General features: G+C 35.2%; 1 protein-coding gene and 1 long non-coding RNA gene across 2 annotated transcripts; both read right to left on the bottom strand.

Moving 5' to 3' along the window:
- Positions 1-25720: 25720 nt before the first annotated feature.
- LOC101408108 (killer cell lectin-like receptor 2) lies at positions 25721-102338 on the bottom strand. The gene is made up of 10 exons (XM_087441917.1): positions 102236-102338; positions 100712-100828; positions 99554-99643; positions 98338-98607; positions 51333-51452; positions 43144-43226; positions 34420-34519; positions 33717-33868; positions 28444-28550; positions 25721-25853 (listed from the first exon to the last, which is right to left on the bottom strand). The coding sequence occupies exons 2-10, from the start codon at positions 100824-100826 to the stop codon at positions 25721-25723; spliced, it is 1170 nt and encodes a 389-aa protein (XP_087298043.1). The 5' UTR covers positions 100827-100828; positions 102236-102338.
- LOC147914807 (uncharacterized) lies at positions 84844-97239 on the bottom strand. Its single transcript, XR_015555006.1, has 3 exons — positions 96512-97239; positions 94819-94925; positions 84844-84921 (listed from the first exon to the last, which is right to left on the bottom strand). It is a non-coding gene; the product is annotated as an uncharacterized LOC147914807 (long non-coding RNA).
- Positions 102339-126816: the final 24478 nt, after the last annotated feature.

Below are 126816 nucleotides of genomic sequence, written 5' to 3'. Positions count from 1 at the left end.
ACAGCCACCTTTTGCAGTATTTACAGACTAGCTTTGTTCAGAGGGAGACCTTCACTAATCAGTCTGGTGTAAGGTTCAGAGTTCTCTCAAACTTTTCTGGTGGTGTGTCTTCTCTGGTTCTGTCCATGTGCTTTTATTCCAGTCCCCATATATATGGCTGCTCTTTAAATGTCTTAATTTCCCTGAGGGTCTCATCACTGCTTCTTCTCAGATGTCTTGGATTTATATTGTATTCTGCTACCCATAATTACTTGCCCTCAGAAGCCCATGGGTTTGCAGAGCCGCTGAAGCTCTAATGTACCACAGTACCTGCCACTAGTATACCAATCAGGTATCCAAACTACGCAACAGTTTCCATCAGTGCTCTGAGTCAAGTGAGATGGGAACCAGTTCTGCAGCAGCCCCCAAACAAGTTAGAATGTCACAAGCAAGTTCCATTCTTTTCTTTATGTCCTGAGAGAGGAACCAGGAATTTGACAGTTTCCTCCCGACCATTCTGTGCTTCACTGGGGAGAAGGTGGGGCAAGGGCAAGCAAAATCCTATGAAATATCCTACCAATTTGAATGAATCATTTTTAAGATTAGGGATTTGCTTGATTGCTGCAGTTTCTTAACTGGTTCCTAGAGTCCACATAAAGCGATTTTGGTCCATATATTTTTAGTTATTCAACGGTTCTGTGGGGAATGAGGGCCTGGAGTTCCCTATTCAGCCATCTTGCTGACCTCATTCCTTCCTTAGTTTTTACATGCACTCACTTGTGTATGTGCACACGTGTGTGTGTGTATAGTTCTATACAATTTTACCACATGCATATATTCATGTAATACATGTATATATATTCATGTATATTTATAATTCATGTAACCACCACAATATAAAACAAAACTGAGGGACCGGCCTGGTGGCATAGCAGTTGAGTTCGTGGACTCTGCTTTGGTGGCCTGAGGTTTGCAGGTTTGGATCCCAGGCGCAGCCCTACTCACAGCTCATCAAGCCATGCTGCAGTGGCATCCCATATGCAAAATAGAGGAAAATGGGCACAGATGTTAGCTCAGGGCTAATCTTCCTCAGCAAAAACTGGAAAGTTGGCAATGGATGTTAGCTCAGGGCCAATCTTCCTCATACACTCAAACAAAAACTATTCCATCACAACAAGTAATTCCCTTATGCTATCCTTCACCTTGTCTCTAACCTCAGGCAAATACTGATCTCTTCTCCATCTCTATAATTTTTCCATTTTGAAAAATGTCCTATAAGGAGAGATGTCAGCATCATGGTGGCGTAAGATATCCTTCATTTTGTCCCCCACCCAACAACAAAAAATTCATCATCAATCAACAAACAAAAGTGCCCTGTGGGAGTTGTGGGATCCAGCACCACATGCCAGGTGACCCAGAAGTCTTGCCAACCAATGCATTAAGTAATAGGCAAACAGATATCGTTATTGGATCTGGCACCCACAGGAGCCTGTGAATCGGGTTTAGCTCCTCCCTCTCAGTCACAGTCTGGAATCACCTGGAGAATACTCACTTGGGTATTCACTATGGATGAGAAAGCATTTGTGAAAGTCCAGATTCCAGAAGAGAAGTTCTAGTACTCTGTTGGGCAAAAAAAATCAAGTTTAGATAAATTGGAGAGGATAACATAAACAGCTTAATTTTGTCAACATTACCCCTCCCCTAAGACAGCACAACTTAAGGCTAAATGAGACCTTCTTGGTCTATGATTTCTCCTGTTGGGAGTTTTGCAGAACACTGCCAAAGTGACTCATTTCTCTCTCACATTTTCCAGAGTATTAAATGGGTTAGCTTCATGACTGAGAGGAGGGAAAAGATAAGGAAAAATGCAGAAAAGATTCTCAGAGAGTATTAAAGACATGCTGTTTTTGCTTACTGCATTTTGTAATCCATAAGGAATCCCATCCACACACTGTGTGGAAAACCACATCTGCAGAGTCCCCAACAGGCCCACAGGCACCCTCAATGCACTATATGCCAAACCAACACCTCCCTCCACTCTACCATGTCCTCCCCATGTGCTTTCCAAGGTCACAGCAAGTGCAAGCTCTGGAAGGCAGGGAGTATGTGCAGAAAGCATGCCATGGTCTGCAAATAAGGGAGAAACCACAAACTTGAGTTGTAACGCCACATTCCAGAAAACAAGAGAGACTATCAGCAGTCTACCTTGTGTGTTGTATGATAGAACAAAGACATACAAGCTTAAGAATTCTGCTACAAGAGGCACCAGGCAGCATGGAGCAGGTGCAATGACACAAGGTCTTAGAAAGCTTCAAAATCTATAGCAGGAGTAATGAAAGGTATTTCTCCCCTGAAGGCAGTTAGTAAAGATTGGAGAAGGTGACTGCTAGTTCAAATGCAAAAATAGCAACACAAAACTCCAAAGAAAATGAAAAATTAAAGAAACATGATATCACCAAAAGTTCATGATAATCTTCCAGTGCTAAGCACAAAGACATTAAATCTACAATTTACCCAAAAATGTTTTCAAATTGTCTGTTTAAAAAAACTTGATGTACTACAAGAAAATATAAAAAAGACAGCTAGATCAGGAAAACAATATCAGAAAACAGTACACAATCAAAATGAGAAAATTAACAAAAAGATAGAAATCATTAAACAAGAACCAAACAGAAATTCTGTAGCTGAAGAATTCAATGAATGAAATAAAAAGTGCAGTAAAGGGCATCAATGTTGGTAAAGATCAAACAGAAGAAAGAACCAATGAGCTAGAGATAGGAACTTTGAAATAACAAAGTAAGAGGAGAACAATAAAAAAGAGTGAGAGGGCTGGCCTGGCAGCATAGTGGTTAAGTTCACACATTCTGTTTCAGTGGCCCGGGGTTTGCCAGTTCAGATCCTGGGCACGGACCTACTAACTGCTCATTAAGCCATGCTGAGGCAATGTCCCATATAGAAGAGCTACAACCCCCCAACTACGATACACAACTATGTACTGGGGCTTTGGGGAGAAAAAAGGAAAAGAGGAAGATTAGCAACAGACATTAGCACAAGGCCAGTCTCCCTCAAAAAAAAAAAAAATAGAAATCCTACATGATCTATGGGATGCCATCAAGGGAAACAGTATTAAAATCATTGCAGTTCCAGAAGAAAAGAAGTAGAGGGGCAGAAAGATTATTGAAAGAAACAATGGCAGAGAACTTCCCAAACTTGGGGAAGGTTTGGACACCAAGTTGATGAAGCTAACATATCACCCCATTATTTCAATCAAAAACAATCTTTTCCAAGACCCACTGTAATAAAACTGTCAAAAATCAAAGACAGAGGGAGAATTCTAAAGGCAGTTAGGAAGGAAGAAGGTAACCTACAAAGGAACCCCCATTAGGCTATTGGTGTATTTTTTCAACAAAAAACTTACAGGCCAGAAGAGAGAGGGCTGATGTATTCAAAGTGATGAAAAGAAAAGTTCCAACCAAGAATAATCTGTCTGACAAAGGTATCCTTCAGAAATCAAGGAGAAATAAAGATTTTCTCACACAAGCAAAGGCTAAGGGAGTTCATGACCACTAGACCTGATTTGCAAGAAGAGCTGAGGGAGAGGTCTTCAAGCAGAAATGAAAAGATGCTAACTAGTAACATGAAAATACACAACACATTGGTAAATGTAAGTATGTCATATTTAGAAAACTCTAAGTATGTAATATGATGGTGTGTTAATCACTTAACTATAATACAAAGGTTAACGGACAAGAGTATATAAAATAACTATAGAAACTATAATTTGTTAATGAATACAAAATATAGAAAGAAGTAAATTTTGACATTAAAAATATAAAAGAGAGTGAGTAAAGGGATAGAGTTTTTATATGTAATCAAAGTTAAGTAGTTTTCAGCATAAAACAGACTGTAATATTTATATGTTTTAGGTAATACTCATGGTAACCACAAAGCAAAAACCTATAGTAGGTTCACAAAAGATAAAGAGAAAAAACCTAAAGCATACCATCATGGAAAATCACCAATTCATAAAGGAAGACAGCAAGAGAGGAAACAAGGAACAAAAGAACTACAAAACATCAAGGAAACAATTAAAAGATGGCATTAGTAAGTCCTTATTTATCAATAATTACTCTAAATATAAATGGATTAAATTTGCCAATCAAAAGGCACAAAGTGTCTAGATGGATTAAAAAAACTAAGACCCAACTATATGCTGCCTAAAAGAGACTCATTTAAGCTTAAAGAACAGACATAGGCTTGAACTGAAGGAAAGGAAAAAAGATACTCCATGCAAGTGGATATCAAAAGAGAGCAGGAATAGTTATACTTATACCAGATGAAATAGACTTTAAGCCAAAAATGGTAAAGAGAGACAAAGAATATCATTATATAATGAAAAAGGGGTCAACTCATCAAGAGATATAAGAATCTCAAACATATACGCACCCAACATTGGAACACATAAATATATTAAGCAAATACTGCCACATAAGAAGAGAGAAATAGACATTAATACAATAATAGTTGGGGACTTCATTACCCCACTTTCAACAACGAGTAGATCATCTAGAGAGAAAATCAAGAAGAAGATGTTGGATTTGAAATACCCTTCAGACAATGGACCATATAGGACATTCCATCTGACAGCAACAGAATACACATTCTCAAGTATGCATAAAACATTCTCTAGGATAAACCACATGGTAGGCCACAAAACAAGTCTTAGCAAACTTAAGAAGACTAAAAACATACCAAGTATATTTTCTGACCACAACGGCGTAACAAAAAATCAAACACAAGAGGAAAGCTAGAAATTTACAAATATGTGGCAAACAACATAATTCTTAACAACCAATGGGTCAAAAAAGAAATTAAAGGAAAATCAAAAAATATCTCAAATAAAATGAAAATGGAAACACAACACAACAAAACCTATGGGATTCTGCAAAAAGTAGTTCTAAGGGGGAAATTTATTGTAATAAATACATACATAAAGGAAAAAGAAAGATCTCAAATGAACAAGCTATCTTTACACCTCAAGGAAGAACAAACTAAGCCCATACTCAACAGAACGAAGGAAATAAAAAAATCAGAGCAGAAACAAATAAAATAGAGACCAGAAAAACAATAGAAAAGATCAACAAAACTAAGAGTTTGTTCTTTGAAAAGATGAACAAAATTTACAAACCTTTAAGTAGCCTAAGAAAAAAAAGAAAGAGGACTCAAATAAATAATACCAGAAATGAAAGAGAAACCATTATAACTGATACTAAAGAAACTATACATAATCATTAGAGACTACTATGAAAAATTATATGCCAACAAATGGGACAACCTATAAGAAATGGATAAATAGCTAGAAATATGCAACTTACTGAGACTGAGTCATAGAGAAATAGAAAATATGAACAGATGGATAACAAGTAATGAGATTGAATTAGTAACCCAAAACCTCTCAACAAAGAAGAGCCCAGGACCAGATGGTTTCACTGGTGAAAGCTACCAAATATTTAAAGAAGATTTAACATCAGTCTTTCTCAAACTCTTCCAAAAAATTGAAGATGAGGGAATACACTCACACTCATTTTACTAGGCAGCATTACCCTGATACCAAAGACAGATAAGGACACTACAAGAAAAGAAAACTACAAGTCAATATCCCTGATAAATAGATACAAAAATTCTCAACAAAATACTAGCAAACCAAATTCAACAGCACGTTAAAAGGATTGTACACTATGATCAAGTGGGATTTATCGCTGGGATGCAAAAAAGGTTCAACATACACAAATCAATAAATGTGATATGCCATGTTAATAGCATGAAAGATAAAAATCATAATCAACTCTATAGATTCAGAAAAAGCAGCTGATGAAATATAAATTCCTTTCATGATAAGAACTCTTAACCAATTGGGTATAGAAGGAACATGTTTCACCACGCTAAAAGCCATATACAAACCCACAGCTTACATCACACTTAATAAAGGTTGAAAGCTTTTCCTCTAACATCAGAAACAAGATAAGAGTGCTCACTCTCACCACTCTTATTCAACACAGTACTCAAAGTCCTAGTTGGAGCAATCAGGCAAGACAAAGAAATAAAAGACATCCAAATCAGAAAGAAGAAGTTAAATCGTCTATACTTGCAGATAATATGATCTTGTATATAAAATCCTAAACACTCGACCAAAAAGCATTATAACTAATCACAAATTCAGTCAAGTTACAAGATATAAAATCAACATTCAGAAATCAGTTGCATTTCTATACACTAGGAATGAAATATCTGAAAAAGAAATAAACAAGAATTTCCCATTCACAATAGCATCAAAAACAGTAAAATACTTAGGAATAAATTTAACCAAGGAGGTGAAAGATCTGTACACTAAGAACAACAAGACTCTGATAAAAGAAATTGAGAAAACAGAATCAAATGCCAAGACATCCTGTGTTCATGGATCAGAAGAATTAAAATGTCCATACTACCCAAAGCCATCTAGAGATTCAATGCAATTCCTATCAAAACTCCAAAAACATTATTCACAGAAATAGAAAAAACACTCTTGAAACTTGTATGAAACTACAAAAGACCCTGAATACCCAAGAAATCCTGAGAAAGAAGAAAAAAGCTGGAGGCATCACACTTCTTGATTTCAAACTATAGTACAAAGATATAGTAATCAAAACAGTATGGTACTGGCATAAAAATAGAAATATAGGCTAATAGGACAGAATTGAGAGAACAGAAACAAACCCACGCATGTACAGTCAACTAATATTAGACAAGTTATCCGAGGATATTCAATGGGGAAACAATATTCTCTTCAATAAATGGTAGTGGGTTAACTGAATAGCCACATGCAGAATAGAAAAATTGGAGCCCTATCTTACACTATTCACAAAAAATAACTTGAAATGGATTAAAGATTTAAATATAAGACCTGAAACTGTAAAACTCCTAGAAGAAAACATCGAGTAAAAATTCCTGCCACTGGTCTTGACAAAAATTTTTTGAATATGGCTCCAAAAGGACAAACAATAAAGGCAAAAATAACTAAGTGGGACTACATCAAACTAAAAAGCCTCTGCACAGCAAAATAAACAATCAACAAAATGAAAAGACAACACATGGAATGGGAGAAAAATTTGCATGTATCTGATAAGGGGTTAATATCAAAAACATATAAGGAACCATACAACTCAATAACAAAAGAACAAAGAGTCCAATTAAAAAGTAGGCAGGGGAGGGGTCAGCCTGTTGGCGTAGTGGTTAAGTTCACGCACTCCATTTCGGTGGCCTGGGGTTTGCAGGTTCGAATCCCAGGCGTGGACCAATGCACCGCTCATCAAGCCATGCTGTGGTGGTGTCCCACATACAAAATAGAGGAAGATGGGCACAGACGTTAGCTCAGAGCCAATCTTCCTCAGCAAAAAGAGGAAGATTGGCAACAGATGTTAGCTCAAGACCAATCTCCCTCACAAAAACAAAACAAAACAAAAAAAATATGGGGAGAGGAAGTGAGTAGACATTTTTCTAACAAAGACATACAAACGGTCAATACGTATGTGAAAAGATTCTCAACATCACTAATCATCAGGGAAATGCAAATCAAAACCACAATGAGATAGCATCTCAGAGCTGTTAGAACAGATATTATCAAAAAGACGAGAGATAACAAGTGCCGGGAAGGATGTGGAGAAGAGGGGAACCCTGGTGTGCTGTTTGTGGGAATTTAAATTGGATCAGCCACTATGGAAAACAGTAAAGGGTCTTCAAAAAATTAAAAATAGAACTACCATATTATTTAGCAATCCCAGTTCTGGGTATGTATCTGAAAGAAATGAAAACAGGATATTGAAAATAGGATATATACACAACGGAATTTTATTAAGCCATGAGAAAGAAGGAAATCCTGCCATTTGCAATAACATGAATGGACCTTGATGCCATTATGCTAAGTCAAATAAGTCAGAAAGAGAAAGAAAGACAAAAAATGTATGATATCATTTTTATGTGGAATCTAAAAAAGCCAAACACATAGAAACAAAGAGTAAAATGGTGGTTTTCATAGATTGGTGGGTGGGGGAAATGGTGAGATGTTCGTTCAAGAGTACAAACTTCTAGTTAGAACATGAATAAGTTCTGGGGACCTAATGCACAGCATTGTGACCATAGTTAACAATACACAATACTGTATTATATACTTGAACGTTGCTAAAAGACTAGATCTTAAATGTTCTCATCAAAAAAAAAAAGAAATGGTAGTTATGTGACATGATGGAGGTATTAGCTAAAGCTATGGTGGTAATTATATTGCAATATATGTGTATCAAATCAACATGTTATACCCCTTAAACTTATACAATGTTACATGTCAGTTACATCTCAATAAAGCTGGGGGAAGATATCATTTAAATGAAATAGTACCCTATGTAACTATTCAAGATTGGCTTTTTTTTCCCACTCAGCATAATATCCTCATGATTCATCAAAGTATTTGCATGTACCAGTTGTTTGTTCCTTTTTATTGCTGAGCAGGATTTCATTGTATGAATATATTACAATTTGTTTTTCCTTTCTCCTGTCAAAGGATATTTCGGTTATTTCCAATTTGGGGCTATTACAAATAAAACCGCTGTGAACTACATGGACAGATTTTTGTGTGGACATAACTGTCTTTACTCTGTGTAAACGCCAAGAGTGTAGTTATAAGAAACTGACAAACTATTTTCCATAGCGGCTGTACTATTTTACTTTTCCACAGCAATGTGTGAGTGGTCCAGTTGCCTTCCATCCTAGCCAGCATTTGCTATTGTCACTGTATTTTATTTTAGCCATTCCAAAAGATGTTCAGTGATATTTTTAATTTGCATTTCCCTAATAGCTAATGGTGTTGAACATCTTTAAGTATGTTTACTTCCCATCCATCTATCCTCTTTGGTGAAATGTTTGTATATGGGTTTAGCTCATTTTCTAATTGTATTGTTTGTTTCTTTATGGCTGAGTTTTGAGACGTCCTTATATCTTCTAGACAAAATTTCTTCACTGATATGCAGTTTTCAAAGATTTTATTCCAGCATATGCCTTGATTTGTCATCCTCTTAACAGTAGTTTTGAAGAGAAAGAGTTTTTAATTTTGATGAAGTCCAATTTATTGATTTTTTCTTTATGTATCTTGCTTTTGGTGTCATATTGAAGACCTCTTTGAATATAGCTCTATTTGCCAAAGATTTTCTCATCTATTTCTAAAAGCTTAATAGTTTTAGTTTTACATTTAAACCTACGGTAAATGTAAACATTAAATTTGAGTTAATTTCTATGTAAGGTATTAAGTTTAGGTTAAGGTTCACATTTTTGCCCGTGGATGTCCAAATTGCTCCAACACCACTTGTTGAAAAGGCTATTCTTCCTCCATTGTATTGTTTTTCTGGCTTTGTCACAAATCAATTGGCTGTTATTGTTGAGCCTATTTCTAGGTTTTCTATTCTATTTCATTGATTACTGTATCTATCCCTCCACCGATACCACACTGTTTTGATTACTGTAGCTCCCTTACAAGTTTTAAAATCAGGTAGAGTATTTCTTCCTACTTTATCTTTTTTTTCTTTTTAATTGTCTTGGCTATTCTGGTTGCTTTGCCCTTCCATATAAATTTCATAATAAGTTGTGTATATTTACAAAATTATTGCTTGGATTTTGATAGGGATTGCTTTAAACACATAGATAACTTTGGTAAGAATTGACCTAGTTACTATGTTAAATTTTCCAACTCATGAACATGGTATTTACATTTACTTAGATCTTCTTTGGTTTCTTTCATTAGCTCCTGTAGTTTTTATCATATAAGTGCTGTATATGTTGTGTTAGATTTATAACTATTATTCCTGTTTTAATGATTGTAAATGGTCTCTAATTTTTAATTTGTTTCTACATATTTATGGCCAATATTAAGAAATACAATTAATTTTTGTGTGTTAACGTTGTATCCTATGCCCTTGCTGAACTCACCGAGTTCTAAAAGGTTTTTTCTTTTTTCATACTTGACACTTTCTATATAGATAATTATGTCTCTGCACATAAGTACAATGTTATTTCTTCCTTTTCAAACTGTACATTTTTTATATACTTTTCTTGTCTTTTGTTCTTGTTACAATTTTTAGTAGTGTTTTGAAGAAGAGTGGTTAGAGCTGACGTCCTTGCCCTGTTCCTGATCTTACGATATAAGTTTTCAGTATTTCACATTAAGTATAATGTTAGCTGTAGGTTTTTGTAGATGTATTTATCAAGTTGAAAACAATTTCTATTGGTTTTTGCTTCGTGAATTTTGAAGCCCTTTTTTTGGGTGCATATATATTGAGGAATTTTATTTCCTCTTCCGGGATTGACCTCTTTATCGTGATGTAGTGTCCCTTTTTATCCTTGGTATTATTCCTTGACCTGAATTAGCTATCTTATATTAATATATCCTCTCCATATTTCTTTCAATAGCATTTGCATGGTCTATCTTATTCCAAATATTTATTTTTAACTTATAAACACCTTTTTATTTAAAATGAGTTTCTTGTAGAGTGCTTATAATTGGCTCTTCATTTTTTACTACAATATGAGCATCTGTATCTTTTCTTTGGCACTTTTACATTTAATGTGAATGTTGATATGGTTGGATTAAAATCTCCCATCTTGCCATTTGTTTTCTGTTTGTTCCATCTCTTCATTATTTCTTTTCCCCTATTTTTATGCCAGCTTTGGATTGAGTATTTTTTTACGGAGACATTTCATCTCTCTTTTTTAGTAGTTTTCATGGGTTGTTAAATATTCATCTTTAACATATGATAGTCTGTTTCAAATAATATTATAGTACTTCAACATATAGTACTTTAATATAGTACTTCAATATATACAATATAGTACATTACAACTGCATACTTGCAACTCTTTCCTCCCATCTTTTGGCCCATTGTTATGATTTAGTTTTAGTTGCATATGTTATAAATCTCACAATACATTTTACTATTTTTGCTTTAGATCATTATCTTTAAATGTAATTTAAAACAAGAAAAATATTTTAGGGGCCAGCCCAGTGGCTCAAGCGGTTAAGTGCGCACGCTCTGCTGTGGCGGCCAGGGGTTTGCCGGTTCGGATCCCCGGCGCGCACCTAAGCACTGCTTGGCAAGCTGTGCTGTGGCAGCATCCCCTATAAAGTGGAGGAAGATGGGCACGGATGTTAGCCCAGGGCCAGTCTTCCTCAGCAAAAATAGAGGAAGATTGGCACATGTTAGCACAGGGATGATCTCCTCACACACACACACACAAAATTATATTAATCATTTTTATCACTTTGGAAAATTATTTCATTGTGTAGGTTTAAATTTCTCTTTGCTAATATTTTCCTGCTGCTTAAAAAACTTTCCTTAAAATTTCTTCTATTTTAGGTGTGCAGACAATAAATTCTCTCAGCTTTTTTCTCCCTAAAATATCTTTATTTTTTTCCTTCATTTTCACTATGTATAGCATCCTTGGTTCGTAGGGTTTTTAGTTAAATACTTTAAATATGTCAATCAATTGTTTTCTGGCTTGCATTATTTTTTAAGAGAAATCTGCTGTAATTCTTATTTTTTCATCTACATATAATGATTCATTTTTTTCCTCCTCTGGATGCTTTCAGTATATTCTCTTTTTCTTTAACAGTTTGAATACGATATGTTTTTGCTTGTTTTTTTTTTTTTTTGGTATTTGTAATGCTTCAGTTCCCTGTGAATCTTCAGTCTTTGCTTTGATATCTCTTTTGAAATGTTCTCAGCTGTTATATCTTCAGATACACCTTCTATCCATTTCTTCATTCTTTTCCTTCTGTGATTCCAATTATACTTATGTTAGACATTTTGATGCTGTGCCAAAGCTCTTAAGTGGTCTCTTCCTTTTTTTTACTCTTTATTTTTCTTTCTTCTTCAATTTGGATAACTTATTTTAACTGTCTTCATGTTTACTGATTTTTTTCTTCAGTTTTGTTAAGTCTACGTATGAGTTTATTGAAAGAATTTTTCATCTCTGACATCATGTGTTTATTTCTAGTGTTTCCATTTACCTCTTTCTTATAGATTCCATTTCTTATAATGTTGTCTAAATTTTTCAATAGTTTCTTTAACATATTAGTTATGGTTGAAGTTTCTTTAACAGTTCGAACATCTGGGTCATCTCTGGGTTTATCCTGCAGACAGCTTTTTTGTTTCACAATGCGTTGTGAGGTTTTTTTCTTGCTTGTTTGGGCATATCATTTTTTAAAATTAAATCCTGGGTATCTTTTTAAGTAGAGAGACAGAGATATATAGTATTTTATTTGATAATGGGCACATATCCTCTCAGGCCATTAGTGTGTGTGATCGAGTCACTCTAGTTAGAAGTTGAGTTGGTTTTGGGTTCTGTTTTTGCTACCCTTCAGCACATAAGAGAATTCAAACTCCTCTAAAGATTGTTTCAGTTTATCTTGAGGATGGGTACCTGACATAGGAGAATATTTGTGCTCCACCCTCAGTTTCCATGATCCCTGAATGCCTGTACAACAGGGGCAGTCTTTCTCTATGCTCTGGACCCTACTCCAGCAATAGAATGCTATCACTTGTTACTTGGTGCTCCCTAAGCTAAGCTAGGGGGAGGGGTTGTTCCCTATACCATGGTCAAGCCACAATCCTATGTACATTCTATTTGCCTAGTCTTGGGGTGAGAATTTATCAGTATCCCTTCCCCTCTTCTTTCTGTCAAACTGACCAATTCATCCTTATATTTGTGGTAGTTCTTGTGGAATCTGGGACATGTAGTATAGAAATGTGTTGCTCACTCTGAGCACTGGTGAAAACTCAGTCAATCTTCAGAGTTCTGAAGCTTTGTTCTTCATCAAGCACTTGATAGGGGCCCAGCAAGAGCAGAAATCCTTAGCCTATAAACTTGTATATAAAATTGATTCCAGGGGCCAGCACGGGGGCGTAGTGGTTGGGTTTGAGCAGTCTGCTTTGCTGGCCCGAGGTTTGCTGGTTCAGATTCCAGGCGCAGACCTAAGCACTGCTTATCAAGCCATGCTGTGGCATGTGTCCCACTTATATAGTAGAGGAAGATGAGCACAGATGTTAGCCTAGGGCCAATCTTCCTCAGCAAAAAAAAAAGAGATGGATTGGCAACAGATGTTAGCTCAGGGCTAATCATTCTCACAACAAAAAAAGAAAGAAAAAGAAAAATCGATCTTAGAGATCCTAAGGGAACAACCATGAAACCTTCAAGTAGGGATACCTCCCCCACCTAAGTGGTAGTTCCCTAAAGGAGAATTCCCATTGAGAATGAACTTACACAAAAAGAAGAGGTCTCATAGAAGAGAATTCTGTTGAAGATAAAATTACAAACAAGAATTACTTGGTATTAAGGAAATTTCTGAGCTTTAATAGTGAATAATAGCTTTAAAAATATAAACAGGTCATCACATTTTAAATTGGTATACAAGCATAAGGTTGTATCCCCTCTCCAAAAATTGACAAAAAGTGACATGGTGAATGCAACTTAGGAGTATATGTGAAATTTAAATTTAAATTTAAATTAGTTAAAATTAAATATGTTTTAAAATTCAGTTATTCAGCAACACTAGGCACATTTCAAGCACTCAATATTTCCCTCACCATAGGAATTTCTATTGGACAGTGTTGTTATATAATATTCAAATTTGAAAAATAAAATAAAAAAAATTTATGGTTATAATAACAACTTCCATCCTATCAGCAATGCATAAGCAACCCTATTGCTATTCAGCCTCCCCAACTTTTCATAATATCATACTCCTTATTTTGCCAATTGAATGATTAAAAATATCTTATTATGATACTAACTTTCATTCCCTTGATCAAACTGAGGTGCACATACCTGTTTATAAGACCATGAGTGTTTTTTCTATGCAATGCCTATTTGTGTCTTTTGTTCATTTTCCTCTTAAGTTTCTCTTAAGTTTACTCTATAAATTTGAAGGAATTCCTTACAAGTTCTTAATCTTTTGTTGGTTACATTTGAATCTACGTTTTTCCCACTTTGTCACTTGTTTTTTCACTTTTTAATGGCATATTTTGATAATAATACAGAGTTAACTTTAATGTAGTTCAATTCTTTTTGATTTATGATTATTGCCTTTCTCATCTTGTTCAATAATTCTTTCCTATCATAAGGTCAGGGTGATTTCCTTAATTCTTTTGTTCTAAATGTTTTCAAGTTTGGGTTTTGACATTTAAGTTTTTAATTCAGTTGAGGTAGATTATATTTTTCTGGTATTGTATGAGGCAGATATTTAGTAACACATTTTTCCATATGGCTAACAAATTGTGCAACTCGTTTATTGAATAGAACAAGACACCTGTCTCTCATTTGTCTTATTTCAAAGTTCCATAAATGCATGGGTATTGCCAATATTAAACACTGTGACCACACTCAACAAGAAGACACTATGGTATATACCCTAGATAATTTATAGAAAGCTGTTTACAAAAGCACTGCAGTAGGAAGAAGATAAACTTTCAACAATGGTGCTGTAACAATTGTATAACTATATGCAAAAAAAGACCAAAAAACAAAAACAGGATTTGATCCATACTTTGCACCATATACAAAAATTAACTCAAAACTGAAGACACACCTAAATGGAAAATCTGAAACTACAAAAATTCTAGAATAAAACATATGAGAATGTCTTTGTGATGTTGGAATAGGCACCAACTTCTTAGCTATGACAACAAAAGCACAATCCATAAAAGAATAAAATTGGACTTTATCAGAATTTCAAACAACTCTTCAAAACACTGTTAAGAGAACAAAAAGACAAGCCAAAGATGGGAAAAAAATTCTTTGCAAAATACATATCTCATAAAAAGACTTGCATCCAGAGGAATAACTTGTGAAGTCAACAGTATGAAAACAAACTACCCAGTAAAAAAATAATCATCAAAAATTTGGATAGATACTTCACACAAAACATATGTGGATGACAAACGAGGGCATGAAAAGATGCTCGATCTCATTAGTCTTTAGAGAGCTACAAGTTAAAAATCACAATGCCATACCACAGATAGAAGAATGGTTAAAACTGAAAATCTGATCATTCCAATTGTTGACAAGCATGTGTTGGAACTGGAACTCTCATACATCACTAGTGAGGATGTAAGATGGCACAACTATTTATAAAAGTTGGGCAGTTTATAAAAAGCCAAACATACAACTACTAGGTGATTCGGCTATTCCACTCTTAGCATTTAACCCAGAGAAAAGGAAATATGTGTCCATACAAAGAATTGTACACTAACGTCATAAGAGCTTTATTCATAATAGCCCCAAACTGGAAATAACTCAAATATTCATGGTGGTTTTCAGACTGGCCCCTTATACATGGAGGGTAAGGAGAGAACAAAGAAAGAGGCAGACCACTTCAGATTGGTAGGTAGCAGGTTTAATAATCGGGAGAACTTACATCCAAGGATTATCTTGAGTGGTTGCAAGACAAGTAGATCTTTGTACTTGCCCACCGGAATCTTAAAAGTTTATGTAAAGGCCCTAGCTGGATTCAGTCACATATTCTGTCCAGATGGTCTCAACAACACATTGCTCTCTCAAGACTGCATCTCTGAAAATGGATCCCTCTATGGGAACACAGGGCAGAACATACATTCCAAGGACGGGGCAGGGGATGAGGAGCCTCTGATTGCCCAGTCCAGCTCACAAGTTAACTGGCAGTCACAGTCTCTTGATGACGTCTTCCAATAGTCCATCAGCAGATATATGGAAGAACAAATGGTGGTATATCTATACAATGGAATATTACTCAGCAATGAAAACGAATGAACTATTGATGTTCATAACAACATGGATGAAGATCAAAATAATGATGCTGAGTGAAAGAACTGAGAAAGAAAGAGTATGTACTATATAATTCTACTGATATAAATTTCTGGAAAATGCAAACCTGCCTAAAGTGACAGAAAGCAGATCAGTGGTTACATGGGGATGGAGGTGGGCACAAGATGTGGAAATAAGAGATTACAAAGAGTCACAAGCAAAATTTTTGGAGTAATAGATATGTTCACTATACTTGTGGTCAATGGGTTCACAGGGCTATACATATATCAAAACTTGTCATATTATGTACTTTAAATATCTACAATTTATTTTATGTCAAGCGTTCCTCGATAAAGCTATTTTTTTAAAAAGTATGCCTGCCCAGAAGGGATCCAAAGACCTAGCCCCAGCTATTTCTAGTTTCACTATTGCTTGGTTGATGGCAGTGCTCTTCTACTTTTAAATATTTGGTAAATCTCCTTGTGGATTGTCTTGTTTTGCTTTTGTTCCAGTGGTCAATCCTTCTGTCCCTGATCCAATATCAAACTGTCTAAATTAATATTTCTTTTATAATATGTAGCTTTGTATTGATCATGCCAAATTCTCTTTTTATCATTCTTCATCTTTGCAAGTGTTGTGGCTGTTCTTGTCTCTTTGCCCTACCATAAAACTTTAGAATTAACTGATTTAGTTCCAGAAAAACAATGTTAGAATTTGTTTTAGTTTAAATAAATTTTTACAATGCTTTTGAGAGAGTCAATACATTTATAATATTATTAAATCTTTCTATCCATTGGTAAGAAACCTCTCTCCAGTAATTTAGGTCTTCTTTAATATCTTCCAGGAAAGTTTTATAATTTTCTACATGGTAATTGTGTTCATCTTTTGTTATATTTACTCCTAGGTATCTAAATTTTTTCCTAATGTAAATGACGTCCTCTATTAAACAAACGTTTTATGAAAGTATAGCACTCATACATAAATCTTCACAGACCTTTAATGTACAGCTCATTTAATGTTCACACCTGCTTTGGGTTAAATTGTGTCTTCTAAAAGTATATGTTGAAATTCTAACTCCCAGTATATTTGAATATGATCTTATTTGGAAATAGGGTCTTTGCAGATGTGATCAAGTTAAAATGAGGTCATTATGGAGAAGCCTAGTGAAATATGATGGGTCTCTTTATAAAAAGAGGGATGTTTGGAGAGTGACACAGAGAAAAAAACTCCGTGTGATGAGAGAGGCAAAGATTTTAGAGACACAGAAACAAATCGAGAAACGGCAAGAGTTGCCAACAACCACCAGAAGATAGGAAGAGACAAGGAAGGATTTACTCAGAGTCTCAGATAGAGTTTTGCTCTGCTGACACTTGATTTTGAATTTCTAGGCTCCAGAATTGTGAAAAAATAAATTTCTGTTATTTGAAGATACCCAGGTTGTGGTACTTTGTTATGGCAGCCCTAGGAAACAAATATGACAGCCATGTAACCAGCATCCAGATTATTAAACACATATTACCAGCACTGAGAAATACCCCTTGAACATTGTTTTTTTCCAGAAATAACGCTACACCATGGAAACTATTATTTACTCCCCATTATTATTCCTTCTGGGAATAAATAAATACTTACTGCAGTAACTTTTGTCCTAATTTCTAACAACAGAGATTAGATTTACCTGGGTTTGAACTATATAAATAAATGGAATTTTATGGGATGAACTATTTTGTGTCTGGTTTCTTTTTTTTTTATTGTGATAACATTGGTTTATAACATTATGTAAATTTCAGCTGTACATCATTATACTTCTATTTCTGCATAGATTACATCATGTTCACCATCCAAAGACTAATTACAATCCATCACCACACACATGTGCCTAATCACCCCTTTCACTGTCATACCTCCCCCCTTCGCCTCTGGTAACCACCAATCCAATCTCTGTCTCTATGTGTTTGTTCATTGTTGTTTTTATCTTCTACTTATGAGTGAGATCATACGGTATTTGACTTTCTCCCTCTGACTTATTTCGCTTAGCATAATACCCTCAAGGTCCATCCATGTCATCACAAATGACTGGATTTCACCATTTCTTGTCCCTGACAAGTATGCCACTGTGCGTATATACCACATCTTCTTTATCCATTTGTCCCTTGATGGGCATGTAGGTTGCTTCTAAGTCTTGGCTATTGTGAATAATTCTGCAACGAACATAGGGGAGTCTGTATCTTTATGCGTTTGTGTTTTCACGTTCTTTGGATAAACACCCAGCAGTGGTATCTAGATCGTATGGTAGTTCTAGTCTTAATTTTTTGAGGAATCTCCATACTATTTTCCATAGTGGCTGCACCAGTTTGCAATCTCACCAGCAGTGTATGAGAGTTCTCTTCTCTCCACATCCTTCCAAAACTTGTTTCCTGTCTTGGTAATTATAGCCATTCTGACGGGAGTGAGGTGATATCTCCTTGTAGTTTTGATTTGCATTTCCCTGATAGTTAATGATATTGAACATCTTTTTATGTACCTGTTGGCCATCTGTGTATCTTCTTTGGAGAAATGTCTGTTCAGATCTTTTACCCATTTTTCAATTGGGTTGTTAGATTTTTTTCTTGTTAAGATGTATGAGTCATTTGTATATTTTGGGTATTAACCCATTATCAGATATATGCTTTGCAAATATCTTCTCCCAATTGGTAGGTTGTCTTTTCATTTCATTGATGGCTTCTTTTGTTGTGCAGAACATTTTTAGTTTGATGTAGTGCCGTTTGTTTATTTTTTCTATTGTTCTCCTTGCCCGGTCAGACGTGGTACTTGAAAATACGTTTCTAAGACCAATGTCAGAGAGCGTACTTCCATGTTTTCTTCTAGAAGTTTCATGATTTCAGTCTTACACTCAAGTCTTTAATCCATTTTGAGTTAATTTTTGTGTATGGTGTAATATAATGGTCTACCTTCATTCTTTTGCATGTGGCTGTCTAGTTTTCCCAACACCATTTTTTGAAGAGATTTTCCTTTCTCCATTGTATGTTCTTGGCTCCCTTGCTGAAAACTAGCTGTCCATAGATGTGTAGGTTTATTTCTGGGCTTTTGATTCTGTTCCACTGATCTGTGTGTCTGTTTTTGTGCCAGTAGCATGCTGTTTTGGTTACTATGGCTTTGTAGTATATTTTGAAATCAGGGAGTGTGATACCTCCAGCTTTGTTCTTTTTTCTCAGGATTCCTTTGGCTATTGAGGGTCTTTTGTTCCACATAAATTTTAGGATGCTTTGTTTTATTTCTGTGAAAAATGTTGTTGGCAATTTGACAGGGATTGCATGAATCTCTAGATTCCTTTATGAAGTATGGACATTTTAACTATGTTAATTCTTCCAATCCAAGGGCACAGAATATCTTTCCATTTCTTCTTGTCTTCTTAAATTTCTTTCAACAATGTTTTGCAGTTTTCAGTGTACACATCTTTCAACTTTTTCGTTAAGTTTATTCCTAGATATTTTATTCTTTTTGTTGCAATTTTAAATGGGACTGTATTCTTAATTTCTCTTTTTGCTACTTCATTGTTAGTGTGTAGAAATACAGCTGATTTTTGTATGTTGATTTTGTATCCTGCAACTTTTCTGTATTCATTTATTATTTCTAGAACTTTTTTGGTGGATTCTTTAGGGTTTTCTATATATAAAATCATGTCACCTGCAAAAAGTGACAGTTTCACTTCTTCCTTTTAATTTGGATTGCTTGTATTTCTTTTACTTGCCTGATTGCTCTGGCTAGGACTTCCAGTACTGTGTTAAATAGGAGTGGTGAAAGTGGGCATCCTTGTCTGGTTAAAAAGCTGAGGGATAGCTTTCAGTTTTTCACCATTGAGAATAGTATTAGCTGTGGGTTTGTCATATACAACCTTTATTATGTTGAGATACTTTCCTTCTATGCCCATTTTATTCAGAGTTTTTATCATAAATGTATGTTATATCTTGTCAAATGCTTCCTCTGCATCTGTTGAGAAGACCATGTGTGTTTTATTCCCCATTTTGTTAATGTGGTGTATCACTTCGATTGATTTGTAGATGTTGAACCATCCGTGCATTCCTGGAATAAATCCTACTTTCATGTATACAACATGAATCATACAGATCTTTTTAATGTATTGCTGTATTTGATTTGCTAGTATTTTGTTGGGGATTTTTGCATTGATGTTCAGTGATATGGGCCTGTAAGTTTCTTTTTTTGTGTTGTCCTTGTCTGGGTTTGATATCAGGATAATGTTGGCTTTCTAGAATGAGTTAGGAAGCTTCCCCTCCTCTTCAATTTTTTGGAAAAGTTTGAGAAGGATTGGTATTAAGTCTTCTTTGAATGTTTGGCAGAATTCACCAGGGTGGCCATCTGGTCCTGGAATTTTATTTTGGGGGAGGTTTTTGATTACTGTTTTGGTGTTCTTATTGGTGATTGGTGTAGTCAAATTTTCTATTTCTTCTTGAATCAGTTTTGGAAGGTTGTATGATTCTAAGAATTTATCCATTTCCTCTATCTTATCCAATTTGTCGGCATATAGCTTTTCATAGTATTCTCTTATCATCTTTTGCATTTCTGATGTGTCTGTTATAATTTCTCCTGTTTCATTTCTGATTTTATTTGAGCCTTCTCTCTTTATTTCTTGGTGAGTTTGGCTAAAAGTGTGTCAATTTCATTTGTCTTTTCAAAGAACCAGTTCTTAGTTTCATTAATTTTTTCTATTGTCTTTTTAGTCTCTATTTCATTTATTTATGCTCTGATTTTTATTATTTCCTTCCTTCTACTGATTTTGGGGTTTGTTTATTCTTCTTTTTCCAGTTCCTTTAGGTGCACTCTTAGATTGTTTATTTGATATTTTTCTTATTTGTTGAAGTCATCCTGTATTGCTATAAACTTCTCTCTTAGAACTGTTTTAGCTGTATCCCATAAATTCTGCCATGTAGTATTTTCATTTTCATTTGTCTTCAGATGTTTTTTGATTTCTTCATTGACCCAATCATTGTTCAGTAGTTTTTTGTTTAATCTCCACATTCTGTGGCCTTTCTTCCTGTAGTTGATTTCTAGTTTCATACTGTTGTGGTCAGAAAAGATGATTGGTATTATTTCAATCTTCTTAAGTTTATTGTGACTTGTTTTGTGGCCTAATATGTGATCAATCCTGAAAAATGTTCCATGTGCATTTGAAAAAAATGTGTATTCTGTGGTTTTCGAATGGGATGTTCTGTATATATCCACTAAGTCCATCTGCTCTAATGTGTCATCTAAGGGTAATGCTTCCTTACTGATCTTCTGTTTGGATGATGTATCCATTGGTGTAAGTGGAGTGCTCAAGTCCCTACTATTATTGTGTTACTGTCTATATCTCCTTTTATGTCTGTTAATAAGTGCCTTGTATATCTAGGTTCTCCTATGTTGGGTGCATAGATATTTGCAAGTGTTATAACCTCTCGTTGGTTGTTCCCTTGATCATTATATAGCCCCCTTCTTTGTCTCTTGTTACTGTTTTTGTTTTGAAGTCTACTTTGTCTGATATGAGTATTGTTATCCCAGCTTTCTTTTCATTGCCATTTTCATGGAGTATCTTTTTCCATCCCTTCACTTTCAGTTTGTGAGTGTCTTTAGGTCTTAAGTATATCTCTTGTATGCAGCACGTACATGGGTCTTGTTTTTTTATCCAATCAGCCACCCTATGCCTTTTAATTGGAGCATTTAGTCCATTGACATTTAAAGTAGCTATTGATAAGTATGCACTTATTGCCATTTTGTTACTTTTTTTCCAGTTATTTTAGTAGTTCTTCTCTATTCCTTTCTTCTTCTCTTTCTGTCTTCCCTTGTGGTTTTGTGGCTTTCTTTAGTATTTTGTTTGGCTTACTTTCTCTTATTTTTTTCTGTTTTATTACAGGTTTCTAATTTTTTATATCCATGAGGTTCATATATAATAACTTATGGATATAGCAATCTAAATTAAGTTGATGGTCTCTTTATTTTGACCTCTTTCTAAAAGCTCCACTCTTTTATTCTCCTCCTCCCACATTTTATGTTTTGGATATCATATCTTACCTCTTGTTTGTGTGTGTGTACCTTTTACCCTCTTATCATGGAAATAGATATTTTTTTTCACACTTGTGGTCTTCTCTTAAATAAGTCTCTTTATTTAAGGACTTGTAGGACTGGTTTCTTGGTGATAAACTCCTTTAATTTTTGCTTGTCTGGGAGACACTTTCTCTCTCTTTTCATTCTGAATGATAACCTTGCCAGGTAGAGTATTCTTTGCTGTAGATTTTTTCCTTTTAGCACTTTAAATATATCACGCCACTCTCTTCTAGCTTGTAAATCAGCTGATAGCCTTATGGGGTTTCCTTTGTATGTAACTTGTCTTTCTCTTGTGGCTTTTAGGATTCTCTCTTTATCCTTAATTCTGGACATTTTAATTATGATGTGTCTTGGCATGGTCCTCATTGAGTTTATCTTGTTTGGTGCTCTCTGTGCTTCCTGTACCTGGATGTCTTTTTCCTTCCTTAGGTTTGGGAAGTTTCCAGCTATTATTTCTTCAAGTAGATTCTCTGCCCCTTTGTCTCTCTCTTTTCCTTCTGGGACACCTATAACACGGATGTTAGTGCACTTGATGTTGTCCCAGAGGTCCCGTAGACTGTCCTCGTTTCTTTTAATTCTTTTTCTCTTTAGCTGTTCAGCTTGGGTGATTTCCTCTAGTCTTTCATCCACCTTGCTTAACCCTTCTTCTGTATCCTCTACTCTGCTTTTGAGTCCCTCTAATGAATTTTTCATTTCCAGTATTGTATTCTTTTTTTTTTTTTTTTTTAAAGATTTTTTTTTTTCTTTTTTTTTTTCCCCCCCAAAGCCCCAGTAGACAGTTGTATGTCATAGGTTCACATCCTTCTAGTTGCTGTACGTGGGACTCGGCCTCGCGTTGGACGGAGAAGTGGTGCCTTGGGGCGTGCCCGGGATCCGAACCTGGGCCGCCAGCATCAGAGCGCGCGCACTTAACCGCTAAGCCATGGAGCCGGCCCCAGTATTGTATTCTTAATTTCTGATTAGTTCTTTTTTATATTTTCCAATTCTTTGTTGAAGAATTAATCCATTATTCTCCCAAGATCAGTGAGCATCCTTATAACTTTTCGTTTGAACTCTTTATCAGCTAGATCGCTCATTTCTGTTTCATTTAGTTCTTTTCTATGGGTTTTGTCTTGTTCCCTTACTTGAAATGTATTCCTTTGCTTCCTCATTTTCCCTCTTTCTCTATGCTTATATCTATGTATTATGTAGGTCAGCTATGTCTCTTGATCTTGGAAAGTTTGCCTTATGTAAGAGATGCCTTATGGGTCCCAGCAGCGTGCTTCCCTCTTTTCACCAGTTCCCAGTGTTCCAGGAGTGACCCCCGTGTAGGCTACATGAGTCCTTCTGTTGTGGAAGGGTTGCTCTTGCTGCAGGGTCCCAGGAAGGTTGGGATCCTGGCTGGCTGGTTGTATTGTTCAGCTGCATGTGGCTGCTGTGGACCCTTTGGTCACTTTATTGGGTGTAGGGGGCCCTAGCACAGTTGGTTGTAAGGTCTAGTAGCACATTCCTGTTGTGATTTTTCTGTTAAGTGAGTAGGCCCCCAGCGTGGCTGGTTGTTAAGCTCAGGGGCTTACAATAGCTGTAGGCCTCCAGGCTACAAGGCTCTTGTCCACTCTCTCTGGGTTGCAGCTGAGTGGGGCTGGCCCAAGGCATGGGAGCACCCAATTGCTTCAGGCTGTGGAAGGTGGGACCATCTCCTATGTGGCTGTTTGAGAAGCACAAGTCTTGTGCAGCTGACAGGCCCCACCGCCGACAGGGCCACACACCCCATCAATACAGTCTTGCTCCGTATGTGTGCCCTGACCCCCCGAAGCAGACCCAGTCACCCCAATGCAGAGGCTCCACATGCTCTACCCACTCCTCATGCACGCTCTGCCTGCAGAGGTGGACCCACTCACCAGGCTGCAGATGATCCAGGCACCCAGCCTATGCAGGCCCACAAGTTGCCAAAGGGCTTGCTGTTGTTTGGGGCCAGTTCCTAGGGCAAGGTGCCTACTCTGGCTTATCTGGATTAAATTGGTGCTGTAGTGGGTGGGGAAGACACCTTCACTAAAAGGCCAGGGGAAGAACTCCAATGGTGTCTACCAGGATCTGTGTCATCACTCCTCTACTAGGTCACAATAATGGCTTCTGCCAATGTCTCATCCCCAGGACAGGTCTCACCTCTCACTAAGATGCAGCCAGAGCCTATCAGGTGAGTCTCTTTTCACGAGAGGACTATGCACCTTTCTTTCTGGTGATTTTATGCTACTTTCTGAAACAGGTGAATTTGTGCATGGGCCCTGTAAGAGCTAGCTTTTCTTTCCTTATGTCTGATAGCTCTTTAGGTGGTATTCCCCATTGTTGTTAGCAGCCAGCAAAGCCAGACACTATGACACTCATCTCGGTTGTACTGGGACCAAAGATACTTATAGTGGTAATGCTCCCATGCTCAGGTCCCCTGCTCCTTCAGGCAGGGCTGTGTACTTTGCATTGCTCCTGGCCAGCCAGGAAATGCTGTGAATTGTGAAAGTGGCCTTTTTTCTCTCCAGAGAGGAATATCTGCCTCTTCCCCCTCAGTCAGGACTGTCTCTTATTCTGGGGGTTCTTTTTGTCCAGTTTTCAGTTCTCTCTTGGGGGTAATTGTTCCAAAAGTAGCTGTAAATTTGTTGTGTCCATGGGAGGAGGTGAGTTCAGAGTCTTCCTACACCACCATCTTGACACCAACCCCCGTGTCTGGTTTCTTTTGCTCAAAATTATGTTGGTGATGTTAATCCATAATGACATTGTGGAACATATATTTAAATAAAGGAAATACCATAAAGAGATGATCAGCCTCAAAACCAAGAGAGAATTATACATTTAAATGACACAAGATAACACTTTTCATTATTAAAGATTTTATTGACAAAGTCAAACAGATTGTAACACACTGTAGTGATAAAGACATGAGGAAGCAGGCACTCTGGAACATTGTTATTTGGAGTTGATAGGTGTACAACTTCTATTTATGCATTAAATACTTAGTAACATTTAGTGTACATACCTTTTGACACAGAAATTACATTGCTAAAGACGATAAAGATATGCTCTATGGTAAATGATACTGTATTAAGTGTTATTCATTGCCACATTTTTCTGTAATTGCAAAATTTTAAGAGAAACCTAAATATCCATTGAAACAAAATGGATTAAATTTTGGTACATCCATTTAGTGTAATACCTGCAGCTGTTTACAAAAAGCGAGGCAGCTCTTTATGTACTGATATGGAACAATCTGCAAGATATATTTTTAATTAAAAAAATAAAGAAGCAAGACTATTGTTTACAGTTATGTAACATCTGCTTTAGCAGATAGTATGTATATGGTTGTACTTTGCTAGAATATCTCTAGGATAATATCTAAGAAACTAGTTAAATTTTTGCCTCTCAGAAGAGAACTAGGTGACTAGGGAACAAGATGGGAAAAGAGAATTTGTTCATCATTTTGTACCTCTTAAATTTTGAACAGGGTGAATGTATTCAATCTCTATTCAAATAAATGTAATTAAATGACTAAGAAAAATATAGTATCTTTCACTCAATCAAAATGATTTATTTTCATGTTCTCTGATTTATTAGTTCTTGAGATTTCAAAAAATATTCTTATTTTTTGGATTTATTTAATTTTACTAGGTATAAAACTTCTCGTTTTATCATTGCTTTACCCTTGCTCAGGTATGTATAATTCTTCATAAATAATGCACACTTGACTAATTTGAGTGAATATCGTATTTTTCCTAACCATTATTAAAGAATGAAAATGTTAAGACTTCGATTATAGTCATTTTTTAATATCAAGACAGATAAAATTCTTTTCACAAATGAAAGGAAACTCTCGAGTACAAACAGCAGTAGCAATACTTGCTGACTCGATGTGTCCACATTTTGCGTTACGTGTAGTCTGTTGAAAATTCCTGCATCAGAGAATACATTTATTTTAAACGTAATTCCTTAGGCAAAATTTCATTATCACAAATTTAAAATATGTGTGTGTAATTATTTCAATGGACTTAAAAATCTTGTGAGAGATATATAGCTGTAAAATTATAAAGTATAATTATATCTAAAACTAACAGAAATATTGCCAATGGACAATAGAGCAAGGGAAGGAGTAAAAGAAAGGGAAGCATTGGATGGGATGTATACATAAATTAGACACCTACATTTGAAAAATTCTTTTGTGACTTCCAAAACTTCTTGGAATTGACTAAATATGACAAATTTATTATGTGACATATGGTAACTAGATATAAAAATATTCCCAGTTTCCTATGACTCAGACTAAGGCACATAGAACACATGTTTCCTATGCTAGCCTTACTTTGAGTATAGAAGGTGCTTATTTGCATTTAGAACAAGAGTGTACTTTTTTTCCACTGAGCCTAATTTCTTCCACACCAAACAAAGCATTAAAATTTTGTGAAATTGAGCAATGAGAATAGAGAATAATGATTTTAAATTATAGGGCTAGGCTACAACATACAGAAGAAAATGTTAAGTTAAATTTTCCTCCAAATGTTCATGAATCTAACTGATAGTCAGTGATAATTTCAAGTAACAAAATTATCAGTGGGAAGGAACCAATCTTTTAAATTCTGCTGCTTATTTCAATAGCCCTCTTTTTTAAGGTATCCCATTATCCTACATGCTCTTTCATGGTTTTTCTCTTAGCTCTATAATGACTTTTCTCAGTAATGTTTTCTGGTTATCCTCATCTCCCCATTATCTTAAACATTTGGGTGTCCAAGGGCTCATGCCTTAGATTTCCTGATGATCACTTCCAGCCTCATAGTATTAACACTGTCTTTACACTGATATGTGCTAAATGTGCATCCGCAGCACAGATCTCTCGTTTGAACTTCATAACCATGTAGCAAAATGCTCATCTGATATCTTCATAGAGATCTAAATGTTTAATAGATTTATGAAATATATCTACAACTGATCTTCAGAAATTCCCCGTAAGAGTTAATGGCAACATCATTTTTACAATTTCTGGAACAAAAACTTTGGAACCATCCTTGGCTTCTCTGTCTCTCACACATCTTTGAAATGTGTTTAGAATCTGGTCATTTTTCACCAGCAGCAATGCTGCCAATCTTCACCAAGCCACCATCACTTCTCACCTGGATGACTTTAGCTCTGCTCCCTGCATCCCAGTTTATACTGCCTCCCCTCCACACACACACACAATCTAATCACATCAGAGTACCCAGAGGGAATCTTCAGAACAGGAACTGCTTTTTGTCACTCCTCTGCTCAAAACCCTCCAATAGCTTCTCATTACACTTAACAAAAAAAAAAAAAAAAAAAAATCTTACAATGACCTCTGATGTCCTACATGCTTTCACTCTTATTACCTTTCTGACCTGCTTCTCTCCCCGTTGTCGCTGTGCTCCAGTATCACAGGCCCTCTTGCTTTTTCCTCAAGTATACTAAATCCAATCCCACCTCAAGCTCTTCAAACCAGCTATTTTTCCTGCTAGGATCCTATCCCATCTGATTAGCCCACATAGCTTGCTCAGTCAAGTCCTTGTACAAACATCACTATCTCAGGGAGGCTGTCTCCGAACACCCTATTTAAAACAGTGAAATCTCTTCCTCTTACCTCCATACACAAAAAAGTACTTTGTGACATAACAAGAACTAAGGGACTGTATATGACTCTATAACATTTCTGATCTGTTATGCTATATAATTGACTTGGCATATGTTGTTTTTTGTCATTCATCCCCTACCACCACTACCATCCCTTTATTAGATTTAAGACCCATAAGAGGAGGATATTTTGGCATGTTTATTCATTGCTATGGCTTCAGTTACGAGAAGAGTGCATGGCACATAGCGGGCACTCAATCAACAGCAAGTTAATTAGTCCATTGCTAATAGCTCATTTTCCCCCCCATGTTACTGAAGTTTAATTACAACAGGAATTTTTTCTTCGTTTTCTAAACTACCTTCCTGACATCCACCAACAAATCTATGCTAACTTACTAATGACAGAGAACTATCAGGAATCTTGTGGACTTGTGAAAAATAATGGCAAGAATGATATTGATTGCCACATTAGATATTCAAGATTACTAAATGATTTATTTGGAAATGGATCTTTCTTTAGTTCTTAAATGACACCAAGTAAACAGCTACCCATTTCACTTAGAGGGAGGGCTGGGGTTAGATACAACTTTTCTGTAATAGTTATATTTTTACCCTTTCTTCCAAGTGTATCTGTCAAAACAACTAGTATCATATAATATACAAGAGACAGATACAAAAGCAAAATGTAATTTTACTGTATTTGGAAGGACTCTCCATTAAAGAACAAGGAAAGAAATACTGGTCTTTAGGGCCTGAGATTTGCATTTGGTTGTCTATCTGAGACGTGAGGTCAAATGGAATTAAAGATGGTCCCTAATCCCTGAGAATCTTTTGTTCTTGGCCTATATTTTATGAATCAGTTACTGAGAAAAAACAGAGGGGGAAGACTATGAAATGAAAACTTACAGGTTCTGAGATGGTGTTGAGTCATCCTGCCACATCCAGGGATGATTAGCTCCTTTTTTATGTAATCCAACCCAATATTTATATTTTACCTTTGATTGAATGAAGAGCTGTGGGAAAATCAGAACTAGTGTATTATTCATAATGTCAATGATAACACTTTACCCATAGAGGACTCGCATAAAATACTGGGTGCATTTGTCTTCAAACGCCCTTATGATAAATGGAGCAGGAACTAATTTCTCTATTGTGTAGAGAAGAATTGGAAGTGGAAAGCCCTCAGTGAATGAATCACCCAAGTCTTGTGAATGAATGAAAAATATTAAGAAAGGGACATAATGGAATTAAAAAAAAAATCTCCACGTATAATAGAATAGATAGGTAAATGTGACTGCACTAAACTTAGAATGTGTCTTCATCAGAAGGCATCTCAAAGAGTGTGAAAAATAAGCTTCAAATCTGAAAATATCTGCAGTACTTTAGTTTAAAGAACAAATAAAATATTTTTTAAATCAATAAGAAAACAAAATTACTCAATAGGAAAAAATGGACAAATATCAAAAATAGATATTTCATAGGAAAATAAACACATGGTCAATAAATTTGGAAAGGTGCCAAGAGATCAGGGAAATGCAAATAAAGGCTACAAGGATATACTTTATAACTATACAATTGGCATAAATTAAGAATGACAACACCAAATTTGAGGGATGGTAGAGGTCAAAGAAGTATCTTTAAAACTGTTTCAAAAATAATGTTAAAAATAATTTAGAATTATCATATAAAATTGAACTTTTATATATCCTATTATCCAAGGATTCTACTCTTAGAGTGATTTATGATGAAAAGAATAGAGGACATATGGAAAAATATTGCACAGAGATTTGTCTAAGAATGTTTAATGAAGGATTATTCATACCGACAAAAATTGGAAACAACACAAATTCCTGTAGAGAATGAGTAAGTCTATTTACTTGGTGGAATATTACACAGCATTGAAAAAGAAGAAACTACAGCTACAAGTTTTAAAATAGATTGTCATTTATTTGCTGTATAAACTGAAGCAAATAAACTTCCTTGAGCATTTTCCTTATCTATAAAATGGGGACCATAATATCTGTTTTGAAGATCTTGTGAACTGAAATAATGCATGCAAAGTGTCTGAAACATCTTTAACATAAAATCAGTGCTAATTATTTTTAATTACTATTCCAATTGGTATATTTTATTTACTTCAAATATTGTTATGAATGCAAATGTGAAGCAATAAGCTAATTTTCTTTCCTAAAAGCAATGTATTTATTTTCTCTCTCTTTCTCTCACACACACTCAATATTTTTCAGTAAAATTAAATCGTATCAAAGGAAAATTGTAATAGTTTCTCTTTTACTGGCTAGGAAAAATATAAGGGTATTATATGTTTACTCTTATACATATATACATATGTACATACATACTGTATACATATACATAATGTATACGTATTATATGTATACATTACTGTATATATACGTATACATTATGTATATGTATACAGTAATGTATGTATGTATATGTATACATATAATAAGGGTAATGTATACATATAATAAGGGTAAGGGTCCAGTGTATACAGTAATGTTGGAGAGTACAAATTCAACATACAAAATTCAGTTGTGTTTCTATACACTAACAATGAAACAGCAGAAAGAGAAAGCAAGAATACAATCTCATTTACAATCACAATGAAAAGAATAAAATATCTAGGAATAAATTTAACCAAGGAGGTGAAAGATCTGTACACTGAAAACTATAAAACATTGTTGAAAGAAATCAAAGAAGACAGAAAGAAATGAAAGATATTCTGTGCTCATGGATTGGAAGAGTTAACATAGTTAAAATTTCCATACTTCCTAAAGGAATCTACAGATTCATTGCAATCCCTATCAAAGTCTCAACAACATTTTTCATGGAAATAGAACAAAGAATCGTAAAATTTACATGGAACAACATAAGACCCTGAATAGCCAAAACAATCCTGAGAAAAAAAACAAAGCTGGAGGTATCACGCTCCCAGAATTCAAGATATACTACAAAGCTATAGTAATCATAATAGCGTGGTACTGACAGAAAAACAGACTCAGAGATAATTGGAACAGAATTGAGAGCCTAAAAGTAAACCCACATATCTGTGGACAGCTAATTTTCAACAAAGGAGCCAAGAACATACAATGGAGAAGGGAAAGTCTCTTTAATAAATGGTGTTGGGAAAACTGGACTGCCACATGTAAAAGAATGAAAGTAGACCATTATCTTACACCACACACAAAATTAACACAAAAAAGGATTAAAGACTTGAATGTAAGACCTGAAACCATGAAACGCCTAGAAGAAAACATGGCAGTACACTCTCTGACATTGGTCTTGGAAACATATTATCAAGTACCATGGCTGACCAGGAAAGGGAAACAATAGAAAAAATAAACAAATGGGACCACATCGAACTAAAAATCTTTTGCATAGCAAAGGAAACCACTGACAAAACAAAAAGGCAACCTACCACTTGGGAGAAGACATTTGCAAATCATATAACTGATAAGGATTTCATATCCAAAATATATGAAGAACACATACAACTCAACAACAAAAAAGCAAGCAGATTGATCAAAAACTGGGCAGAGCATGTGGACAGACATTTTTCCAAAGAAGACATATAGATGGCCAACAAGCACAAGAAAACATGTTCAACATCGTTAATTATTAGGGAAATGCAAATCAAACCTCAATGAGATATCACTTCACGCATCAGAATGGCTATTATTAAAAAGACAAGGAATAACAAATGTTGGAGAGGATGTGGAGAAAAGAGAACCCTCATACACTGCAGGTGAGAAGGCAAAAACGTGCAGCCACTATGAAAAACAGTATGGAGATTTCTCAAAAAAATTAAAAAGCGAACTACCATATGATCCAGCTATTCTACATTTGACTATTTATCCAAAGAACACAAAAACAGTGATTCAAAAAGATATACACACTCTTGTGTTCATTGCAGCATCATTCACAATAGCCAAAACTTGGAAACAACCTAAGTCCCCATCAACGGATGAAGGAATAAAGATGTGGTGTATATATAATGGAATGCTACTCAGTCATAAAAAAAGATGTACGATGATGGATGGCAATTAAATTTTTGGTGGTGAACATCATGTACTCTATACAGAAGTGAAAATAAAATGATGTACACCTGAAATTTATATAATGTTATAAACCAATGTCATCTCAATAAAAAAATAAATTGTAATATCTATATATACGTTACCATTTCTAGGTCTCTGAAGAAGTACTAAAATTAAATGTCCATTAATTCTTTGATTCACATTTTTTTGCTAGGTGTTAGTGGTATACATAAATGTATAAAAGTCAAAATCTGTTTTCAAATATCAGTAGATTTAAGTCACTTCTTTAATTACTCTCTCAGACTTTGTAAAGCAAAAGACTGAAAATCTAAACCAGTAGTGTGAAAGTAATACTGTTCAACAAAGTCTGTCCCAGTGTTTGTATAGTGTATCAGTATTCCAGTTTTAGATAGACAGCAAAATTGTCACGAAATGAGGTAAGAGAGTATGAAGCCTAGCTTTTGCTCTAATCAACAGCAAAAATTTCAAGAAATTTCAAAGGAGCTAGAATAGTTCACGGAAATACAAGGATGACAGATATAAGCATTTTCACTGAAACTCTGAAAGTTCAGAAACATCAATAGCAGGAATAAAAATAAAGAAAACGGAATTGGAAATTACAAATAAAATATGGATTATAAATAATGTTAATTGCCTGAGAGTAGAAAAAACTGATATCATTTAGGAATTGATTGATAACAACTGAGGTTTAAACTGATCAAGGTACTTGTAAGCTACATCTGGATTTTTGGATTTCTTTGACTTCATATTCTATTACCTAGTTCATTTTTTATAGTAAAGAGTGATTCATTCACACTATTATTTTATATTGTTTTTTGTGTATGTGTTTGAGGAAAATCAGCACTGAGCTAACATCCGATGCCAATCCTCCTCTTTTTTGCTGAGGAAGATTGGCCCTGGGCTCACACCTGTGCCCATCTTCCTCTACTTTACATTGGACACCGCCTCAGCGTGGCTCGACAGGCTGTGCATCGGTTTGCGCCTGGGATCTGAACCTGCGAACCCTGGGCCGCCCAAGTGGAGCGCACACACTTAACAGCTGCACCACTGGGCTGGTCCATATACTATTATTTTAATAATAAGAATTTTATAAATAAGAAAACATAGGGTTTTTAACTCATTCTTCAAAAGACACTAATAGAGGGCCGGCCCCGTGGCTTGGTGGTTAAGTGAGCGCGCTCCAGTGCTGGCGACCCGGGTTCGGATCCCGGGCTCGCACCGACGTGCTGCTTCTCCGGCCATGCTGAGACCGCGTCCCACATACAGCAACTAGAAGGATGTGCAGCTATGACACACAACTATCTACTGGGGCTTTGGGGGAAAAAATAAATAAATAAAATCTTTAAAAAAAAAAAAAAAAAAAAAAAGACACTAATAGAAATAACATTGCTAGCACTAAATACTGTAAATGGAATTCAGTGCCTAAATTGAATCAATAGAAGGAAATCTACAAAATCTGTTAGGTTGGCTTTATAGTCCCAAATCTTATAAGCAATGGCAACTGTGATCTAGATTTCCTCTCCTAGAAAAGAGAAGCTTCCTCTGTCATTCCGGATTATGAGTAAAACAAAAAATCATCTTTGAAGAATCATTCCAGTTATATTCATTCGCTTTAGTTTTCATTCTATATATTTAATGCCATGAAAGTGAGAGTCTCATCTTCCCTTAGAACTGTGATCCCTCCCAAATATTGATGATAGAAGAATAGAACTTAGTACAATGAGAATTTGTCTCTTTTAGACTACTCACATCATTGAAGGCAGTTTTTCTTTTGCCCTCTACCAGCCCCAAGAGGCTCAATACTGAACAGTCTGATGTATACTAAAATGTGAAGATGCAACACATATAATAAAAAGACTGAAAATTATTCCACGGCACCCACAGCAAAGCTATTTCTCTTGGTTTAAGACAACAGTTCTTCCAGGTCTCTGTTACACCTCTGTCCCGTCCTCTGCAGGTAAATCAGCACCAGTATGTACAAGTGCTTCAAACTAAATTGGTCAAATAATATTGGAGGAAATCCTAAGCAGTTATCCTAACTCCAGACATATGATCATCTCATAAAGCACTTATGCAGGTTTAATAAAGTGAAGATACCTGCTCCTCTTTGTCATCAATCTTAATGAGTCTAGAATTCAGCTCTTGGCATGATGTCTTACTCTCACTCCAAGTTCTCTCTTCTTTTGAAAAATAATAACAGTTTTTTCCACAGCAGGACCGTTTTCCTTGACATTTGTTATAGTCTTTACCTTGAAAACAAAAACCACCATCATCCACAACCCCAAAACCATTTATAGACCTGTAATTTCTATGTATTTCATTGCTTACTTCAGACTGAATGACCAGAATAGGTGATGTCCCAGTATCCCAAGGTAAGAATACTGTTGAGCCAGAGACTGCCTCTGACAGACCCAACGACACTGTTATGATTGCACTGAGAAATCTTGACTTCTCAAGTACAAATAAACTGCAGCAATATGAAGCAGTTTTCCATGCAAGAAGAAATTCATCAAAGTGAATATTAATTCTAAGAGATCTATATTGGGGAAAATTCATGCCCAAGCATAAAATACTCAAATAATCAAATTAATATGACAATGTAATAGAGGCTTCTTACTTTGTGAATGTCAAGTGTTCAATTAGCTATAATAAAATGAATTTGATAAGAAAAGGTGAGCAAAATTAAAAGTCCTCACAAAGTTCAATGTAAAGTTTTAAAATACGTAAGGAAATGGACAGAAGGGAGTAGTTTTATGAAAAAACAATCTGTAAACAGTCAACTTAAGTATTTAGTACATACGTGTACTACTTGGTAAAATTGAGTGACTGTCAACTTCTGGTGAGGAAGTATTTTTTTCTTTTGTGTCTTTCATATCTTGTGTTTTACACTGAGAAGAGCTCTGAAAAACTTCAATCCATGTTATAAAATTAAGATCATGAATGGTTTTACTAGATCACTTTATTATGATCATTTACTCAAATTCTAAATTACAAAGTAAATAATGTTGACTAAATGGAAATACAATCAGAGAAAATGTAAGGGTAAAATATTTTGAAGTAGCAGAACACAAAATGCATTTTTATATACAAATATAACTTGCTATGTATTATTTTTTAAGTATGTAAAACAGTAATAATCATTTATAAAACAGAAAATGTAAACTGAAAATAAGAAAAATATTATCTGCTTTTTATGCCATCTACTCTTCTAATAAAGATTTCAAAGTTTGTGACATTTAGTGTTCAGTATTTTATTTAGAATTTTGTATTTGCATTTAGAGCTAAACAAAGGAATCTGGCTCTGTTTAATATAAGTTTATAATGGATTCGTTGAATATACATGGGGAAAGATCTTAGAGGGCTACTTCTAATGTGCAAAAAGAAAGATAAAAGTCTCTGAGAGAAATAGAAATCTCTTCCAAAAACTCTTGAATGAAAAATGTAAAAACATGAAATGTATGGCTCTATAAGTGTATGAACATTAAAAAAATATTCCATCAATGATTTGTTATACAACTAAGAATCTTCTTTCCAAATTCTGCTACTACCCACCATCATTTAGCCAAACTCAATGTCTACTTATAAAAATCAAACACTATCAATTGCACAATCTCTTAATGTCCTCAATGACAGTAAATATAACTATTGCTGCAATTCAGCAATTCTTTCCAATGTTCATATTCTGACCTCAATTAAAAAGACACATCAAGACATCTGGTTCCTAAATACTGCCATTTGTTGTGGTTAATCAATTCTCTTCTCCTTTTCTTTTTGTCTATCTAAAGCCTCATAGCAGAGAAGTATTTTTGGCAGGACCTCCAACAATCTTGCATCATAATCTTTATGCACATCTAAAAATAGCCAACTCTGAAACACTCTATCACTTGCCGTCTCACCTCCCTCACACGAGCTTCTGAAAGTCAGATGACAAAAAGTCACAATACCGTACAGATACAGATTAATGCTGATCAACATTTATGATTTTCATCACCATTTCGCCACTCAGTACTATACAGTATACTTATTGAGTCACATCCTTTTCTCAATTCGACATCAATTTCAAGTATTTATTTATTTATTTTTATTTTTTTTACTTTTCACAATATATTTGATTTTACTGAATATATTTAAAATATGATGGCTTCAACGTGTAATTCATACGAGAATCATTACTGAAATATTTTACATTTCTTGCGGCACCAGGTCTCTGAATCCCAGAGTGCACTAGACACTCACAGCTCATCCCAGTGCCCGCTGGCAGCATCCAGGTGTACAGCTCTGTGCCACACGGCCGGTGGCTGACCAGGAGCCCACATAGTATTTAATCTTTTCCTAAATTATCTGGTGCACTTCCTCGACTCTCCCTCTCAGAAGATGGCCTCATCTGCTACTTCATATAGAAACAGTCACCATCAGGGCCGGCCCCGTGGCTTAGGGGTTAAGTGCACGTGCTCTGTTACATGATGCCCGGGTTCGGACCCTGGCGCGCACCGACGGACTGCTTCTCCAGCCATGCTGAGGCCACGTCCCACATACAGCAACTAGAAGGATGTGCAACTATGACACAACTATCTGCTGGGGTACAAGGGTACAACTATCTACTGGGGCTTTGGGGGAAAAAAAAAAAAGGAGGAGGATTGTCAATAGATGTTAGCAGAGCCGGTCTTCCTCAGCAAAAACAGGAGGATTGGCGTGGATGTTAGCTCAGAGCTGATCTCCCTCAGAAAAAAAAAAAAAAATGAGTTTCCTGAACAAAGAAAAGCTGAAGAAGTCCTTCACAACTTGACCCTCCTTATAAGCAATGTTAAAGGGAGTTCTTCAAGAGGAGATAAATGATGCAAATATATGAAACTCACTGGAAATGTAAATATTTAGTCAAAGTCACATTCTCTCATATTGTAACTGTAGTGCATTTAATTCAGTTACAACCCAGTTTAAAAGGTAAAAACCAAATGCAATAACAATAACCATGATTACAATGATTCATTAAAGAATAAACAATATAGACATATGTAAATGGTAACATGTACAACCTAAGCTGTGAGGTGGGAAGTAAAAGTGTGAAGTTTATGTATGCTACTAAAGTTAAGTTTTTATTAGTTTAAAATAGGTTGTTATAAATACCAGATATCTTACCTAGGCCTCATGGTAAACAATAAGGAAAAACCTGTAGTGGATACACAAAGGATTATGAGAAATGACTCAAAATATACCACTACAAAAAGTCATAAAATCAAAAAGGAAGACAGCAAGAGAGGAAGCAGAAAACATAGGATCCATAAAACAGTCAGAGTACAATTAACAAACTGTCAGTAGTACTTCTTTAACTAACAATTGTTACTTTAAATGTAAATATTTTAAATTCTCTAATCAAAAGACATAGAACAGCTGAATGAATAAAAAAAAAACATAATCCAACAATATGCTGCCTAGAAGAGACTTACTTTAATTTAGGGACACCCAGAGACTAAGAATAAAGAGAAGGAAAAAGATATTTCCAGCAAACGGTAATTAAAAGAAAGAAGAGGTAGCAATATTTATATCACACCAAAGAAATTTTAAGTAAAAATGTTCAAAAGAGGAATAAGTCATTATATGATGATATATGGGTCAATTCATCTAAAGATATAACAATTGTAAATATTTATACCCTAACATCAAACTTTCTAAATATATAAAACAAATATTAACCAAAATAAATGGAGAAATGAAGAGAAATACAATAGCATTTGGGGATTTTAATATCCCCCTCTCAACAAAGGACAGATATCCTGACAGAAAATAAATAAGGCAACAGACGATTTGAACAACAATAAAGATCAGAAGAACTTAACAAACATATACAGACTATTCCATCCAACAGTAGCAGAATGCTTATTCTTCTCAAGTGCACATGGAACATTTTCTAGGATAGATAATATGTTAGGTCACTAAACAAGTATCAAAAAGGTTTATAGATAAATAATAACAAGTATTTTTGCAACCACAATTAAATGTAACTAGACATCAATAAGAGGATGAAAGCTGAAATATTCACAAATACATGGAAATTAAACAACACACTGCTGAACAACCAATGGATCAAAGAAGAAATCAAAAGGGAAACAAAAAAATATAATAAATCAAACAAAAATGGAAACACCCCATACCAAAACTTAGGTGATGCAGCAAACAGAGTTGTAACAGGGAATGTTTATTGTGATGAATGCATATGTAAAGAAAACGAAAGATCTTAAGTAAACGACATAATTTTACACATCTAGGAACTATAAAAATCATAATAACCAAGCCCAAAGTTAATTGAATGAAGGAAATAAAGATTAAAGCAGAAATAAGTGAAATAGAGAAAAAGAAAACAATAGAAAAATTAACAAAACTATGATTTGGTTCTTTGAAAAGATAAACAAAATGGGCAAAACTTTAGCTAGGCTAAACAAGAAAAGGGAAAGAGGACCCAAATAAATAAAATTATAAATTAAAGCAGAGACATTGTAATGGATACCACAGAAATATAAAGGACATAGGAGACTACTATGAACAAGTATGAACAGGTTCTATGGACAAGTATGACAATCTAGAAGAAATGTATATATTCCTGGAAACATGCAACCTACCAAGACTGAATCATGAAGAAATAGAAAATCTGAACAGACCAATAATAAATAAGGAGATTGAATCGGTAATCAAAAACCTCCCAACAAAGAAAAGCCAAGGAACAGATGGTTTCACTAGTGAATTCTACCAAACATTTAAAGAATTAATGCCAGGCTTTCTCAAACTCGTCCAAAAATTGAGGAGAAGTAAACACTCCAAAACTCATTTTATGAGGCCAGTATTTCCCTGATACTAAAGACAGTTAAGGACACTACAAGAAAAGAAAACTATGGGTCAATACCCCTAATGAATATAGATGCAAAATTCTCAACAAAATATTAGCAACCTGATATCAATAGTATCTTATAATGATCATATATCATGATCAAGTGAGATTCACTCCTAGGATGCAAGGATGGTCAACATACAGAAATCCATACATGTGATACAACACCTTAATAGAATGAAAGATAAAAATCCCATGATCATCACAATAGATGCAGAAAAAACATTTGATATATGACAAACCCATAGCTTACATCACACTCAACGTTAAAAGGTTGAAAGCTTTTCCTCTAAGACAGGAATAAGACAAGGGTGCCTACTTTTACCACTCTTATTCAGCATAGTACTAGAAGGTCTAGCCAGAGAAATCAAGCAAGAAAAAAAAAATAAAAGGCATCCACATTGAAAAAGGAGGAGTAAAATTGTCTCTATTTTGCAGATGACATGATCGTATATATCTAAAGTCCAAAAACTCCACCAAAAAGCTCTTAGAATAAACAAGTTAGGTAAGGCTGCAGGATACAAAAATCAATGTACAAAAATAAGTTGAATTCCTATACACTAACAATAAATTTTCTGAACAAGAAATAAAGTAAACAATCTCATTTTCAAAGGATGAAATGAAGATATTTAGGAATAAATTTAAGCAAGGAGGTGAAAGATCTCTGCACTGAAAACTATAAGGTATTGATGAAGAAACTGAAGACACAAATAAATGGAAAGATATCCTGTGTTTATAGATGGATAGAATTAATATTGTTAAAATATCCACACTACCCAAAGGCAGATTTATATTCAATGCTATCCCTATAAACTTCCCAATGGTATTTTTTACAGAAATAGGAAAGCAATTCAAACATTAGCAGGGAACCACAAAAGACCCTAAGTGAACAAAACAATCCTGAGAAAGAACAAAGCTGAAGATATCACATTTCCTGATTTCAAACTATATCACACACAAGCTATAGTAATCAAAATAGTATGGTACTGGTGTAAAAACAGACAAAGAACAATGGAATAGAATCAAGAGACTAGAAATAAACCCATGCATATACAATCAACTAATATTTCACAAGTAACCAAGACTACTCAATGGAGAAAAAACGGTTTCTTCAATAAATGGTACTGGAAAAACTGGATATTCACATGCAAAAGAATGAAAGTAGACACCTATTTTACATTATTTACAAAATTTAAATTGAAATGGATTAAAGACTTAAACATAAGACCTAAAGCATGAAACTCCTAGAAGAAAACTTAAGGACAAAGCTCCTTGACATTGGTCTTGGTGATGATTTTATGGATATGACACCAAAAGCACAAGCAACAACAACAAAAAATCAACAAATGAGACTACATCAAACTAAAAATTTTCTGTATGGCAAAAGAAACCAATAACAAAATGAAAAGACAGCTTACAAAATGGGAAAAAATATTTGCAAACCATACAGTTGATAAGGGATTCAAAATACATAAGGAATTATAACTCATTAGCAAAAAAAAAACTCATATAACTCAATCAAAAAACTATTGGCAAGGGACCTAAATAGACATTTTTCCAAGCAAGATATGCAAATAGTCCAGAGAAACGTGAAATGGTTTTCAATATCACTATTTATCAGGGAAATGCAAATTAAAACCACAATGAGATATCATCTCTCACCTGTTAGAATGGCCATTATCAAAAAGACAAAGATAACAAGTGCTGGTAAGGATGTGTGGAAAAGTGAACCCTTGTATACTGTTGGTGGGAATGTTAATTGGTACAGTCAGCATGGAAAACACTATGGAGGTTCCTCAAAAACTTAAAAGTAGAACTACCATATGATCACAGCTCACTTCTGGGTATATATCCAAAGGAAACAAAATCACTATGTTGAAGAGATATCTGCATGTTCATTGCAGCATTATTTACAGTAGCCAAGATATGGAAGCAACCTAATTGTCCATCAACAGATGAATAAGTAAAGAAAATGTCATAGATATATACAATAGAACATTATTCAGCCATAAAAATAAAGAAGGAAATCCTCCCATAGAGAGAACAGAGTGCTGGTTGCATAGTCAGGGATGGGAGATGGAGTAAATCGGTGAAGGTGTTCAAAGGGCACAAACTTTCAGTTATGATGAATAAGTTCTGGGGATGTAATGCACAGCATAGCTACTATAGTTAACAATCCTGCATTGCATATTTGAAAGGTGCTAAGAGAGTAGATTTTAAAATCTCTCATGGTCAAAAAAAAAGGAGAGTGACACCAGCATCATGGCAGAGTGAGTTGTTCCCTCTGCCTCTCCCTCCTGTTACAACCAGTGGGATATCGGTTGACCAACAAAGGACTCCCTGCACAGCACACCAGGATGACTCAGAGATCCGTGCATCTATACATCTGATGTCTGATCTATAGATCAGATCTGATCTATACACGGATGTATACATCCGTGCATGTATACATCTATACATCTATACATTGGTGCCCGGATCTCCAGGAGGCAGTGGTAGTAGGGAAACAGCCCCCTCCCCCCCCTAACAGTGGCATCAATCCAAAACATGGGTTCTCTCGGCAGTGGCTCAAGCCAGCAGCCATAGGCTGCAGGAGCAGCAATGGCACTCACAGCTTAGCCCTTGGCCCACCCCCTTCAGTGGCAGGTGGCAACCTCAACCTGAGGCTTCTGGAAGCACAGTGGTGCCAATGACCCTGCCTCTACCCCAGCAGCAGCCCTGGTCTTGCCAGCAGTGGGGACAGCATTCAAATTGCAGATATCCCGTGAAGGGGTCGGGGGGCCCTGATCTGAGGTTTCAAAAAAGCACACCAGGGTACATGGCTGTTACCAGAGACTACAGGAACAGCAGCGGTACTTTTGACTTAGCCCCTACCCCCACCACAACAGTGGCAGGTGGTGGCCACGTTCTGAGCAGCTCAGGCAGCAGTGCTGTCAGCACCTCCCAATAACTTGGGAGTAGCAGCTCACGTAGTGCATGGGGCAACAGCATTCAAGCTCATGAAGAGCCCGTGGAGAGCCAGTGGGGGAACACGAGACCCAGGCAACCCCAGAAGCAGCAGAAGTGCTCACAGCCTGGTGATCCCAGTGGCAACACCTGAGACTACAGTGATATCATAAGCAGCAAGCCACCAGCAACCTGAGAGTCACATGCAGCAAAAGGAGGTCAGTGACAACATCCCTGACAGAGGCATTGGATGGTAAAAAGTGCAGGCTCTCAAATACAACCAGAAGCAGCTCAGAATCAAGGTAACCAAAGCCTTACCGAAGTAAGTAAGGTGTTTACCACCGCAAATGCGCTGAGAGAGGATCAACTTATTAAGCAAGATAAAGAACCACAGTAATACAGTAGAATAGAAAGAAAATGCCAAGTCTCCAGAAGCAAAACTTGAAGTCACAAAACATTGCAATCTAAGTGACAGAGAATTCTGAATAGGTGCTGTGAAGAAACTCAGTGAGTTACATCAAAACTCTGAAAGACAGTTCAGTGAACACAGAAATAAAATTAATGATCAGAAGGAGAGATGCACCTCTTCATTAAAGAGATTGAAATTCTAAAAAAAAAAAAAAACCTGGAAATTCTGAAGAAGAACACAAGTAATGAGATGAAAAATAAAGTGGAAAGCATTGGAAATAGAGAAGACCACATGGAAGAGAGACTTAGCAAGCTGGAAGATAGAAATCTAGAAATGATTCAGATGGAAGAGAGAGAACTAAGATTTTTTTAAAATGAAGAAATTCTACAAGAAATATTCAACTCTATTAGGAAAAGCAACATAAGGATAATAAGTATACTAGAAGGAGAAGAGAGGGAGAAAGTAGCAGACAGCTTATTCAAAGAAATAATAGCTGAGACTTTCCAAACCCGGGGAAGGAACAAGATATACAAGGACATGAAGCTAGAACTCCTAATTCTCTCAATGCAAAAGAACTTTTCCACAACATATAATATTAAAACTGTCAAAAGTCAATGACAAAGAACATTAAGGGTGCCCAGAGAGAGGAAAATAACTTACAAAGGAACCCCTATTGGGCTATCAGCAGATTTTTCAGCAGAAACGCTACAGCCTGGGAGAGAGTGGAAAGACATATTCAAAATATTGAAAGACAAAATTATTAGCTAAGAATATTCTATCAGGCAGTGTTATCCTTTAGGTTTGAAGAAAAAACAACGCTCTCCCAGACAAACGAAAACTGAGGGAGTTCAGCCAATAGAACCTCCTTAGAAGGAATGTTGAGAGGAGCCCTCCTACCTAAAACAAAAGACTAAGATTTACAAAGCATTGAGCAAGATGAGAAATAGAGAGAATCAGAAAACTCCAACTCTGTATCAGAATAGGTTAGTAAATAATTAATTATAACATAAAGGTTAAGGAGAAAGAAAGCATCAAAAATAACAATAACCACTTGGATTTGGTAACTAACTCACAATACAAAAAAAGATAATTGGTGACAACAGAAACCTGGAAAGGAAAGAGGAAAAAGACGGAACCTGCATAGGCTAATGGAGATGAGATGCTATCAGCAGAAAAAGGACTATCTCATCTACAAGATCTTTTATACAAACTTCATGGTAACCACAAAACAAAAAAATCAGAGCAAAGTCACAAATCATAAATAAAGAGGAAACTGAGAAACATATCACATAAAACCACCAAACTGAAATGGCAGACAGAGATACAAGGAGAAAGAAACAATGGAAATATACAACAATCAGAACACCAAAGATAAAAGGACAGCATTAAATCCTTATATATCAATAATCTAAATGTAAATGGATTGAATTCACCAATAAAAAGACATAGAGGGGCCAGATGGATTAAAAAATGAGACCCAACAATATGCTGCCTCCAGGAGACCCATCTCAGTTTTAAAGACAAACATAGGCTCAGAATAAAGGGATGGAAAATGGTACTCCAAGCAAATATCAACCAAAAGAAAGTGGGTGTAGCCTTACTTATATCAGACAAAACAGACTTCAAGACAAAAGAGATAATAAGAGACAAAGATGGGAATTATATAATAATAAAATGGACAGTCCACCAAGAAGACATAACACTTATTAACATATATGCACCTGAAATAGAATTACCAAAGTATACAAAGCAACTATTAACAGACCTAAAGGGAGAAGTTGACAGCAACACAATAATAGGAGGGGACTTTAACACCCTACTTTCATCAAGGATAGATCTTCTAGACAGAAAGTCAACAAGGAAACAGTGGCCTTAAATGAAACAGTAGACCAGAAGGACTTAAGAGATATATATAGAACAATCCATCCAAAAGCAACAGAATACACATTCTTCTCAAGTGCACATGGAACATTCTCAATAATAGACCATATGTTGGGAAACAAAACAAGCCTCAATAAATTTTAGAAGATTGAAAACACATCAAGCGTCTTTTCTGACCAAATGATATGAAACTAGAAATCACCTATAAGAAGAAAACTGGAAAAGTCACAAATACGTGGTGACTAAATAACATGCTACTGAACAACCATTGGATCAATGAAGAATTCACGACATACCAAAACTTATGGAATGCAGCAAAATCCGTTCTAAAAGGGAAGTTTCTTGCAATACAGGCCCACCGCAAAAAAACAAGAAAAATCTCAAATAAACAATGTGACACTATACTTTAAAGAACTAGAAAAAGTAGAATAAACAAAGCTGAAAGTCATGAGAATGAAGGAAACACTAAAAATCAGAGCAGAAATAAATGAAATAGAGACAAAAAAGATAATAGAAAGGATTAATGAAACTAAGAGTTGGTTCTTTGAAAAGATTAACAAATTTGACATATCCTTAGCTGGACTCACCAAGCAAAAAAGAGAGAAAGTTCAAATAAATAAAAACAGAAATGAAAGAGGAGAAATTACAATGGACACCACAGACATACAAAGGATAATAAGGGAATATTATGAAAAGGTATACACCAGCAAATTGGATAAATTAGAAGAAATTAATAAATTCTTAAAATCATACAACCTCCTAAAACTGAATCAATAAGAAATAGAGAATCTGAATAAACTAATCACAACTAAAGAGACTGAAACAGTAATCAAAAAACCTCCCAGGGTCTGGCCTGGTGTCGCAGCAGTTAAGTGCACACGCTCTGCTTCAGAAGCCCAGGGTTTGCGGGTTCAAATCCCGGGTGCGCACTGACACACCACTTGTCAAGCCACGCTGTGGCAGCTTTCCATATAAAGTGGAGGAAGATGGGAATGGATGTTAGCCCAGGGCGAATCTTCTTCAGAAAAAAAAAGAGGAGGATTGTCATCGGATGTTAGCTCAAGGCTGGTCTTCCTAACACACACAAAAAAATAAAACTAAATAAAAAAAATTAAAAATCTTCCCAAAAAACGAAAGTCCAGGAGCAGATGGCTTCTCTGGAGAATTCCACCAAATATTCAAAGAAGATTTAATACTTATCCTTCTCAAACTCTTCCTAAGAATTGAAGAGGAGGAGATGCTTCCCACCTCATTTTATGAGGCCATCATTACCTTGATACCAAAACCAGACAAGGACAACACAATAAAAGAAAATTACAGACCTAAATTGCTGAAGAACATAGATGCAAAAATCCTCAACAAAATATTAGCAAACAGAATACAGCAATGCATCAAAAGGATCATACACCACCATCAAGTGTGATTTATTCCAGGGACCCAGGGGTCCCAGGGGTGGTGCAACATCAGCAAATTAATCTATGTGATGTACCACATTAACATAATGAAGAATAAGAAATCACATGATCATCTCAGTAGACACAGAGAAAGTATGACAGTATCCAACATCCATTTATGATAAAAAGTCTCAATAATGGGTAGAGAAGGAAAGTACCTCAACATAATGAATGCCATATACGACAAACCCACAGCCAACATCATACTCAATAGCGCAAAACTGAAAGCCATTCCTCTGAGAACAGGACAAGACAAGGATGCTCACTCTTGCCACTCTTATTCAACACAGTATTGGAAGTCCTAGCCAGAGCAATTAGGCAAGAAAAAGAAATAAAAGGGATCCGAATTTCAAAGAAAGAAGTAAAACTGTCACTATTCGTGGATGACTTGATTCTATATTTAGAACACCCTAAATAATCCACCAGAAAACTATTAGAAATAGTTAATAAATACAGTAAAATTGCACGGTACAAAATCAACATACAAAAAATAGGTTGCATTTCTATATACTAACAACAAACTAGCAGAAAAAGAAATTAAGAATACAATCCCATTTACAATTGCAGCAAAAGGAATAAAACACCTAGGAATAAATTTAATCAAGGAAGTGAAAGACCTATACACTGAAAACTATAAGATATTACTGAAAGATATTGAAGAAGAAATAAAGATATGGAAAGAAATCCCATGCTCATGGATTGGAAGAATTAACATAGTTAAAATGTCCATATTACCTAACCAATCTACAGATTCAACGCAATCCCAACTAGAATCCCGATGATGTTTTTCATGGAAATAGAAAAAAGAATCCTAAAATTTATATGGAACAACAAAACACTCTGAATAGCCAAAGCCATCCTGAGAAAAAAGCAGAAAGCTGGAGGTATCACACCCCCTAAATTCAAGATATACTACAGAAGTATAGTAATCAGAACAGCAAGATATTGAAGAAAAACGGATACACAGATCAATGGAGCAAAATTGAAGGCCCAGAAATAAAACTACACATCTGTGGACAGCTAATTTTCAACAAATGAGCCAAGAATATACAATGGAGAAAGGAAAGTCTTCAATAAATGGTGTTGTGAAAACTGGACAGCCACATGCAAAAGAATGAAAGTAGACCGTTTTTTTACACTATACACAAAATTGACACAAAATGGATTACAGACTTGAATGTAAGACCTTAAACTATAAAACTCCTAGAAGAAAACATAGGAAGTATTCTCTTTGACACTGGTCTTAGCAGTATCTTCTTGATTACCATGTCTCTTCAGGGAAAGGAAACAAAAGAAAAAATAAACAAATGGGAATACATCAAACCAAAATGCTTCTGTGCAACAAAGGAAACTGTCAATAAATGAAAAAACACATCGACTGGGAGAAGGTATTTGTAAATCATATATCTGATAAGGCGTTAATATCCAAAATATATAAAGAACTCCTACAACTCAACAACAGAAAAATCAATAACCCAATCACAAAACAGGCAGAAGATATGAACAGACATTTTTCGAAAGAAGATATACAGATGGCCAACAGATACATGAAAAGATGTTCAACATCATTAATTATTAGGGAAACTCAAATCAAAATCGCAATGAGATATGACCTCACACCTCATACATGTGATGAAATCATATTGAACCATATGAGGTGATGGATGTATTAACTAACCTTATCATGATAATCATTTTGCAATGTATACATATATCAAATAATTATGTTGGATATCTTAAACTTGCACAATGATATATGTCAATTATATTTCAATAATGCTGGGAAAAAGCATGTACTATGATGTCCTTATTCATGATCTAATATATAGTCTAACTTCTAATCATAGCACAGGACTAAATAAATGACTTTTTAAATATTTATTAATGATAAAAGGAGTGAAATAAAAGGATTTTAATAAAAGGATGCCTGTGATTCTGACTAATCTTTAAGTGTGCATAAACACTACTTTCTGTTATTTTTAATACATCTCCATATGTAGATGAGTTCCAACGAACCTGGGATTCCCTGGAGAAATTATAATAAAATTTAGATACTTTGATTACTTCAGTTCTCCAAAGGACATAAGCTTAGGTTAAATTATTCTATATATCTTCTCATATTATTATAATTGCTTTAATTATTCAGATCTAAATGATTCCATGGGACAAGAATTTTAAGAGAGTCTGGGAAAATCATCCTTATAAATCATTATAATTAAGATATATTTCCTTAGCTAAACCACAATCCTTGGATTTATATATTTGAACTCTTATAGTGGACCACAGCTTTCCTGGATTAAGTAAAGATTAATTCAAATATTTGATGCTAATATCTGAATTATAAAAGAATATCGTAGGAAATGACTCTACCTTGAAACTAGGAAAATGATAGGGAAAAAAGGAGAGGAGACTGCGTCCATTAAATATATTGTTCTTGAGTAGGTTTGTGTGTGTGTATTTCTTTGCACATAATGATACTGGAAAGAGGCAGGGGCTTTGAAGACAAGTATAAGAAGCTATGTGTGAATATTTCAAAATAACTTTCCCTGAGTAGGTGTTCATCTTCCTTTTCCCCTTCTTTTGGTAATATAATTCCTTTCTCCTGTGGAAAATGCTCTTCACGGTGTTTGGAAGGGATTGACCGCATGACTAAAAAGAAGCTAATCAGAAGAGTCATGCACAGGACTTTTTCACTGATATGAGAGAAATCTATTACAATTATGGTGGTTCTGCCGACATTATAGGAGCCCAGTGCTGCCAGTGGAGAAAATCTTCCTGAAAATAAAGTCAAAGGTGGCTGAGCAAGTCTAAGGGCCCTCAGAGGAGAAAGTCCTGACCACATTGTTGGAGTTCGCAAATGCAGCTGTACTCTAGAACCCCAAACTGCCCTTGTAGTCACCACTTAAATGAGCCTATAAATTCCTTTGTTTTGTTTAAATTAGTTTGAGTTGAGTGTCTGTTACTCTTGCCCTTCAATCTGGCAAACTATTAGAAGAATAAAAGAATTTATTGCTAGTACAGTGTGAGGACAAGGGTTCTTATGCTTGGACAGTGGAAATGCAAATTATTCCTTATGTTTAGAAAGTAACCTTGCAAAATATATTTTATTTAGAATACACATACTCTCAAACCAGGAAATCCTAACTCTGAGAATTTATTCTAACTCTGGGAAGCTATCCCACAAAAATTAAAGCATCACTTTGTAAAAATGTATATGGTAGTATTATTTATAGCAGCAAAAATTTGGAATAAAGTGAAGGCCCACTCAGAGGGGCTGATTGAATAAACTACAGTAAATTCTCATCCTGGGCTATGAGGTTGTCATTAAAAAGAATGAATTACAGCTTGACTCCCAAAACTTATGTTCAAATGAGAAAGACAAGATGCAAGAAAGTGCATATAATATAGCCCCCATTATAATGCAAACAACAAATTACTTGGCTTCCTCTGCAGGTTATGTAGGGAAAGCTAGGAAAGAATACAAACCCAGGTTGCAAATACTTGTTACCAAGAGTAGCGGATGTGTGACATGGGTGGGAGGAGGGAGAATGTAAAGAAGTTATAAATATATTAATGAAAATAGTCACCCAAATATTGAGTATAATTATTATAAGTAATGTTATTGATTGTTATTTCAAAGAGAAAATAAAAGATTGATCCAGTGAGCCTGAAAAAGTTCCAGAGTCATTATATCCACTATGAATAATAAACTTTGAATCAATGTCAATATTAAGAGGAAACTATCTGAATTATGGAAATACAGAAGTGTGAAAAATTAAAGTAAAAAGGTATAAAGAACTCTGTTAGATTTGTCTTGAAACCAGTATCATCAGGAATACATAAAATAAACAGAGAAATTTTAATGCTATTGTATTCAGCGAGTAAATGTGTATGATTCACAGTGAAATGGAAAGGATATGAAATGGAATAAACACATAGTTATTCTTGTTAAGAACTGTTTCCTAAAGTCTTTCTGCTTTGAATTCATGAATATTTTCTCTTGAGTCCAGAAAGGCCTAGAAATAAGAATATTTCTAATGTCAGAATATGATTATCTCATTAGACTTACCCTTCTTCCTCCTTTTGGGGGAAAAAATATTTAGATAAAATTCAACAGGAAGAAGGACATTTCTGTAGAATACTTACACTTAGTTGCAAAAAATGCTGATATTCCCAAAAGAATGAAACACATAATTCCTAATGTTACTGGAGCAATACATCCAGAAGATGCTGCTCACAACTCTGTCTAAGAAAATATGTAAATTATAGAGGAATTGTTGCAAGGCTTCAATCAAGGAGCTATTATCTAAGAGCTTTGTCTCAAAAAAACATAGGTTAAGAGTGGAACTACTGAATGAATTAGCATTGTCATTAATAGGTACTATAACCCACTCAGCTCACATGGGTATTTCATTTACAGAAAACTTACCATCTCTTGAAGTATTTGCCTCCTACTTGAAAATTGTTGGTGCTACTGACTTAAAGGTTATTTAGTAGCATAGGGGAGCTCAGGGGAAGGGGTATAATTTTGCCTTTTCTTTTTAAAATAACCATTTACTTCTTAAAATCACCATTCTGTTCTTTTCTTGAATTGCTTACAATCTGTATGGCATTTCCCTTATTTGTAACTACCTTCCCCCTAAATCTTATTATTTTTAGGATAGAAAAGAGAAATACCAACAATAAAAACTATTGGTTTTAAAATTTAGATGACTACTAGGATCCCTTCCCAGTCCACTATTCTGGGATGTAGTAACAGAGAACGTCTCTGGAAAATAAGCAAACAGCCAGGAAATACTGTATAGTGTAGTTGATTAGGAACTAGCCAAAATTCAATCCAAATGCTAAGGAAGAAATTCCAGACTACGGCAAAATGAGATCTTTATGAAATGGAGAAAGGAGGAAATGGAAAACACATTGCAGGTCCTAGAAAAGTACTCTAAAGAAAAAAACCAGGTCTAAATTTAAAGTCATCCCTGATCTTCTGTCTTGCTTTCATCATGCTAGTCCAAGTCACCGCCACATGTGGTCTGAACTATCACAAAAGCCTGCTGACTGGTCTTGCTTTTGTACCATGACCCAAAAACAATAAATATTTTCAAGTAGTTGAATGAGTCACTTAGGAACAAATTGAGAAACTGACTATGTAAAAATTGTCCTGGTGGAAAGTTCTTTGCTAAACCTCAAGAAGAAAAGTGCAGAGTTTGGGAAAAAAAAATACATCGTATAAAGTATGTTCCAAATAATACTTTTTCATATGCAAAATTGAATGCCTATCATGTGGTAATGGCTTTAGTTATTTAATCTCACTTAGTTCCAATAATAACTCTAAAATTTTTGTCATTCTTGTTTTACAGATGAGGGAATCTGAGGTGTAGATATTAGTAATTAAGTAATTGGCCTACTGTTGCATAGCTAATTATTGGTAGAAAATATTAAAACCCAGTTCCATCTGCCTGCAAAACGCGTTGTGCTATGTTACCCCCAACTTCTAGGGATGACAATTTGAAGTGAAGGCACAATTTCAAAGGAAAACAGGTGTTTTCTTTTTTTTTTTTTTTTTTAAGTATACTATATTAGGCAGTTATTACCTAAAGGAGCTCACAAAAATAAACAAAAACAAAAATGAAACCCAACAACAGAACCACTATAGATGAATGACACAGGAAACACAAAGTGTTGTGGGAGTCAGAATAGGAGGGAGAGAAGGCTTGATGGAGAAAGTGGATGGAGCAAGATTTTCAAAAAATGATGTTTTGTAAATAGAAGTAACAGCACATGTAAAGCTATTTGTGAGAGATCTTAAGTTGATCTGGAAAGTGTGTTTTCTAAGAGAAGCATACTCAAGTTCATGTTAGGATACTCTTCTGTTGGATCTATTGAATTCTGCAAAACCCAGAACTTTCTGCAAGTACTAAGCCATTCCTTCTTCCACGGTAACTTCAAAATCTTCAGATAATTACTTCCTCGCTGGATAATTTGAATTAATAGTATTGAAGAGTATTTTTTTCTTGTATAAGACATATTAAACTGCAGCTACAATAACAGTCTGAAATTCTTTACAGATTTCTTAACAGATCAAGACAAAATTCTCAATGTTCTAACATTTAGAGCATGATGGAAATTCAGAATCATGTACTTACATTTGTTCATGTCATGTTCAGGAATTCTTTCTATTTGTGGATTTGCTTGCATCTGAGGCTGGGAACGAGAGTGGAATCCTGCATTTTTGTGAGGCCCATCCAACCTGTTCTTCTCTGTTGCTTAATAAAAGAGAAATGCCCCCAGCATTAATTAGCATATTGAAATAACTGCTGGAATAGTCATTATCCCAGAGAAGAAAATGTAGAGGCCAGGCAAGATGTGCTGGTATAAGGAAAGATATGTCATTCTCGAGACAATCAAGAGCACAGGTAGCACCCCACATCTCCAGCCATCCTCAGGCTTACTTACCCAGACCTTAGAATCTGGCAACACTTCTGGTCGAGGTAAACTCCACAAGGAGAGACAACATGGATTGCAGAGCATGGGCTCCAGAACCAAGACGTATAGGTTTGAACCCTGGCTCTGCCACTTAGCTGCATGACTTAACGTTAAGCAAGTTACTTAAATTCGTTGTGTCTGTTTCTTCATATGTAAAATGCAGATCATGACAGGACCGAAGTCATTGACTAGTTATGAGAAATAAATGAGTTACTATTGACCAGGTACGTAGGACCTTGCCTATGTAGTAAGTTTCTGTTAAATAGAGAATGTTCAGAGGTTGCTCGGTCCTGCATGTCCTGTAGAGGATGATAATGATAATTCCAAGATGACTGGAACTATGCTTTGCCCAGAAAATTTCTGAGACCTAAGCAGAGATGGAGAGCATAATACTGCTATAAACAATAGAATCAGCAGCTCCAGATCTAGGTAGGCACTTAGCCCTAAATTTTAAATAAAATCTAATTTTTTTATTGTCCTCTTGCTTCATTTCCCAAAGGCCAGAGCATTTCTCCTATTGACCACTTCAAGACAAAAAATATTCTAGGATTATAATTTACAGTTAGTCAAGTTCTCTGAATATCTTTAGGTGGAAGAGGTCCCCAAAGCCATGGTATTCTTTTGAAAATAACTTGAGTGTTTACATATTCAGTTACATCATGTAAGAATATCTTTAAATGACTATATTATGTATGTAGACCTCTAGTCTATACACATACAGTGTAGAGGCTCTACACTAGTTCAAAAGAAATAATGCACAAATTTGTACTGAGAATACATTTTAAGTTAAAATCAGCCAGTCACCAGATTGCATACAGGACTATTTTCAATTATGCAAAGGAGAAAAATACATGTGCAAAAGAGAAATATACCAAAGTAACAAGGGTGCTTTATTTTGGATATTGGAATTGAGAGTAATTTTCTTCAAAAATGGGCATATTTTTGTTTTAGTGGAAAAAATACACTGTATTTTAAGATAAAAATATTTACATTAGAAAATAAAGGCTTTATGTTGACAAGTCAAGCATCCAATTTAAGAAGTTAGGAAAAGAGGAAAAGAAAGAAAAAAGGAGAAAGTAACCAATATGAAGAGAAATTAATTAAACAGAAAGTAAATATAAAACAGGATATACAAAGTCAAAACTGGTTCTTAAATATTATTCATTTAAACAAGTATTTGTTTAGCACATAATGTGTCTCAGACACTGTTCTTAGCATCAGGACTGAAGTAGTGAAAAAGGCAAAAATTCGTGTTCTCATGGAAGTAATATTATAATTGGGGCAGGGTAGGTAATGATTAAATAAGTTAAAAAATCATAGTTCATTATAAGAGGGTAAATACTATAAGAAATAACTCAGAAAAGAGGGATACAGAATGCTGAAGAGTTACAATTTTAAACAGATTATAATTATTTTGAAAACTTAGATGAAATGAACAAATTCCAGAAAGTTTTTAATTTACCAAGACTTACCCCAGAAGAAATGTTTTATAGATACCAGGACACAACAGATGTTTCCAGACTGGGATATTTTCAGGTTGGTTGTGCCTATGCCATAGAGGTTGTTATTATTTTGAATACCATCCTTGCCTATAACCATTAATGAAAATGAGTCTAAAATAGTCTCACATACACAAAAAAAAACAATAGCTCTGTACTGTTTTAAGAGCAAGTCATTCAAAAAGCTGAAAGGACAGATTGACCTATTATTACATAAATTCTTATAGAAAACAAAATACAAAACAGCATGGAGTCAGGGTGGGAGACAGTCCACAACACATTACATGAAGCCCGAAAATCCTGTATCTGAGAGGAGAGAGAAGAGTATTTCTCCCTTAGATTCCATAATAGCGCTCATAGTTTTCTTCATGTCACTCCCTAGTTGTTTGTGTGTGTGTGCAATCTTCAAAAGAATTTTATCTAGTGTCTGTCTTTGGCTCTTTCTCTCTTACTAATCTGCATCATCTCAATGAACAATCTCATCAACTGCCATGGCTTCGTCTGCTACTTATATTTTAATGACCCTCAAGTTTATACATCCCCCAGGATCACTTTCCTAGTCTTCAGATTCATGTATCTGATGTCTCACCAGGCATCTCACAAGGAGCCCCCACAGGTGTTGAAAACTCACTGCCCAAAGCTAAACTCCTTACCTGCTGCCCATCTGCCATCATAACCTCCACCTGCATTTCACGTCCTGTTGAGTGGCACCGTAATCTACCAAAGTTTCCCAAGTCCTTGACTTTGGTCTCTCTTTATGCGTCCCACTCTACAATTCACCAGATATGATGATTCTATCCCCTTACATCTTTGTATTAAATCCTTTCCTTTGCATTCCCATTGTCACAGCAGTATTTTGAACACTGATTTCTTCCTGGATCATTTGAAACAGTCTGACCTCCTGACTTTATTTTCCTCAGTCCTTTCATAACTGCTGGCCCTGCTCCATCACCCTCCCCTGTCTATGTTGTTCCCTTCACCTGGAACATTCCTCCATCTCCATCCCCATCAAAGTTATTCCAATTAAAACCACTATTACTCTTAATTCACTTTTATTCTTGACTCAAGTCTCAACAGGGTGCCTTATTCTTTGATCTCCGATTGTCCCATTTTCACTCCTATGTAGCATTTATCCAAACATATATACTTGCAATCTCTCCCACTGGACTATAATATCCTTAAGGGCAGAATTTCTCTCTTTTGTCTATGCAACACTAATATCTATCATAATGTTTAACAACTGGTTTCATTCAATAAGCATTCAGTTAATGAAGGAATTAATAAATGAATAAACAAATAAATAATTCATTCAATAATATTTCTTGAGCATCTTATGCACTAGACACCTAAGTGCTGGTGATATATTATTGAACCAAATAGAAAAAAAATATATGTGGCCTTGTAAAGCTTATTTTGCAGTGGGCATGTGGGTAATTATGAGATTGAATGGAGAAAAACTATTCAGAGGAAGTGAGGCTTCAAAACGGGCATCAATCCACATACTACTGTTGCTTTCATTCTTACTTTCCTTGTCTCAATATCCTCCAGAATTAAATTTTGGATAACAATAGGACATTTTCATGCAGATGAAGACACTAAGAATATATTCTTTTGACAAGGGTTATGTGAACAGGAACTTCAAAGTAAGATCATGAAAAGTCTGAAATATATGCAAATATTTACCTTAGCTATTTCAAGTCTCTCATCTGTCTGTGAATTAGGAGTGATACGTGCAAACTCCATGTGAACCATCTTCTTTTCACTGTTTTCTAGGAAATTAAGTGGAACAAAAGTTCATTCTCATCATAATAACTTCATAAAGTAATTTGCGTTGTAATCTAAACAAAAGTTAATATCCAATTTTAAATAAATATCAATAATTTTCAAATAATTGCTTTCAAAGATGGGCAATAACAATTAACAACTACACAATGTCATGTTTCCTGGACAAGAATTTATTAAGTACTTGCTGTTACTTGATATATGTGCAGAGAATGAATTTTTCAATTCTCCTTTATCAATATAATGTTCTGTAACTTCAATTTACCACTTGAATAAAGGTGTTAAAAGAAGGCAGCAAGGTATATGACAAAGAGGTTAATGCAATAATGGTGTTTTCTGAGTTGTCATTTTCGAAGTTAGACATTCACACTGTTTATATTATTGTTTATGCTCAAAGAACTGATCACATTGAACGGACATTTTCATAAAATCACGTCAAAGCATCTTGTTCAAAACAGGCTGATCCTCATACATTGAGAGCTAAACAATAGCCCAAAAAATAATCCCTGAGTAAATAAAGTAATTGTTAAATCATGTTTTGTAAGGGAATTTGATATCTGGTCCTGTGAATATGTACAAGTCTTTGCATTCACCGATTTCATCTAATTTCTGGTAACTGAAATAGTTTCTCTCACTACATAATTTTTAGGCACAGTCAGTACTGCTCTTTTCATTTAGGTAAAAATAATAATAATAATAATAATAACAACAACAATGATAATAATTAGCACTCACTATGTGCCAGGCACTATTCCAGGTGTTTATATGTATTAGTTGTTGACTCCTCACAACTCTGTATGATAGAAACTGTAAAGATATACATTCCATTTTACAGAAGAGGAAAGTGAGGTACAAAAAACCACAGAAAAATCTATTGAGCTCTATATACTAAATGGAATTACAAAGCATGTAAAACAATATGTTCACAGGATATGCGACTGTATTCATATGTTTCTGGTATAAACTTTAATTAGTAATAAGAATACGGAGGCTTATTCTAAAAATTTCCTTGGCACCATTTGTCTGTTGTATGTGTGGGTATATGCATGTGTATCTCATAGAACAAATTCCATTAAACTACAAAGAAAAAAAACCCTAAACATCTCTCTATCATCAGTGCATATAACTTAATCAGTGCTGATGGTGTATATTTTATAGAAAACTATACTCACTACAAAATATATATGATGAAACTTCATTCCCAAGAGGGTAGAATAAATTATTAAATTATACTTATAGCCTCTTATCCTGAGATCATCTCACCTCTGTGTGGTTTATGACTCATAGTTTAGGTGTTCCAGGTCCTGGGCAGGAAGTCTGTCTCACTAACCAGCAAGTATGCAAAGAGACACTATGAGCAGAGAAAGGAGAATCTAATTGCTCTGTGACGTTCCAGCTAACCACTGTAAAGGAAGTCTCCTCGCACAGTCACATTCAGATTGCTCTCCCTTCACACTGTGGGTAAGATGATGAAGACATTTAAAGTCTGCACACTATTAGATAATATGATCCTGTGTTCAATAACTACATTTGAATCTACGACCCACTATTTGGGCACAACACCAAAATGTAGAATATTTTACTTTTTTCTCAGAATTCTAGCCAATTTTATTTCAAGAATGGGGATACACATTTTTAAGGGATGTTTTTTACCTTTTTCTTTTTCTTTCTTTTTTTTTTTTTTTTGCTGAGGAAGATTAGCCCTGAGCTAACATCTATGCCCATCTTCCACCACTTTATAAGCGGGTTGGCACCACAGTGTAGCTGATGAGTAGTGTAGGTCCCTGTCCGAATGGGAACTGGAGAACCTGGGCGGTGAAAGCAGAATGCTCTGAATTTAACCACTTCACCTTGGGCCCCACCCAGAGGGATTTTTAACATACATAATGGAGATATAGAACATTTCCATCTCCCAAAAAGTTACCTCATGTCCCCTTGTAGACAATCCTCTCACACCAACATTGCTCTTGACAACTACAAGCAACTACTAATCTAATTTCTTTCTCTGTAAGTTTGCTTTTTCTACAACATTATAGGAATAGTTTCATAATGATACGAAGCCTTTGATTATGACTTATTTATGTTATAATAAAGCTATTGAGATTTATGAATGTTGTTGTATGTATCAGTAGTTTATTATTTCTTTTTATAGCTGAGATTATTCTATTGTATGAATTGTTATTCATTCACCAATTGTTCAATTGTTATCCATTCACAAGTTGGTGGACTTGAGAGCTGCTTCTAGTTTTTGGTGATTATGAATAAAGAAGCCATGACATTCATGTTATAGGACTTTGTATAGATATATGTTTTCATTTCTCTTGTGTAAACACCTAGGTGTGAATTCTGGGTCATATGGTAAGTGTATTTTTAACTTTATAAGAAATGGCTAATTGTCTTCCAAAGTGGCTTTACCGTTTCACATTCGTATGAGGGTTTTCCGATGTTCCACATCCTCATCAGCACTTAGTATCATCCATCTTTTTCATTTTTGCGTATTATTTCATTGAACTTTAGATTTACATTCCCCTAATAACTAATTATTTTTTACCATCTCTTTGCCTTTTGTATATCTTCTTTGGTGAAGTGTCTATTTCAATCATTTGACCATTTTCAAATCGAGACTTATATAAACATGCCAGCAGCTTTTTGCCATGTGGGCCTCTCCACAGTGTAGCCTGGAACGTGGCAGCTGGATGCCCTCAGAGCAAGTGAGTGAGAGTGAGAGAGAGCACCCAAGATGGAAGCCATAGTTTTTCTGTAACCAAATAGCAGAAATGACATACAATTACTTTTACCACATACTTTTCTTAGAAGATAGTCACAAAGTCCATCTATACTCAAGGTGAGGAGATTACACAAGGGCAAAAATAAGAGAAGGCAGGAGTCACAGGAGGCCATTTTAAGGGCTGCCTACCACACATGTATAGAGATACAGTTATACATTACATATCCTACAAATTTGATACAATTATTTATTAGTTATCATAGCTTTGTTTAATAGATTCTTTGAGTAAATACTTTTTATATAGTCAGATCATCTGCAAATAAAGCAAATTTTATTTCATTTTTTATAATCTGCATGCATTTTATTTCTTTGTGTGTGTGTGTGTGTGTGTGTGTGTGTGTGTGGAAGATCAGCCCTGAGCTAACGTCCATGCTAATCCTCCTCTTTTTGCTGAGGAAGACCAGCTCTGAGCTAACATCTATTGCCAATCCTCCTCCTTTTTTTTTTTGTTCCCCCAAAGCCCCAGTAGATAGTTGTATGTCACAGTTGCACATCCTTCTAGTTGCTGTATGTGGGACTCGGCCTCAGCATGGCCGGAGAAGCAGTGTGTCAGTGCACACCCGGGATCCGAACCCGAGCCGCCAGTAGTGGAGCGCACGCACTTAACCGATAAGCCACCGGGCCGGCCCCGCAATTTATTTCTTATTCTTGATTAACGACACTGGCAAAAGCCTCCAGGACAACGTTGAAAAAGGTAATAAGAGTGGACAGGCTTGCTTATTTCCAATCTTAGTGTAAAGCATTCAGTTTTTCACCTTCAAGGATGATGTGGGATGTAGATTTTTTGTATATGTTCTTTAACAGGTTGAGGACAATTGTTTTTCATTCATAGTTTTCTAAGAGCTTTTACCAAGAATGGATGTTGAATTTTGTCATGTACTTTTTTGCATGTATTAAGTTGAATATATAGTTACTCTTTTTTTGGTGTAGTGAAATAAGGAATCATACTAATTAGCTTTCAAAAATTGAAACAACCTTGAATTCCCAGGATAAACCACAACTAGTCATGATGTATTAATCATGTTTTTTAAGTATTGCTCACTTTGATTTGCTAATATTTTGTTAATGAAATTTTCTCTATATTCAGGAGAGAAATTGGTCTGTAATTTCTTTTCTTAAAATATCTTTGTCTGGTTTTTGTATCAGAGTAATGCTGGTGTCATAAAATCAATTGAGAAGTGTTCCCTCCTCATCTAATATCTGGAAGAGTTCTGTAGAATTGGTGTTATGTTTTCCTCAAGTGTTCAGTAGAGTTTATCAGTGAAGTGTGGAGTTTTCTGTATATGACGGTTTTTTAAAAGTAGAAATTGGGTTACTTTAACAGATATAGAACCAGTTAGGTTAACTATTGCTTCTTAAGTGGACTTTAGGAGTGTATCTTTCAAGAATACAGTTTATATGTTACTAAATTTATTAGTAGAAAGTTGTTTATATTATTTCTCATTATGATTTAAATGTCTGTGGCATCTGTATAACTGTCCCTGCTTCATTCCTGATATTGGTAATTTGTGTCTTCATAGTTTTGAGGGAAGCAACCAATTTTGCTTATATGTTAAAAGAATTAGTTTTTGGTATAAACTTCTCATTATAAAATAAGTAAGTCATGAGGATGTATTGTACAGCATGGTGACAATAGTTTATAATACTTTATTAAATTAAAAATAGAACTACCATATGATCTAGCAATCCAACTTCTGGATATATAGCTGAAGGAAACAAAATCAGTATCTTGAGGAGATATCTGCACTCCCATGTTCATTACAGCATTATTTGCAACAACCAAAATATGGAAACCACCTAAGCACCTGTTGATGGATGAATGGATAAAGAAAATGTGGTATATATATATTTACAAGAGAACATTATTCAGCTATGAGAAAAAAGGAAATTTTTCCATTTGCAATAACACAGATGAAACTTGAAGGCTTTATGCTAAGTGAAATAAGTCAGAGAGAGACAAATACTGTTTGTTATCACATATATGTAGAATCTAAAAAAAAAGTCAAACTCAGAAATGGAGAGTGGAATGATGGTTGCCATGGGTTGGAGGGTGAGGGATATGTTGGTGAAAGAGTAAAACTTTCAGTGTTAAGATGAGTAAGTTCTAAGGATCTAATGTGCAGCATGGTGACTATAGTCAATAATACTGTATTGTGTATTTGAAATTTGCTGAAAGAATAGGTCTGAACCATTCTCACACACACAAAGGCAGCTATGTGAGGTGATGGATGTGTTAATTAACTTGATTGTGGAAATCATTTCACAATGTATATGTCTAACAAATCATCACGTTGTACACTTTAAATATATACAATTTTGTCAATTACATTCAATAAAGCTGGGGAAAATGTTTTAAAATAAAATAAAAAATAACCAAAATTAAAACATATGGGGGCTGGCCTGGTGGCGTAGCAGTTAAGTTCACATGCTCTGCCTGGCCTGGGGTTCACAGGTTTGGATCCCAGGCACAGACCTACACACTGCTTATCAAGACGTGCTGTGGCAGGTGTCCCACATATAAAGTAGAGGAAGATGGGAATGGATGTTAGCCCAGGGCTAATCTTTCTCAGAAAGAAAAAGGAGGATTGGCAACAGATCTTATCTCAGGGCTAATCTTCCCCCCAAACACACACATAAAGCAAATCGTATGTTGAAAAGAATAAAAGTCCAGTGATTTCAATATATATATTTTATTTATTTATTTCTTTTTTATTGATGTTTTAATAGTTTATAACATTGTGAAATTTTGGGTTGTACATTTTTCTTTGTCCATCAACATGTATACATCTCCCTTCACCCCTTGTGCCCACCCCCTACCCCCATTGTCCCTGGTAACCACAATACAGTTTTCTCTGCCCATGTGTTGGTTTATATTCCACGTATGAGTGAGATCATACAGTGTTTGTCTTTCTCTTTCTGGCTTATTTCACTTAACATAATACCCTCCAGGGCCAGGCATGTTGTTGCAAATGGCGCGATTTTGACTTTCTTTTATGACTGAGTAGTATCACATTGCATATATATACCACCTCTTCCTGATCCAGTCGTCAGTAGAGGGACACTTAGGCTGCTTCCACTTCTTGGCTATAGTGAATAATGCTGCAATGAACATAGGGGTGCATAAGCCTCTTTGGATTGTTGATTTCAGGTTCGTTGGATAGATTCCCAGTAGTGGGATGGCTGGATCATAGGGTATTTGTATTTTTAATTCTTTGAGGAATGTCCATACCGTTTTCCATAGAGGCTGCACCAGTTTCCATTCGCACCAGCCGTGTATGAGGGTTCCTGTTTCTCCGCATCCTCTCCAACATTTGTTGTTTTTTGTCTTGGTGATTATAGTCATTCTAACAAGCGTGAGGTGATATCTTAGTGTTGTTTTGATTTTCATTTCCCTGATGGTGAGTGATGTTGAACATCTTCTCATGTGCCTATTGGCCATCTGTATATCTTCTTTGGAGAAGTGTCTTCATTTCCTCTGCCCATTTTTTGATCGGGTTGTTTGTTTTTTTGTTGTTCAGTTGTGTGAGTTCTTTATATATTATGTAGATTAACCCCTTGTCACATATATGTTTTGCAAATATTCTCTCCCAGCTGGTGGGTTGTCTGTTCATCTTGATTCTGGTTTCGTTTGTCTTGTAGAAGCTCTTCAATCTGATAAAGTCCCACTTGTTTATTTTTTCTTTAGTTTCCCTAGTCTGGGTAGGCATGTCATCTGAAAGATTCCTTTATGACCAATGTCAAATAGTGTGTTGCCTATATTTTCTTCTATGAGTTTTATAGTTTCAGGTCTCACTTTCAGGTCTTTGATCCATTTTGAGTTAATTTTTGTGACTGGTGATAGCAGATGGTCCATTTTCATTCTTTTGCACGTGGCTGTCCAGTTTTCCCCACACCATTTATCGAAGCGACGTTCCTTTCTCCATTGTATGTTCTTAGCTCCTTTGTCGAAAATTAGCTGTCCGTATATGTGTGGTTTTATTTCTGGGCTTTCAATTCTGTTCCATTGATCTGTGTGTCTGTTTTTGTGCCAGTGCTATGCTGTTTTGATTACTATTGCTTTGTAGTATGTTTTGAAGTCAGGGATTGTGATGCCTTCTGCTTTGTTCTTTTTACTTAGGATTGTTTTAGCTATTCAGGGTCTTTTTTGCCCCATATGAATTTTAGTATTCTTTTTTGTATTTCTGTGAAGAATGTCATTGGGATTCTGATTGGGATTGCATTGAATCTGTAGATTGCTTTAGGTAATATAGACATTTTAACTATGTTTATTCTTCCAATCCATATGCATGGGATGTCTTCCCATTTCTTTATGTCATCATCGATTTCTTTTAATAATGTCTTGTAGTTTTCATTGTATAGGTCTTTCACCTCCTTGGTAAGATTTATTCCTAGGTATTTTATTCTTTTTGATGCAATTGTAAATGGTATTATCTTTTTGAGCTCTCTTTCTGTTAGTTCATTATTAGCATACAGAGATGTAACTGATTTTGTAGATTGATTTTGTACCCTGCGACTTTGCTGTAGTTGTTGATTATTTCTAATAGTTTTCCAATGGATTCTTTAGGGTTTTCTATATATAAAATCATGTCATCTGCAAACAGTGAGAGTTTCACTTCGTTACCTATTTGGATTCCTTTTATTCCTTTTTCTCGCCTAATTGCTCTGGCCAAAACCTCTAGTACTATGTTGAATAGGTGTGGTGAGAGAGGGCAGCCTTGCCTCGTTCCTGTTCTCAGAGGAATGGCTTTCAGTCTTTCCCTGTTGAGTATGATGTTGGCTGAGGGTTTGTCATAAATAGCCTTTATTATGTTGAGGTACTTTCCTTCTATTCCCATTTTGTTGAGAGTTTTTATCACAAATGGATGTTATATCCTGTCACATGCCTCCTCTGTGTCTATTGAGATGACCATGTGGTTTTTATTCTTTCTTTTGTTGATGTGGTGTATCACATTGATTCATTTGCACATGTTGAACCATCCCTGCGTCCCTGGTATAAATCCCACTTGATCATGGTGTATGATCTTTTTAATGTATTGCTGTATTCGGTTTGCCAACATTTTGTTGAGGATTTTTGCATCTATGTTCATCAGCGATATTGGCCTGTAATTTCCCTTCTTTGTATTGTCTTTGCTTGGCTTTGGTATCAGGGTGATGTTGGCCTCGTAGAATGATTTAGGAAGTGTTCCATTTTCCCCTATTTTTTGGAATAGTTTGAGAAGGATGGGTATTAAATCTTCTTTGAATGTTTGGTAAAATTCACCGGAGAAGCCATCTGGTCCTGGACATCTATTTTTTGGGAGGTTTTTGATTACTATTTCAATCTCTTTACTTGTGATTGGTCTATTCAGATTCTCCATTTCTTCTTGATTCAGTTTTGGGAGGTTGTATGAGTCTAAGAATTTATCCACTTCCTCTAAATTGTCCAAATTTTTGGCATATAATTTCTCATAGTATTCTCTTATAATCTTCTGTATTTCCATGCTATCCATTGTAATTTCTCCTCTTTCATTTTTAATTTTATTTACTCGAGCCTTTTCTCTTTTTTTCTTAGTAAGCCTGGCTAAGGGTTTGTCAATTTTGTTTATCTTCTCAAAGAACCAATTCTTTGTTTCACTAATCCTTTCTACTGTTTTTTTTTGGTCTCAATTTCATTTATTTCTGCTCTGATTTTTATTATTTCTCTCCTTCTGCTGACTTTGGGCTTTGTTTCTTATTCTTTTTCTAGTTCTGTTAGGTGTAATTTAAGGTTGCTTATTTGGGCTTTTTCTTGTTTGTTAAGGTGGGCTTGTGTCGCTATGAGTTTCCCTCTCAGGACCAGTTTTGCTGCATTCCATATGGTTTGGTATGGCATATTTTCCTTTTCGTTTGTTTCCAGATAGTTTTTGATTTCTCCTTTAATTTCATCAGTGATCCATTGGTTCAGTAGCATGTTGTTTAATCTCCACATTTTTGTAACTTTCCCAGTATTTTTTTCGTGGTTGATTTCCAGTTTCATAGCATTATGGTCTGAAAAGATGCTTGTTATGATTTCAATCTTCTTAAATTTATTGAGGCTTGCTTTGTTTCCCAACATATGGTCTATCCTTGAAAATCTTCCATGTACATTTGAGAAGAATGTGTAGTCAACCGTTTTTGGATGGAGTGCTCTGTATATGTCTACTAGGTCCATCTCGTCCAGTTTTTCATTTAAGTCTACTATTTCTTTATTGACTTTTTGTCTGGATGATCTATCCATTGATGTAAGTGGGGTATTAAGATCCCCTATTATTATTGTGTTGTTGTTAATGTCTCCTTTTAGGTTTGTTAATAGTTGCTTTATGTACATTGGTGATCCTATGTTGGGTACATATATATTTATAGGTGATATGTCTTCTTGGTGGAGTGTCCCTTTTATCATTATATATTTCCCTTCTTTGTCTCTCTTAATCTGTTTTATCTTGAAGTCTACTTTGTAAGATATGAGTATGGCAACACCTGCTTTCTTTTGTTTGCCATTAGCTTGGAGTATTGTCTTCCATCCTTTCACTCTGAGCCTGTGCTTGTCTTTAGAGCTGAGATGTGTTTCCTGGAGGCAGCATATTATTGGGTCTTGCTTTTTAATACATCCTGTCACTCTGTATCTTTTGATTGGAGAGTTCAATCCATTTACATTTAGGGTAATTATTGATATATGAGGGCTTAATGTTGCTGTTTTGTCACTTATTTTCTGGTTCTTTTGCATTTCCTTTGTTTCTTGTCCCGTTTGTTCAGACTGCCAATTCAGTTTGGTTGTTCTATCTTATGACTCTTCTGGTTTTCTCTTTGTTTATCATATATGATTTTGTTTTGATTATTTATTTAGTGGTCACCTCGAGGTTTGTATAAAAAATCTTGTGTGTGAGATAGTCCATTATCTGATGGCCTCCTATTTCCTTATACTAAGTCAATTCAATCACTTTCCTCTTCCCCTTGTAAGTCGTTCTTGTTATACCTTATTCTATGTTGTGTTGTGGGTGTGTGTTTACAGTGATGAGGTTAAATTTATTTTTGGTGAATTGCTGCCTTTGATCTTTGATTTTGGTATTTAAGTGTTTGCTAACCTATTCTGGTAAAGATCTACTATTTTTCTGAGTTTGTCTACTTATTTTTCTCCTTGCTCCAAGCTTTATATTCCCTTTCTCTTCTTTTTTTCAGACCTGAGGGCCTTCTTGAGTATTTCTTGTAGTGGGGGTCTCGTGGCCATGAACTCCCTTAGCTTTTGTTTATCTGGGAAAGTTACTATTTCTCCATCATATTTGAAGGATATTTTTACTGGATAGAGTATTCTTGGCTGAAAGTTTGTCTTTCAGTGTTTTGAATATATCATTTCAGTCTGTCCTAGCCTGTAAAGTTTCTGTTGAGAAATCTGCTGAGAGCCTGATGGGAGTTCCTTTGTATGTTATTTTTTGTTTTTGTCTAGCTGCCCTTAATATTGTTTCTCTGTCATTGACTTTGGCCAGCCTTACCACTACGTGTCATGGAGTGGGCCTTTGCCTGTTGACGTATTTAGGTGGTCTGTTGGCTTCACTTACTGGTATTTCCTGCTCCTTCCCGAGATTTGGGAAGTTCTCAGCTATTATTTCCTTGAATAGGCTTTCTGTTCCTCTTTCCCTCTCTTCTCCCTAAGGAATAACTGTAATTCTTATGTTACATTTCCTAGTAGAGTCAGATATTTCTTGGAGACTTTCTTCATTTCTTTTGAGGCTTAGTTCTCTGTCCTCTTCCATCTGGAGCATATCTGTATTCCTATCCTCTTAAATGCTAATTCTTTCCTCCATATTCTCAGCTCTGTTCTTTAAAGATTGCAGATTCTCCTTTATCTCCTCCATTGTGTTCTTCATCTCCATCAGCACTGATTGGCTTTTCTTTATGATTTCAATCTCTTTTGTGAAGAAACTCCAATCTCATTGAATTGTTTGTCTGTGTTGTCTCGTATTTCGTCGAGTGTTTTTATGATAGCTATTTTGAAATCTCTGTTGTTTAGGTTATGGATTTCTGTGTCTTCAGGGTTGGTTTCTGGATGCTTGTCATTTTCCTTCTGATCTGGTGCTTTCATGTAACTTTGCATCGTGGTTCCTGTATTTTCTTTGTTTTTCCTCATCCTGGAAATATCTGTTTGCAATTTCCACCCTCCGCCCATGTGTGGGGGTAAAGGGCTGTGTAATCTGAGCCCCCTGTGCTCTGCCCCAGCTGTTCACTATGATCCACCGGTTGCTTGGTCTACCTGGTCAGCTGAGCTGCAGGGTCCCGCTTGCCGGGGGGGGTGGCTCTCTCTTTTGCCCACTGCATCCCTGGCATGGGGGGCTTCTCACTCACCCCTTGTTATCTGCTCTCCTGGTGTGCTCAGATGTTGATGGCACCCCATAGCAGTTCTGAGTCCTCTGTGTGGGAGTTTCCCACTGGCTGAGAGATCCGGAAGAGCTACAGTTTCCCCGCAGAGGGCTGCCTCTCCCCCCTCTCTGGGAGCCACGCGGACTGGGATTGCTGATCTGATGGGGAGGGAGAGGAGTTCTCCTTACCCCTCCCCACTTCCTCTGGGAGCCAGCACATTCCACTCTCAGATGTGCAGCAGTGTGGATCTTTCTGATCTTGCCTTTTGCTGTCTAGGAGTCCATTGTTGGTCTGTGACTGTTCCTTTTGTTGTATCTTATCAGGGGAAGAGTTTACGGGAAAACTCACTCTGCCATGACGCTGACGTTACTCCCAACTACAATTTTTAATAAAAATTGTATATTTACAATGTACAATATAATGATTTGATATACATAGTGAAAAGATTACTACAGTCAAGCTAATTAACATATCTACCTCCTCACCTAGTTACTTTGTGTGTGTGTAGTGAGAGTACCTGATATCTACTGCCTTAGCAAATTTTCAGTATTCATCACAGTATTATTAAATATAATCATCAAGATATATACTAGACCTCTAGACTTATTCATCCTACATAACTGCAACTTTATACCCTTTGACCAACATCTCCCCATTTCCCCAAACTCCTTGCCCCTGGTAACCACCATTCTGCTCTCTGCTTCTATGTATTTGACTTTTTAATATTCCACATGTAAGTGAGATCATTCAGTTTTTTTTCTTTCTGTGTCTGTCTTATTTCACTTAGCATAATATCCTCAAGGTTCATCCATGTTGTCATAAATGGTAGGAACATCAAAGTTCATCCATGTTGTCATAAATCTCCTTCATTTTTAAGGCTGAATAATATTCATATGTGTGTGTGTGTGCATATATATATATATATATATACGTACATATGTATATACCACACCCTCTTTATCCATTCATCTGTTGACAGACAATGTTGTATCCATTTCTTGCCTGTTGTGAATAATGGGATTATTCACATTAGTGAATAATGGGATCTGCGATGAATATGGGAGTGTCAATAGCTCTTCCAGGTACTGATTTAATTTCCTTTGGATATACACCCAGAAGAGGGATTGCTGGATCATACAGTAGTTCTATTTTTAGTTTTTAGAGGAACTTCCATAATGTTTTCCATTATGGTTGTACCACTTTACATTCCCACTAACAGAGCACAAAAGTTGCCTTTTCTCCACATCCTTGCCAATATTTGTTATCTCTTGTCTTTTTGATAAAATAGCCATCCAAGCAGTTGTGAGGTGACATCTCATTGTGGTTTTGATTTGAATTCCCCTGATAATTATTAATGTTGAACACTTTTTAATATACCCATTGGCCTTCTGTATGTCCTCTTTGTAAAAGAAGTCTATTCATGTCTTTTTCCCATTTTTCAATTGGGTTGTTTGCTGTCATTTTGCTATTGAGTTGTATAAGTTCTTTATATATTTTGGGTATTAACCCCTCCTCAAATATATGGTTTGCAAATGGTGCAAAATAATTCTCCCAATTCACAGGTTGTATTTTCATTTTGTTGATTGTTTTCTTTGCAGTGCAGAAGCTTTTTAGTTTGATGTAATCCTACTTGTTTATTTTTTTATTTTATTACCTGTACTTTTGGTGTCATATCCAAAAAATCATTGCCAAGGTCAATGTTAAGAAGCTTTTTTCCTTTTTTTCTTCTAGGAGTTTCACAGTTGCAGGTCTTATATTTAAGTCTTTAATTCATTTTGAGTTGTTTTTTAGTATGATGTAAGATAAGGGTCCAGTTTCATTCCTTTCTATGTGGCTATCCAGTTCTGCCAACACAACTTAAAAAATGTAAATAGACTACTCTTTCCTCATTGTGTATTCTTGGCTACCTTGCTGAAACATAGTTGACTATGTATGTTTGGGTTTATTTCTGGGCTATCTATTCTGTTCCATTGGTCTATATGATTGTTTTTATAGCAGTACCATACTGTTTTAATTACTATAGCTTTGTAATATAGTTTGAAATCAAGAAGTGTGATGCCTCCAGCTTTGTCCTTCTTTCTCAAGATTGCTTTGGCTATTAGGGGTCTTATGAGTCCATACAAAGTTTAGGATTGTTTTTCTATTTCTGTGAAAAATGGCATTGGAATTTTGATAGGGATTGCATTGAATCTATAGATGGCTTTGGTTAGAATGAACATTTTAACAATATTAATTCTTCTGATCCATGAACGTGGGATATCTTTCCATTTATTTGTGTCTTCAATTTCTTTCATCAATGTTTTATAATTTTCAGTGTACAGATCTTTCACCTCCTTGGTTAAATTTATTCCTAAGTATGTTATTATTTTTGATGCTATCATAAATGGGATGTCATAAATGTTTTTGTAATTTCCTTTTCAGATAGATCATTGTGGAGTAAAGAAATATAGATGATTTTCGCATGTTTATTTTGTTTCCTGCAACTTTACTGAATTCATCCATTAGTTCTCAGAGTTTTTTGTGGAGTCTGTAGGGTTTTGTACGTAAAAGATCATGTCATCTGCAAATAGAGATTGTTTTAATTCTTCTTTTCTAATTTTGATACCTTTTATTTATTTTTCCTGTCTAATTGCTCTTGCTATACTTCCAGTACTATGTTGACTACGAGTGGCCAAGAGTGGACACCCTTGCCTTGTTCTGGATCTTAGAGGCAAAGTTTCCAGTTTTCCCCCATTGATTACAATATTAGCTGTGGACTTTTTATAAATGGCTTTTATTGTGCTAAGGAAACTTCGTTTTTACCTATTTTTTTGCAATTTTTTTTTTATCATGAGTGGAGGTTGCACTTTGTCTAATGTTTTTTTTTTTCCATCTGTTGAGATAATCGTGTGGTTTTTGTATTTCATTCTGTTGATGTGGTATATCACACGGATTGAGTGGCCTATGTTAAACCAACCTCACAACCCAGATAAGTCCCATTTGGTCACGATATATAATCTTTTTGATGTGTTTTGAATTTGTTTGCTAGTTTTTATTGACAATTTTTGCATCTGTGTTCATCAGAGATATTGAGCTGTGGTTTTCTTTCTGGTGGTGTCTTTGTGTGGTTTTGCTATCAGAGTGATGCTGGCCTAGTAAAATGAGTTTGGAAGTATTCCCTTTACTTCTATTTTTCAGAAGAGTTTAAGAAGGATTTGTATTGATTCTTCTTTAAAAGTTTGGTAGAATTCAGCTATGAAGCCATCTAGTCCTGGGTGTTTCTTGTTGGGAGGTTATTGATTACCAATTCAATCCCTTAATGTTATTGGTCTGCTCAGGCTTTCTATTACTTCTTGATTCAGTCTTGGTAGGTTGTATATTTCTAGGAATCTATCCATTTCTTCTAGATCATCCAATTTGTTTGCATATAATTGTTCATAGTAATTCCTTATGATCCTTTTCATTTCTGAGGCATCCACTGTAATGTCTCCTCTGTCATTTCTAATTTTATTTATTTAATTCTTCTCCCTTTTTTTCTTAGTTAGTCTAGCTAAGGGTTTGTTGATTTTGTTTATTTTTTTAAAAAGCCAGTTCTTACTTTTGTTGATATTTTCTATTGTTTTTCTATTCTCTAGTTGATTTATTTCTGCTCTGATCTTTATTATTTCCTTTCTTCTGCTAAGTTTGGTTTGAGTTTGTTCTTTTTCTAGTTCCTCGAGATATAAAGTTAGGTTATGTATTTGAGATCTTTCTTCTTTTTTAATTTAAGCATTTATCTCTATAAACTTCTCTCGTAGTATTTTTTTTTCTTCATTGCATAAGGTTTGGTAAGTTGTGTTTCCATTTTTATTTGTCTTAAGATTTTTTAAAATTCTTTTTTGATTTTGCCTTTGACTCAGTGGTTGTTTAAGAGTGTGTTATTAGTTTCTACATATTTGTGAATTTTCCTGTTTTCTTATTGTTATTGATTTCTAGTATCATTGCATTGTGGTTGGAAAAGATACTTGGTATGATTTCTATCTTCTTAAATTTGTTAAGACGTGTTTTTGGACCTAACCTGTGATCTATCCTGGAGAATATTCCCTGTGCACTTGAGAAGAATTTGTATTTTTCTGCTGTTGGGTTAAAAGTTTTGTATATATAGTAAGTTAGGTACATTTAGTCTATAGTGTTTTGGGTCAGCCCCTGTGGCCTAGTGGTTAAGTTCAGAGCATTCCGCTTTGGCAGCCTAGGTTCAGTTCCAGGGCATAGACCTACACCACTCCTCAGTGGCCATGCTGTGGTGGCAGCTCACATAGAAGACAGAGGAAGATTGGCCACAGATGTTAACTCAGGGCGAATCTTCCTCAGCAAAAAAAATATATATATATATATATTTTCACGGAAATCTGCTGTGCATGTGTTGCAGTCTCTGCCACAAATTGCTTAAAGATAATGTCCTTATACGTTGCCCTTAATTTATATATATATATACACACACACATACATGTGTATCAACAAATGATGACTTCCTACAATATCTAAGAAGAAATGGCTAATGTGCATAATTTTAACATCTAATAAATTATTATAGTGGAATGATATGATTCATATTTGCCTAAGTCCCCCTTCCTAATGCTACTCACAACAAATTACAGCATGTGTTTTTATTTTCTTTGATTTTTTTTTTTTACAACTGCTATAACTTCAAGAGCAAAAATAAGTACAAGTCAAACTTTTTGTATACAAGGAGTTTCCACAAGCGCTCCAAAGCCACGAAAGCCAAGAGATTTTCTTTTAGTTCTTCCACTGGTACAGCCATCTGTTGATAGAAGAAACACAGTCCAGCACAAGGTATTCACTTGGATTATTGAGAAAGATAGTCAGAAGAGAAAAAGAATGGTGAAAAGGCCCCAATCATTACTCTATAATGTATATACACAATTCTCTGATATTAGTATTTATCTCCCTAAATAACAAAACTCTTAAATAGCAAACATACATGGACTCTTTCAAATAAAACAAGATGGTCTTTCGTGTATTGTCTTTACTATAATTAATGCATAGACCCAGGGTGAGAGGATGATCTGTTGCTCTGAGATGTTGGACTGAGCCTCAGAAGTCGTTAGTCATCTTATAAGAATTACTTCTTCTTCACCATTGAAAGGCTTATAAGCAGTGTTTGTGTATATCAGATGCAAGAAGAAATATTTTGATTCAGAATAACGAAAAATATTCAACGAGCAAAGTCTATGACTGATTACCTTGGGAAAAAATGAGTTACGTTTCCCTGGGGGTGTTCAAACGTGGTAGATAACCACTTGGCAGTGAGGTTATACAGAGAAATTTACAAATTTGTTGGATTGTTGGACATATACGATCTTATTCAAACCTATGATTTTATGATTCTGTGAAAATACGTGCTTACCATAATCATATTTCCTGTCAGAAGCTCTGGATTACATTTTCTTCCTTTTGGCATGAGATTTCACCTCCGTGTAAACATCTTTCTCAGTCATTTCTGGAGACTAGAAAAACATATTGACATAAGATATGGGGAAAAGAGAAGCTCCTCCACAATAGCTCAAGAAAAAAAATCATTGTACTTCATACACTCATGCAACATATGGGAATTAGGTATCAAGAAAAATCATACGTGAGTAGAACTTCTTACTCTTTTATAACAATTACTTTACACAGGAAGAGCCTTCCTAGGTAAAGTTTATATTGGAATTTCCCACAAATTGTGGTCTTTCGTAGGCTGGCGGATCCTGCTGTGCCAATGATGGATGGGGAAATAGTTTAATTTGAGGAGAACAAAACTATAAGGTGTTAAGACAAAAGATTATCACTTCAGAGAGTTTCTTCTCCTACTATTATCAAAGAAAATTGAAGTAACAGGTCTGAATACATAAAAGAGCTATCAGGAAAAAGGCAGGCTGAGAAGGGGCAGTTCTTGCTGCCTGATAGACACTTTTATTTATTTATTTTATTTTTTATTTTTTTAAATTTTTATTTATTTATTTTTTCCCCCAAAGCGCCAGTAGATAGTTGTATGTCATAGCTGCACATCCTTCTAGTTGCTGTATGAGGGACATGGCCTCAGCATGGCTGGAGAAGCAGTGCGTTGGTGCACGCCAGGGATCTGAACCCGGCTGCCAGCAGCGGAGCACGCGCACTTAACCGCTAAGCCACGGGGCCGGCCCGACACTTTTATGTTTAAACCACAAATCACAAAGGTTTCCTGTTTTCTTTTGTTTTTAACCTTAAACCATCTTGTTTTGTAGCACAGCGCGTCCTCTTATACCGTAATGCCAGATTATAAGAACCCAATTTATAGGTACAATGATAATAAATCTAGAATTATTCTGATTTCTCCATCCTGTTCTTCCTAAGGCCATTCATTCCGACTTGTCAAACAACCCGCTTTTATTTTTAATTCAGTATGAGTTCCCTCTTCTGTGTGATGAGGAGCCCACTGAAATTACAAACACCCATGGGTAAATGGTTCCTAGACATACATCTGGACATATATATAAAAAAATCCAGAGATCAAGAGACTAATGGCTGGTCAAACAGTTCAACAACATGATCAATGCCATTGGCTCTCTAAATGTTTCTAATCTGTACTTGGGTGTGTTGATAACCTCATGGCCATAACACAGCTGCCACAGCTCCAGATAATTTGTCAGTATTCAAGAGAACAAAAAGAGAATAGAGGCAATGTAAGCCATTCCAGAAATCCTCTAGCCAACTTTGTCTTAAGCTTCAGTGGCCACATGGCCACTCCAGCTGCAAGGGGAGCTAGGATGGTGAGTAACTCGTGGGAACGGTGGGAGAAAAGGTGATTTGGAATGGCTCATGGATGGGCCAGCAGTCTCTGTGACCCCACGCTAGGGCTAAACAAGATTTAACCAGACATCAACAAATTTTTAAGGACTTACTATTTATACCACAAAATAAATGTAAAAGTAATGAATCGAAGAGACCTCTTTTACTTTTCAGAAAAGGAACGAGGAACTATATACCACAGTATATAGAGAATAAGGAAATATCTTATACTATATTACTTGGTTGGCGTTGTTATCCTCTGCTAGTTGATCTGTAGCAATTATCAGTAAAAATCCTTAAAAGCAAAGGGACCCAAATAATTGTCTTTGAGGAAACAAAAACGGTAAAGTTAAAAAGATTCCACCTGAGCTACGTGTCTGGGTTAGTGGCGACACTAAGGGACACCATAGGTAGTAACAACTGTAAATGGAAAAAGAAAGAGGGATGGGTTTCTGGGACCTCCATCAAAGAAGAAAAGAAAAAGGGTTTGGGACTCAGCAGGAATTTTCAGATACTTTTTGATCTCTCTACAATATTCATTCTCACATCTATTCTTTAAATAATTGCTTTTATTGGCCTACTCTGGCTAAACACCATGTTGGTTGTGCCTATGCACAGCTCCTCCATCAACACCCAATATCCTACCTTCTGCTGGCGCTAATAGTCTGTGGAAAGTCATGAATTTTTGCTATAATCGTTCTGAATGAAATACCATTCTCCAATGTGTCCAACCACAAAACACATACTCTTCCTCCAAATCCAATTGAATGGATTTCTTTGAAAAGTCTTCCCTGTGCCTCAGCAAACCACATGCCTCCTGTGAGTTCTCAGAGCACCTTCATTATGACCCAATTGCTTATGTTTTCACATTGCTTTTCAATTATTTGTAGGAATTTCTGCCCTCTCAAATTTGAGGTCCCTAAGGGAAGGGTCTGTGACTTAATTACCTTCATACTGTGGATAACAAATATAATGCCCTGCATATAATAAAATAAATGATTATTGAACAAATGAATAAAGGAACAAATTAATGCTCTATTTAGGGAGACATAATTATAAATAAGGAAAATTAAAAAGAAGGGGCAATTAATTCTGTTTCAAGCTGTCTAAGAAAGAATAGTTTGATTTCCTTGAATGGCTTTGTCCCTACACTAAAATACGATGTGTTCATCTTTTAAAATTTGTCACCTAATAAGGAAAAAAAATCTCGTATCATAGTTTGTCTGTATACCTCCAGAGAACAAAAAATTCTCTATCTAGATTATTATAGTTTATAACTAAGAATAAAGTCTTACTAAAAGGATGATATAAAATATTAATAAAAATAATGTTACTTCTAAAGAAAGAGAAAAGTAAACATATCTTTTCCACTTTTCTCAGTCTTTGTAATTCACTTTATTCTGTTCCAAAGGAAAGAAGTCTTGGAGGTCCCAGCATTATTCTATTACCAGAATAGAAATTCTTCTACTCAATGACCTGCTGTTAATTTAACTCAATTCTACTTGAAAATACTCTAATTCAGGAGATTCGCTTCCCTTCCCTGAAATTCAATTATTCTGAGTTTCTTCTACTGTTCTTGAATTTCAAACATCAGTCCCTATCGGATAGAATTAAGGATGTTAACAAAATCTCTAGAAACAGTAGCTGATGACAATTTTGACCTAACCTGCAAGTTTCATCATATCGTTAGAAATAGAGTTGAGAGTGGTTCAATTTCCCTAACAAAGGCTGGACAGGAGGGAAAGATCTGATGTCCAGAACAACTGAAAACATCCTCAACAGAAGAAAAGGAGATCTTGACATTTCAGAGACTTCCTGAAAGTTTCTGTTGCCGTCGGAATTCTTATATATGTTTACACTTTTTTGAAAGGACTTTTTCTCCTTTCTTCACCTTGGGGCACCCGTGAAGAACAAGCACCTGTAAGGTAAATAGTTTTGACTGATAAATGGAGGAAAAAATAATACTGTAGATGGCTAGATAATGTAAGGACGGAAAGAAGAAAGAAAGGAGAGAAGAAAAAAAGAAAAGAATGAGGAGGAAGGAGAAGGATGGGAAATAATCTACTCAAAATTGTGAGCGGGTTAGCTGGGAATCTCTATAATCATTTTGCATGTAGTTTCCATGTCGAGATCTCATCTTTCCCTAATGTTGCATGAGAGAATATCCAAGCGAGAACTAAGAGAATGGAAGAATGTTCTGTCGGACGGCACCTCCCACATGGGGCAGATAGAGTTAACAAAGAAAATACACAAGAGGACTCCCTGCTTAGAAAAACTTATAAATTCAAACTGTGGGAGAATGAGGGAGATGAATAATTATCTCTTAATTATACAGAGAAAAGATTACAAATACTGAAATGTTGTCTTTTTATAACTGCCATTGTTCTTATATATTACTTTGCTAAATTATTGGGAAGAAAATCATACAACTTCTTTTCTTTCAATGAAAGAATAAAAGAATGATGATCAAATATTTAAGTTATATTATGAAATATGTATGATATTATATATACAACATGGCCCTGACGTCTGGAAACATAAAGTTATATAATAATGTTTTGCTGCTGTCACTTTACAATACAACGACATTACACGATATCTTCACTGTGTTCTTCTTCATTAGCAATGTGTTATGCAAATTAGGAATAAATATAGTACAATAATGTAACATTTCCATCAATCCCTGAACGTGCTTCTGTGATGAGTTGCCTGCAGTGATTTTTGTCTCTGATTCTTATTTATAAACCTGCACCTTTAGCACATCCCAGAAGTAATCAAGTGAGTTAATCTTCAAAAAGTAAAAGAAAATATCATCTATATATCCAAACTTAGCCACCCTATATTTAACATATATTATATATATTCTGAGCCTACTACTAATTAAAATATCCATTCTTCATTAATAAGTTATTTGTTATTGTGGATATTTATCTCTTAATGATCACTTTGCCAAGTAGCCTAGATTTTAGGCAATAACTATGTCATATTCATTTTGAATTTTCAGTACTTACCACAGTTTTCTATGCAGAGTACTCGCTTAATAAATATTTCCTGAATAAAAATGAACTCTTACAATTCCCTTATTAATTTCCTTTGAAGTACATTTTGTTTATTTGACACTTAAACTACAGGCCATCCAGAGCCTTATTTCCTCTGATGGTTTTATCACAATAAATACTCTGAGAGATTCTTCAAATAAAGTCTTAGAGCTACTACTACTCTTCTTATACTTTTCACCACTGGAAGATAGTTTTTGTAATATTCAACAGAAGAAATTTCTTCTCCTTTTTGAAAAATGCTCACTTCTCTTCTAAGATAACCCTTATAAAAGCCACTGATGTGTTTCGTTTTGTATTGCTTTAATGACATAAGCAAACTGCTATTAAGGAAATAAACTTGTTTAAAATTTATACAAATTATGAAATAGGATGTAAAAAATGTTTTTCAGGGCAACTTAGATGAAGGAACATTTACTTAATATTATCCAAAGTGACAAAATAGAAGACAAGAGAGTTTCATAGAGCAGGAAAATGGGCAGTTAACTCTGACTGGGCTGGAATGTGAGCAACTGTACAAGGATGCGCCATTTAAGCTGATTATTGAAAGAAAAATAATTTTAGCTGTAGAAATGGGAAGAGAAAAAGCATATTGGGCCAAATGAGACTCATGACTAGAGCCAGTAATGGGTGAAACAACCAGCATTTGGCACAGAGAATTCAAAGCACACAATTACCACTTCTAAAACTGAATTATCTTACAGATTTTTGTGTAAAATATCTGTATTCTACTTTGATATTCTGACAAAGACATGACAGCTAAAATCATAAGAGGAAAAACTGAAAACTACCCGATTCCACATTATTGTTTTCCAGTATCCTTCTCTTGACATCCTGAGTCAGCATCTACCTATTGAGGATAAACTCAGTATCAGGTTCAACTTTTTTTTTTTAATCAGATTCAATTAGTGTCTCCACTTGGTTTTACTTCTCCTGTAACACACTGAAAGGCCTATTTTAAATAATTACTTGCATGAAAGCATTGCACCTGCCATTTTTAAGTGCCTGTGATAACATATATATATATATATCTGCCTTTGTACCCAGGAGAATTATTCTCAGGCTATTAATATAATGCAGAGATATCTGAGCTAAAGATAAAGATCAGAGCTATATCACTGTCAGGAGTAGAGTCAGGCAGCCTGGGCTCAAACCCCCAGCTCTAACTATTAATTAATTGAATAATCTTACAAGGCTCGATTTTCTCTTCTATAAAATGGGGATAATAATCTTACCTCCTATGATTGTTATAATGATTAAATGAGAAAATATATGTGTAACCAGCAAGGAAAACAGAAACCTCTCTGAGAGATTACAACAAAGGGAATTTAATTCAGGGAATTGATTAGGCATGTGACAAAGAGGCTAAGAAACTGCTTGGGAGTCTATAAGGAAACACAGAGTTTAACAATACCAGGAAGCTCTACTGCCCTCTGAACTAGACACAAAAGAAGGAGGCAGTTTTCCTGGAACCAAGACCACAGGCAGAAGCTAGAAACACAGAAGATCTGTCCAATGAGAGGAGCATAGAAGTGATGCAGCTATTGCTAGAGATGCAACCGAAAGTAGAGAGGCATTAAACTACCCTGGCTTCTCCCTTTCTCCCACCCTCCAAATTCCTGTTAGCATCTTCTATTGAAAAAACCCAACTTGAATCCAGAAACCTGGTTTTACGGAACCCATCTTCTGCACCTTCTAAGATTCTCAGCCTCAGCTTCATACGTCTCTCGGGTTATTAACCACTTGCTTTATACAGTTGTCCCTGCAATGACCCCCTGCAGGTGAGGCTGAATGATTCCCCTGTCTGAAGTCTACAGCTGAACTGTCTAGCTCTGAACACCATTTCCAGACTCTGGTAAGCATCACACCACAGGACATGAGAGCTTGATTCACCAGCAGCTCTACAGGCTGGAAGTGCAGGTTACTTGTTTCCACTTGGAATGAACTATAACCAGTGGGAGACAGAGATATAAAGGACCTGGCACATAAATTCCTGTCCACTCCTCCCTTCCATGGACTGTTTACACTTACAGTGTTTCTATACAGCCACATCCCCAATTTGACCAGCTTTGTGCCTTCATGGAGCAGTGGTCACCTCAGGTGTGCACCACTTTATATTTGTTTCCCATCCTTCCTTGCTTCACTTCCCTTTTACCTCATAATACTGCCTTGTAAGGCACTGAAAGCACTTAAGTTTCTCCTCAGGCTTTGTTTGGATGAGACACTGGGAAACGCAGCCTGGAGGGGTTAACTCTGCTGGAATGCGAAGCCGAGCAGAGGAAGAGTAAGGTATAGATCTGAGCACAAACAGGCCCAGAGTGGCATACTCTCACCTCAGCATTCATTCCAATCCTATATTCATATTCAAAATTTATGTAACAACTTCATGCTTTCAGCTAATATCAGGCAACTGTCTGCTATACCAAGAAAGAGGATCTTACCTTCTCCCCAACAAGGGGAGACACAAAGCCCAATTGGTCATTATGTCTATCTACCTCATATATCCCGCCTCCAAATCATATGCAGTCCTCCCCATCAGTTCTAGATGTGGCTCCTCATAGTTTGGAAATCTCCATTGCAATGATAAATTCCACTAACACCTCCTATACTAAATGGAACTGGAAACAGAATAAAAAGTATAAGTGCTTTTCACATACACATATCATATGCTTATCATCATATCCTCACTTTTGTAAGATGTCTTGAAGCCAAAGTTGATATTTATCACTTTCTACTCCCACTATCCATTCATTTTCCATATAAGGCTAACGTCTCCACTGGTTGGGATTCCTTATCTAGTGCGATAACTCCTCCCAAGTGTTCCTTTTCCATTTTACTTTACATACAAGATTTTTTTGGTTGGATTACCTCCATTAGGTCCTCTTTCACCTTAGGATCTCTGGGTTATTGTACTGATACAACTATTCAACAACTAATCCTGCCATACTAGGCATAATAGGGAGCTAGGAGTCAATTCCTTTGACTCCCCATCACAGATGTTCAGTCTCTGCCTAACTCCTCCATCTTATGCCTTCTGCACTACTTAAGTTTAGGAGGTCACTTGTGGGTCTTATATTCTTAGCTTTAGACAATGTGCACTGTCCAGCCTTCTAGACTTGGTCTTTCCCATATCTCTCTTCCTTACATAAAAACATCATATTTAATACCTTCTAGACATCTGATATCTATTCGCAGTACAGAAGATCTGCTTTCTATATGCACCTGATGGTCACATATTATCAGCATTTCTACATTCAACAGGTTTTGCATAACTAATTTTCAAACATTCATGATTAAAGTTAAACTCCCTAAATCACTTGACAATGCAATGGTAGAAGTAAAAACAATTCAACATTTTGTGGGCGAAGAGATTTGAGTTCTCATTTCCAAAGCAGGCATAAGACAGGCATGAGGCCAGCTGTCCCTATAACTCCTCTCTAGGTATGGTATGGATCCCAATGAAAGGATTGAAGATCATATAGAATTCTACCTTGTGTAATATTGTAGACATTACAGGCTTTATCACTGGCTAATGGTATATGTGCTCATTTAGAGATGGGTTATATGATGTGGACCAAATCCTCATTCCAAACTCCTCTGTATGTCTACAATGCTGCCTTTCATTGGATGGCACCATCTTAACCCAGGGTTTCTTGGGAGACAAAGCCTGAGTGTGATAACACCTAATGAGGAGAAGGAATAAAATGCAAAGGAAGCAAGAATGAGGGTCAAAAGGAAAGGGAAGTGAGTCAGGGAAGGAAGAAAAGGAAGTACAAGATGATACATTTTCAGAAGCTGGCCACAACTTCATAAGAAAACAGTTTTTTACTCATTCACATGGAATCTCTTCAAGGAACCCATACACAAACACTGCATATATAAAGAGTCCATCAGGTTGGAGGAGGGGGCTAGCAGTTCATTGGCAGCCTCGTTCCTGTCTTCTGTCTTTTTCTGGTGAAAACTTGCCATACAGGGTTTTTATATCTCCGCATTTCTAGATTGTGTTACCCGAACCCTTCAGGCCACCTCTGATAGCCACAGCCTCTGAGGGATTTGGTCAATCTGGGTACTGAATCTGCTGTGGTTCCTGCCAAGGTGGACATGATGGAGGCCATGCCAAAGTCTGGCCATTGTACAGGTCATGATAACCTAGTTTTACAACCATGGGTATAAAAGAAGCATTGCGGGGGCTGCTCTGGCTAGGAAGCTGGGCAAGCATCCAGGTGAGTGACACAGACGGGCTGAGAGACTGGGGAAAGCACATGAACTAGGTCCAGTATACTGCACAGTGATAGGAGATGATTGAACCAGTATATCAAAAGCTTTATTATGAACTTTCCAGGTTAAACTTTGATCTTATATATGCAAAGATCTAGTTTGACCAGAGACTATATAAGTTTTCACTTAAGAAGCCAGGAATAAAATCAGTTATAATAAGTAGAATAGAGGAAATCATAAAGAAAAAAGATGAAATAAATAAGATGGGAAATGGACAAACATAAAAAAAATCAAGGAAACAAAAAGCTGGTTCATCAACAAGATCAATAAAATTGATATACAGCTCTAGCTAGACTGATCAAGAAAGAAAACCACAAAAACACAAGATTAGAAGTACAAACAATATCATAAAAGAAAGGACATGATTACAATGTAATCAACTTAGGATGAGCTCATTAGAGTGGGTCCTAATCCAATAGGACTAGGGTCCTCACAAGAAGAGGAAACGGCATGTAAAGACAGAGACACAGGTAAAAATGCCATGTGATGACAGAGGCAGAAATTGATGAAGGCAGCTACAAACCAAGTAATGGCAAAGGTGGACAGCCACCACCAGAAGACAGGAATAGGCAAGGGAAGTTTCCACACAGTCTCAGAGGAAGCATACTGACACCTTGGTGTTGGACTTCTGTCTTCCAGAACAGTGAGGGAATACATTTTGGTTGTTTTAAGCCATCACATTTGTGGTCCTTTGTTACTGCAGCCCTAGGAAACTAATACAACTTGGAAAATAATATGTCAATAAATTTGACAATTTAAACCAAATGGACAAATGTCCTGAAAGATAAAAATTATCAAAATTGACAAGAAACAAAAGGTCTAAATAGCCCTAAGTCTATTAAAGAAATGGTATTCCTAATTGAATATCGTCTCCCAAAGAAAATTTCAGACCTAGATTATTTCACTAGTAAATTTGATCAAACATTTAAGGAATGAAAATATAAATCCTATCACCCCAAAAGAGATAGATATTAAAAAAATGCCAGATGACTATATAAGGCCTGTATTTCTCCAACGCCATAACCATAAAAAGACATTTTAAAAAAGAAAATAACATCATGAATATAACGAAAAAATTCCTTAACCAAATATTACCCAAGAAAATCTAGCAATATATGCAAAAGTAGGATAAATACAGCATGACCAAGTGGCATTTATTCAAGAAGTGTAAGTTGTGTTTAACATTCAAACCAATCAAAGGAATCTACTGTATTAAGTGACTAACAGAGAAAATCTATATAATCATCTCAATAGATGCAAAAAATCATATAACAAAAATCAACTCCCATTCATGATGAAAGTCTCAATCAATAATAGGAGGCAGTTTCCTCAACACGATAAAGAGGATCTACAAAAAACCTACAGCTGACCACACACATCATGGTAAAAGACTAAACACTTCTCTTTGTAAGACTGGAAAAAGGCAAGGATGCCTACTATCATCAATCCTCCCCAAACAGAGGTCCTAACCAGTACAATAAAGCAAGAGAAAAAATGAAAGAAAAGGATAAATATAACTCTATATACTCATAGGACATAATTATGTACATAGAAAACAAAAATTCTGAGAATACAAAAGGAAAAAAACAATCCTCAGGAAATAAGTAAATTTAGCAAGGTGATAGAACATGAGGTTAATTTACAAAAAACAATTTCATTTCTATAAACTAATCACAAATAATTTGATAATATGTTAAATGCCATTTATAATAGAATCAAAAATAAAAATTTAACAAAATACATATGAGACCTATATCCTGAAATGTATCATATTGCTGAGAGAAATTTAAAAAGACCTAACTAAAAGGAGAGAGAGAAATCATATTCATGAACTCTAACACTCAAAATTGCTAAGATAGCAACTCTCCCAAATTAATCTACAGATTCACTGCTGACCCAAGCAAAATCTCATCAAGTATTTTTGAAGAAATGTTGAGAAAATACAAAATCCCAGAATAGCCAATATACATTTGAAAAAGAACAAATTTGAAGGATTAGCACATCTGAGTCCAAGGCTTACTGTACAGCTACGTAATGGAGACAGTACAGTATTACTGCAAGAACATGCATATAGATCACTGAGACAAAATAGAGAATCCAAAAAGAAACCCACACAGATATGGTCCATTAATTTCCTACAAAGTCACCAAAGTAATTGAATGGAGGATACGGAAGTCTTTTCAACAAATAATGCAAAAAAACTGGATATCTATATGAAATAATAGTAAGCCTCAAACCTTTTCTAATACCCAAAAATTAATTTGAAATGGGTATAGGCTAAACATGTAAGTTAAAACTATAAAACTTCTAGAAGAAAATATAGGGAAAAGTCTCTATGATCTTGATGTAGGCAAAGATTTCTTAGATAGGACATAAAAGGTACAAAAAAAAAGAAAAAAATGATAAAGTATGCTTCATCAAAATTTTAAAATTTCTGCTTCTTGAAAGACACCATTAAGAAAATAGAAAGTGGGGGCCAGCCCCATGGAGTAGCAGTTAAGTGTGCACACTCCACTGTTGGCAGCCCGGGTTCAGATCACAGGCGCGCACCGATGCACCGCTTGTCAGGCCATGCTGTGGCGGTGTCCCATATAAAAAAGTAGAAGAAGATGGGCACGGATGTTAGCCCAGGGCCAGTCTTCCTCAGCAGAAAGAGGAGGATGGGCATGGATGTTAGCTCAGGGCTGATCTTCCTCACAAAAAAAAAAAAGAAAGGAAGAAAATGGAAAGGGAAGACAAAGACTGGGGGAGAAAGTATCTGCAGTACATATATCTAACAAGGGATTTGTACCCAAGTTATATAAAAGAACTGTTACAACTCTATAATAAGACAGACAAACCCAATTTTTAAAAACATAGAACAGACAGTTCAATGGAAAATGATTGAACAGACACTTGGCTGAACAGAATATATACAAATGACCAATAAACACTAAAAAGATGCTCAAAATCATTAGTCTTCAGGGAAATGCAAATTAAAAACCACAATGAGATATCATTACACATCCACCATAGTGGCTAAAATTAAAATGACAGAGAATATCAAGTCTTGGCAATGATATGAGGCTACTGGAACTCTCATATGTTGCTACTTGGAAAAGAAGATGATGCAACCACATTGGAAAACAAACTAGAAATTTCTTATAAAAGTAAACATGCACTTACCATAAGATTCAACAATCAAATTTCTAGGTATTTAATAAAAAGAAGTGGAAACACATGTCCACACAGAGACTGGCACATAAGTGTTCATGGTAGGTTTATTCATAATAGCCAAAAACTGGAAACACATCAAATGTCCATAGGTGGATGAACAAATTATGGTATATCCATATAATGGAATACAACTTAGTAACAAAAAGAATGAATTAATGATACACAAAAGAACATGAATTAATTTCAAAAACATGCTGAGCAAAAAGAAGCCAGATACAAAAGAGCACATGATGTATGAAATTCTACAATAGGCAACACGTATTTATAGTGACAGAAAGCATATCACTGGTAGCCTGGGGCCAGATGGGTGGGGAGGGGCAGAAAAGAACTTTTGGAGGTGATGAAAATGTTGTGTGTCTTAATTTGATGGTGTTTGAGAAGTGTATACATTTGTTAAAAACCCATTGATCTCATGATTTAAAGTAGATGCATTTTACTGTATGAAAGTATAAATCTAAAGTTGATTTTTAAAATGTTAAGGTCAAGAAAGACAAAAAGTCCTGAAGAACTGTCCCAGATTAAAGGAGACTAAAGTGACATCACAACTAAATGTATTGCATGATCCTGAACATGGAGGAAAATCACCTATAAATGACCTTGTCGAGACAGATGACAAAATTTGAATACGGATTATAGATAAATCACAGTACTGTAGAAATGCTAAATTTATTGATTTTGATAATTGTACTATTGTTATACAAGACAAAGTCCTTGTTCTTGTAAAATATTTAGACAAAGGGACATAATATTCCAAATTTATTATCAAAGGGATCAGTATAGAGAGAGAGAGGGAGAACTGTAAAGCGCAGTTAGATCAAAATATAAACAAATCGTAACTATGGGTAAAGGTTATATGAGAGCTCCTGGTACTATTGTTTCAACTTTTCAATAAGTTTGAAATCATAACAAAATAAAAAAAAAAATTAAATGATAGGTAAGCATCTAGATGGGGAATGGTCAGGATACCTATTTTTTAGTTCTTAATAGTGCTATCTCCCCAAGCCTAAGGCTATGGAAATGATTTACCCTATGGGTAAGGAACAGATCCAGAGTTCTCTGACTGGCTTTGTGGGTAGTTCAGGGAATGAAGAAGAGAGACTTTCTCAGGGCCATTAAAGAGAGAGGTAACTGATTTCCAAAAACAAAATCTTCCCCTCTTCCCCAAGAAGACAGCCGGCATCTGATCTCTTAAATCACAGCCCAAAAGAGCATTTTCTTCCTCTTCCAACTCATCTCTTTCCACAGTGGAATAAGTCCTGCTGTCAAAAACATTAATTTGTAAACAATCACAAATTATCCCTGGAAACAAAATGACAAAATTCCATTTCACCTTTTCTTCTGTGTCTATTTGAAGCAGGCCGTGGAAACACAATCAATTCTCTTCTCACAGATACAATTATAAGTTGTAAAGCAATAAGTATTTTCTATTCTTGCTGAGCTTAAAAAAGCACATTCTTCTCTCCCAGGAGGCAAACTCATTATTGGAGAATTACTGTAGAACAGAAAACACATATGGTCCACTGTTGAATTATGAAGCTTACAATAACATAAATCATCATCTTTTTAAGTGTGTTGCCTAAAGATCTGGAATATGGAAATGTTAATCACGACTTTATCACTAAAAGACTTTCCTTTGCTCTAGCCTGTTAAATAGAATAACAGCCTCTTGATCACACCCATAATCGTCCATCTTATTCCACACTGGGAATTTTTGGTCAGAAGTCAAAACTACCTTGCAGTATTGCTGAGGGATCATGATATATAGCAAAATTGCTTTCCTATGTAAATTTTTTTCAGTCAAAGTGAGAGAGGAAAAAGAAGAAGAACTTAATTTCTGTGACAGAGATAACTGGGTCTCATGTGCATATACCTTAAAGAGAAAAAGCAGAATTGGACTATAGCCAGAGATGAGGTTATTTAATTGAGGTTTTCATTTGTTTTGTTTCTTTCCCTTCCCACCCCATAGCTAATAATTATTATTATATTAATAATTATAATTATTATTTCATGACTATCCCTTGAAAGATATCGAAAAGCAGGACTTTTGCTTCAGCAAAGTGGTGGATTAGATACCAGTATTATCTTACTGTTGAAACAGTAAAATGATGAATAAAGAAAAATTTAAATGTGCTTCAACAAATTTATGAACTGGAAAGAAACAAATTCATACTCAGGCCGAGGGTTAAGAGAAAGTGGGAACCTGGAAGGGTAATTGAAGCTCTGAAGCCAGTTTTTCCCTTCATTGATGTAGTAGGCTGAATAATGAATTCCACCCAAGATTCTAAATAGAAGACAAGCCGTAAAGAGTTGAGACCCCAAAAAAATATATCTTCAGTAAAAACCACCCAAGAACTGTCCCTGAGCATTGCACTTAGGCAGAAGAGAAAAAGAACAATCCTACCTAAGACTTCAAAAGATTAAACCATCTCTCATATAATTTGCATTTGCTGTATTATTTAAGAATATTCAAATCTGCTATAGGAATGAAGAGAAACAAACAAGAAAGACAAACGAATCTGAGTAGCTGGTAAGTCATAGGCAGAACACATAGGATGTATGAAGTATGTATAAGTAAGTTGGTAACCTCTGAGACATGTTAGGTATAGATATAGAAAGTAGAGCATATGAATGGTAAACATAGGAAAGGATGAAAGAACCAAGTAGACACTAAATATAATACTCCAAATATACATGACGCACATAGATACTCAACATTCATGAGGTCTCCATTTCCCCACCCATTGGTGACACTATTTCTGGCCTTCTGCCTAAGAAACTCAAATAAAATTCATAGCTACTCATAAGGTTATTATAACACTGCAGCTGTGGTTAGGCTTACATGCTCCTGCACCTCCCCAGTAGAGAAAATATGTATGCTGGGCACAAGAACCTTCTATCTGTTGGGCCCTTTTACTCAAACCTCAAGTCTAGTCCTAGATCCACACCATCATCAAGAAAGGGTTATGCAGCAGAGAGAGGCAGGCCATATGATGATTGCATAACCTAGGATTCAGGTGATCCTTTCACCCACTTGCAACTTATCCTAAGTGTGACAACCTATCGCATCCCATCTAAGTCTGAGAGCTATTCCATTTCCTTCCCCTGGAATAGTGCAATGTGGTTTAAATTGATTTAATTAACTGTGCAATTTAAGTGTATTTATTTGGCCCATGAGCGTTTCTGTTCTATGATGTCTGAGATTGTTTGCCTGAAAGTGTGCTTACAGGCTGTGGTCACATTAAGGTAATTTTCTGTATGACATCTTTTGTAGGTCTGCAGCCCAGATCTACACTATTTACAGGGCTCATATTTAGAATTAAAAGCAGCCTTAGAAAATGAGTGATGTCAGCATCATGGCAAAGTGAGCTCTTCCCTTAGACTCTCTTCCCTAAGATACAATGAAAAGGATATTCATAAACCAGCAGAGGATATTCACACAAAAGTATAAATGTCTGAGAGACCCACGCAGCCATACAGCTGAAGGTGGAGGTGCTGAAACTTCCAGGAGGCAGTGGAAGGAGGGAAAGGGATATCCTCTCCCTCTCCCAACTGCAGCAACCTAGGGGCACTCCAAAAAGAAGACATAAGTCATACAAATATATATGCACCTAACACAGGAGCACCAACGTACATACAGCAACTTTTTTTTTTTTTTTTTTAATTTTTTGTTTATTGCAGTAACATTGGTTTATAACATTGTAAAAATTTCAGGTGTACATCATTGTACTTCTATTTCTGCATGGACTACATCATGTTCACCACCAAAATACTAATTACAACCCATCACCACACACATGTACCGAATTATCCCTTTCACCCTCCTCCCTCCCCCCTTCCCCTCTGGTAACCACCAATCCAATCTCTGTCCCTATGTGTTTGTTTATTGTTGTTATTATCTACTACTTAATGAAGGAAATCATACGGTATTTGACCTTCTCCCTCTGACTTATTTCACTTTGCATTATACCCTCAATGTCCATCCATGTTGTCACAAATGGCTGGATTTCGTCGTTTCTGATGGCTGAGTAGTATTCCATTGTGTATATATACCACAGCTTCTTTATCCATTCGTCCCTTGATGGGCACTTAGGTTGCTTCCAAGTCTTGGCTATCGTGAATAAGGCTGCAATGAACACAGGGGTGCATGTACCTTTGCAAATTGGTGTTTTCAAGTTCTTTGGATAAATACCCAACAGTGGAATAGCTGGATCATATGGTAGTTCTATCGTTGATTTTTTGAGGAATCTCCAAACTGTTTTCCATAGTGGCTGCACCAGTTTGCACTCCCACCAGCAGTGTATGAGAGTTCCCTTCTCTCCACATCCTCTCCAACACATGTTGTTTCCTGTCTTGTTAATTATAGCCATTCTGACAGGCGTGAGGTGATATCTCATTGTAGTTTTGATTTGCATTTCCCTGATAGTTAGTGATTTTGAACATCTTTTCATGTGTCTGTTGGCCATCTGTATATCTTCTTTGGAGAAATGTCTGTTCAGGTCTTTTGCCCATTTTTAATTGGGTTGGTAGTTTTGTTGTTGAGATGCATGAGTTCTTTATATATTTTGGAGATTAAGCCCTTATCAGATGTATGGTTTGCAAATATCTTCTCCCAATTGTTAGGTTGTCTTTTCGTTTTGTTGATGGTTTCCTTTGCTGTGCAGAAGCTTTTTAGTTTGATGTAGTCCCATTTGTTTATTTTTTCTATTGTTTCTCTTGCCTGGTCAGATGTGGTGTTTGAAAAGATGTTGCTAAGACTGATGTGGAAGAGCGTCCTGCCTATGTTTTCTTCTAGAAGTTTCATAGTTTCAGGTCTTACATTCAAGTCTTTAATCCATTTGGAGTTAATTTTTGTGTATGGTGTAAGGTAAGGGTCTACTTTCATTTTTTTGCATGTGGCTATCCAGTTTTCCCAACACCATTTGTTGAAGAGACTTTCTTTTCCCCAATCTATGTTCTTGGCTCCTTTGTCGAAGATTAGCTGTCCATAGATGTGTGGGTTTATTTCTGGGCTTTCGATTCTATTCCATTGATCTGTGTGTCTGTTTTTGTGCCAGTACCATGCTGTTTTGGTTACTATAGCTTTGTAGTATATTTTGAAATCAGGGAGTGTGATACCTCCAGCTTTGTTCTTTTTTCTCAGGATTCCTTTAGCTATTCGGGGTCTTTTGTTGTTCCATATAAATTTTAGGATTCTTTGTTCTATTTCTGTGAAAAATGTTGTTGGAACTTTGATAGGGATTGCATTGAATCTATAGATGGCTTTAGGAAGTATGGACATCTTAACTATGTTAATTCTTCCAATCCAAGAGCACGGAATATCTTTCCATTTCTTTGTGTCCTCTTCAATTTCTTTCAGCAATGTTTTATAGTTTTCGGTGTACAGATCTTTCACCTCTTTGGTTAAGTTTATTCCTAGGTATTTTATTCTTTTTGTTGCAATTGTAAATGGGATGGTATTCTTAATTTCTCTTTCTGCTACTTCGTTGTTAGTGTACAGAAATGCAACTGATTTTTGTATGTTGATTTTGTATCCTGCAACTTTACCATAGTCGTTTATTACTTCTAAAAGTTTTCTGGTGGATTCTTTAGGGTTTTCTATATATAAAATCATGTCATCTGCAAATAGTGACAGTTTCACTTCTTCCTTTCCAATTTGGATCCCTTTTATTTCTTTCTCTTGCCTGATTGCTCTGGCTAGGACTTCCAATACTATGTTAAATAGGAGTGGTGACAGTGGGCATCCTTGTCTGGTTCCTGTTCTTAGAGGGATAGCTTTCAGTTTTTCACCATTGAGGATGATATTAGCTGTGGGTTTGTCATATATGGTCTTTATTATGTTGAGGTACTTTCCTTCTATACCCATTTTATTCAGAGTTTTTATCATAAATGGATGCTGTATCTTGTCAAATGCTTTCTGCATCTATTGAGATGATCATGTGATTTTTATTCTTCATTTTATTAATGTGGTGTATTACGTTGATTGATTTGCGAATGTTAAACCATCCCTGCATACCTGGAATAAATCCCACTTGATCATGGTGTATAATCTTTTAACATATTGTTGTATGCGATTTGCTAGTATTTTGTTGAGGATTTTCGATCGATGTTCATCAGTGATATTGGCCTGTAATTTTCTTTTTGTGTTGTCCTTGTCTGGTTTTGGTATCAGGGTAATGTCAGCTTCGTAGAATGAGTTAGGAGCTTCCCCCTCCTCAATTGTTTGGAAGAGTTTGAGAAGGATAGGTATTAACTCTTCTTTGAATGTTTGGTAGAATTCACCAGGGAAGCCATCTGGTCCTGGACTTTTATTTTTGGGGAGGTTTTTGATTACTGTTTCGATCTCCTTACTGGTGATTGGTCTATTCAAATTCTCTACTTCTTCTTGATCCAGTTTTGGAAGGTTGTATGATTCTAAGAATTTATCCATTTCTTCCAGATTGTCGAATTGGTTGGCATATAGTTTTTCATAGTATTCTCTTATAATCTTTTGTATTTCTGAGGTGTCTGTTGTAACCTCTCCTCTTTCATTTCTGATTTTACTTATTTGTGCCTTCTCTCTTTTTTTCTTGGTGAGTCTAGCTAAAGGTTTGTCAATTTTGTTGATCTTTTCAAAGAACCAGCTCTTGGTTTTATTTATTTTTCTATTGTTTTTTGGTCTCTATTTCATTTATTTCTGCTCTGATTTTTATGATTTCCCTTCTTCTACTGATTTTGGGCTTTGTTTGTTCTTCTTTTTCCAGTTCCTTTAGGTGCATTGTTAGATTGTTTATTTGAGATTTTTCTTGTTTGTTGAGATAGGCCTGTATTGCTATAAACTTCCCTCTTAGAACCGCTTTTGCTGTATCCCATAAATTCTGGCATGTCGTATTTTCATTTTCATTTGTCTCCAGGTATTTTTTGATTTCTTCTTTGATTTCTTCGTTAACCCAATCGTTGTTCAGTAGCATTTTGTTTAATCTCCATGTATTTGTGGCTTTTCTGATTTTCTTCCTATAGTTGATTTCTAGTTTCATACCGTTGTGGTCAGAAAAGATGGTTGGTATTATTTCAATCTTCTTAAATTTATGGAGACTTGTTTTGTGGCCTAATATGTGATCAATCCTGGAGAATGTTCCATGTGCATTTGAAAAGAACGTGTATTCTTCGGTTTTTGGATGGAATGCTCTGTATATATCTACAGCAACTTTTAATAGACCTAAAAGGAGACATTAATAGGAACACAACAATAGTAGGGGAACTTAACACCCCACTTACATTAATGGATACATCATACAGACTGAAAGTCAACAAGGAAATAGTGGAATTCAATGAAAAACTAGACCAGATGGACTTAATAGATATATATAGAACATCCCATCCAAAAACAGCAGAATGCACATTCTTCTCAAGTGCACGTGAACATTCTCAAAGATAGACCACGTGTTGGGAAACAAGGCAACCCTCAATAAAGAAGAAGATTGACATCACATTGAGCATCTTTTCTGACCATAATGTTGGAAACTAGAAATGAACTACAAGAAAAAAGCTGAGAAAGTGACAAAGATGTGGAGACTAAAAATCATGATACTGAACAACCAATGGATCATTGAAGAAATCAAAAGAGAAATTTAAAAATATCTGGAGCCAAGTGAAAATGAAAATATATCACACCAACTCACATGGGATGCAACAAAAGAGATCCTAAGAGAGAAATTCATAGCACCCAAGCCCACCCTAACAAGAAAGAAAAAATCTCAAATAAACAATCTTAAACTGCACCTGACATAACTGGAAGAAGATGAAAAAACAAAGCCCAATGTAGGAAGAAGGAGGGAAATAATAAAAATTAGAGCAGAAATAAACAAAATTGAAAGGAAACAAATACAGTAGTAAGGATCAAAGAAATTAAGAGCTGGCACTTTGAGAAGATAAACAAAATTGAAAAATCCTTACCTGGACTCACTAAGAAAACAAGTACGAAGACTCAAATAAGTAATATTAGAAGTGAAAGAGGAGAAATTAAACAAACACCACAAAAAACCAAAGGATTATAAGAGAACACTATGAAAAACTATATGCCAACAAATTGGACAATCTAGAAGAAATGGATAAATTCATAGACTCATACCTCCCATAAGTGAATCAAGAAGAAATAGAGAATCTGAATAGACCAATCACAAGTGAAGACACTGAAACAGTAATCAAAATCCTCCCAAAATGTAAAAGTCCAGGACCAGACGGCTTCTCTGGTGAATTCCACCAAAAATTCAAAGAAGATTTAATACCTATCATTCTCAACCTATTCTAAAAAATAAAAGATGGAACACTTCCCAACACATTTTAGAAGGCCAAAATCATCCTGATCCAAAAGCCAGACAAAGGTAACAGAAAGAAGGAAAATTACAGGCCAATATTGCTGACGAACATAGATGCAAAAATCCTTAAAAAAATATTGGCAAACCAAATACAGCAATACATTGGAAGGATGATATACCATGTTCAAGTGGGATTTATATCAGGTATGCAGGGATGGTTCAACACCTGCAAATCAACCAATGTGATACACCACATTAACAAAGTGAGGTATAAAAACCACTATAAGACGTTATTGAAAGAACTTGATGATGACATAAAGAAATGGAAAGGTATTGCATGCACATAGATTGGTAGAATAAATATAGTTATAATGTCCACACTACCTAAAGCAATCTACAGATTCAATGCAATCCTAATCAGAATTTCTATAACATTCTGCATAGAAATAGAACCAAGAATCCTAAAATTCATATGAGCCAACAAAAGACTCCCAAGATCTAAAACAATCCTGAGAAAAAAGACCAAAGCTGGAGGCATCACAATCCCTGAGTTAAAACTATGCTACAAAGGTATAATAATCAAAACAGCATGGTACTCGCACAAAAACAGACACACAGGTCACTGGAATAGAATTGGAAGCCCGGAAACGAAACCACACGTCTACAGACAGCTAATCTTCAAGAGAGAAGCCAAGAATATACAATGGAGAAAGGAAAGTCTCTTCAACAACTGGTGTTGGGAAAACTGGACAGCCACAAGCAAAAGAATGAAAGTAGACCATTATCTTTTTCCATACATAAAAAATTAACTGGAAATGGATTAAAGACTTGAAGGTAAGACGTGAAACTATAAAACTCCTAGAAGAAATTATAGGCATTACACTCTTTGACATAAGTCTTAGAAGGATCTTTTCAAATCCCATATCTACACAGACAACAAAAGGGCAACAAAAGAAAAAGTAAATAAATGGGACTTCATCAGACTAAAGAGCTTCTGCAAGGCAAAGGAAACCAGGACTAAAATGAAAAGACAGCCCACCAGCTGGGAGAAAATATTCGCAAATCATATATCTGACAAGAAGTTAATCTCCAAAATTTATAAAGATACACAACTCCACAACAAAAAAACAAACAACTCAATCAAAAAATGGGCAGAGGATATGAACTGACATTTTCCCAAAGAAGATATACAGATGGCCAATAGGCACATGAAAAGATGTTCAACATCACTAATCATCAGGGAAATGCAAATGAAAATGACATTGAGATATCTCTTTACACCTCTTAGAATGGCTATAACTACCAAGAAAAAAATAGCAAATGTTGGATAGGATGTGGAGAAGAGGCAACCCTCATATACTGCTGGTGGGTTTGCAAACTGGTACGGCCACTATGGAAAACAGTATGGAGATTTCTCAAAAAATTAAAAATAGTGACACCATACGAACCAGTTATCCCACTACTGGGTATTTATCCAAAGAACTTGAAATCAAGAATTCCAAGAGACTTATGCACCCCTATGTTCATTGCAGCATTATTCACTGTAGCCAAGACATGGAAGCAACACAAGTGCCCATTGACTGATGAATGGATAAAGAAGATGTGGTATATATGCACGATGGAACACTACTCAGCCATAAAAACAGCCAAAATCGTGGCGCCAGCCCAGTGGCATAGCAGTTAAGCTCACTCGCTCGGCTTTGTTGGCCCCAGGTTCGCTGCTTTTGATCTCCCACGCGAGTCTATGCAGCGCTTATCAAGCCATGCTGTGGCAGTATCCCACATAAAGCTCAGGAAGATGGGCACAGATGTTAGCCCAGGGCCAATCTTCCTCAGGAAAAAAGAGGAGGATTGGCAACAGATGTTAGCTCAGGGCTAATCTTCCTCAAAAAAGAAGAAAAATTACAAAATCGCCCCCTTTGCAGCAACATGGATGGCCTTTGTGAGTATTATGTCAAGCAAAATAAACCAGACAGAGAACGACAAACACCATATGATTTCACTCATATGTAGAAGATAAACAAATACATGGACAAAGAGAACAGACTACGGGTTACCAGAGGGGATGGCATTGGGTGTGGGCATAAGGGATAAACGGGCACATATATATGGTGATGGATAAATAATACAGTACAACTGAAATTGCACACTGTTATAAACTATTATACCTCAATAAAAATGATAATAATAAAAACAGTGGCCCTGACTCATAGTGCCCCAAGGCATCCAACAAAAGCAAATTCTTTCTTGACGAAGCCATCTTCATCTCCATCCTTGACTAATTTCCACAGCAGCTCAAAAATGCGAAAAAAAATCACTCAACACTACAAAGAAAATGGCATCGTGAACAAAAACCAGCAGAAACAATAGAGTGGACCCACAAAACTTCATATCTAAGAATTTTCAGATGCTCAATATACAATAAGAATATTTAGTATCTTTCAAGAAATAAAGGACAGCTTCAAAATATGAGTAACTAGAAAGATTTGGAAACATAAAACAGAATTTCTAGAAATAAATAATATAATACATAGTTCAGATTTTTAAAAAAATCATTGAACAGTTTAACAGCAGTTTATAACTAAATGTAAACCCAAGAGGTTACAAAATACTGCACTTCAAAATAGAAGAACTATAGTGCAGGTATATGCGTGTGTGTGTGTGTATACTCACATATATTTATATTTATAAATAATATAAACCAATAATGTAAAGGAGTTTCAAATGAATTCTTAGGATGCTCAAAATATTCATTTGAGGTTGTGGGAGGGATCACTTTGGCTAAGTCAGGATGGTCTGATCATTTCATATCACTTTTCTTTATGATTTTGTTTTATTTTGTGTACCTCATAACACATACTTCTGAGCATGTGTTTAACATCATAATTTTAGTATTATTAATAACACTCTAGAATGCATCTTTTATTTTTAAATATGCTTCCTAAAACACTTTCTTAATCATTCTACTTATTCTTACCAATGATGGCTACTTGAAAATGAGGTAAGCTGTGCATAATAAGAGAAGATTCTTTTTAGATACAATCCTTCCAGCCCTAACACCAATATTAGACTTTGAATGCATTCCAGAGACTTACATTCCAGAAGATGTGCCATCCTCAATCCATTTCCACTTCCTTTCCTCTGCTTTGTATGATAATCCAATCCAGTAGTAGTTTCCATAAGTCTGGGGTTGAAGGAAGGCCTATAAAGGAAACAAAATATATCATGTGACTAAATTCCCACCTGTGAGATGAATGAAAAGGACAGATAAAGGGCCCAACTCTTTCTAAGGCCACTACTCTGCTACCTCATCCTTCATCCCTCCTTCTAGAAAACCTTCTCTCCCCTCAAACCCTGTATGTTCATTTTGCAAAGTAATTTTCTCCAGGATTATTTACTGATGTTAAAAATGGCTGCCAGTTTCACAGATTACTTAAAACCTGCAAAAATTTAAAATCTAAATATCTCAGAATAGGAGATTCATTAAATAATTTTTGATCTTTATAAAACCATTCAAAATCATGCTCCAGAAAAATACTTAAGGATGCAGAAAAATGATCATTACATATTCTTAAGTGAAAACACCTATCTTCAAAATAAATTTATTAAAACAACAAGTGTATCTGGGGAGATGTGTCTGGGAGCCTTCAGCCTTCAGCCTCATAAGAAAAAGATTGGCTGTAGTTCAGTAGTTGGAAGAGGTGAAGGGAAAAAGGGCAGTATTCCGAAATATTTACTGTCCAAAAATGTAGTGTAGCGAAGCGACACATTACATAACTTCTGAATAAGTGATTGAATATATTTTAAAATATTGGTTTAAATTTAACTGTGTTTTATTTTAACAAACATAAAAAGTTATTTTATGAATTGATATCCTAAATTCTTTTATGTTGTGATTTAAAACACCTATTAGATTTGCATATGAATTTTGTGTTGTGTTCCTAAATAATAAATAGAAGTTTCAGGCTGATCTTTACAAACACTTCTCTATAAAAACGCATTTTATGTATGTAGATAGTTGTTACTGGTAATAAATTAAGAAGATAGTTTAGAAATTGTTGCCACTGTATTTTCTCTTTTTATAATTCTTTTTGAAAGCTACACATCTTGATGTAATATATAAGAATATCGATCAAGTAAATGTTACCTACAGATGCAATGAAAATCACCATAAGGCTAATTTGTAAAAGTGTGACCACTTTTATGTTCCTCATTATTATCTCCCTTTTGCAAATAGGAAAACTGGGGCCCAGAGAGGTTAAGTAATTTACCCAAGGTCACCCAGACAGAAACTGGATTTTATCCCAGGTAGTCTGTCCCCTGTATACCTAACAGAAACTACTAGACTGTATTGCCTCTGGGTTCTTAGTCGCCACTTTATAGGAAGAAATAACTGCTGGTTCCAGGCTGCAATTTACCAAAGGGTTAAGTACTTCTTTGAAGGAAAAGCACACTTCTCCGAGAGCCGGTCACCTATAGACTCCTTAGAGAGGGAAGTGATTGCAAAGACGCAACCTGCACCTGCAAGGTTTCCATTTTAGAAATAATATTGGTCATCAAGATAGATAATACGTATTGAATGCTTAGTAACAAGATCATACACCTATTAGCAGGCAGATGTCACCTGGGAGACTCTTAATTATACAACTTTTGCTCATTCAACAGACACAACACAAAGGATAACTGAAGGTCCCTCTTTCTGGACTCCTCCCGGTCCTCAATATCTTGGGTCCAAGGAAGAGAGACAGAGTCCAAGAGAATAAAAGTGAATGTAACAAACCATGATACCTGTTCATCTTTATCATTTATCGTCAAAAGAGATAAATTGTAACTTTGGCAAGTCTGTTTACATCCCTTCCAGGTTTTAACTTCAGTGGTAAAATAATAACAGTTTACTCCACGACAGGACCAGCGGTCTGCATAGAGTTTGCCTACAACATATAAGGTGAAACATTAAACTTCGTGTCATCTGGAATTCTGTTAAGCACAGGAATATATTTATCAGTCCTCTAAAAACAAACTCGTAGGTATAAATAATGATAATATGATGTTCATCAATATACTGGAGGCCAGGAGATATCTGCACTCCCATATTCATTGCAGCGTTATTCACAATAACAAAGATATGGAAACAACCCAAATGTCCATAGATGGATGAATGGATAGAGAAAATGTGGTATATACATACAATGGAATATCATTCAGCCTTAAAAAAAAAGGAAATCCTGGCATATGAGACAATATGGATAAAGCTTGACGATATTATGCTAAGTGAAATAAGCCAAACACAGAAGGAAATACTGCATGATTCCAGTTACATGAGATATAAGAAGCAGTCAAACTCAGAGAAACAGAAAGTAGAATGGTGGTTGCCGGGACTGGGGTGGGGATGGGGGTGGGGGAATGAGGAGTTGTTGTTCAACGGGTATATAGTTTCAGTTATACAAGATGAATAAGTTCTAGAAATCTGTTGTACAACATAATGCTTACAGTTAACAATATGGAATTGTGCACTTAAAAACTTGTTAAAAATATAGATCTCATTTTAAGTGTTCTCACCATGCACAATAAAAGGAACATGAGGAAAGTTTGGAGGGGATGGATATTCTATTACCCACACTGTGAATGGTTTTACAGATATATACAAAGGCTAAATGCATCAAACTGTATACATTAAATATGTGCAGTTCTTCGCATAAGAATAATACGTCAATAAATCTGTTTTTAAAAATACTAAATAAAATGCAAAAAAAAATGTTCTGGGATGCCTTTTAAATAAAATAAACATTATTCTTTGTGTTTTTTTCTTCTCATGTATCTTACAATATACGAAATTTTTAAAATATTATGACCCTCTAGTAATAGAGAGAGTAAATTTCTACTAACTACCATACCTAAATGATATTAAATAGGCAAAATCTCTTTGTAAACTCTAAATCCTAAACAAATATTTATTGGTTGATTAACCAGGTCAGTTTATTTCATTGTTATGCATGATAACAGAGTTTATTGTATGAGATCTCATATTCTTATCTCTTGGTAGTTTATAATGGTAGCATCACACAGAGTCACACAGCATCAACACTGGTGAATCTTGCAGATGTGCTGCAGAGAATGTGTATTGATCACAAATAGATCACATACCTGAAGTCAAGGCTGAATGGAAAAACACACACACAAACACATACACACAGTTATCTTTACAACAGCATCCAAATAAAAGGCCTTGTGCCCATTGTAGCCTAAGTATATTTTTACTGATAGCCTCCATATTTCATGTCAGCGACAAAGTGGGAGTGTCTTATTTGCCCACAGTTGCAAAATGATACAAATTTTCAGGGGAGCTGACATAGTATTTCACCTTCTGGGAGCAGTAGCAATGCAAGAACTGCCATTGAGTTTTGGAAACATAGGGCTCTACTACTCCAAACATGGCTTCTGGGGTCTTAATCCTATGTTTGAAACAAGTAAACCCAAATACCCATACTACATCCAACAGGCACAAATTAAAGTTGTCCAGCAGACATAGATCTCTAGCATATACCATACGCCTGTTTGTTAGGCCTCAAAGCTTCTGGAGGGGGAACAAATAATGAAAAATCATGCAATATTTCATTCAAGATTTCCTCCTGTATCCAAAATACCTGTATTTTGCAAAGACTTTGAAAAGCTCTCCTGTTTTCTATGACATCTCTTCTTTTCTATAAAGAGTGAGTCCAGTTCCTTTTTCTGCTGAAGGGTTTCGTTTTTGAGAATGTCATATTCTAAAGTCTTATTCAAAAGCTGCTCCTTTAAGTAGGCAGCATTTTTTATATTGTGGTACCTTTGACTGAGATTTTGTGGACTTGCTTCCTGTCTGTGCTCTTCTTGAGTGCACTGCAAAACTAAAATTAATAACATAGATATAATACAAAAAAGTACTCATAATGCTTAATGTCGGAATTTGATACAAGAAAAAAAGTATCACTTGGATAACCAACCTATTTCATTACTTTAATTAGTAATTTGACATTTAGAAAGTAACACTACAATAAACTGACCACAGAAATGGAAACATCAAATTTCTCACTATTAGCAACTTAAGCATAGAATAAATAAAATAAGGTATCTGAATAAAATTATAAAGGTAACACCTTACCATTCCGTTTAGTTTCTTTTTAACAGTTAGTGCATCATTCACAAATAGACACTAAAGTAAAAACCAGTCAATGAATATTTAACAACACGTTTTCTGAGTATGAAAATCTCCACCAACATGAAGAAATAGCACCATTATTATTGGAGTAGATGGAATATCCGTAGGAGAAAAGAAAGGAAGATACAAATGTGTAATTTTATTTGAGTGTGTCATATTTGTGATTTTCTCTAAAGATGTCAAGGAATTCAAATAAAAAATAAAGGTTGAAGTCAAGATCATCTAACATCCATGTATAAAATCACTCTTTTTACTAAACCATTTCTTCATTGTATACTGAGAAAAACTCAAGAGAAAGTCATAATTTCTTTTGAATAGTTATTTCTCAAAGAATGTTTGTCTAAAATTCCCAATGATCTAAACTCAGAAGGCAGAAAATTACTAACTTCTTATCAGAAGGAATGTTACCATGTATTATACAGAATGAGAAAGCTCATTACAGATGCAGTCATTGGAATAGGTAAATAAAATGAAAATGCCATTGCGATGTGTCTGAGGAAAAATCACCAAAAAGGAGACACTGGAGATATTCCCTGATTACAGCCAAGGCACAATTGTAGGAGCATGGTTACTATCTGCACAATTAGTGGTTGCTGCTTTTACTCGAACTTGAAAGATATATTTCAGTTACTCACTCTTTGTCCCCAACACTGTAACTGTCACCAAAAGAAGTAAACAGAAGATCCCAAGAGTCGCTGTAATGAGATGCCAGGGCACTGAAAACTCTTAAAATGAAGAACGAAGAAAATAATCATTAGGAATAGAGCCTGGCCCACTACTAACCTTAACCTAGGACACCATTTGGAACAAAAAGACAATCTTCTCTAAAAATTTTACAAAAATATATCATACAAATCGATGATCTTGTAATTACAATTTTAAAGTTTCAGATTTCTGACTGACATGCACCCATTGTAGAAATCTTACACACAAGGGCAGTGCTATAGGATTTTCAAAGTACATCCCTTACAATGCACAGATGGCAATCGACACAACACACATTTATGAGAATCTACACTGACATGTATACTCCATCCTGTGATCGCAATTAATCATGAAGAGAAAAGACAAAGCAGTCAATATTCTTGAGAAATTGGTGGCCAATAGTGGATACTCTGAAACTGCAAATGTGATTGGAGTTCAACCATAAAGGAGTTTCTAGAAATCAACTTCCCTTTCTTTTTCATTAATACTACTTTTCCCGAGTCAATACTATATTTATCCTCCTACTTTTGAGGTCCTCTGAAAGTTGTATCTCTGTCACTAAATTAAACAAGTAACAATTATTCTCAGTTTAGAGTTTGTGACAATATTTGAGGAGAGAGAGAGAAGATAGAAAAATTAGAATGCTCCTTTTGATTTGAATATTTTTGCTTCTTCACTGCCATCAAGTTTTAATAAATATTTAAGACATCTAAAACATAATTTTTCTGAAAAAAAACATTGTTTCTAATGCATATTTTTCATTTCTCATTCTTTAAGACTTTCATTTCTCTAGAAGATGCAGTCTTTTCTTGAGAGTCTAGTCTGTCCTCTACTTTTAAAGGTCTCATGAATTCCTCTTAAACAAATTTGGATGGAAACATTCTATTAGCTTCTCAAATTTAAAAGAATTCATTAATTTCTCTATTCTTACAAACTTTAAAAGAAAAAGATTTGTTCTCCTAGGCTACACATTTGTGATTTCATATTACCATCTGAGAACCTGAAGCACAGACAGGAACACTATTTCAAAAGTCTAAAGTTTGACAATCCATAAGAGACAGGTGAATCTAGATGCTTAAAACAGGTACCTTTGTCGTCCTTTTTCCCAGGCCTTTGAGTAGCACCAGGCCTTAATCTATTTTGTGACTCCAAAGGAGGCTGAAGAACTCTCAAGGAGGAATAAATCACTTCCTCATTGCTCATGTCTAGAGTAAGAAGAGAAATATGTTTTGCAGTAAAACTTTGCAACAGGATGATTTCTGTCTAAAGAGAAATTAAAATGTCAGTCTATAGGAACATACCATGATGAAGAGGCATGTATATTTGTATGTGTGTGGGGGTGTGTTTAGTAACTCCTGTAAGTGCCTACAGCATGTAGACTCAGCTTGATTTATTTAAGAAATGGAAAACCTTTCAATATCTCTGATAAAGTCATATATACTCCTTGTGATTACTGCTGTAATTATTAGAAAATACAGAAAGAATTTTTTAAAAGTCTACCAATAGTTTGAATAGGCTGGGTCCTATTCATCCAGCCAATATAGCTCAAAATGTTCAACATACACATACAGATATTAGGCAGATGTGGTACCATCCCAACATACTGAGGCACTTTTAATACTATCAATGCAAAAACCAAAAATTCTATTTTTATAATTCTGAAAAAATATAAATATCTTGACTTAAAAAATATACACGTTCAGATCTTCATATAAGTATTAAAAAGTTCTTGCATTCTTTTCAATTACAACATGACTCTACAAGAGTGTTTCCCAAAGTGTATCCCATACACCATCTGTGAAAGAATTATTGAGGGTTAACACAGCAGACTGGTTAACATTCCAGATTCCTGTGCCCCATGCAAGATGTGCTGAATAGAATTCTCTTAGGTTGGTGTCTAGACCTTGTATTTTTAATCCCAAATGATTTCATGCATATGAAAATATTAGAAATAATCTTCTAGTGTATGATGTTGCCAGAGAAGCCTAGTGAAAATAAATTTGTCTGTTGGAAGTCACTAGTTAATATCCATAAAAGATTCAATGTACTAATCGATATTAATATAAAAAGAAATTTTTAAATAGTAAATATATAAAATTTACCTTGCTGATTTTATTAATCAGTCTGAAAAGATGATATCCATAAAACAAGAAATGTGGAAAACAAATTGCACACGTTAACTGTATTCTTTTAAAAGTTTTTTTAATTTATAAAATTTTCTAAACTTTATTCACATTCTCTTTAATTCCCATGGAAAAGGAGTCTTTTCTATTACAGAATCCTTTAAGATTGACAAGATAATATGTAAATCATTAGATCCAATAAAAAGTAATTAAGCCCCCGAATCCCTCTTCATTTAGATAACACAAAGCAAAAATTGTAGCATATTGAAAAAAAAGAAAATAACCTTCCATGAATGCTGAACTACAGTTTTCACATCCTTCCGAGTTAACGCAGCCCAAAGCAATCAATAGAGAATGCTTTCCCATCAATCCCACATTCATGCCAAGTCATCTGTAATAAAATGTCATATTCCTAGAATATTTTCTTTATAAGTAGGACTAACAGTATACTCAGGTACAAAGATCTGGAGGAATGAAAGCAGATGTTACCTGTGTCTGTGCCATGCAGTGACGCAGGTGGAGGAAGCTGACCCAAAAACGAGATGGGAGAAGTTGACCTTTCCAATCCTGGATCTCTTGGGTGCGTGAGAGGCTGCAAGATGGAAGGCAGAAATGAATTGTCTCTGAGTGGTACCACTACTCAAAAATTTCTGCCCCTCCTCTTGACCAAAGTGGTAAAAGGAAATTGTATGATCAAAGCTGAGGTTGACGGGAAAGGAAAAATGGTCATGAGCTATATCTTCCTCCATTTCAACTAAACAACCACTTAGTAGTCTGCAAAATAACATTCAAAATCTCTATTTGAGGACTGAAAAGATAAAGAAACACAGCTTTGTAGAAAACAAAGGTAATATCTTTAACAAAAACCAGCATACTTAAAAGAAACTACTAGTAAAAACAAATGATTAAAATGTATATGTATAAATATACATACATATACATAAGAAATATTATTACTAGACTCTTTACCTCTTAAATAACCTGTTAGAAACATTCTCTTACATGTTGCTATTGGAAAAAAATATTATTTCTTTTTTCCATTTATGTTTATTGCAAGTAAACATATTTTAGAAATTATTTTAAAACATCCGTAATTCCACTATAAAAATGTTGGGGTATATTCTTCTAGGTTTTTATCTGTACATTGGGTTTACTATCAAAGTTGCTGTCATTCCATACACAATGTTTTTGATCTATTATTTTCTATCAATAAGAATTTCTTCACTTAAAAAATATTTATTTAAAATGCGATTTTAAAACCATATGTAGTTATTACCCATATAGATTATACCATATTTATTTAGGTAATCTCCTATTGTTGGACATGTAAGTTGTTCCCCAATTTTTGCTAGTATAAAAAATATTTAACCTGTACTTTTGAATATTTTCTTAACAAAACTTTTTAAACATGAAGTTATGAGGTTAAGGGGTGTATACAGTGAAGAACTTTGATACATATACCAAATGCCCTCCAGAAAAGTTGATCTTATTTATACACCACTAAGTTGTGTATGAAAATGTTCGCTATTGATTTCTAAGAGATAATGGTGAATTATTGCTCTACTTGAGTTTTGTGTATGAATCTTACTTCATGAAGACCCACAATCTTCCAGCTAAAAGAAATTCATTTCTAGAACTGTGTTTCTCTGAGCCAGACCCTGCCAGAGTACACTCAAATCACTCATTGAAGCTCACTTTCGTTTGATACAGATCTTGTCAATCTTCTGACATAGCTCTATGAGGCCCATTTAAATTGCTCTTCAAATCAAGTGACAGTGGTTAATATGGAGTGTGGAGGAAGAGGAGTGAGGTATGGGACACAAGGGGAAATTGATTATGCAGAGACATACCCACCACTATCTCACCAGCTCTGACTAAATTCCTTGCTTATTCTTTTCTTCTCTTACCCACCTCTAGCCACAACTGAACCACCACACTTTAGAAGGCTTTCCCATTCTTCAGTTTGCTCATGGCCCCACCTCTCCTCCCAACTACTTTACAGACCCAGTCTATGGAGTTTTCTGACCATTAGGACCCAGTCTAGCTGTTTGCCTGTTGTTTGCCCTCAACTGGCCTACTTCTGCCCCCCGATGCAGTCCTTAATCTCTGAATCACCACCGAGGTCTGCCACTTGTCACCATGTGCAGGCAGTCCACTGAAATACCACCCAGAGACTAATTTATTTCAGTAATATAAACAAAGTTTATGGGTGGAGTCTGGACACTTCAGGAATACTTGCTGCTCGGCATTTTCTTCCCTTTACTCTAATCCCGGATTCGCTTTGTCAATCCCAAAACAGAGAAAGATCCCAGCCCTCTATACCAATGCCAAAAATGAAGAAATAAACGAAGCTCTGCTGAGAGAACATAGGGTGTAGGGTTGGGAGAAACAGTAATGGTTGCCAAAAGGTGGCAGAGAGAGAGGCCATCATTTGTTGGAGGACCTACTGTTTGTATAACCACATTGAAACCTCTCAACACTGACAGCTATTTATTATTGTCCTCATTTTACAAATGAAAAAATTAATGTTAAGAGGTTAATTGACTTGCTAAAGGACATATTATTGCTAATGCTTGACCCGTGTTTAAAATCAAGGCTCACTGAATATATAGAGCACAAGTGGACTATGGATTCAAAACGGCCTGGATTTTCAACAAACCTCTGCCACAAAGCATGAATTCTGGAACCAGGCAGATCTGGCTTGAAATATCAGCCTAGCTTCTATGTGTGATATGTGGCAAGTCACTTCACTTCTCTAAACACTGAATTCACCACAGTAAAATAGCGATAATACTTTAATAATATTTAAATTAATATTAAATTAATTTATATTAATATTTAATAAGAAATAGGGTATATAAAGTTCCTACCCAGACCTGGAACATACATAGTAGGCACTCATTAAATGTTAAATATTATTATTTGATGTCCAAGATTCAAATCCTTCCTAGCTGTAAAAATTTGAATGTGTTCAACAAGAACATCACTCACTTCATAGATTTGGAAGAATTCAGTGAGATTATCACTTCCGATAGTATTTCTTAGACTTCAAAATAGGTAAATGTTCATTTTTTCTCTCTCTCCCAAGGTACTGTAAATAGTGTAAGAGCCAGGACTGCAACCCAGAAATCCTAATACATTGAACTAGGTTCTCTATCGTAACATGTCAGGTTTGGAGTGCAGATGCTTGGAGGAAAGTGTGTGTGTATATTGGAGCAGGGGACGCACATTAATACAATTTAGCAGCTGGGAAACATGTTGTAGCATAATGCTACCTCTCTAGAAAAGCCATTCTGTAACCTCAGAAGTGGTTGTGTACATCTTACTTCCCCATGGAGATATTGGTAATGTTGAGCTTTTTTGCTGTTTTGGTCTACACCCCTATAACTGGTGGAGGGTAGATAGTTCTCATGATGGAAATTAGACAGATACAGAATACTTTTTTACAGTTACATAGTTGTCTGTCTCCTCTATATTTACACTCCATAGGGTGAGTACATCTGTCTTGTTCATTATTATAATTGCAGCAAGTGGAAGAGATATGATGCCTACATGTGCACTCAATGAACATGCTAAAGTTAAGAGAGATTGACTACAAAATCGAGATTTTTCAGTTTTAGAAAGAGGCAGAATGTGATTCATCATTGAAAAGCCAAATTGTGTAGCTGTTCCCCTCAAAACTCTAGTTTCTTTTTATTACCAAGCTCTGAATTTCTGGAAAGGAAAATTTCTTCTTAAATGAGAAGACAACTAGCATCAGCAGATAGCAACAGTAACTTCAGACTGGACTAACTGAAACTCCTAGCATGGTCCTTTGATCAATGAAGCACAAAATTGGAAGCACAAAACTTCATCTATCTAAACAACTGTTAATAAATCAGAAAGAAGAGAAATTTGAAGAATGTTTTGAATGCTCTTGAACTTTGTCATCTAAATTCATTTTTTTGCAAATCACACATACACATACACAATATGACTAAACAAAGCATTCATGTATTTATTTCCTGGCTGTTTTGCTGCAAAGCCTTTTTTCACTTGGGAAACCACACATGTTACCCATCCCTTCCTGACAACATTAACTTTGTCAGCTAGAAGCTTAGCACACAACTTCTAGTCACACTTTCAGGCTTTCCAGTCACACCTTCAAACCTCAGTGACTTATTATTTCACAGCAGCACGCTGTTCTTCCTGTCCTAAGCTGAAGTAAAGGATGTCTGGAGTAACCACCAGCTCCCAGGGAAAGATGGTCTGCATCACTCTATCGTGAGGAGTAACCTCACCTGGCCAGGTTCCTACCTCCATGGTTATCTTTCATAATGCTTAAACTTTTACACCACTGAGTGATATTAAATTTCCTGGATCTTAGAGTAAAACTCAAAAGACCTCTTGTTTGAGGTTTCCTGTTCCCCTAATTTGTTACATCATTTTGTCCTTCTTGTCTTTACAATAATAACTATTCTAAATCACTAGAGTTAAAATCCTCTATATTGTCCCAACTAGTCTCCAGCAGTCCATCAGACAGTAACCGCCCTTCCTCCAATTTCTAGGTAACTAAATGAGAGGGTCATTTCAGGAGATAAGTAAGCATGAAAAAATAATGGCACAAAAATTATTTCAGATTACTATTCAGCCTCTGTGCCACTAAGGGATTAAGTCTATTCACAGGTTGAAAGGGAAAATAGTTCTCTGAAGTAAGGCTATAATTAAGAATTTTGAGAGTGATGTTAACATCATGGTGGAGTGAGCTCTTCCTTTAGACTCTCCCCCTAACATACAACAAAATGGACATTCATACACCAACAGAGGACATTCACACAACACAAAAGATGTCTGAGAGAGTCATGCAGCCATACATCTGAAGATTGAGGTCCTGGACCACTGGAGGAAATGAAAAGAGGTAGGGGGTGGCCTCTGCCTCCCGCAATGGCCGTGACCCAGAGCACAGGACCCAGCACACAGCTCTGAGAGGAGCAGGGGAGGGGCGGCTCTCAGCAGGAACACCTTCACACTCCAAGTACCCTCACAGCCCGTGGGAAAGCCCCACACAGAGGTGACTAAGCTATTATGGGGGTATCCTCATCAAGCCAGCACCCAAGGAGATCAGATAGAGAGGGAAGAGTGAGAACATCCCTGGGATCATACAGGTGAAAGAAAGTGCCCGTCCCTCCACCTGGCACTCCAGCTCAGCTGGTCAGCTAGAGCACCCAAGAGCACCCATGCATACAATACGAAAGCAGCTGCTGTGAGCAAGCAAGTCAGGGATAATGGTGGGCTCAGAATACACAGCTCGTGACCCCCACCCAGTGGCAGCAGGTGGAATCTGTGACCAGACACTGTTACTATGTGGAGGCACAGATCCACACCATCAAAAAGTAGGAAAAAATATATTAATACTCAGAACAGAAGGAAAATTGCAAGCACCAAGAAATCAATCTCAAAAGTACAGAAATTTATAATCTAAATGACAGAGAAATCAAAATAGCTGTCATAAAAATACTCAACAAGTTACAAGAAAATACAGATAGAAAGTTCAATGAAATCAGGAACTTCTTCACAAAAAAGAGATTGAAACTAAAAACAAACACCAATTAGAAATTTTGGAGATGAAAAACACAACAGATGAGATAAAGAAAAATCTGGACTCCCTGAATAACAGAGCTGATATTATGGAGGAGAGAATAAGCAGTCTGGAGGGCAGAAATATAGAAATGCTTCAGATGGAGGAAGAGAGAGAATTAAGACTCAAAAGAAATGAAGAAATTCTCTGAGAAATATATGACTCAATTAGGAAAAGCAACATAAGGACTATAGGTATTCCAGAGGGAGAAGAGAAGGAAAATGGAGCAGAAAGCTTTTACAAAATAATAAAAGCTGAGAAGAACACAAACCTGGGGCAAGAGCTGGAAATACAAGTGAAAGAAGCTATTAAAACTCCTAACAATATCAATGGAAAAAGACCTTCCCTGAGGCATATAGTAGCAAAGCTGACAAAAGTCAATGCCAAAGAAAATAATATTAAGAGCAGCAAGGTAGAAGAAAGTAAATTACAAAAGATTGCCTATCAGGCTTTCAGTGGACTTCTCATTAGAAAAATTACAGGCTAAGAGAGAGTGGAATGATATGTTCAAAATTCTGGAAGACAAAATCTTTCAGCCGAGAATACTTTATCCAGTGAAAATATTGTTCGGATATGATGGAGAAATAAAAAATTTTCCAGATAAACAAAAGCCAGGAGACTTTATTGTCACGAGTCCCACCCTCCCACAAGAAATGCTCAAGAATGCCCTCACACCAGGAAAAAAAAAAAAAAGAGAGAGGGAAAAAGGATACAAAGCCTTGATCAAGGTGAAAAATAGGTAGACAACCCCAGAACAATTGAAGCTCTCTATCAGAACAGGTTAGCAAACACTTAATTACAACATCAAAGATAAAGGGAAGGAAAACACTAAAAATAAATATAATCTCATCATTTTAACCAAAAACACACAACAGAAGATGGAATAAACTGTGCAATAATAACTTAGAAGGGGAAGAGGAAAGGAATAGAATCAACTTAGTCCAAAGAAATAAGAGGCTATCAGAAAATAGAAGATCTCATCTATGAGATTTTTTTATACAAACCTCATGATAACCACTAACAAATCATCAGAATAGAGATGCAGGGCCGGCCCCATGGCTTAGCGCTTAAGTGCGTGCGCTCCGCTGCTGGCGGCCCGGGTTCAGATTCCGGGTGCGCACCGACGCACCGCTTCTCCTGCCATGCTGAGTCCGTGTCCCACATACAGCAACTGGAAGAATGTGCAACTATGACATACAACTATCTACTGTGGCTTTGGGGGAAAAAAATGAATAAATAAAAAAATTAAAAAAAATAGAGATGCAAACGATAAATAAAGAGAAAACTAAGAAAACCATCACAGAGAACGACCAAACTGAATTGGTAGTCTGAAATACAGGGATTGAGAAACAAAGCAAATGCAGAAGAATCGGAAAACAAGAAATAAAATGATAGCATTAAGCCCTCATATATCAATAATCACTCTAAATGTAAATAGATTGAATTCTCCAATCAAAAGACACACAGTGGCAGGATGGATTAAAAACAAGACACAACAATATGATGCTTCTAGGAAAGACACCTCATCTCTGAAGACAAACACAGGCTGAGAGTGAGGGGGTGTAAGATGATACTCCAAGCTAATGGCAAACAAAAGAAAGCAGGTGTTGCCATACTTATATCAGACAAACTAGATTTCAAGATAAAAGAGGTAATGGGAGACAAAGAAGGGCAATGAATAATAATAAAAGGGACACTCCACCAAGAAGACATAACACACACAAATATATATGCACCCAACACAGCAGCACCAAAGTACACAAAGCAAGTATTAGCAAACCTATAAGGAGATATTAACAACAATACGATAATAGTAGGAGACCTTAACACCCTATTTACATCAAGGGATAGATCATCCAGACAGAAAGTCAATAAGGAAATAGCGTACTTAAAAGAAAATCTAGACCAGATGTACTTAATAGACATATATAGAGCACTACATCCCAAAACAGCAAGATGCACATTGTTCTCAAGCGCATATGGAACATTCTCAAGGATAGAACATATGTTAGACTATAAGGTAAGCCTCCGTAAATTTACAAATACTGAAATCATAACAAGCATCTTTTCTGACCATAATGCTATGATACTAGAAATCAACTACAGGAAAAAAACTGGGAAAGCTACACAGATGCAGAGACAATCAACAGGCTACTGAAGAACCAATGGATCATTGAAGAAAATAAGGGAGAAATTAAAAAATACCTGGAGACAAATGAAAATGAAAACACACCATACCTACTTATATGGGATGCAGCAAAAGCTGTCCTGAGAGGGAAATGCATAGCAATGCAGGCACTCTTTAACAAACAGGAAAAATCTTAAATAAGCAATCTTAAACTTCACCTAACAGAATTAGAGAAAGAGGAAGAAACAAAACCCAAAGTCAGCAGAAGGAGGGAAATCATAAAATTAGAGCAGAAATAAACGAAATTGAAACCAAAATAAAATAGAAATGATCAATGAAATTCATTGTTTTAGTATATATTTACTGATCACATAATTTTATGCCAGGCTATGTTCTGGAAGGTAGGAATATAGCAATCAACAAATGTAGCAAGCAAATGAATATCTCCATGGTCGTGAAGTTTATTTTGTAGTAAGGTGGAAGACAGTAAATAAGTCAAAAGCATACTAAATTTTGACCTTAAAAACTAAGAAGAAAAATATATCACAAGAGAGGATACAGAGTTTGGGGATAGTAATAGAAGAACTCACTTGAGAAGAAAACACTTCAATAAAATCCTAAAAGATATGAGAAGAGATTATGATTCTAAATATAGATTAACTCCATCAGAGCACAAATCACGTCGTATTATTCACTATATAATAATAATTGAATAAATACATTTAGAGAAACTTCTGTGTGCTGACCATTTTGTCAATAAATAAAATTATTCAATACCCATACAAGAAACGATAAATCAAAATTACAGAGAGAGAGATCAAAACATATTTGGATAGTTTCTTTAATAACAAATAAGGCATTTCAAATCCGTGAGTTGTATAGCTCCTCTATTTTATAAGTTAATTCTTTGGCCCATGCCTACAACCCTAGCTATTCTCTGCTCTTTTTTTTCTCTAATTTCATACGCTGCATTCGTTTCATTGACTCCACTATCTTGACTTGAGCCAATGCCTTCTCCTGTCTGCACAATGCCACTCCTCTCACTCATCTCTCTTCTCTCTTCCCAAACCATAGCTGGTTAAATACCATGCATCTTTCAGGTCTTAGACAAAAAAAAAATTAATCACTTATATAGGAATGCTTTTACTGATTCTTAAACTAGGTTACAATCTTACTATATGTTCCCATTATTCCCAATATTCCCTATCATAAAAATATTATGAATTAGTGTTTATTTCTCACTGTTTCCATTAGATTATATAACCCATGAGGTTTGAGACCTGTCTGACTTGCTCATTAATCTATCCTTGCCAATCACAGCATCAGGCACATTTTAAACACTGAATACATATATGTTACATTATCTTAACTAATAATAAATGAATTTATTTTTATAAAGACTTTTAGAAGTAGGTAGGGAATTTTACATTTGAATTCAGAGAAATTAAATAGATTACTTAATGTCACAACAATGTGGACAGGGGAGCCAAGTTCTTTGTCTTTCTACTGAAATAGGCCCTCTTGTCAATCTTAGATCTTTACCTATATGAGATCAAAGTTAAACCTAGAAAGCACATAAAACTTCTAAGTTCAAACATCTCTCTAAATAAAATATTTTATTGATTTATAATTTACGTACAGCAATTTTCATCCTTTTTAAGAGTACAGTTTGATGTTTTAACAGATATATATAGTTTGTACCGACACACATAACGGAGATATAGAACATTCCCATCTCCCAAAAAGTTACTTCATGCCCCCTTGTAGACAATCATCTCACAGCAACCTTTCTCTTGACAACTACAGGCAACCACTAATCTAATTACTTTCTTCATAAGTTTGCTTTTTCTGCAACATCATAGGAATGGGTTCATAATAATATGAAGGCTTTTGATTTTCAGATTTACGAATGTTGTTGTATGTATCAGTAGTTCATTCCTTTTTATAGCTGAGATTATTCCATTTTATGAATTGTTATTCATTCACTTGTTGTCCACTTGTTAACCATTCACAAATTGGTGGACTTTTGGGCTGCTTCTAGTTGTTGGTGATTATGAACAAAGCCATAACATTCATATTATAGGGCTTTGTGTAGATATATATTTTCATTTCTCTTGTGTAAATACCCAGGTGCAAATTCTGGGTTATATGGTAAGTGTATATTTAACTTTATAAGAAATGGCTTATTGTCTTCCAAAGTGGCTGTACCATTTCACATTCAAAAGAGGGTTTTCAGATGTTCCACATCCTCATCAACACTTGGTATCATCCATCTTTTTCATTTTTGAATAGTATCTCATTGTGGTTTTAATTTACATTCCCCTAATAACCAATTACTTTTTTGCCATCTGTATATCTTCTTTGGTGAAGCGTGTATTTAAATCATTTAACCATTTTCTAATTGAGATTTACATAAACATGAAACAGCTTCTTGTCATGTGGACCTCTCCATAAGGCATCTCGGGACATGGCAGCTGGATGCCCTCAGAGCAAGTGAGTGAGAGTGAGAGAGCACTCAAGATGGAAGCCAGGGACGGCTCCGTGGCTTAGCGGTTAGGTGCGCGCGCTCTGATGCTGGCGGCCCGGGTTCGGATCCCGGGAGCGCCCCGAGGCACCACTTCTCCGTCCAACGTGAGGCCGAGTCCCACGTACAGCAACTAGAAGGATGTGAACCTATGACATACAACTATCTACTGGGGTTTTGGGGGGAGAAAACTGAATAAATAAAATCTTTAAAAAAAAAAGATGGAAGCCATAGTCTTTTTGTAACCAAATCACAGAAGTGATATGTCATTACTTTTACCACAACTATTCTTAGAAGATAGTCACCAAGTCCAATCTACTCTCAAGGTGAGGAGATTACACAAGGGCAAAAGTAAGAGAAGGCAGGAATCACAAGAGGCCATTTTAAGGGCTGCCTGCCAGACATACATAGAAATACAATTATGCATTGACTATGTTTCCTATAAACTTAATACAATTATTTATTAGTTATCATAGCTTTTAAATAGATTCTTTGAGTAAATACTTTTTATACAATCAGATCATCTGCAAATAAAGAAAATTTTGTTTCATTTTTTCTAATCCATATGCATTTTATTTCTTATTCTTGATTAACTACATTGGTGAAAGCCTCCAGTATAGCATTGATAAAAAGAAATGAGTGGATATCCTTGCCTGTTTCCAATCTTAGGGTAAAGCGTTCAGTTTTTCACCTTCAAGAATGATGTGGGATGTAAGTTTTTTGTATATGCTCTTTAGCAGTTTGAGGACAATTGTCTTGTATTCATAGTTTTCTAAGACCTTCTACCAAGAATGGATGCTGAATTTTGTCATGTATTTTTTTACATGTATTAAGTTGAATACATAGTTCCTCTTTTTTCTGGTGTGTTGAAATAAGGAATCATATTGAGTAGCTTTCAGAAGTTGAAATAACCTTGAATTCCTAGGATAAACTCCAACTAGTCATGGTGTATTAATAATTTTTTTAATATATTCCTGACTTTGATTTGCTAACATTTTGCTAAGGAAGTTTTCTCTATATTCAGGAGGCATATTGGTCTGTAATTTTTTTTCTTAAAATATCTTTATCTGGTTTTTGTATCAGAGTAATGCTAGTGTCATAAAATCAATTGAGAAATGTTCCCTCCTCGTCTAATATCTGGAAGAGTTCTGTAGAATTGGTATTATGTTTTCCTCAAGTGTTCAGTAGAGTTTTTCAGCGAAGTGTGGAGTTTTCTGTATATGAGGCTTTTTAAAGCTAGAAATTGAATTACTTTAATAGATATAGAGCTAGTTAGGTTAACTATTGCTTCTTAAGTGGACTTGAGGAGTGTGTCTTTCAAGAATACAGATTATATGTCACTAAATTTATTAGTAGAAAGTTGTTGATAATATTTTCTTATTATGATTTAAATGCCTTTAGCATCTGTATAACTCTCCCTGCTTCATTCTTGATATTGGTAATTTGTGTCTTCTTACTTTTGTGGGGAGCAATCAATTTTGCTGATATGTTAAAAAAATTAGCTTTCGGTATAAACTTCTCATTATAAAATAAATAAGTCATGAGGATGTATTGTACAGCGTGGTGACTATAGTTAATAATACTGTATTGGATATTTGAAAGTGGCTAAGATCGTACATATTAAAAGTATTCATCATACAAAAAATTTCTGTAGCTATGTATGGTGATAGATGTTAACTAGACTTACTATGGTGATCATTTAGCAATATATACGAATATTGAGTCATTATGTAGTACAGCTGAGACTAACATAATGTGGTATGTCAATTAGACTTTAATAGAAAAAAAGAATCAGGTTTTGGTTTAATTAATTTTTCTGTATTGTTTTTCTTTTTTCTATTTCCTAGATTTATGCTCTTATCATTATTATTCCCTCCCTTCAGCTAGCTTTGGGACAATTTGTTCTTATTTTTATAATTCTAAAGGTACAAGCTAGGATAATTGATTTCAGTTGTCTCTTTTCTTCTAAATGAATTATTTTGTTTTATAATTTCCCTCTAAGAACTGCTCAAGTTAGTGTCACAAATTTTGCTATATTGTACTTTCATTTTCATTCAGTCCAAAATATTTTCTAATTTCCATTGTGATTTCTTCCTTGAGCTGTATGTTATTTATAAGTGCATGTTTAAATTTAATATATTTGGGTATTTTCCAGATATATTTATGTTGTTGATTTTTAAATTAATTTAAATATGACTAGAAAACATGCTATGTATGATTTGTTATTTTAAATTTGTGGACTTTTGGGGGGCCAAAATACAGGCTATTCCAATGAATATTCCATGTGCACTTAAAATAAATATGTTTTCTTCTATTGTTGAGTGGAGTGATATATATATATATATATATATATATATATATATATATGTCTCTTAGGTCAATTAAGTTGCTAGTGCTCTTCCAGATTTTCTGTATCCTTACTTATTTTTGTCTAAATATTCTGATTTTTACTGAGAGAACTATGTTGAAATGTCGAAATATAATTGAAGATTTATTTATCCTTTCAATTCTATCTGTTTTGGTTTTATTATTTTCAAGTTCTGCTCTTATGTGTATACAAATTGATTATTGTTATGTCATCTTATTGCATTGATTCCTTCAACATTATGTAATATTCCTGCTTATCCCATAGTAGCCAACAGATTTTTCTTTCAGTCAGTACTTCAAAGATGTCACATTATCATCTTCTAGTTTGCATAATTTCACATGAGAAATCTATCATTCTTATTGTCCCAAAGCTCTTAAACAATCTGTTATATTAATTTTTACTCTTTTTTACTCTTTCTGGTTCAGTTGAGATAATTTCTGTTGAACCATCTTCAAGTCGGTATTTTTTCCTTATCTTGTGACTAGTTTTCTCATATGCCTGAAGAAGAAATTCTTTATTTCTGATATCATAGTTTTATCCATGATATTACTATTTGACTCTTTTTTATATAGTTTCCATCTCTCTGATAAAATTTCCCCATATGTTCATGTCACTTTTCCACTAATTTTCCAGGTTTTTGACATATTAAAAAAGTTATTTTAAAAGTATCTCACTGATAACTCCAGCATCTTGAACATACCTGAGCTTATTTCAGCTATTTTGTCTTTTGACAGTGGATTGTTTTCTTGATTTTTGCACTTTCGTGTCTACTAAATTTTTATTGAATAGTGAACACTGTATGTCTTCTCAGAAATGGAGGCATCTCTTATTTTTAAGGCTATTAGAGTGGGATCATGTGTTGATTTATGTTTCTCTGGTCTATTCAGTACATGACAGACCTGAAGTTCTTCTAGTGATGAGCTGCTGCTGCCTAGCACTTAGTGTGGGGTCTGGGGAGCTGGAGGGTGTCTCTGAGTGTTTTTGTTCCACTCTCTGATTTTAGCAGGCCTTGCACACCTGCACTTAGAAGGGAGTCTCTCCACAAAGAAATGGAAAGATATTCCATACTCTTGGATTGGAAGAATTAACATAGTTAAAATGTCCATACTTTCTAAGGCAATCTACAGATTCAATGCAATTCCTATCAAAGTTCCAATGAAATTTTTCACAGAAATAGAACAAAGAATCCTAAAATTTATACAGAACAGCAAAAGACATCGAATAGACAAAGGAATCCTGAGGAAAAAGAACAAAGCTAGAGGTATCAAACTCCCTGAATTCCAAGTATACAACAAAACTATTTTCGCACGGGAGCTAAGAAGATACAATGGAGAAAGGAGTCTCTTCAATAAACGGTGTTGGGAAAACTGGACAGCCACATACAAAAGAATGAAAGTAGACTATTATCTTACACCATACACAAAAAGTAACTCAAAATGTATTAAAGACTTGAATGTAAGACCTGGAACCATGAAACTTCAAGAAGAAAACATGGGAGGTATGCCCTTTGACTACAGTCTTAGTAGCATATTTTCAAGTACCCTGTCTATCTGGGCAAGGGAAACAATAGAAAACAATAAACAAATTGGACTACATCAAACTAAAAATCTTCTGCACAGCAAAGGCAATCATTACCAAAACAAAAAGACAACCTAACAGTTGCGTGAAGATATTTGCAAACTATATATCTGATAAGGTTTTAATGTCCAAAATATATGCAGAACTCATACATCTCAACAACAAAAAAACTACCAACCCAATTAAAAAATGGGCAAAAGATCTGAACAAACATTTCTCCAAAGAAGATATACAGGTGGCTAACAGGCACATGAAAAGACGTTCAACATCACCATCAGGGAAATGTAATTCAAAACTACAGTGAGATATCACCTCACGCCCGACAGAATGGCTATAATTAACAAGACAGGAAATAACAGATGTTGGAGAGGATATGGAGAAAAGAGAACTCTCATACACTGCTGATTGGAGTGCAAACTGATGCAGCCACTATGGAAAACAGTATGGAGATTCTTTAAAAAATTAACAATAGAACTACCGTACTATCCAGCTATTCCACTGCTGGATATTTATCCAAAGAACATGAAAACATGAATGTGTAAAGATATATGCAATCCTATGTTCATTGCAGCATTATTTACAATAGCCAAAACTTGGAAGCAACCTAAGTGCCCATCAAGGGACAAATGGATAATGAAGATGTGACAATGGAATACTATTCAGCCATTAAAAAAAGGATGAATTCTTACCATTTGTGAAAATATGGATGCACTTTGAGGGTATTATGCTAAATGAAATAAGTCAGAGAAAGAAAGGCAAATACTGTATGATCTCACTCGTAAATGGAAGATAAAAACAACAAGAAACAATCACATAGAGAGAGAGATTAGATTGATGATTACCAAAGAGGAATGGGGGAGGGAGGAGGATGAAAGGGGTGATTAGGTACATGTGTATGGTGATGGATTGTAATTAGTCTTTGGGTGGTAAACATGATGTAATCTACACAGAAATCGATATGTATGATGTACACCTGAAATTTATATAATGTTATAAACCAACGTTAACTCAATAGAAAAAATAAATGAATTGTCATATCCTAGCCTGTCTGGGGAGGCCCTGGTTAGCAAAATAAAAAAGGACATCTCTAAACTCTTGCTCCTCTCCCAGTGGTAGACATCTGGTTTCTTCCATTAAATATGATAGTGTTGGGAAAAAGTAGAAATTCCAATTTCTCTTGGTCTAGCCTCAGTCTTGGGCAGGTTCTATGTATTGTCAAATTCAGAATACTCTAATACTGTAATGGTAGCCTGTAAGTCACTTAACTCTAGTATAAAGGCTAAAAGAAAAAAGTGAAAAATAACTATAGTTAAAATAATTTGTTAATGGATACACAATATAAAAAATGTAAATTGTTACATCAAAAACAAAATATGGGAAGGGAATAAAAGAGTACAGTTTTACATGCAATTGAAGTTAAGTTGATATTGAAGTTAAGTTTAAAATAGATACTTATACATATAAGATGTTGTATGTAAATGTCATGTCAACCACAAAGCAAAATCCTGTAGTAGGTAGACTAAAGATAAAGGAATTAAAGCATTTTACTACAGAAAATCAGCAAATCACAAAGAAAAAAAGAAAGAGAGGACGCGAGGAAAAAGGGTATTCCAAAACAGCCAGAGAACAACTAATGACATGGTAATAATAGATCTTTATCTATCAATAACTACTCAAAATGTAAATAGATTAAATCCTCCAATCAAAAGACACATAGTGGATAAATGGATAAAGAAACACGACCCAACTATCTGCTGCCTTCAAGAGACTCGGTCCAGCTTTAAGGACACACACAACATCAAAGTGAAGAGGTAGAAAAAGGAAACCAAAAGAATGGTAAATGGAAACCAAAAGAAAGCAGAAGTAACTATTTTTATAACAGACAAAATATGTCAAAAACTGCAGCAAGAGACAGAGAGTGTCATTATATAATGACAAAGTGGTCAATTCAACAAGAAAATACAACAAATGTAAATATACATGCACCCAACCTCAGAGCACCTAAACATATTAAGCAAATATAAACAGATCTGAAGGCAGAAATAGACAGTTAGGCAATATTATTAGGAGACTTCAAAACCCCACTTTCAACAGTGGATAGATCATCCAGACAGAAAATCATAAGGAAATATTGGTCTTAATGTACGCTTTAGAACAAAAGGACCTAACATATATAACACAGAACAATCCATTTAACAGCAGCAGAATACATATTCTTCTCAAGTGCACACAGAACATCCTCCAGCATAGATCACATGATAGGTCACAAAACAAGTACGAACAAATTTAAGATTGATATATTGAGTATTTTTTTCAAACCACAATGGTATAAAACTAAAAATCATACCATACGGGAGGAAAGGTGGAAACTTCACAAATATGCAGAAACTAAACAACACACTCTTAAAAAGTTAACAGATTAAAAAAGAAATCAAAAGGGAGAAGAAACAATATCTTGAGACAAACAAAAATGGAAATACAACATACCAAGCTTATGAAATGAAACAAAAGCTGTTCTAACAGGAAAGTCTACAGTGACAAATTCCTACATTAAGAAAATGAAAGATCTCAAATAAAAAAACTTACTTTACACCTCAAGGAACTGGAAAAAGAAGAAAAAACTAAGTGCAAAGTTAACAGAAAATAACAAAAATCAGAGCAGACATACAGAAAATAGAGAATAGAAAGACAATAAAAAATATGAATGAAACTAAGAGCTGCATTTTGAAAACATAAGCAAAACTGACAAATGTTTAGCTAGATTAACCAAGAAAAAAAAGAAAGATGACCCAAATAAATAAAATTATAAATGAAGGAGGAGATATTACAACTGATACCACGTACACACAAAGGACCATAAGAGACTACCACGAACAACTATACACCAGCAAACTGGATAACCAAGAAAAATAGATAAATTTCTGGAAGCATACAGCCTACCAAGACTGAATCATGAAGAAATAGAATATCTGAATAAATGTATAAGTAGTAAGAAGATTGAATCAGTAATCAAAAAGCTTCTAACAAAGAAAAGCCAAGGACCAGATAGATTCCCTGGTGAATTCTACCATACATTTCAAGAAGAATTAATAGCAATCCTTCTCAAACTCTTCCAAAAATTAAAGAGAAGGAAACACTTCCAGACTCGTTTTATCAGGCTAGCATTACCCTGATAGCAAAGTCAAAGAAAGACACCACAAAAGAAAAAATTCAAGCCTATATCCCTGATAAACATACATGTAAAAATCTTCAACAAAATATTTGCAAACTGAATTCAACAATACATTAAAGGAATCATACACCATGATCAAGTGGCATTTATTCTGGAACACAAGAATGGTTCGACATACAGAAATCAATAAATGTGAACACCACATTAACAGAAGGAAGATAAAATCATATGATCATCTCAATAGATGCAGAAAAAGCATTGGACAAAATTCAACATCCTTTCATAGTAAAAATTCTGAACAAATTAGGTATAGAAGGAATGCACTTCAACAAAATAAAGGACATATGCGAGGTCAAAAGTAGTATCACACTCAGCAGTGAAAAGCTGAAAGCCTTTTCTCTAAAATCAGGGACAAGACAAGGGTGTACACTTTCACCACTTCTATACAAAACAGTACTGGAAGTCATAGACAGAGCAGATAGGCAAGAAAAAAAACTAAAGGCAACATTAAGAAAAAAATACGTAAAATTGTCTTCGTTTGCACATGACATAATCTTATTCTGGAAACCCCCACAGACTCCACAAAAAAACTGTTGGACCTTATAAATTAATTCAGTAAAATTGCAGTATACAAAATTAACATACGAAAATCAGTTGCATTTCTACACACTAACAAAAAAATCTGAAAGAGAAATTTAAAAATTAATCTCTTTTACAATAGCACCAAAAAGAATAAAAAACTTAAAAATAAATTTAACCAATGAAGTTAAAGATCTATATACTGAAAACTATAAGACATAGATGAAAGAGATTGAAGAAGACACAAAGAAATGGAAAGATGTTCTATGCCTTGGATGTGCAAAAAATTATATTATTAAAATATCCATACTGTCCAAAGTGATCTATGAATTCAATGCAATTCCTATCAAAATTCCAATGGCATTTTTCACAGAAATAGAAAAAAATCCTAAAATTTGTATGGAACAAAAAAAGACCCCAAATAACCAATGCAACCCTAAGAAAGAAGCTGGAGGCATCACGCTTCCTGATTTCAAACTGTATTACTAAACTACGGTAATCAAAACAATATGGTAGTGTCCTAAAAAATGGCCATATACATCACTGGAACAGAATAGAGAGCCCAGAAATAAACTCAGACATATACAGTCAACCAGTCTTTGACAAGGGCACCAAGAACACAAAATGGATAAATGGTAGTCTCTTCAACAAATGGTGCTGGGAATACTGGATCTCTGCATGGAAAAGGATGAAATTGACCTTCATCCTATACCACTCACAAAAATTAACATGAAATATACTAAAGACTTAGATGTAAGATTTGAAATTGCAAAACTTCTAGAAGAAAGCAGGGAAAAAGCTCTTTGGTTGACATTGTCTTGGCAGTGATTTTTGGATATGACAACAAAGTGTAGGCAACAAAAAGAAAAATAGACTATGAGGACTATATCAAACTAAAAAGCTTCAACACACAAAGGAAACAACCAGCAAAATGAAAAGGCAACCTATGGAATTGGAGAACATAATTGAAAACTATATATCTAATAAGGGGTTGATATCAAAAATATATACCAAATTCATACAACTCAATAAAAATATCAAATAATTCAATTTAAAAATGGGCAAAGAACCTGAATAGAGTTTTTCCAAAGAAGATATTCAAATGGCTAACAGGTGCATGAAAAGGTGCTCAACATCACTTGTAATTATGGAAATGCAAATCAAAACCATAAGATATCACCTCACACCTGTTAGAATGGCTATCATGAAAAAAAGATAAATATTCGTGAGGATGTGGAGAAAAGGGAACTCTTGTGCACTATTGATGGGAATGTAAATTGGTACAACCACTGTGGAAAACAGTGTGGAGGCTCCTCAAAAAATTAAAAATAGCACTATCATATGATCTAGCAATCCAACTCCTAGATATATAGCTGAAGGAAACAAGATCAGTATCTTGAAGAGATATCTGCACTCCCATGTTCATTACAGCATTATTCACGATAACCAAAACATGGAAACAACCTAAGTGTCTGTTGATGGATGAATGAATAAAGAAAATCTGGCATATGTACAACAGAACATTATTCAGCCATGAGAAAGAAGGAAATTCTGCCATTTTCAATAACATGGATAAAACTTGAAGGCTTTATCCTAAGTGAAATAAGTCAGAGAGGGAGAAATACTGTTTTCTATCACTCATATGAGTAATCTATAAAAAGTCAAATTCATAGAAACAGAGAGCGTAATGGTGGTTGCCATGGGTGGGGGGGTGAGGAAACTGAGGATATGTTGGTCAGAAAGTACAAACTTTCAGTGTTAAGATGAGTAAGTTCTAAGCATCTAATGTGCAGCTTGGTGACTATAGTCAATAATACTGTGCTGTATATTTGAAATTTGCTAAAAGAATAGATCTGATGCATTCTCACACACACACACAAAGACAGCTATGTGATGTGATGGATGTATTAATTAACTTGATTGTGGAAATCATTTCACAGTGTATATGTCTAACAAATCATCACATAGTACAATTTAAAAATATACAATTTGTCAATTATAGTCAATAAAGCTGAGGAAAATGTTTTTAAATAAAATAAAAATAAAATTAAAACATGTTTAAATGAATAATAGTCTGATGATTTCAGCATATTTTTTTAAGTAATACTTTTCTCTTTACCTTAAGAGGAAAAACCTAGGAAATAATATCTTATATTAAAGAAGGATTCATTTGAAGTCGTAATTCCTTTAGTCTAATCTCTATTCTGTTATTTTCTTCTAGATCCCCCTAAAATAAAATTTAGTACTGTTTTAAAATTAAAGCTTTGCAGGTATAGTATAATCCTATTTAACTAAATGCATTTTTATCTTCTATGTATCTACCTATTTATCTAGCTACATATCTGTTATACATTCAAAGATTGTATATTCACAATGATTATTTCTAGTTGATACACAACATTTCAAATTTTGAAAAACTTTATTTTTTTATTTAACTGCAATTTCAATTTTTGTAAAGAATCTATACTGTCTTTTTAAAAAACAATTGTCAGTTTAATTAAACAATAAAACAATGACTAGAATGGAAGTTTAAAAGAATTTTTAAGTCATTACAGATGGTGAAATTTTTCTTCTTTGTACTTTTATGTATTACAATAATTTTTAATTATTTCATAGATTTTATTTTACGTACATTGTCATGCACTTAAGAATGTTGAACACACACTTTTGTTTTGCATATTTGTCATCAAGTAGACACAGTAGAGGAGAACATACAATAACTGGGAAACATTGTTAAGAAACCCCAGAGATGTATTCAACAATGTGGAGCACTTTAAAGCAAAAGTAAGTATTTTAATTCTTGGTGATTCTGAGATAAAGAAAAACTGTACATTCGTACCACAGATCATCAATTCTATATCATCTTTGATCAGAGATTAAAAATAAATCCTATAGGAGAGCAGGGGGGTGAAATGGGTGAAGGGGAACAAAAGGTGCAAACAAGTAGAGAAAATCACCCGAGCTGAACAGATAAAATAAAAAAGAATTAAAAAGAGTGAGGACACTCTAAGGGACCTCTGGGACAACATCAAGTGAGTAGCATCTGTCTCATAGGTGTCCCAGAAGGAGAAGAGAGAGACCAAGGGGCACAGAATCTATTTGAAGAAATAATAGCTGAAAACTTTCCTAACTGAAGGAAGGAAACAGACATCCAGGTACAGGAAACACAGAGCGCACCAAACAAGATAAACACAAAGAGGCCCACAACCAAGACACCTCATAATTTAAATGTCCAGAATTAAAGGTAAAGAGAGAATCCTAAAAGCTGCAAGAGAAAGGCAACAAGTTACATACAAAGGGAATCCCATCAGGCTAACAGATGACTTCTAAGCAGGAACCTTACAGGCTCGAAGAGAGTGGCATGACATATTTAAACTGCCAAAAGGAAAAAACCTCCAGCCAAGAATACCTACGTGGAAAAGATATCATTAAAGTGGAAGGAGAGATAAAGAGTTTCTGAGACTAGGAAAAATTAAAAGAGTTTATCAACAAGAAACCAGTCCTATGAGAAATGCTAAAGGGACTTATTTAAGGGGGAAAGAGAAGGCCACAAATAAGTAGAAATTATCTATGTCCATGATAAGAGGGATGCAAACGCACAAAAAAGAGGTTAGATACGATATCAGAAGAATAAAATGTGGGAGGAGGTGTGTAAAAGATTAGAGCTTTTAGAAAGAGGTCAAACTAAAGAGACCATCAACTTAATATAGATTGCTATATACATAGGTTATTATGTATGAACCTCATGGTAATGAAAAATCAGAAACCGATAATAAATACACAAAAAACTAAGAGAAAGGAACCCCAAATATAATAGTAAAGAAAGTCATCAAACCACAAGGGAAAAGAGCAAGAGCAGAAGAAAGGAACAGAGAAGAACTACTAAATCACCCAGAAAAAAAGTGAAAAAGTCCAGTAAGTGCTTACTTATCAATAGCTACTTTAAATGTCAATGGACTAAATGCTCCAATCCAAAGGCATAAGGTGGCTGATTGGGTGAAAATACAAGACCCATATATATGCTGCATACAAAAGACACACTTCAGACCTAAAGACACTCACAAACTGAAAGTGAAGGGATGGAAAAAGATAATCCATGAAAATGGCAATGAAAAGAAAACTGGAGTAGCAATACTCATCTCAAACAAAATGAACTTTAAAACAAAAACTGTAACAAGAGACAAAAAAGGGCACTACATAATGATCATGGAACAATACAACAAGAGGAAATAGCACTAAATAAAATATCCATGCACCCAACAGAGGAACACCTAAATATATAAAGCAATTACTAACAGATATTAAAGAAGAAATAGACAGCAACAGAATAATAGTACGAGACATGAAGACTCCACTTACACCAATGGGTAGATCATCCAAACCGAAGACTGATAGGAAACTAGACCAGATGGACTTAGTAGATCTACAGAACATTCCGTGCAAAAACAGAAGAAGAATACACCTTCTTTTCAAATGTACATGGAACATTGTCCAGGGATTGATCACATATTAGGCCACAAAACAAGTCTCTATAAATTTAAGAAGATTGAAATAATACCAAGCATCTTTTCTGACCAGGATGCTATGAAACTAGAAATCAACGATAGGAAGAAACTAAGAAAAACCACAAGAATATGGAGATTAAACACAATTCTACTGAACAATGATTGGGTCAATGAATAAATCAGAGGAGAAATCAAAAAGTACGTGGAGACAAATGAAAATGAAAATACTACATGCCAGAATTTATGGGGTACAGCAAAAGTGGTTCTAAAGAGGAAGTTGATAGCAATACAGGCCTATCTCAAATTTCAAATAAACAATCTAACAGTGCACCTAAAGGAACTGGAAAAAGAAGAAAAACAAAGCCCCAAATCAGTAGAAGGAGGGAACTGACAAAAATCAGAGGAGAAATAAATGAAATAGAGAGTAAAAACACCATAGAAAAAAATCAATGAAATCAAGAGCTGGTTCTTTGAAAAGATAAACAAAATTGACAAACCTTTAGCTAGACTCATCGTTAAAAAACTGGGGAGGCTCAAATAAGTAAAATCAGAAATGAAAAAGGAGAAATTACAATGGACACCACAGAAATACAAAAGATTATAAAAGAATACCATGAAAATCTATATGGAAACAAATTAGATAATCTGGAAGAAATGGATAAATTCTGAGAATCATAAAACCTTCCAAAACGGAATCAGGAAGAAATAGAGAATTCGAATAGACCAACCACCAGTAAGGATATTGAAACAGTAATCAAAAACATTCCAAAATATACAAGTCCAGGACCAGACGGCTTCCCTGGTGAATTCTACTAAACATTCAAAGAAGAATTAATACCTACACTTCTCAAACTCTTCCAAAAATTGAGGAGGAGGGGAAGCTTCCTAACTGATTCCACAAAACCAACATTACCCTGATAGCAAAATCAGACAAGGACAACACAAAATAATAAAATTATGGGCCAATATCACTGATGAACATAGATGCAAAAATCCTCCACAATACTAGCAAATAAAATACAAAAATACATTAAGAAGATCGTACACCACAATCAAGTGGGATTTATTCCAGGGATGCAGCGATGGTTCAACATCCACAAATCAATCAATGTGATATACCACATTAACAAAATGAAGAATAAAAATCACATGATCATGTCAATAGATGCAGGGAAAGCATTTGACAATACATAGCACCCATTTATGATAAAAACTCTGAATAAAATGGGTATAGAAGGAAAGTATCTGAACATAATAAAGGCCATATATGACAAATCCACAGCTTTTATCCTAAATGGTGAAAAACTGACAGCTATCCCTCCAAGAACAGGAACCAGACAAAGATGCCCGCTTTCACCATTCCTATTTAAGAGAATATTGGAAGTCCTAGCCAGAGCAATGAGGCAAGAAAAAGAAATAAAAGGGATCCAAATTGGAAAGGAAGAAGTGGAACTGTCACTGTTTGCAGATGACATGATTTTATATAGAGAAAATCCTAAGGAATCCACCAAAAAACTTTTACAAATAATAAATGAATACAATAAAGTAGCAGGATACAAAATCAACATACAAAAATCAGTTGCATTTCTACACATTAATGACAAGGTAGCAGAAAGAGAGATTAAGAATACAATCCCATGTACAATTGCAACAAAAAGAATAAAATACCTAGGAATAAACATAACCAAAGAGGTGAAAGATCTGTACACTGAAAACTATAAAACATTGTTGAAAAAAATTGAAGAGGACACAAAGAAATGGAAAGATATTCCATGCCCTTGGATTGGAAGAATTAATATAGTTAAAATGTCCATACTTCCTAAAGCAACCTACAGATCAATGTAATCCCTATCAAAGTCCCAACAACATTTTTCACAGAAATAGAACAAAGATCCCTAAAATTTATATGGAACAACAAAAGACACCAAATAGCCAAAGGATCCTGAGAAAAAAGGAACAAAGCTGGAGGTATCACACTCCCTGACTTCAAAATATACTACAAAGCTATAGTAACCAAAACAGCATGGTACTGGCACAAAAACAGAAACACAGGTCAATGGAACAGAATCGAGAGCCCAGAAATAAACTCACACACCAATGGATAGCTAAATTTTGACAAGGGAGACAAGAACATACAAGGGAGTAAGGAAAGTCTCTTTACTAAATGGTGTTGGGATAACTGGACAGCCACATGCAAAAAAAATGAAAATAGACCATTATCTTACACCATACACAAAAATTAACTCAAAATTGATTAAAGACTTGTTGTAGACCTGAAACAATGAACCATGGGCATGGGCAGTATGCACTTCAACATCAGTATTAGCAACATATTTTCAAGTACCACGTATGACCAGGCAAGGGAAACAATAGAAAAAAGAAACAAATGGGACTACATCAAACTAAAAAGCTTCTGCACAACAAAGGAAACCATGAACAAAACAAAAATACAATCTACCGATTGGGAGAAGATATTTGCCAATCATTTATCTAATAAGCAGTTAATATCCAAAAAATACAAAGAACTCATACATCTCAACAAAGAAAAAACTAACAACCCAATTAAAAAACCGGTAAAAGACCTTAATAGACATTTCTC

This window comes from Ceratotherium simum, chromosome 17 (assembly GCF_057802395.1).
Source record: "Ceratotherium simum simum isolate JZ-2026a chromosome 17, ASM5780239v1, whole genome shotgun sequence".
Lineage (NCBI taxonomy): Eukaryota > Metazoa > Chordata > Mammalia > Perissodactyla > Rhinocerotidae > Ceratotherium > Ceratotherium simum.
This window is presented reverse-complemented; position numbering and strand designations above follow the sequence as displayed.

Bases quoted from the DNA above. Each gene is read 5' to 3' on its own strand.
- LOC101408108 (XM_087441917.1), bottom strand. From the start codon at position 100,826: ATGAGCAATGAGGAAGTGATTTATTCCTCCTTGAGAGTTCTTCAGCCT. The intron at 98,608-99,553 runs GTGAGTAACTGA...TATTAATTTTAG, and splicing joins TACAGTGTTGGGGACAAAGA to TTTTGCAGTGCACTCAAGAA. The intron at 25,854-28,443 runs GTAAGTTTTCAT...TCTCTGATGCAG, and splicing joins TCAACACCATCTCAGAACCT to GAATTTTCAACAGACTACAC.